General features: G+C 42.0%; 2 protein-coding genes across 4 annotated transcripts; one reads left to right on the plus strand and one right to left on the minus strand.

Moving 5' to 3' along the window:
- The first annotated feature begins 2,967 nt into the window (after positions 1-2,967).
- On the plus strand, positions 2,968-97,111 carry PSPC1 (paraspeckle component 1). 2 transcript variants are annotated; one of them, XM_054975033.1, is made up of 9 exons: positions 2,968-3,488; positions 26,629-26,930; positions 28,923-29,018; positions 29,371-29,567; positions 30,259-30,343; positions 31,256-31,364; positions 53,391-53,448; positions 56,580-56,761; positions 65,119-65,905. In XM_054975033.1, exons 1-9 carry the CDS (start codon positions 3,108-3,110, stop codon positions 65,302-65,304), a joined length of 1,596 nt encoding a protein of 531 aa, XP_054831008.1. In that variant the 5' UTR covers positions 2,968-3,107; the 3' UTR covers positions 65,305-65,905. The 2 variants fall into 2 exon arrangements, 1 of the variants encoding a protein (XP_054831008.1); XR_008596728.1 differs by lacking the exons at positions 53,391-53,448; positions 56,580-56,761; positions 65,119-65,905 and adding exons at positions 93,406-93,512; positions 95,510-97,111.
- Positions 97,112-97,648: 537 nt separating this feature from the next.
- MPHOSPH8 (M-phase phosphoprotein 8) lies at positions 97,649-117,876 on the minus strand. 2 transcript variants are annotated; one of them, XM_054973750.1, is made up of 14 exons: positions 117,673-117,876; positions 115,537-115,692; positions 113,443-114,588; positions 111,078-111,177; positions 110,319-110,546; positions 108,387-108,512; positions 108,214-108,302; positions 107,357-107,497; positions 106,675-106,761; positions 105,436-105,590; positions 102,876-103,030; positions 102,022-102,149; positions 98,999-99,082; positions 97,649-98,562 (listed from the first exon to the last, which is right to left on the minus strand). In XM_054973750.1, exons 1-14 carry the CDS (start codon positions 117,835-117,837, stop codon positions 98,521-98,523), a joined length of 2,802 nt encoding a protein of 933 aa, XP_054829725.1. In that variant the 5' UTR covers positions 117,838-117,876; the 3' UTR covers positions 97,649-98,520. The 2 variants fall into 2 exon arrangements, with proteins under 2 accessions (XP_054829725.1, XP_054829724.1); XM_054973749.1 differs by having other exon boundaries at positions 108,387-108,515; positions 117,673-117,875.
- Between the last annotated feature and the right edge of the window lie 10,949 nt (positions 117,877-128,825).

Genomic DNA, 128,825 nt, shown 5'->3' on the forward strand with positions numbered 1-128,825 from the left:
TTCAGTGGCGAGGTGTGCTGTGGTTTTGTCCCTCCCCTCCTCTTCTGTATTTGACCAGTTCGGATCAGGCATCTGATGAAGAGAACTTGATTCTCGAAAGCTTATGCTACAATAAAATAAAACAAAATAGTCTGATTTTTTAATTTCAAAAACTGAGAACTATAAAGATTCATCATGCCAGAACAATGTAGACTAGTGACATTCCATAACAATCTGAACAATATGCAAAAGGTGATTTTTGAGGTACCAAAGAGTATTTTTAATTAGTAAAGTTACTGGATAAGAGAAAATATATTGCCTAGCAACTTTTTTTATTTCCCTGCATTAAATACAGATCTTCACAGGAGGCTTTCAAGAACACCTTTGAACCAGATCAAATATTCAATACAGCTTAATTATTTTGATAGCTTGTTTTAAACGCTTATCAATCTTTCCCTGCAACTTAAGAAAGTCTTCCATATATAACATCTGTCCTATTTTACAAAGATAAGAGGTTTTTAAAATCAATTTGGGCAAATCTTTGAATAGACTACTACCTAAATTGTAGCCATTACAGAAGAATAGGCAGAGGAAAAAATGGAAGAGAGGAGAATGATGTAAGCTGCTTTGGTCCCCATTGGGGAGAAAGATGTGGTATATATATGACGTGTATAAATGACTAAAATGTTATTTTCCCTTTCAATGAGCAATGTTTTCTTTATGTTATTTATTTATAGTTATAGCCTGCCCTATCTCAAAGGCTCAGAGTGAGTCACATACGAGCCAACATAAATAGGAGTTCCTAATGGAATTATTCCAAAGTACTGTTCAGTACAACAACAACAACAACTGCGCTTATATACAGCTCATCTAGACAGATTAGTGCCTCACCCAGAGTAGTGAATAAGTTAGTGTTATTATTATCCCCACAATACAGCTGGGGCTGAGAGGAGTGGCTTACCCAAGGCTACCTACTGAGCTCATGGCAGTGGTGGGATTCAAACCCACCACTGTGAGTGATTTGCAGCCAAACTACTTAACTACTATGCTGGTCCCACATCTGATTTTCTACTAATATTGATTTTTATTGATGACACACATTTTAATTTAGTTGTTTATTCCATTACACTATGAGGTATAACATTACTTTAAAAATCATATTAGTAGAGAAGGGGGTGGAGCGATGGCGATGGACGCAAAGAACTGAAGCTCCCAAGCCCTTTCCTCTCCCTAAAAGCAATTTGAAGGGTCTGCTTGCCTACCGATCATAAATAATGATAAGGAAGACAACTGGAACTAAAAACAAACAAAACGCTACTGAATCTCCATTGATGAAAGCTTTCTTCCCACTAGGGTTGCCAGCCTCCAGGTAGTGGCTGGTTATCTCCCGGAATTACAACTGGTCTCCACGCCACAGAGATCAGTTCACCGGGAGAAAATGGCTACTTTGGGGGGTGGACTGTATGGAATTATGGCATGCCAAGGTCTTTTCCCTCCCCAAACCCCTTATTTCCTCCAGGTTTCTCCCCTCAGATCTCCAGGAATTTCCCAACTTGGAGCTGGCAACCCTACTTCCCACCCAGTGAGTTAACTGTGAAGGAGAGGCCTGGGAAGCAGCGGGAAGATAAAACGGCAGCCCTGCAGACAGAAAGCTCTGAATGCCAGGCTGCTGTAACCAAGAGCGATTTAGCTGAGTTTATGGTGACCTTGGAAATAACAAGCAACCTTGTCCAATTGATAGATCCACTATCTAAACAACTAAAAGAAATTAGAGACGCTTTAACTGAGGCAGCTAAAGCAGCACATACAGCCCTGGGGTTGGCAATCACTCAGCAAGAGGATATTAAAAAGCTGCAAACCTCAGAAGAAAATATGCAGAATAGAATATTGGATCTGGAATTAAAACTGAGGCAGAATAACGTGAAATTTGGAGGCGGCAGAAGAAAACACGGATCTCGTGACCTTTATTTCAACATGGCTTGCAAGGACCTTAGATCTAGAAGACAGTGTAGCACGAGTCATCACAGCATTTTGCCAAGGCCCTCCACCAGCATCCAAAAGCAAAGCTAGACCCCCGCGGGATATTAATGTGCAATTCCTCCACCCAAGAACCAAAGATAAGATCCTTAACGTAGCATGATGTAAAGGGGGGCTTGAAATGAGTAAGAAAAAGATGTCTTTCAAGATCTTCCACCAGAAATCCTACAAAAACGTAGACATCTAAAAGCAATCACCAAGACCCTGACAGAGGCAAACAAGATATAGGCAGAGTCGTACTTCAAACCTATTGGGGGCAGAGCCTGGAGAGCGTGGGGTTTGGGGAGGGACCTCAGCTGGGTACAATGCCATGAGTCCATCTTTCAAGGCAATTATTTCCTGTAGGGCAACTGATCTGTTGCTTGGAGATCTCTTATAATTCCTGGAGATCTCCAGCCACCACCTGGAACTACCACGAGATCAATCGTAGTTCTGGGAGATCTCTAGCCACGGCTTGGAGGTTGGCACTCTTAGTACTACTACAGTGCAATTTCACTGCCCCTGCACAAAAGCTGTTAACACTCTTCACTAAAGATGGCATTGCACTAGCTAGGAACGACTCAGCCTCCATTAGGCGGGGCGTCTATTAAATCGAAATGAAGAAGCTGGAATCCTAGCTCGAACTTTTTAGTACTAGAAATGTTTGAAGATTAACATAATAAGTAAAGGAGCCTTTAAAAAACGGATTATGGTTACTTAATTATGATTGTTTTTAAGCTACAATGATGCTTGCAAGGGACAAAAGCCCTTCCGAGTTAAATTGCTGCTAGAGTATAAAGCCACGTGATATGTATTACGGATTCTTTTGCCCCTCTGTTTTTTATCCTAATATAATACGCAGGCGCACTGCGTTCCATAACCAAAACAGCTGCCGGTAGATTCAAACCTCCTGCGCTTGCGTATTAACGTCCAAAGAGAAAAGGAGGCAGGGCTTGCAAAAGAGAGCGACGCTGTGAATCGTCAGTGGGTAGCGTTCCTTCCGCCATTTTGATTTTTTTCTCCCTTGTAGGTGGCCGAATTGAGCTGCGAGCCTTCCATCCTCACGGCGCCGGGCATCGTCCAGATCAATCACCACCCACTAAACTCGGAACATGTCCGCCAGCAGGAACCTCAAGCAAGTGAGGATCGAGAACAGCTCCCCGGCGGCAGCCCCTCCAATGAGCATGGTGGGCGGCGGCAGTATGAAAGGGCTGCGGGGACTGGAGCAGCAGCCGCCGCCGCCACCTGAGAACGAAGCAGCGGCCATGGGGATGGTCAAGGAGGAAGAGGAGGCGAGCAGCGGCGGCTTCACCGTCGACATCAAGAGCTTCCTCAAGCCCGGGGAGAAGAGCTACACGCAACGCTGCCGCCTCTTCGTGGGGAACCTGCCCACCGACATCACCGAGGAAGACTTCAAGCGCCTTTTCGAGCGTTACGGGGAGCCCAGCGAGGTCTTCATCAACCGAGACCGCGGCTTCGGCTTTATTCGCCTGGTAAGAGACCTCCCTAAGAAGATGACACCCCCCCCCGCCCCATTTCTCTGCGTCTCTGCAAGAGGAGAAAAAGGGGGTAAAATGCCAACGCCGTTATCCTTTGTGAAGCATTTCACTTGTAGCCCCCCCCCCCTTCCCATTTCCCTCGGTGCGAGGCCGGTGTAGAATCCCCGTCCCGCCCTTCCCCTGAGGGAGATTCTGCAGCAGACACAGCGCGCGACCCTCCCCCCCCCCCCAACCGCCATGCACGAGGCGCCCTTTCCCCGCGCTTATCTGCGCACGCTCGAGAAGGGGGCGTTTTCTGTCTCCCGCCTCGGTGTTACCAGTGACTGCCCTGTGTGGTCCATCCTGCAGGATTTCTCCCCTTTTGTTTCCTTCCTCACGCGTAAGCTTTTATGTATTGCGGCTGTTAAAATTCATTCTTTCTCTTACGTTATATTACTTATATTTACATACATGTTTTTATATATATATATAGAGGCACCCAAGGTTGCTGCTGACAGTCCTAAATATATATGTGTGTGTGTGTGTGTGTGTGTGTGTAATTTTATATTAATATAATTTTTAATACTCTGTAACATTACATATATGTTATATATAATTTTATATATGTGTATGGGTGTATTGATGTGCTTATATACTACTCTAGTCAGATTAGTGCCTATTCAGTGCAGTTAACAAAGTCGGTGTTGTTATCCCCACGATGCAGCTGGATATATACATAAAACGTATGTACATATATACTCCCAGAGACCGTTTTCTGTTAGTTAAACGCCCTGATCACTGGCAGGGAAATGTATCCAGGAAGCAAACCTGGGCAAGAGTAGGGTTATAAGATTCGATGTTAAATGGGGTTTTGTTAATTTAAAAGCCAACTTTTTGCCTCATGGAGGCACCCAAGGTTGCTGCTGACAGTCCTAAAACACAGTTGTATTCCAGACCTTAATATGGTATCAGGGCCATCCCTTGGGGGAAACAAAGTAGCTTCCCCCTTGCCATGTACATAAATGGCAGTTTTCTCATGGTTTTGTCCCTGTTTGTTCCCTGAAATATTTCATGGCCTGTCTCGCTTCAGCTGTCCTGCTGCCACTCCTAGCCATTGTCCTCATTTTTGTTCCTCCTCTTCAATCTGCCGCCTACTATACTGCCTCCTTATCTATATATTTGTATGTGTAATAGGAATGCACTTCCTTAAAACAAAGTTGGAAGTGCTTGAACTTCTGTTACCATACTTCTCTGTAGATCAAGATGAGTAGCCTTGTTTGTCTGTAGTAGTAGATAAGAGCAAGAGTCCAGTATCACCTATAAGACTTAAGAAAATTTGTGGTAGGGTAGGAGCTTTTGTGAGTCAGGGCTCACTTCTTCAGGTACTTCTCTATGTTTTAATTCCCTTTTTGTCAAGACCATGTTCTGTTCAATATGTACACTATTATGTTTTTGTTTTCTTTAGAAAAAATTATGAATTGTTCTTCAGACTATGAATGTGTGGGGCTGAGTTGTTTACTACTAGTGATTTTAAGATGGTGGTGGGGAGAATGGGGGTGGGACTTTCCCATCTGTTTTTTCCCCAATAACTTCATCAGTTTTTCTGATGGGAGAAATAGGGAAATTTTCGGAAGCACTAAAAAACCCTCTATAAATTGAATGAAATGAATGAAATGCTTTTGTCATACAAGGTTTTGTTTAATTAAAACATAGCTTGAAAAATTTTGGGAATTTTCGGCCTAATTTTTCTATAGGAAAAATGGGAGATCTTGGAGAGTGCTATTTACAAACTCCTATGAAATAGGTTTTCTCTTTTGCGATGAGAAAAAAGTGATAAGATAGAATGGATCAACTCTCTGTTACTTTAGTAATGGGCATATTTGAAATTTTGCTTGTAGAAAACTCCAGCCTACATGATTTTAAATACCATAAATAGTCCAATTAATATAAATGCTAATTAAGTTGTAAGTGGTACATTTCATGATGTTGGAAGCAAAAAATAGGTTAAGGTTTAATAGGAAAATAAATGTTGCATATATTAAAATCATTAATTTTGATTGATGACTGCAGTAATCAAAATAAACACATACTCAGTAATTTGATGCAGTATATTCCCTCATGCAGGTTTATCCTATAATTTGTGGTTATTTAAATTTAGCAACTTGATGTGTTTTACTTTTCCTCCCATGTTTCTTAAAATCTATGTCTACCGAACTCTCCAGAACTTTTGAGTAAAATTATGATTAGGCTGTTAACCATTTATTGTCTTCAGTGCAAACTGTCAGCTTGTAATGTACCCTAACTCTGTTCTGCCTGGTCTTGTACAATAGATACAGCCTAAGTGTGCTGTATTGAATGAACAAGTATGTTGTATTACTATAAAAGGGTGTTTTGCCTAGGTGCTGCTAATATTTCACTATATGCATTTAAATTGATGCTTAATCCAGTTTTTAGGGTATACCAGCTAGAGCTGAGTATGCCTCTTCTCTGAAACATCCTTAGCCAGTCTAGACTATTTTTTTTTCATGTGGAGAGCTGTATTAAGCTTTCATTGGCTTTTGAAATTCCCAGATTGGTTAAAGCAAGGGGGAAGAAGGCAGAAAGTATTGGGGAATGAATAGGATATTTAGAAGTATATTGGAGCAGAGACAAGAAAAATAGTGAGCATATGAAACAGGCATCAAGGCAGATAAGTTCCCAGCAGAAATCTGGTTAAAAAACAAGATGCAAGTAAATTCCCTTAATGTCACATATTCCCTAGTATCAGCTGTTTCAGAGCAATGCTAAAAATAATGTTGAAGAATAAACGCTTAACATGTTGATGTGTCTGTAAGTGGACTGGGGTTTTTTTGTTGCTATTCCTGGCCAGGACCTTTTTTTTGGGTTGCTATTCCTGGCCACATATTGACCATTAAACAAATCTATATTATGTTTATATTTAAATTTGTCTTTTTTATTCTTACATACAACATAAAGCAATAATCTTAAAATAGCCATAAACCAATAAAAGAAAAACAGCAGCATTTATGAGACACATAAAAATAAAGCAGAACAAAGCAAGGTAAACTTAACATCACCAAAGATTCACAAATACCAGTGACTAAAGAATTGGTGTTTCCAAACAGTTTTCAAAAGGCATTGTGGTAATCCATTTCGGATGTGTTTAGAACATGGATAGTCATGATGAACTTGCAGTCGGGAAGTTCTCATTTAAATCATAGTGACTTATAATTAGGGGTGTGAACTCAAAAACAAAAAAGGTCCAGGTTTCAAGGATTAAAAAAACCCCAAAAGTCTGCAGTTGCATCTGACGAAGAGAGCTGTGATTCTTGAAAGCTTATGCCTCAATAAAGTTGGTTAGTCTTAAAGGTGCTACTAAACTTTTTACTATTTTGCAACTACAGACTAACATGGCTAACTTCTCTGGAAAAAAAATCCAGGATCCCTAAAATCTAGGTAAGATTCTCTGATCCAGGTTAGAGAATCCGAGATATAACTGTCCCTATAGGAAAAATGTTGGTGTGTGTGTGGAATCTTTAAGCAATCTCCGCCAAATTTGCAGGGAACCTACTCCTGATTGTCCACTAAAGACCCCCAAAATTTCAGAAGGATTCAACCCCAGGATCCAATTCTGTGGGCCTCTGAGCAAGCTTCCCCCAGGAAACATTTGCAAGGCTTTTAAATTCCATGACACCCCCCCCCCCTTGTTTGGGATTCTCTGGTTCAGTATTATGGAGAATCCCTTTAGTGAAGCAGGGGAGGGGGGAGCTTGTCAAGCTGTGGAGTTTAAAAGGTGGCTGTTGGTGGCAGCGGTTTGAAGGGTTCCTTTTGCAGCTTGCGGGAGCACAAATGGGATGGGAATCCACTCTCCCTGCTGCCTCCTTCCCTACCGCACCAGCCTTGCACTGATCTCCTGCAGCAGCACAGAGCTCGGCTCCATTTGTGCCGCTGTCCTTTGACAACCGCGGTAGCTGCCTATGGCCAGATAATTCAGCCCAGCGAGTCCAGCTGCATAGAATCAATCTGGGGGTCAGGCATGTGATCTGGATTAACCGGATTAAATAAAGCCATAAATCTGACTTTTAAACTAGTTGCTGAACCCCAGTCGCATGCCCCTACTTGTAACATGATTGAAATCATGAGAAAAGAAGTTTACTATCCTATTTATTATTTTTGCTCTTCCCAAATAAAAATACATATTGGCTGCTGAAACTGCATAAAGCATACTAATTTAAAACTCAAGTCTTTACTAAATCTCAGTGGATTCACTTAACAGTGCAATCCTATGTGGACTTATTTCTAAGCCAATTGATTTCAATAGAATTAGAGTGGAGAAATTTCCAGAGTATTCAATTTATTATTTTTATAAAGGGGTCACACAGTTTATTTTTAGAAAACAGTGCTTATTATCTTAAATATAGTTTGCGTTACTGCATGCTGCTGCAGGTTTTTGTACTCAGGACTGTAACGGGTATGGAGAAAGAAATATTTACATTGCTGTGACTCATGCCAGACATAACTGTATTTGGGGGACTCCCTTTCATGTACTATTAGAGACATCATCATCCTGACATCAGTGTGGATCTTTAAGAATCTGAGAACTTGAGTACTTGGATACTAACATACTTACCAACCATCGCTAAGCATGGCCATAATTCAAAGTCTTCATCTGTCATGCATATGCAGGCTATACATCTGCCTTACATAGTATGTCCCTGGCCTTAGAATCAAAACACAGTCAGGCACACCCTACACCATTTTTGATCTTCCATAAGAATCTGAGAGCTCCAGAGCTGGGTGTTTGCCCACACTTGCAGCCTGTGTTGTTATCTCTGCAGGAAATTTGTGTTTAATTGCAGTGCCCAGGGGAAAATGTCATGTGGGTCTTACAAAGCACTTTGGGTCTTTAGGAAAGAAAGCTAAAGAACTGTTGAGAAGGGAGAATTTCCTTAAACAGCAGGTTCTACTGCACTATAATTTTGAGAAGATGGGGTAAAGGTTTGTATAAATTGAGCTTTCATAGAAAACAAAGATCTCTGGAAGCCTGCCACCTGTTCCTCTTCTATTGGGATGTAGACTTTGGCCAAAATTAGTATCTGCATTACTTACTGAAGAAGTGAGCTGTGGCTCACGAAAACTCATATTCTACCACTAATTTTGTTAGTCTTATAGGTGCTACTGGACTCTTGCTCTTTTCTACTGCGTTACTTACTGCAGAGGATGAAGCTTTTGAGACCTGTCTTAAAAACTAGTTGTGGTGTGAAAGCCACCTGGAAAGTAACAAGAATTGGAAGTAGTCTTTGAGGCATTTGAAATTGTAGTGCTAATCAGATATGGGATGTCAACATGTTTTGTGGTATGTTTGCTGCAGAATGTTGGTATTTCTACCATTTGTCAGTGCTTCCCTCCATGTCAGTCTGTAGGTCAAATTATATTCTGATTAGCTTCATGTGTTCCATGTATATGCTAGGTATGGAACAAAATTCAGCCATGCCACAGCAGTGATTCAGGTAGTTCTCAGACCTGTGTAGCAACACATCTGCAGGTTTGCAGTGCTCACCAAGATGTAGTGCTAATGGTGAAAGAGGTTTAAGGTGTAAAAAAATAGGGATTGCACCTTTCCTCCCCAACAAATTTGTGGTAAGTTTAGGTCATCCCTTCCTTGGACAGTTGAGGCATCACTTCCTTGGACAGTTCAAATGAAAGTACCCTCTACAAAATGGGCCACTTCCCCTCTGCCTACTTTGTAAAATTATTCATACCCTTCATAGCCTAATCAGAGGAGTACAGTTGAGGCTGAGCAACAGGGCAACCTAGTCGCTGAAAAGTTTTCTGTTTTGGGTTTGCACTTGTGATCCACAAGAATAAGGATCATGGATCTCCCCATCCCGCTCCTCACTTAAGCCTTTTGACTCCTGGGAAAGTTTTTTTCTTGGGGTTAAGAGACGTGTATACTAATAGCTGAGTGAATTGGAGGCTCCAGTGTGGAGGGTAAGGGCGCAAAATCTTTCCTTTTTTGTGGGTGAAGGTCTCTCATGTAAGAGGATGAAAAACAATCTTGTTTACTTTATTCTACAGCTGCATGGTGCACAAGACCCCTTGGCCCTAGGAACTAACTTCCTCAGGGCAGGAGAAGGAAGATCCCAAACCATCAATACTTTCCACTGGTGGTTTGTGGTATCCAAACCATTGTATGTGCATGCATCTATCTAGTCTGCAGGCTCCTGATGCTCTGGCGTAGTAGTAAAATGACAAACTATGGTTTGTCATTACATTAACAAGCTGTGATGATTGCTGGGCAAGTGTGTTCCCTGACACCCTCTCACGTGAGTTCAATTTTTCAAATCACAGTCTGTGGTTAGTTCACTTCCCATCAATCTAGGATTAGCCACCAGGGTTTAATTCTGGTTTGGAATCCTGATTTGGGGAAGAGAGAAAAAAACCATAGTTAATAGTTTGTATGAAACTAACAAACTGGTTTGCTGTAGAAGTGTTTAATTTCTGAGGCACATCTGATAGAAAGAAGACATGTCTGATAGGAGCCCAAGGATCACTTCATGCCAAATAATAGTCTGTTGTTTTATCGAAGCCATAACACGTCCTAAGGCAGGAAACAGCAACATCAGTTCTTGAAATCTGTGGTGTAGTTTATGTAAGTATTCCATCCTGTCCAGAATTTGCCATTGTTTGAGCAAGAGAACTGAAGAAATGTAGTCTGTTCTTCATGAGGAAGATTTCAGAATGCATTGCTATACATAATAAAAATGACGTTTCCATGCTGAGAACAGATTCATTTTTGAATGTGAAAGAATAAAATATTGTTGTGATTAGCTCCTGATGAAGTCTAAAGGGATGTTGTATAGATTCCTAAAAAAGAAGGGAATATGGGCACCTGAACACAGTTTAATTAAAAAAAAAAAACGATTGGTGATAAAGTTTATCTGTCTGTCTATCTATTGGATTTATTATGCGCTGTCCCCATGAATGGGCTCTGGGTGGATCACAACATAGATAAATAAGTTTACAATAAAATCAGCATTAAAAGCATAAAACCAGTTTACACAATAAAATTTTGGTGGCCGTTTGTATTGCTCAACCCTGGCCCAAAAACATCCTCTGAAATGGGGGCAGGGAGACAACATTAATATATTGGTGGAGGAACTCTGGTTCGGAGGGTTTTCTAAGTCCCTCAACAGGAGACCAGCAGAGGAGCTCAATTATTTGCCTGGTGAAACGTCTCTGTCTTGCAGGCCCAGCGGAAGGATGGTAAATCTTGCTCAGCCCTTGTTCCAACAGACAGAAAGTTTCACCAGGTTGGTGCCAGGACCGAGAAGGCTCTGACCCTGGTCAAGGCCAGGGAAGCATTCTTGGGGCCAGGGACCACCAGCAGTTTTTTTGTCAGCCATGTGGAGTACCCTCGGGAACATACAGTGAGAGGTGGTCTTGCAGATATGCTGGTCCCGGTCCGCGAAGTACTTGATAGGTTAAAACCAAAACCTTGCACCTGATCCAGAACTTCACCAGGAGCCAGTGCAACTGGCGCAAAACCAGTGTTATGTGTTTCCTATATGGTGTAGCTATAAGGCCATGTGCAGCTGCATCATAGACCAGTTGTAATTTCCGGATCAGGCCCAAGGGAAGCCCTGCATAGAGAGAGTTACAGTAATCTAATCTGGAGGTGACCATTGCCTGGATCACTGTTGTTAGGTTACGGGTAGATAGGTAAGGGGTAAGTTGCCTGGCCTCACACGGATGAAAAAAAGGCAGACCTGGCATCTTTTGTGGCCTGGGCCTTCATTGACAGGGAGGCATCCAGGATAACCCCTAGACTTCTAATCATCGGAACAGGCACAAGCAGCGTCCCATTGAGGGTTGGAAGCTGGATCCCCAAATCCAACAGCCCATGACCCAAGTGCAGGACCTCTGTCTTCATAGGGTTCCGTTTGTCGACTCTGTTTCAACCAACCAGTTATGGCCTCAAAAGCTCTAGCCAAGACATGTGGAGCAGAGTTGAGCTGGACACCCATTAACAGATACAACTAGGGGTCATCTGCATATTAATGGCACCCCAGTCTGAGACTACATACAAGCTGGGTAAGAGGACGCATATAGGTATTAAACATTGAGGAGAGTATTGCCCCCTGTGGGTCTCTGCACACTAATGGGTTGATTTCTCCTCTAGCACCACCCTCTGTCCCCTACTGTGGAGAAAAGAGACAAGCCACTGCAAGGCAGTCTCTTGTATCCTCACATAGCGAGGTGCTAGGTCAACAAGTCGTAATTAACCGTATTGAACACTGCTATGAGATCTAATAACACCAGCAGCACCAACTCGCCCTGATCCAGGTGCCTACGGCGATCGTCTGTGAGGGCAACCGGTACCATCTCCGCCCCATAGACCAGGCAAAACTGGACTAATGAGTCCAGGACAGAGGAATCCTTCAGTAAAACCAGCATCTGTTCTGCCACCGCCCATTCAGTCACCTTACTCAGAAACAGGAGGTTGGAAACTGGGCGGTAACTTGAGGCATAGATAGCTACTGACCAGGGTGGATAAAAATCAATGATTTTTTTTTAAAAAATCTAAATTTAAAAAAATTTTAAATCAGATTTTTTTGATTTAAATTGGATTTTTTTTAATAAAATGGTTTTTGAGGAAAAATCTAAAGATAGTTTTCTATTTAAGATACATTATAGTCCAAAGGTTATCATGAAATAAGGATTAGTTTTTAATAATGTAGCATGAGGCTGTATATTCATGCTGCAATGTTTAAATTTTTTGGTAAAGAAATTCCATTCACAATGTCGTGCTCTTCCAGAGGTTTCTGTAAGATCTCTGGGCGTTTTTTCTGTCTAGAAGATATTATCACAGATGCTTGGTGTTACAACCCTTTTCTTTCTCTTGGGTAGATTTAGTCTTTAAGCCTTTTATTTTTGCCCCTCTTGGTAGATTGCTGCCACCAGGAATTAAATTCCAGAATAACCTAAATTTCTCCTTTTAGTAACATGCCTAAGGGTCAGGCTTTTTCATGGTACTATGTGGTCCTGAGGAAAGGAATGGGATATAGGAATGACAGATACTCTGGGATAAAAAAAAAACCAAAGTAAACTTCTACTTTTATAAGAAGCGTATTGGTTTCATATTGTTTCTAAAACTTGATGGTTTCAAAAGAGTAGTTCTCAATTCTTAGTTATTTTACTTAAACTCAATCACATAGATCTCTCAGACTTCACACGGTTTGCCTGCTTTTGATATTAATTTCTCAATTACAAGTAAGACCTTTTCTCAGGCGCACACACAGTTTGCCTGCTTTTCCCTCACTGAATGTTCTTTCACAAACACAGAGTTCAGGTTTCCACATAGGTCATATTTCTCTCAGAACTGCTTAAAAATACTAAGGCTGCACGCAGCTTGCCTCTCTTGCCCTCACTGAATCTTTTTTCTCCACTCTCAGTCTAAAACTGCATTCACTCCGCCCACACTTTCAGTCATCAACCAGTCATATCACTTACTCATCCCTCTCTTTCACCCTCACTCTTCATCTGTACCACACCAAGCATTTAAAGACACATACATGCATTTACTTAAAATCATTACACTTGGTTTTGCAGTTCTCAAAACTGTGAATTTGTGTCTGCAGTAGAGGTGGGCACAAACTGGGGAAAAAACTAACACTGTGGTTCGTGGTTCGCCCCGTTTCACAAACCATGAACTTTCACGAACTTGCCCCAGTTTGCGAACCGGTTCGCCGTTCATGGGGTTTAAATACCCCTTTCGGTGCTGCTGTGAAACGGCATGGAAAGGGGCATTTCACCCCCACTGGTTTGGATCAGCTGCTTGGCAGGGAGATCCCCAACAAGCAGCTGATGCCCGTTTCTGTGCTGCTTCGCATCAGCAGGGGTATTCCCCCCCCCCAGCTTGGATCAGCTTGCTTGTCGGGGAGATCCCAGACAAGCAGTTGATCTGGGGGTTTAAATGCCCCTTTCTGTGCTGCTTTGCAGCAGCAGGGAAAAGGGTATTCCCCCCCCCCCCAGCTTGGATCTGCTGCTTGTCGGGGAGATCCCAGACAAGCAGTTGATCTGGGGGTTTAAATGCCCCTTTCAAAGGGCATTCCCCCCAATGGCTTGGATCAGCTGCTTGTCAAGGAGTCCCCTGACAAGCAGCTGATCTGGGCATTTAAATGTCCCCTCCTTTGCCACTTGGCAGCAGCATGGAAAGGGGTATTGGGTTTTTACACGAACCAAACAAACTGGCAGACCAGTTCGAGGAAGTTCGTGGAAAACGGGCTTCCACGAACCGCTTTTTCGCAAAGCATGAACCAGCCCAGTTCGAACTGTAGTTCGTCTTGCATTTCGTGCCCATCTCTAGTCTGCAGAGATCACGTCTCTTCTTCACAACAAAAAAGTTATAAAATAAACATACACAGTTGAGAAAATGACCTTAATCCCATTGTTCTGTTGCCAATCTTTGTACATGGACCAAACCCCTTACCTCTTAAGTGCTAGGTTTCAAAAAATTCAATGAATAGAAGATTGTTGAGAGTAGAATAGATCTGCACAAGAATCTAAGTGTGAGGAGGCTTTATGTAGAAAAGAATGAGTCTTTATATAGAAAACCATGATTTAAATATAGTCTTACTGACTAGTGATTTAAATTATGATTTAAATCTATTCGATTTGATTTATGATTATGATTTAAATCAAATCCACCCTGCTACTGACATTGATACATGCTATAATGCCATTTTGAAAATGGATGGAATGTTCCACTTCTCAAAAATCTAATGTAGCTGCCCCTCCCATAGAGGCTTATGTAGGAAATTCTTTTTAATCTTCCAGTTAAGAGCACAGGGTTTTTTCCCCCTCAGATCAAGACCTCCTTTTTGTTAAAGCTTGTTTTGATTTTAAGCACAGATTTAAAAAAAATAAACTAGAGCTTGTTTTAAAACACGCCAATTGCTCTGCCTGTGGGGAGACACTTTGGTAAACTTCTGTTTTTGAAGCTTATTTTTAACTTCTTGTGTAACAATTTTATTGCTGTTGCTCTCTGCCTGCAGTATCTAGTTACTACTTTGAACATTGCTCACCTAGTTGAAATTATGAGACAGAGCTCCCTGTGAAGTCCCAGTTTACCTTAACAGGTGATTACTGTAGAGAAAGTGATTATTGAGATTCTTAATCTATATTCTACTTTGCTATCTCCTTGTTAGTCTTCAGTGGGAAATAGCACCACTTGTGGGATGTTGGGGCAATGAGCAATGATGTGAAGACAAGAACCCTGGGTAATGAAAACTGGCATTGTTTGGAGACCTGCAAGAGCTTTCAATTGTGATCATTCTAGAATTTAGAATCTGATGGGGTAGAACAGCATCTACAGTTTTCTTGTTCTCTCCAGTAAGGAAAAGTCCAGACTGGTAGATGCCCTGCTTACTAGATTTTAGTGAGATTCTTGCTCTTTCAGTTCTTCTGTAGTAAATAAAACATTATTTATGTAGTAAATAATGTTGCAAATCATTTGAATTTGCAACGTTAGAATAATTTTTGGATAATAGACCATGAATAAAATGTCTTCAGCAATATGTTCAGCAAGATTCAAGTCCAGTAGCACCATAAAGACCAACAAGATTTTCAGGGTATAGGCTTTTGAGAGTCAAACCAACACAGCTAACCACATTAAACTAACAATATGTTGTTTATTTAAATATGCCAATGTTGCCCAAAATTGATTTACAGTATATGTACATTATACTATTGAAAATGTCTATATTTTTGCATTTAATGTTGAACATAACATTCAAATCTAATGTATCATTAGATTTGAATATCGTATTTAACATGAAAACATCAATATTGTCAATGGTTTCTTATGAATCATATCAATTGTGAACAAAATTTAAACAATGAATATTTTGCAGAAAACATTTGGTATGGGCTCTACCGTATACTCAAGAATTATCAGTACATATAATAGTCGGCCTGGCCCCATCTGCTGATACTCAAAACCCCGGATCAGGCCATGTTGAAAAAGGGAGATCTTTCTCCAAACCCTCCTGGTTTACAGAAAAAATCAAAAACTTAAAAAGGCCCCGCCAAAACCCTAAAAACTTCTTGTGTGACAATTTTATTGTTGCTCTTTTCCCTGCAGTATCTAATTACTACTTTGATCATTCCAGTTGTGAAAGGAAGCAGTCCTGTGGGAAGAAAACGGGGGTCTTTTCCCCTGGGCTTTCATATATTAGGGCCTGTGTTGGAATTCTGTATATACCCCATTTCCCTTAGTTCCTTCCTTGTAAGAGTAAATCTTGTAACACAGTGGGGGGAGGTGAGTTTCTGTGCCCTCCTGCCCAAAGGCATCTCACATCGTTATATGATCGTCTATAGGTGAATGTATAACGTGCTGCTATGTTTGCAATTTTGATAGCTGTATTTGTATGGTGCCAGTGTTTTAAATGAATGATTTGTATTATTTATATATTAAATGGCTATTGCTGATGTATTGTGTAGTGTGTTTTAAATTGTTGTAATCCGCCCTGAGCCCACTTGGTTGGGGAGGGCGGACTATAAATCTAAGTAAATAATAATAAATAATAAATAAGTTACTGGGTGCAGGTGGGTTTCAAAACCATTCAGCAAAAGAAGAAATAATAGGAAAGAAGGAATAAACGTATCCTATTAATTTTGCACTCTGAGTGAACTGTGAACTTGGTGCTTATTGTATTCAGCATCTTATTTTCTACAGTGGTAATTGCAAACGGGTACCCACATTTGTCATTTACTTTTTGAGAAGCCAGCAAACATTGCACAAAAGACAAAGCTATCCCCACTCTGAACTCCAAAGAAGTAGTATTTCAAAGTGCACAGTTTGCATATGGAGGTTACATTCTAACCTTTGACCATTCTTTTCTCCATTACTCCCTGTAATCTCACTTAAAGCCTTATAAACTAGCAGCCATCACCATATCCTATAGTAGCAAGTTCTAGAGACACAAACTAAAGAAAAATAAGATTTGGTATCAGGAAGGACATAAATACCTGTATTCCTGATATTCATGTCCTTCCCTATCAGTTTTCTATTCATATCCTGTGTTTTTCTGGAATCCCAAAATTAATAGATCCATTATTCAATATGGGGGAATCTTTCTAGGGAGCTGTTTTTCATGCAGATTACACCAACATTTCAGTGGAGTGAGGGCTGCCTGTCTACTAAAGATCTCCCAAGTTTCAGGGAAGATTGGGTCAATTGGTCCAATTATACAGGCCTCTGAACAAGGTGCCCCTAGCTACTCTCCACTGTTTCCTGGGGTGGGGGTGGGGAGTGGAATCCACTGCTTTCTCTAGGGCAGAGAAACTTTAGCTAAACACACAAGACACGGATATATTCAGAATATATTAAAGACTAATATACAAATGAAGCCAGAGGCTTTTCTGCTGGGACTAATGGATAAACAGCTGGAAACTACTCATGGTACATTGTTTCTGTATATGACAATGGCAGTGAGATTGTTATATGCTCAAAAGTGGAAAGCCATGGTATTACCTATAACAGGAATGCCTGACGAAGATGATGGAGATTTCAGAGATGGCCAAGCTTACTTCTTTGATAAGGGATAAGACATTAACTGAATTTATTGCTACTTGGAAACCCCTTATAGATTTCTTTGTGGGGAACAGAAATAACTGATGGTTTGTGCTTTTGAAGATTAAGAGGCAAAAAAATGAAAATTTGAGCTTATTACTATTTTTCTTTTTTCTTTATATTAGTGGGTTTTGTTGTTGTTTTTGTTTGCTTTGTCTTTTAACTCTTTCTTATATCTTTTAATACTCTGCTTAAAATTCTTAATAAAACTTTTTTAAAAAAGAGCAACCACTGACAAAAAAGAACCAATAAAGCTCAACAAAACCAATGCCAAACCAGAGAACACCGACAGAACCAACTTGGCAGTAAAAGGCATGCATTCCCCAAATTATTCTTTGCCCTGCAGCTATAGCCCCCTTCTTTCTGGTTTCCTAAGGGAAAAAAGGAGGGTACATGACACTTAAAGGTGAGAGCATCGCTTGCTCCTTGGAGGGATGATCATGTCAGCTTGTGGCTAGATAAGGCTCTTCCTACAGGTTCCCTTTCAAAAGCAAACAAGAGTCCATTGATTGAATAAGGAAACTTTACTGCAGAAAAGGTCCATTATAGTCCACTGCCCTGAATAGGAGACTCAGGATGGTACACAGTCATTGTTACCAATGAAGGGCAAAGCATGAGGTACAGAGTAACAGTTCCCATCTGCATCAGCCTCCCCCCACAGTTCTCAAAACAACATCTTTCAGTCTTGGGAAGCTGCTCTCCGTCAAGGCCAATGCCTGGCGGAACGGTATTAGACAAAACAGTCTCCTCCGGTGGGAAAGCTGCCTGGGAACTGGTGCACCTGCGGGGAAAGCACTTAGACACTAGAAACATTAGAAAATGGAGTCAGTACAGTTTAACTATACACTGGACCTGACATTCTGCCCCCCTTAAAATAGATCCCCCCCTGGCTTATATGGGTAACGAGTATGAAAAGCTTTGGTTAATCTAGGAGCATGAACATGTACAGAGTTCACCCACTCATCGTATCCAGAATCAAAGTCCTTCCACCTAATGAGGTAAAAAAGCTGATTCCGTTTGATCTTAGAGTCCAAAATTTGTTGCACTTCGTAGTGTACTTGGTCGTCTATCAAAGTAGGAATGGGTGGAGCTTTGATGTGCCACTTGTCGTCGGTGGGAGCTCTTTTAAGGAGACTGACATGAAATGTATCATGAACATGGCGCAAGTTCTTGGGTAGATTTACAGCAACAGTCACTTTATTAATTACTTTGCGGACAGGGAAAGGCCCAAGGAACTTTAATGCTAGTTTGCGGCTCGTTTGAGCTAATTTCAGGTTCTTGGTGGAAATATAAACATGATCTCCAGGTTGTAAATTCCATTCGGCCACACGATGGCGATCTGCGTACTTTTTGTAATCCAGTTTGGCTTTCTCGAGGTGTTTTTTAATGAGAGTCCATTGCTGTTTGGCCTCCCCCCACCAGGAAGATACATCAGGCGAATTAGAGGAATGGGGGGGGGGAGTGTCCAACGGGAAGGGATTGAAGTGAACTCCATATACAATTTTGAAAGGGGCCTCCCCAGTGGAAGCATGCACACTGTTGTTGTATGAGAACTCAGCTAAAGGAAGAAGGTCCACCCAATTATCTTGTTGGAAATTAATGTAGCAACGAAGGAACTGTTCTAAAATTTGATTAGTTTTTTCGGATTGTCCGTCGGTTTGTGGGTGGTGGCTTGAACTGATTCCCTGCTCAATATTCAACATTCGCAAAAGCTCCCGCCAGAAGTTGGCAACGAACTGTCCGCCGTGATCCGAAATCACCTTGGACGGAAAAGAATGTAATTTTACGATGTGTTTTAAGAATAAATCTGCCAGTTTTCGAGCAGTGGGTATAGCAGTACATGGAATAAAATGAGCTTGTTTGGAAAACAGATCTACCACGACTAAAATGCAATTATGTCCTTTCGAAAGGGGTAAATCAGTGATAAAGTCCATAGATATTATTTCCCACGGTCTGTCAGGCGTCTCCAATGGTTGTAGGAGGCCTGGAGGTTTCCCTTTCCGGGTTTTGGCGCTGAGGCAAATGGGGCAGGAGCTAACGTATTGGGAAATGTCTTTGCGCATGCCCGGCCACCAGAATTGCCGTTGTATTAGATGTAACGTTTTCAGATACCCATAATGACCCGCAGTGGGGGCATCGTGACATCGTTGTAATACCTCCCGTCGGAGGCTGTCTGGGACATAAAATTTGCTTCCAGCTAGCCAGTCCCCCTGTGGGGATTGAGCCAGTTTGCTTTTAGGTGCTCTACCCCCCTCCTTTTCCACCTCAGCTTTAAGTTTCGATTTCCACTCCTGGTTATGCGGGAGGGGCTGTCTTGCGCGGTTGCGTGTAGTTACCACGCCTCCCAATTGCGTAGGGGAGAAGACTGTGTCTACAGTCTCCTCCCGTTTGCTCTTGTGTTGGGGCATGCGCGATAGGGCGTCTGCAAGAAAGTTAGTTTTGCCCGGGAGGTAATTTAAAGTGAAGTTGAATTTGGAAAAGAATTCTGCCCATCGCAATTGTTTGGCGTTCAGTCTGCGAGGGCTGCGAAGGGCCTCCAAATTTTTATGATCTGTCCAGACCTCGAAGGGATATCGCGCCCCCTCCAGCCAATGTCTCCAGTTAGTGAGGGCCGCTTTCACTGCAAAAGCTTCCTTCTCCCACACATTCCAATTCCTTTCTGCTTCTGAAAATTTCCTTGACAGGAATGCACAAGGCCGTAGTTTCCCATCCTCCCCCTTCTGCAATAATACCCCTCCTATCGCCGTATCGCTGGCGTCGACTTGCACTATGAAAGGGTAATTTTCGTTGGGGTGGCAGAGGATGGGTTCCGTTACAAATTGTTCTTTTAGGCATTCGAAAGCAGTTTGGCAATCGGATGTCCACTGTATTTTGGAGGAGGGTTTTTTAGCCTGGTCCCCTTTATTTTTTGTCCTTAACAATTCGGTTAAGGGGAGCGTGATTTGAGCAAAGTTTGCTATAAAGTCTCTATAGAAGTTGGCAAAGCCCAGGAAGGACTGCACGTCTTTGCGGGTGGTGGGAGTTTGCCATTCTTGGATCGCTTGTATTTTGGCTGGATCCATTTTTAACCCCTCTTGGGAGATACAATACCCAAGGTAAGTGAGCTCAGTTTTGTGGAATTCACATTTGGACAGCTTAATGGGAAGTTTATTGTTCATCAAAGTGGACAGGACTTTTTGCACCATTTGAACGTGTTCCTCTTCCGAGTCTGAATAAATTAATACATCATCAAGGTACACCACTACACCTTTATAGATGAATTCGTGTAGAACTTCATTTATCATGGACATGAATACCGACGGGGCTCCCGCCAATCCAAAGGGCATAACTAAATATTCATACTGTCCGAGGGGTGTATTAAATGCGGTTTTCCACTCATCCCCTGCCTTGATACGGACATGGAAGTAAGCATCTTTTAAGTCTAATTTTGTAAAGATCTTACCTTGGGCCACGACGTTGAGAAGATCTCGGATGAGTGGGATGGGATAGGCGTTGTTGGTAGACACAGCATTAAGTCCTCTAAAGTCCGTGCACAGTCGAAGTCCCCCATCTTTTTTCTTCACGAAGAGTACCGGAGCGGCATGGGGGCTATTGGCTGGACGGATGAACCCTCTTTGAAGATTGGTGTCGATGAATTTTCGGAGTTCCTCTCGTTCATGGAGACTCATGGGATAGAGTCGTCCTTTGGGCAATGAGGCTCCAGGTACAATTTCCACTGCGCAGTCAGTTCGTCGGTGCGGGGGTAGAGTATCAGCTTCTTCTTCGGAGAAGGCATTCAGAAAGGGCCAGTACGGTTCGGGAATTTGGTTTATTTCTTCTTGGGTGAGAAGCGCCTTCTCGGTGTGAGTTGGATCACTACCCCAGTTTTGGTTCCAGCGATGGTTTTTACAGTTGGAGTGAGTGAAGGTGATGCACCCCTCTGCCCAATTTATGTAGGGATTGTGATCACATAGCCACTTGCTGCCTAAAATTAACGGGTATTTGGCAGTGGCGCTGATGACAAAAGACCTTTTCTCCCAGTGTTGGCCCATGCCGGTGATTATTGGGATGGTCTCAGTGGTAACAGGGTTCATATTGGTGCCATCCATTTGTTCAAAAATCACTGGGTTTTGCAATTCACGAGTTGGTAGAACTAGTCCGTTGACTAGGGCCGGGGCGATAATGTCTCTCGAGCAACCCGAGTCGATGAGGGCTTGCACTCGGATGTGCATCTTCCTCTCCGGGTTAAGTAAAGTCACTGGCATGAATAAGATGGACCCAGGTGGCCGGTTCCGTGCAGGGACGGGCTTGGGGCGGATCTGTCGTTTGGGCCCTTTTACGACAGATCCATCTCGTTTCCCGACTGGGGGCTTTCTGGATTGACTTCTGCGTTTGGGGAAGCGGGGTCGTATTCCATAACTTCTTCCGCTTCCAGTCCTCTCTCTGAGGCGGGCCTTTGGGACGCGCCGCGGCCTCTGTTCGCGCGTGGCGCGGGAATCGGGCGTTGGAGAGTAGGAAATGGAGCAAGGGTTGGACGCCGTAGTTGAAGCGGAGGTCTTTGCACAGGCCGGTAGGGGCATTGTGCTGCAAAGTGACCGGCTTGTCCGCATTGCAAACACAGCCCTTGTTGCCATCTAGCATCTCTCGCTCCACGGGTGGCATACCCAGCTCCCCGTCCTCCCTTCTGTAAAGTCAAGGGTCTTCTTTGTCCCGTTTGTTGTTGTTGTTCAACCAAACGGACTTCCAAAATGCGATTCTCAACTTCGCATGCAAGTTGGATCCAACCTAACAACGTAGGGGGATTGTCCTGCATAAGGGCTCTGTCCAGAAGTCTCGGGTTTAGCCCTTGCTTGAACAGAATGATTTTGGTGGACTCCTCACACCTAGGGCATTTGGCAGCCAATTGTCGGAATTTCGTGATATAGTCTCTCGCCGACATGCTGCCCTGTTTAATGGCTTGCAATTCTGTTCGGGCCCTGGTTTCCTCTAAGGGGTCTTCATATTGCGCTCGAATAGCATCCACCAACCCCTGGAGAGTATTGAGTTCCGGGGCCCCGATATTGTATAGTCCTACATACCAGTCCGCTGCTTTGCCTTGTAAGCGGGAGCCGAGATGTTCAATTTGACTGGCCTCGCTGCCGAAGAGGTGTCCCCACCGGTTGAAGAACTGCACGACTTGCACTAGGAAAAATCCCAGTTTGGAGGGATCCCCATCAAAAGTAGCTTCCAGTTTCACCCAGCCCATCGGGAGGTCTTGCCTCGGAGCCGGTGCTGGGTAGAAGTCCGTCGGAAGCATCAATGGCACTTGAGGTACGGGGGGACCCGGTTGTGGTAGCGGCGCTGGTTGCGCTGGCGGCGGCATCACCGGCTGAGCCGGGGGTGGCGGCCTCGGTTGGGCTGGCGGTGGCGCCCTCGGCTGGGCCGGTGGCTGCAGCCGTGGTCTGGCAGGCGGCTGCAATCTTGGTCGGGCTGGTGGTGGCAATACCGGAGGTGCTGGCAGTAGCGGTTGAGGTGGAGGTGGCCGTTGCGGTTGAGTAATGACCGGCCGCTGAGGGGTGGGTTGGTGGGGTCGTAGTGGTGTAGGTCCCACCGGTTGGTTCGGAGGTGGTAACACGGGTTGATCAAGTGGCAAACGTATCGGTTGCTGCAACGGGGTTAATTGCGGTCGAAGCGGAAGGGGCCGCAGCGGCGAAGGTCTGATGGGTGGTGGGCCGCGCGGGCTTGCCCCTCCCGGCGTCGTGATCCTGGGAAGCAGAGGCTGATCTTGAGGTGCCGGTAGGCCGTCCCTCGGGGTTAGTTGAATGGGGACCGCTTCTCGCGGTTGTTGCGGCAATTCCTCCCCAGGAGGAGCCGGAGGCTCTTCCGTCTGAGTCGGCCGAACCGTCGTTGGAGAAGCAGGAGGGGGTATCACCGTCGTCTCGGTTGGACGGGTTGGCCCTTCTTCCCCCTCTCCAGGCAGCTCAGCTGGAGTCTCCTCGGAAGGTGTATCCCCGTCCGATTTAGGGGTTTCCGTTGGAGTCTCTCCGGGTGCCTCAGCTGGAGTATCCCCGCTAGGCGGAATTTCGTCTAATCTAGGGGGTTCCTCGGGCGTTTCCCCCGGTTCTCCAACGTCCTCCACTGGATAGGACATAACGCTTTGGAGGGTGGCTATTTGTACAGCCATTTCGTCAGGTGAAAGCCTCTCTCCTGCCCCCATCGCTGAGATTAGGTGAATGGCATGAGCCAAACTTTCCTCCATATCAATCAGTCTAGCTTCCAACTGTTGCATTCGGCTTGGACCCGGTTGCCCCGTAGCGGAACCTCCCTCGGTTGTACTCACCGGGGAACACGGCCCCCAAGGCGGAGGATCTCCTTGATCGACTCTCGATCTCGCTGCTAGAATTCCTTTGGCTAGACCCGTCACTGCCGAGATGCCGGAATCTACAGCATGGGTGCGACTTTGCATCTGCACCCAACTTTGTTCAGGAACTTCCGTTGGCTCTTTCCATGGAGCAAGTTCCGAATAATCCCAACTCAGGGCGCCGCGGCGGGATGTATTCCCGTCCGTCTGTTCGGTCGTCCTGTTCCAAAACAGCCACGGTTGGCTGCTATCCAGCTCAGGGACAGTCCCTAGGCTTCGGCGCCCGTCCATCGAAACTCTAGGATGTAGTCCTCCGGCCCGGCGCTCTCGCGTTTCTCGGGGTCTGGCTCCCCACTCCGACGGGGTGGGTAACGAGATCAAGGGGAGAGCGGCAGCCGTCGGCCTGGTCCCTTCACTGCCGAGGTCGATGAGAGGCGGTGTAGAAGTCGAAGCTCCGGCCCCGACCGACACCGGTTCTTGAGATTCTTGGGGTTGCGCTGTTCGACTGTCGGGGGACGCATACGGATCAAACAAGGGATCCTTGTCCGGGACTCCCTTGGATTCCGCTGGGCCCGACTCAGGCATGATTGGTAACAAAATGTCAGCTTGTGGCTAGATAAGGCTCTTCCTACAGGTTCCCTTTCAAAAGCAAACAAGAGTCCATTGATTGAATAAGGAAACTTTACTGCAGAAAAGGTCCATTATAGTCCACTGCCCTGAATAGGAGACTCAGGATGGTACACAGTCATTGTTACCAATGAAGGGCAAAGCATGAGGTACAGAGTAACAGTTCCCATCTGCATCAGCCTCCCCCCACAGTTCTCAAAACAACATCTTTCAGTCTTGGGAAGCTGCTCTCCGTCAAGGCCAATGCCTGGCGGAACGGTATTAGACAAAACAGTCTCCTCCGGTGGGAAAGCTGCCTGGGAACTGGTGCACCTGCGGGGAAAGCACTTAGACACTAGAAACATTAGAAAATGGAGTCAGTACAGTTTAACTATACACTGGACCTGACAGATCAGAGGATCATTGTGATTGAACAAACAGGAGAGCTCCCCCTTATGACCAGTGCTATTTGCCTGTGAGAGTCATCTCCTGCCCCCCTCACTTTTTTGCCCAGGGAAACATGCTAAAGTAAGAAAAATAAGCTGCGGTGACCTTTGAAATGGTTGTTTATCCCGAATATGGTTTATCCTGAATATTTACAGGAGTAATTGGGATAGAAATATCTGTATACTTGAGAAGCCTGGATATGACTGGGATTCATGAATATACCTGAAAAATACCAATGATGTATTCTTTGGGTATATTTTTGGACCAGATATACTGAATCACACACCCCTAGCGCGTTCCACAAGCTATGTGAATAAGTGCTTCCTTTCCTGGTGGCAAACACCCATAAACAACATGAATCAACGGTACCCAGCTTCTTGGCTGCTTCCATGATTCCTGTTAGGACCTCATTCAAAGGCTTTTTTATTTTAAAGAGTGGAGTTATAGCTGCTTGATTCTTGGTAGTGCTTATTACCAGTGGAAGCTACAGCACGGATGCATATTAAAAAGATTCCACACGCAAAAGTAAATGTACTTCATCAACAATTAAAAATCGGGCAATTATTTATACAGTCAATCTTCATCAACACTAATTCAGTGCACTTTGCACCTGCTTATAATCTCACGGTAGATTCTAGGGAATGTGCTGGCACTGAAAATGTTTCAAGTGATAAGCCCTTCATACGAATCCTGTCTAACAATAAACAGAGGTCTTTCCCTGCATTTCTTTGGCCTCCAGTTGCAGTTTCTTTTCCTACCCTTTCTCACCTCAGTCTGGCTTTAGACTTAATAGAACTACCAAGGATCAGCCTTTAAGTGTAGAGGTGAATGAAAGCATGCCCCTGAGCATGTGCAAAGAGCAGTTTGATATCCTGCAGTGTCGAGGTGCAGGTTTGAGAGCAGGGGTGGGGTGCCTGGGGTGACTCCTGGGTGCATTAAGTACCAGGCCTGAACATGTATCTCTAAGAGGCTCCTGTAGATTATCTTGTCTTTCTGTTGCAGTGGTAGCCACTTCCACTTAGGCCCATATTGCTTGCAGATGCAGTTCTCCTCTGCCATGAGCTTGTGAGCCCTGCTGTAACTCAGAGATTGACCAGGATCCCATGCAAATACCCTCTCTTCCTTCCTGTTGCCTGTGGTTCTCTTGTTACTATTTTGTCTTTTTTTTTCACCCTCCAACCTTCTGTCCTCCTCCAAGCACAAAATCAAGCTATCTACCTCCTCCCACAACAATTTCTACCTGCCCCTCTCCCAGTGGAAACTTGATTCGATCCACTGTTGGAGGTTAACTTTTGACTGGTAGCTGCTCTGAGATCTGTAGCCCAAGCAGCTCCCCACTCATCTAATTGAAAGAAAGACAAACAAACATGGGAGAGAGCTGGGTGGAATAGCAGCACCCCTTCTAGATTACTGACCAGCTGAATCTTGCAACGTAGCCATAGTGCTTATGGTCTTGCTCCAGTAGTTGAATGCTTTTCATGACTGGCATAAAGGAGGTTGCAAGGACAGGGGGCAAAGCACGTACCAAAACTACTGCTTGCTCCGCTGCTCAAAAAGCAGACCCCCCCCCTTCAGCTTTTTCCTCTTCCGTTGGCCCTGGATCTGCCTGCCTTTCAGGCCCACATTCGGCATGAGGAAGTAGCTACCCAGCTTAAAGGCACAAAAAGGAGGCTAGGGAGTGGCCATTGGAGAGGGCTGATCTGTAACTCACTTCTAGAGGCTTTGCAACTCATAATTGGGTTGTGGCGCAAACCTTATCCATGGTTGTCAGAGTGTCACAATTACATTTCTATAGCCATAGTTTGGCATGTCTGAATTGACCGTGGAATGGTGCATGACATTTTCTGTTATATTATGGAATGGAGTAATGGTTTTCCTTTAAAAAAATATTTTGTTCTGCCCCACATTGCTTGTTCATGCTTAGAAACAGCAAAACCACAATTATATTGCATACACTTGTTAAAATGTAGTAATTGCTTAGATGCTGCTGAAGTTAAGTAAACTTTCAAGTTATTTTTGTTAGGATGGAATTGGAATTAATGGCCCAGGTATGGAGTTCATTGATTAATGCAAAGTTCATCTGCTATAATTAGATTCATGTGTGTGGAACCTTACACAAATACAAATTATGCATTTCTTCTGCAAAGGAATCACGGACTTTGGCTGAAATTGCAAAGGCAGAACTTGATGGAACTATTTTGAAGAGCAGACCACTACGAATTCGATTTGCTACCCATGGCGCTGCTTTAACAGTAAAGAATCTTTCACCTGTTGTTTCCAATGAGCTTCTGGAACAAGCTTTCTCTCAGTTTGGCCCTGTGGAGAGAGCTGTTGCTGTTGTAGACGACCGTGGCAGAGCGACTGGAAAAGGCTTTGTAGAATTTGCTGCTAAACCTCCAGCTCGGAAAGCCCTAGAAAGATGCAGTGATGGAGCATTTCTGCTAACAACGTAAGTTTACTTAGTTGAATTTAAGGTAGTTTATGTAAATAGAAAACTGTCTACAAGTTAAGGTTATACATCATTAGAGTCTAGCTACAAAGTCTGCTCTACAACAATGCTGAATTAAAATGTTACTTTTCAGAAAAATTGGTCAAATGTCACCTTTAATTGAACTGGCTCATTACATAGCAGTGTTTTTGAGTTGCACATTTTTCCTAAAGTAAAATTAAAAAAATGTATATTTGAAGGCTCCTGTTCAGCAAAACTCCTGAGGAATTTGGAATGAAAGTACATCAATGAGATTAGTAAATTCCACAGCCAACTTGTATAAGTTCTGGTTGCAGTGTCTTTGTCCTGTATATAATCACGCAAACCAGTTTGAAGAAAAATACAAAAGATACCTAGTTGCTGACAGAAGAAAGCCTAACATATAGCTAAATGCAGGTGTCCACAAATTTTGGCCGGGCTTGGTAGGCAACTTTTATTTGTATTAGTTGACTGGAAAGTCCAGTCTCGTATTATAACCTCTAACAGTAATCAGACTTTACACCACTTGTGTTAATAAAAGGAAAACAACTCTTAAAAGAATTAAGCTAGCTAGCTATTTTCAGTGCTTTGTTACCTTCAGTCTTACCTAAATTAATGAACACATTTAGCTATTTTTAGCTGTGATTAATTTCATAACTTAGATGGGTTTACCATTTCAGATCATTAATATGTTTTTGTCACAAATACATTGGGTTGAATCCAGCTACCTTTTTCACTGTCTCACCCAATTCCTTTCCATACTACATTAAAAAATTCATCTCTATTCATGTCCACTTCTGTTTTAAATTTGTTGAGCAGCGTCACTATTCCTGTTGGTACTGTGGTGATAGAATAGGTCCTGAAATTTTATGCGCTGAAAACATCATTTCTTTAAACAATAAATAAAGCACACTTGGAGTATAGATAAATGTGGAGGTTGCATGTTCACTTGTACCTAGGTATGTGTGCTAGGGTTTTATTTTTTCACTTTGGTAAATCTTTGTGGATTTTGTATTTGTTTCGAAAGGATTATTTTGTGTAGCTATCAAACTCTCTTCAGCTTAACTAGATACAGTTGTACCTTGGAACTTCTGGTTTCATGTATTTTTATCTAGTAGGGACTGCTGACTCCTATAACTGTTGAGGTTTTATGACAGTGCCCTCAAATTTCTAATTAGGCTAAAAATTGATACATTGCTAAATACTTGAAATTCTTGAATATGCATGCAAGAATTGTCACAACAGCTGTGTGCTATCTAAAATACATTTATTCTGTTTTATGATAAGTATTTGAACTTCCATGGTATGATATGCAGTTAAGGACTTCTTTATTGTTGTGAAACAGGTTGAAATTTTGCATGTACTGTCTGTGTGCACTTAGACGAGGGGCCATGCTTCAGTGGTAGAGTACTTGCTTGGTATGCTAAGGGTCCCATATTCAATCTCTGTCATTTAAAAAGATTAGCAGTAGGTGAAGACCTCTGCCTGAGAACTTGGAGAGCCTCTACCAGGTTGAGAAGACAATACTGACCTTGATAGACCAAGAATCTGATTCAGTAACAGGCAGCTTCTTATGTTCTCAGTTTATCTGTTAAAGCTTTCTCCCCCCTCACTTTTTTCCTGCAAAGCAGAACTCAGTTTATCTAAAAACACAGTAAAACAGTAAGACAAAAAGATAATCTACTGCCACATCAAACCTTCCAGCCAGATATGTCAAATTGGGAAATTTTTTTACTGTTCATACTTCTGGAGGATAGGCTTCTATCCCCTTCTCAAGCTTGAGTAGCCAGGGGTTGGGCTGAGGAAGTGGGAAAGCTCTGCCTGTGGTAGAATGTTCTCTACCAACAAACAACCACTTAATAGGCAAATTCTGTTTATGTTGTGTGATCTAGTATTGCCATCTGTGTTATGTTGCAACTTGATTTTAGTAGATCCTGGCTAATCTGTTAAAATATGTGTGATCTACTTTTTTAGAACTCCTCGACCTGTTATTGTAGAACCTATGGAACAATTTGATGATGAAGATGGGCTACCTGAGAAATTAATGCAAAAGACTCAACAGTATCATAAGTAAGTTTATACATTCTTGTCAGAGAAAAGTATTACAGGGAGATAAACTGCTGGTGGGAGGAAAATTCTGCACTCACCTCTGCACTTTTTTTTAAATTTGGAAATTTACCACACCTCATCTCTTTCTTGATTATTGGAGCGGTTCTTTGTTTAAACATGTAGCTGTGGATCCAGGGCTCATTTGGCCTTGTTGGCTAGTGAAAATTAAATTCATTATTTTAGTATTAGAAATACATGAGGAAGCCTTGAAGAAATAATTCCTCTTTGTACAGGAATTTGTCAGTGATTAGTATTCTGCTGTTAGATTTCTGTGAGTGAAGCATGTTTACGTGAACTGTACTTCCCTTTATAGGGAAAGAGAGCAGCCACCACGTTTTGCCCAGCCTGGGACTTTTGAGTTTGAGTATGCTTCTCGGTGGAAGGCACTTGATGAAATGGAAAAGCAACAGCGGGAGCAAGTTGATAGAAACATCAGAGAAGCAAAAGAGAAACTAGAGGCAGAAATGGAAGCAGCTCGGCATGAACATCAGTTAATGTTGATGAGACAAGGTATTTCTGCATATTTGGCAATTCCTAACTCAAAGGCTGGAGTACTAGAAATCTTCTAGTGAATTTCCTTCATTGTGGCAGAATATCTAATTGCCCTCATACATTTTAAGGTATATCATTCAGATTTTTATGTGCTTTGAGAAGTTGAGCAAGTTTGGCAGGGGAAAATATGGAAACCTGACAAATTCCAGATAACGTTCACTATTTAACCTTTTACTATCCATAACATTTTGTAAAGACATGGTCACCCTTTTCTTTTAGGGAATTAAATGGGGAACTTTACATGAATTATAGCATTGATGTACTCATGTACTCTGAAACTAATTTACTTTGCTGAGAAAACTTGTTAGTTAGTTCTGTCTCATGACAGCTCTCATCCACTAAGTTTTAGTGTAGCATGTATAAATGATATGCGGTCAGAAATCTATTTTCACTATCCTCCTCCTCAAAAGATGTATTGTGCTGTTTCAGGAGATCAGGGAGGCAGTCAGCACATGAAGTGCATTAGGAAATCTCTTGATGTATAACTTCTAAGCAATAGGAAAAAATCTTAAACTAGTGGACAATATTTCAATACCATTTAAATATTTCAATACCATTTTTAGTGTGTATCCTTGTATCAAGCACCAGAGACATACAGCAATTTGTGTTACAAAGAAAGTTGACTAGCTGCTGTTTTGACTGTTGGCAGATCTTATGAGGCGTCAGGAAGAACTGAGACGTTTGGAAGAACTTCGAAATCAGGAGCTACAGAAACGAAAGCAAATACAATTGAGGTATTTTTTTCATATATAGGTTATGCTGGAGGGCAGTGGTTGAATTGTTAAACTAGCATTAGTCCAATGCAGTCTTATAAATGAATGAAAAAAGCTAGTGGCAACTTTCTATTTGATTTCAGTGAGGTTTCTCTTTTCTCCTCCATAAAAGAATGCTAGGATAGATGAACTGGTATTTATAACTGACATTGATGGTGGTATTGGATTCCATCAGTCTCTTCCACTGGTGCCTGCTCTGTTTCTTATTATAGTTTTAGTATTCAAAGTTCTTATTTCAGAATAGAGGGACTGTTGAGGTGTATATGAAATATTGGCCAGCTGATACCAAAAATAGTCCAAATCTGACATTTGAAGTAGAGAATAGTTGAGATAAATGGCTCCTTAAGACTGAATATTGTAGCTGTATGTTCATGAAAGTTGGACAGTGAAGAAAGCTGACAGGAAGAAAATTGATTCATTTGAGATGTGGTGCTGGAGGACAGGTTTGCAGATAGTATGAATGGCCAAAAAGACAAGTAAGTGGGCACCAGATCAAATCAAGTCTGAATTCTCCCTAGATGCTAAAATGACAGAACTGAGGCTATCGTACTTTTACATCATGAGAAGACAAGGTTCTCTGGAAAAGTCAATAATGCTAGGAAAATTGGAAGGCAGTAAGAAAAGAAGAAGACCTAAAACGAGATGGCTTGACTCCATCAAAGAAGCCACGTCCCCCAGTTTGCAGGATCTGAGCAAGTCTGTTAATGATAGGATGTTTTGGAGGTCTTTCATTCATAGGGCCGCCATAGGTTGGGGGTGACTTGACATGTTCATGAACGAGAAAGGTTTTTGGGGTGGGGTTTGGAGTATGGAAAAATAGTAAATTGTATTCTGTATATGGAAGGAAAATTGTATTCTATGTATAACTTTTAGACATGAAGAAGAGCATAGACGGCGTGAAGAAGAGATGCTTCGCCAGAGAGAACAGGAAGAACTGAGGAGACAGCAGGAGGGAGGATTTAAGCCAAATTTCATGGACAATGTAAGTAAATTTTTTCATAAATAACAGCACTTGACTCTTTTCCTTCACCTATAAGCATTGAATGAAGTTGAGGTCCTTTTTTCCAACTATACTTTCTCTCTTTGAAATTAATTTCTTGAAAAGTTACCACAGGAGTCATGGGATGAACTTGGCCTCATGAAATAATTTTCCATAATGCAGAAAATGTCTGTACGTCTTTAAACTAATAATAATACGTTTCTACTTTTCATATATCTAATTTTTGCCATCAGTGATGTGGATTCTAAATATTACTGCCAGTAGAAGTGCTTTAATTCTCGTTTGGAAGGCCTTTTGAGCTTTCAATTTCCAGTATAAAGCATGTAGTGTAGTCCTCCTGGAAATATGCTACATCAGAATCGGGGGGGGGGGGGGTGCTTACAATCCCTGTTTGAATGATTCCTCTCCTTTAAAAATAATAAACCTATCTGTGTTAAAGCTGCAGAGATGGAATTGTCTTGCTTGGAAGATGGAAATAATGCAGAAAGTAAAGAGAATTTTTGATTTCTCAGAAGTATAATCTCCAGATATAAATCTGAAACTGTTGGTGAGATTGTATTTGTCTCCAGAAAGGAAAGGAAGTGGTCTATGTTAGGGCTTGACAAACTTCAGGCAACAGGGCATCATGGCACCATACCTGAAATGTTCATCATGGTGCCTAATATTAGACAGTGCTTTTATCGTAGTAATCCTTGGTGGGAGGAACTGCAGTGCAGTCACATCCTCTGAACGTATTCACCAGATGGTCTGGAAGTCATGTGCCAGCCATTGCCAGAAGGAAGACAATCTACTCCTCCCAGGAGGGCAAGCAGAGAGGTGCCAAAACTGGGCAGGACACAGGTTTCAACAGGCAAGCCAAACATGGCAGGAGAAGTGTTGTAGCAGAAGCCTCCAGATGAAAAGGCCAATGATGCTTAGTTCCTGTGGAGTCCTCTTAGGTAGCTGCTGAAATTGGAGCAACTACAAGGGGAAAAACTAGGAACACTCTAACTCAGTGGAAGGGTATGATCCCCTGAATGTAGGCAACAGTCTTTGCCATAGCATTAATAAAATTATGAGAAAACCATAAGATTAGGTTTAGTAGTAGCAATAATATGAAAGTACATTAATTTAAATATGATGCCCTGAATGCTAAAAAGGGAACCTGGCTCCCAAATTTTTGGGCTGTCTCCTAGATCCAAAGAAAATTTATCAAGGTCTGGGCTATGTAGTTGCCCTTACGTGCTTTATCCTTTCAGGCAGGACATGGGTCTTATGCCTGCCTTCTGTATTGGAATAACTGCTACATGAGCAGCTGAGGAGGCCCTATAGTGTAAATGTCATTGCTTTGACTCTCCACTATCCCTTTTAAGACTTCTTTAGGAAGTCAGCTGAAAAGAAATAGCTGAACTTGCAGTATCCTCACAGTTCTCACTGATGGGTACTTTCTGCCCACCCAAAACCAATGATCTTTGAGCTGTTTTATTTGTCACTTCAGGCTGCACCATTCTTAGTGTGTTCCTGCCTATCTTTGTGTGGTGTATTGCTGCCTTTGGCTTGGTACTGCTGTGCCTTTGGGCTCGCATTTGTCCATGGAAGTCGATGTCAGTTGTGGTGCGTCATCATGCTGTCATATAATAACTTGTGAAAGATGGGCTGGAATTAAGTGTTAACTTAAGGAAAATCTTCGTCTCACCTCTTGCAAAATTTTAAATGTCATTATTATGTGATTTTTCTTGTCTTTATTTTGTTACATTCTAGGAGACCTGAGAAGTTATTAATATAACTTAGGGTTGATTCACATATGCTTGTGCATCACCTGATGATTTGCAGTGGGAGATGTGATGTTGCGTCTAAGACGAGAATGCCTGACCCGGGTGCCAGGCAAGCAGGCAGCTCACCGGTAGAGCAGGCGCAGGGAGTCCAGCAGTTCAGCTAAAGGGCAGAGCCAAAGAACCAGTCAGACAGGGAGGCAGACAAGACGGAGAGTCCAGGAGACATGCCGAGGTCAGAGTGCGATAAGTTCATCAGATACAGGAGCAGGCAGGAGGGAGAGTCCAGGAGACAGGCCGAGGTCAGAGTCCAATAAGTCAGTTCCAGGCAGGGCAAGGTACAAGGCAGGATCAGGTACAGAGCTACTGGCAGCAGTGAGTGGTGAGCGAAGTTGCTTCCACACTGGGTGTTGCCCAGCATCTGCCTTTTATCTGCCTAACTGGGTGCAGGTGTTGCCTCTTTCTCTGATAGCCTTGCCCTGTGCTGTGCTTGTAATTTTCTGTTGTTCCCACACAGCTGCCTTTGCCTTGTTCTTTCTCCTCTCAGCTGGTTCAGGTTTCTTCTTAGCTCTGTGGGAGTCTTCCTTCACAACAGCCTCCTCAGAGGTTCCTGGCTGCTCCTCCTGGGGTTCCTCTGGAGCTACAGTTGGCTCCAGAGTAGACCCTGCTGGCTCTTCCATCCTCCGAGGAGGACTCTGGGGTGAGTGGCAGGGGGTTGGCAGAGCGAGGCTGGTGCACATCAGGGTGAGGCTGACTCACGACATGTGAACTGCCTCGACTGAAATATATTGTGTTCAGGGTGATGTGATTTGTGCTAGTTGGTTCATACATGCCAGTTATCTGGTGTTAAAGTAAACAAGTGATGACTCTGATGGACTAAGAAGAAGAGGCATAGTGAGATGAAGTTTAAGAAGCTATATTATTCTTAAACCTCATTGATGGTAGAAAAGAATTAGGAAAGAGATGAGAAATGTAGATTTGATGCTAAGGGTTGTAAATGTTTTTAATGGGCTGTAATACTGAGTTACTATCATGTATCCATACAGGCTTAATGGATGCAGAGATTTTGAAATGTAGAAACACTTGTCCAATTTAGGAATTTAAATTGCTGAGTATAGATGGATTCACACTATGTAATTATTCCTAATTTAAACATTTTAAAACAGTTTTTGAACTGCCTGATATGTAGTCACAGTTACCTCATAACCTGAAGGCCCACACCTTAGCCTTTTAACTGTGAATTAAGGTCTGGAAGTTGGTGGTCTGTTTTATAGACTATAGCATTCAGATGAAGTAGAGATGAAGAAAATGAGGTAGTAGAATGGGAAACAAAAAAATATCATAGGCAAAATATTCACTTTGCCATTTTAACCACAGTTTGCTTTTAAAGGTATTTTGAGAAAGAAGGCTGTTCCAAAATGTTAAAGAGATTTAGGAAATTACACAGTGCTGGTAGCAGTGATTATAGTTACCTGAGGTTGGTGCGCTGCTACAAAAATATTTAATGGCTACATTTCAAAGAGCAGGTATGAAATAAAGTTCATGCTGTGAAATCTGATTTCATATGTGAATATTATATTCAAAACAATATGCACCAACTATAATTCCGCAATTCTTAAATATTTGGTGTTACAATTTTCTTATCAGCAGCTTGAATATTTGGATGGCATTTGCTTACAACTCTAGATTTTTAAAAGTGTATACAGAAACTAAAAACCTTGTAGTAGTTCCTTTTGCTGTAGGTATCAGGTCCTCAGCTCTTCTTCTGTATGGAATGCCCTGTTCACCCAGAAGCTTGCCATTTTCTCTCTTCAGAGGAAGATACGTGGTGTATACAGTGGGAGTTGCTTATGTACACAGAGCATTTTGTGGAACACTTTGGGATGGTGAAACTGTACTTGTAGGATCAAATTTGCACTTTAATTTGCCTTGCCATTTAGAAGGGCATATGCTGTAGGATACAAACTTTAATTTTGATTTGTCAGTATGATTGTCCTGCTCACATGAGGTTCATGATCAGTCTTATCCCTAATCTGTGTAATTTCTAATTTTTTCTTTTAAAAAGTTCAGGTGTTCTGATACCCACTTGCCTGTTCATCTGTGGAGATTTAAAACTGTCTCCAGCAAGCCCCTCACCCCATGAGAATAATGCTGTCTTATTTCTCCTTGTAACATCAGAATGCAAAATCTCACTTGTATAGTGTAGTGTCATGTGAGTGGCACGTGGTACTTGCATTTCTTTTTCCTCCTTGGAACTTAGCTTGAGTCTGAAAGAGAGCCCCATATTCAGTCCCAGAGTAGACTCTCCCCATGTAGCCTGAATTCTGGATCTCTGAAGAGAGAGTTCGCATATATTGAAAAATCAAGAGGAATAGGGAAGGGGAGGACGTAACAAGAGTACATTGCAACTGTAGTATAACTTCTACTATAATTATAGTTCTGTGTTTCTGGATATCAATATAGCTTGGGTTTGACTCGTTGCAAGCAAATACTTGTCCGTTTGTTTTGACAGTGACATATAAAATGCTGACTAAGTGGCATTTCCTTGAATCTGGTAGCTGATCCCTGATGGCAAACTAGCCTAGGATTTCATTTATTGCTCTGATCCACAGGTTATACTTCTACCTGCAGAATCTGTTTTGTTAAGCTCTTTTCTGTATATACTTGTAAGTAACTTTCAATATATGTTTTGCTTTGTTCCTTTTAAAGGTTTGAAATAAGTCAGTTTGTAATTACCATTTGGTAATTTCACTATTTGGTTTTTAAAGATACAAATGGTAAGTATATACCTGTTTGGAAATTTTGAAGCTTCCTTGTTTAGGTTATCTTTATAGTCTGCTTTTTGTGGGTCACCAAACTTATACATGTTTTTGGAAATATACAGTATTGATTATTAATCAAATTGCCTGTAATGAGGGGAAATGCTTTTTGTTGATGACCATATTGAATCCCTGTAGATACTTGGACCACAATGTATATATTTGGTATGGTCCCCTTAATGGTAGTGGGAATGTCCTTATTTGAGTGACTGAATTAAGGATTGTAATGCTAATGATGTAAGGCACAATCCAGAAATGTCCTTAATTTTAACAGCAAATGAATTGTAATATTTTCCAAAGACTGCTAAAACTCCTCTGGTTTAAAAAATAAATAGTTCAAGGGTTGGATGCAAGACTATTAGTATAATGACTTTTTAAAGGATTTGTCCTTATTTAGCAGCTTTTCCACCAGAATGCCGGCTGCTTTATATTCTTAACTTGCAGCAGCTTTGTGGAGTCTGACTGGTAACTGTGTACCGGAGTGGGTGGGGCACTAATAAAATATTCTAGATCTTCAACTGTCCAATACGCCTGAAAATTTCCTAACCTTACTGAGATCAATTCCCTCCCCCTGTAATTATTTGTAAATTACAGCGTGTACTCTAAATAGTAGAGAGTCCAGTAGCACCTTTAAGACAATTTTATTGTAGCATAAGCTTTTGAGAGCCACAGCTCTCTTTATCAGATGCACGTGTACTCTGATACTGATGGGGTCATTTAACCTCTTTCCATTGCAAGGGAAACTTAAATTAGCATATAAAGTGAAATTGGCAATGTTACATTTTCTCACTGTCTTTCTGAATATTTCTCTCTCTGGTCTTTGCTGCTTTATTCTTTTATTGCAGAAGGGGAACTATCTAATTAAGCCCACCCCACCCCCACCCCCCGCAGGTGGTCACTGCAGTCTCTAAGTTTTTTTGTTTCTATAACTAATTTTGAGATCTGTTTAACCCCTCATATCAAGTTATTAAAGTACCTTTTTTGCCCAGAGTAATAGTTGGACTCTGTCTTTGAAAAGTAAAAACTGCTAGTAAAACAAAATTATCCGTTAGCTAACTACATGATATTTTTTTCCCTCCCTGACATGAAATGCAAGAATTTCATAGGTTGATACAATTACTTACTTTTAATAGAGGGGCATCTATTCTGAAAATAAAGAATTCTGTACAGATGAATACGTAGGTATATTCCTGTTGAAATCAATTTTTTTTCTTAATTGTTTTAAATATGTTAAGCCATAGATCAGCTAATGCATGCTAGAAGTTGCATCTTTCCCAAACACTGGTATTCTCAAACATTGGTATTCTCTATTAAGTCTCCCCCCCTACCCCCCACTGCTTGTTTGGACATGTCATTTCTGTATCTCAAATCTTTTTTTTTTTTTTAACATGGCATTTGCAACTCCGATTTCTGCAGTTTTCTTCTAGATCCTAAATTAATGGTTCATCTGTACCTCACGTGCCAACAGCAAGGTCTTCAGTTGATGAATTCTGTGCTTCTGGTACCTCTCACCTGCTTTTGTACCTTCAGCATCAGTATTGCGGAATTCTCTAAAACTGATATGGTAACGCTAAAAGTTTTAATTTGAGATGTGAGCCAATTAATATAATGTTAGTTGATTCATGAGTGAGTTTTAATTGGTTAAGCCATTGGTTCTCAAACTTTCTGAACTTTTAAACTTGCTCAGCTCTTTTGGAATCACCACTGCAGTGCTGCAAGCTATCTGTTGCACAGATCTCATAGCAATAGCCTCAGCTCTGCCATTGGATCCCAGAAACGGATCACGACACCCGGTCATGTAGGTTGCTAGGCCAGGAAGGAAGAAGAGGAACAGGATGAGCTGGGAGAGGAGGCTATGGGAAGGTCAGTAGCAAATTCAGGTTGTGCTTCTTCATATGTAGAATTGCCCAGATATACAACCTGTTGTTCAGAGAAGCCGCATACTTATATTTATTTAGTTCATTTATACTCCACCTTTCTCTCCAATGGGAGCCTAAGATGGCTTACATGATTCTCCCTTATTTTATCCTCACAACAACCCTGCCAGGTATGTTAGGATGAGAGTGTGTGACTGGCCCAAGATGACTCCATGAGCTTCTGTGGCAGAGTGGGGATTCGAACCTGGTTGTCCCAGAGTCTAGTCTGACACTGGCTCAGTGTTAAACTAAATGTTAAACATGGAGGAGAAATGATGAAAACGTGTAGTGCTGCTGACTGATGTGAGATTCCTGTGCTTTCTGCTGAGTACAGAGAAGGTAGCAAGTAGGTCCCAAAAACTACAGCAAGTTTAGAAATAGATCCCAAAAGCTTGAGAGCTGCTGGTCTGTGTCATCCTCTCTTGCCCTGCTAAGAGTGAGCTAAATCTTTGGGAATGAATGGGGCTGCAGAAGGAAGGAGGGAATATGGTAGTTCCACCTACTCTTCACCTTTTACTATTATGGATAGACAGGAGATCTAGAGTCACTGCCTCCCAGCTGAGCATTTTGAGTTTCATATCCAGGTACTACAGTTATTACTCACTCTGGGTGCAAGCCAAATGGGAACTGTTGAATTGACAGATTAAAATATTTTAATGTGCATATTAAGAAAATACTAGTTTTGAAGGAAAAAATATTATTTCATTTTCAGATGGTTGTATTCATGTGCTACAGCAGGCAAACATTTTAAGAGGCATTCCTTCCTATGCAGGAGAGAAAGAAGAGAGAATATTTCTTTTAAGACAATGACTGTAAACACTGGCATCCTTGATTAATCAAATGTTCATTTAATTGATCTTACAAATCAATTGAATGTTGGTGCCCTTAATTCTTTTTAATAATTAAGTCAAAGTTTTATGCCTTAGTTAAGTTTCATACAGTGGAGCCTTGTCATCCAAGTGGTGTAAATGTTACCACTTTAAGAGCTTGATATAAATTATGGGATTATTGTTTTGAGAGAATGGGGAAAATGGGAATAATTCATTTGACAGCATTGCTTTTGGGAACTAAATAGGCTTTCTTTCTCCATACCTATTTAAAATGAACAATACGTATGTTCATATGTGTAGTAAATGAAAGTTAATTTAAAAATTAAGAAAGGCCTCATTAAGATGGTATTACAGAAAGGTACAATATTTTTGCCTTGGTATTACTTGAATTTTCTCGTTTGCTCATGTCTTTGAATACTTCTAAATGATAGTTTTTTGTGATACATGGAGAATTTAGGCAAGGCCTTAATCTCTTTCCAGCTGCCCTCATCCTCATCAAAATAGAGCTGAAATATGTGCCACCATCAGCATTATTAATGTAAGACAGGAAGAAAAACTGATCTGTTAGTATCTGTTAAATGTCACTGTTACATACTGTTATATATTCCTGGCTGTGTATCCATTTTGATGCTTCTCACCTGCTCTTAATTCCTTTTAATTTCAAACTGGATAGCATGCCTCAAAGCAGCTGGCTTGTGTGTTGGAAAGTTACTGGAACAGCACGCAGACTATATTAAATCATATGGGCTGCTTTATTGCAGTTGCCAGGGACAGTGGCATAGGCTTGTAAAACAGAGCCAATATAGACAGGTAATTTCTCAGACCTATAAGTCTTTTCACAGAGTTTCTAAAGCTGATGCAAAAAGGTACACTCTCCTATGCTTATGAGGGTGGGTAGAAGAGGAAAGAAATGCAATGAAGGGGGACTGCTTAGGCCAGGAGTCTGCAATCTGGTGCCTACCAAGTTAAAAAAATGGGTGGAGCTTTTGCCAAGTGTTATGTATGCAAGAAAATACTTTTACAAGAATACATTCATTTTAAAAGACACCCTTTTAAACCACATCTGCCTGAAATGTTGAAGGGTTACTATTAGAGTTATACATAATCTCACTCCTTGACATTTTCTGCTTGGCTCTGCCTCCTGTAGCAGCCATTTGGTGGTTGTGCCCACTCCCCTGTGTTAGATTTCAAAACCTGCTTGCAGGCTAGAAAAATTTTGGGCTCTCTGGCTTTTAAGCAGATACTGATTTTTCTTTTGGGATTTTGATCAGAGGCTTATTTTAGCCAGCATGACAAACCAAGACAGTGGCTATGAGAAATCAGACTGGCCAGTCTCTTTATGGATGTACAGTTATCAAGCCTCAATATTTTGTTTCCATAGTGACAGTTTATATTCTTTGCTCTGCTTTGACAGGTACAGAACACAAAGTGATACCTCCACAAGGAGACCTGGTTCAACATTAAATCATTCTTAATCAAGAGGGTGGCTATTTAACCGAGAAATTGCTTTTGAATGAATCTCCCCCCCCCCCCCATATGTCTTCTCCTTGTCTGAATATTCGGGTAGGGTAGGAACAAAACATGACAGTAAGGGGTGGGACAGTAATTCTTGATACTGTGAGGAGGGAATTAGCATGATGGTTTATTGAGAGGAGGCAAGTTAATTACCTTGAGTATATTTGGAGCAATTTTAACCCTGGCAGATGGAGCTGGAGGGAATTGCCTGTGATAAATGTTGAAACTTTCTCCAGATATCCCACAGGCATAGTTGAGAAAATATTTTTCTCTCTTTTCTCTTGGATCAAGTGTTATGGATGTACTAATAATGAAAGTAAGGGAGAAAAATAGGATCTTTTGGTGTCCAATTTTTGTGCCATTATTGCTCTGTTCATGCTAACATTAAAAAAGCCTGCTGGATTGGACCAGTGGTCCCATCTAGTCCAGCATCCTGTTTCACACAGTTGTCAGGCATAGATGTTCATTAGATCGTCAGAATGGCACTGTGTGTGTGTGTGTGTGTGTGAGAGAGAGAGAGAGAGACTGAATCCTATCAGAATGCCTACAATATTTTTGATGTTCTCAATATCTCAATACAAGTTGAACATCCTGTATCTGCAGAAATGGGTGATGCATTTACATACATTGTAACTCTGTGTGCTTCATTGACTGGTAGCTGTGACCACATTTTAGTCTAAAATAGACTGTAGAAATGTTGTGTATTAAAGTATTTAGCTTTCTTTGCAAAGTATTTGCATTGTGGTATCTTAATTTTACTCAAAATATTTGTAAACTGCCTCTCTGCAGTAATTACTGGAGGTGTTTCATGGCACTAAAAACAGCTCATATAACAAACCAAACAAACAAACCAAGAAAAAGTTTGGTTCCTTGAATTACGCTTTTTTCCCATTCCTATAGCACTTTGACTTCAGGAATTTCATTATGTAGATCAATATGGAAGCCTTTCACAATTTTTGACTCAACATGCTTTTCAATATATAAATACTATGTAATAAGTGTTCTGGTACTTAAAGAAGAGAAAGTGATACTGTATGCTTTGTGTATTGATGATGGAGAAGTGCTTCATACATGATGCATTTCCTATGCGGATGTTTCACATGATGCATTTATCTGATCATTGTAGAAATAGTTAAAACACTACTTGAACCTTTTTTCCCATTCTGTGTATATATGCAGCGTAATATTTACTCCAGTGAACCCAGAGTGGTTTACACCCTGTACAGGGTGTACAGGGAATTGGCACGTGTAAGGAAACTTCTGCCCTTTTTGCTAAGCTGTGTAGCTTTAAAGCCATGAAGAACAGATCTCCACAGGATAATTAAAAAGAGGAACTAAAGTTATTTTTAAGTTATAAGACCCTTCAATTCAGGTTGTCCCTGACGGCTGTGATTGTTCTAAATGTTCTGCTACATAAAAAGGTAATTATAGGACTGTCAGTTAATTGCTTAAAATGTTAGTGTTCTATGAGTAAATGTGTTTGAATACCTGATAGATGCTACTTTTTGAAGAAATTTTACAGGTAAGCACTGTTAACAGTTAAAACAGTTTGATGTAGATACTTTTGGGGTATCATTAACTAAAAGCATGTACCAGTGTTTGAGAGAGCTAAATATGTGTCCTAGCTGTTCCATCCAGTTGCTTAATTCCACTGAATTGTAGAAGGAAATCTGAAACTAGTTTTTTAAAGCCACACTGTAGGGATGCACACAGGAAAAAAATCAGTAAATTTGGGATTGATAATACAGAGAAAATTCAGCCATTGTTTCCTGTGGGAAACTCAATTTGGGTTGCCTGGGGGTGGGTGTCATGTTTTGACTGAATTTCACAAAATTTTCAGGGGACCTACTCCTAATGGTCCTCTAACAACCTCCAAGTTTCATAAAGATTGGACCCCGGGGGCCATTTTATGGCCCCCCCCCCCCCGTGCCACCAGCTACCTCCACTCTCGATTCCCTATGGGGGAAACTATCTGTGGGCTATCCAGGGGGATGGGGGTGGCATTATGCATGCAAAATCCACCAAATTTTCAGGGCACCTACTCTTGACTGTCCTCTAAAGACCCCCTCCCCCAGGTTTCAGGGAGATTGGACACTGGGTTCCAATTCTGTGAGGCTCTGAACAAGGTGCCTCCAGCCACTCCATTTGTTCCTATTGTGGGAAGAAACTCAAAGCTGACTCCCACTGCAGAAACACATGGACCAAGGCTGCCATAGCCGGAGGCACACTCCCAAATACAAGCTCCACACCACACAGTCCAACAGAACCAAACTGAGCCCCCCCCCCCCCAGTGATGAGAACATTTACGAGTTCTTTTCCAAGTGCGCCTGCGCAGTGGACAAGGGTACCACAGCCAAGGCATGCTCCCAAATGCAAGCTAATCCCTGGGGAAGCCCAAGAAAACCAAACTGATGTCCCCTCCAAAACCCCAGCACCCCCTGAGCAGGCTGACGAGTCACTCTCCATTGTTCCCTATGAGGACCAGTATTATACCAGAGAATCACTCAAACCAAACTGAAGCAAGCAACACTGTTGCAACTTAGCCCAACAGAACCAGTGTCATTCACAGCAGTCAGGCACTGGGTTCACCACCGAACAGAACCAAACAGTACCCAGCCACAAGCACAAGACAATGGCAATCATTAAGTACAGTTGCATAAGATTGATCCCAATTCCCACCCAGTGGCCTCAGGCTGAAACTGACAATGAGGTGCTTGAGAAGCCCAAGTCATTCTCTCTGCAGCAGCCTATATCATCATCTCTCTCCCACCCTGCAATGAAAGTTAACATTAGAACAACACATTACATACAGTATATTATGCAACAGCAGTCTGTAGCTTTTGGGTATTTCTCTGGGTTTCCCTCTGTGACATACGGTGTGTCATTCTCTGCTTTCTATAACATCTCTCTCTGACTCTTCCCATCCCAGTGGCAAGAGACCAATATTTCTGGGGCCTCTTTTCTCAGTTATCTGCAGAAATTCGTGCTAACATGGGCTAGTGGTTTTGCGGTGTGTGTGTTTGGGGGTGGTGGTGTCCAAATTGCAGTGTGCATTTATTGTGCCAACTGAATCAATTGTCCTGCTGGTTTTCTGTCTAACTTTTAAGTCTTGAGAAGAGCATTTCCCCCTACTTCATAGACTCTCAGAGGAAGCAGGCCACAAGGTGGGCTCACCTCATTCATTCTGGAAGTCCAAAGTTTGGAAATTGAAGAGCAGTATGTAGACCTTCAGGAAGGCCAACTGCTCAACTCTCCAGGGGAGCAAGCGAGCTGACAATGTTGCCCACATGGGAAAAGACGTGCTTGCTCTCTGCTCATTGGAGAACATGAGAGGAGATTCTGAGCCTTAAGAGAGGTCTGGCCAGACCATCTCCTTCTTGGCCTAATAGCTCAGATTGGTGGAAAGCAACTCACAGGGCTGTGCAAGGTAGCCCTTGACTATTTCCTCTGCCAATCCTGGTTTATGTCTCACGTTCCCAGAGGGGCTGAGGGCTCACCGGATAATCTCCATGTCCATGGACATCCCACCACTGGCTGTGGGGGGAACCTGTAGAGAAGGGATGGGAGGGGGACCAGCAGAGCTCAGTCCCTTCCCCATCCCAGTTGCTAGCGGGAGACCCGTCTTGGCCTGCTTATGCTGCACTCCCACAGAGAGGGCATCTTGTGCTGGTGAGGGGTTTGGCCCGCTTGGCAAAAGTTCCCTTGAAGTGTGGGTCACACATAGTCACCAACATTACAGGATCTTGCTTGGTCTCCTAAGGTAAGAATCTGAATATGCTACAAATTGCATAAAACACATTCTAAACCTTCTAGGAAGGGTTTATTACATTTATTATGAATTTAGGCAAGAATGTGTAGTTGGGAAGATCATAGTGAAAGCATTCTATTGTTTTAATACATTTGGCCTTTTGCATGTTTTGACATTTGTGTTTCATAGTAATTACACTAAAGCCAGACTCATCCTTGATCAGTTTCTAATTTATGCTTCATTTCTGCTACTCTGATTCTCTAAGGTGAGTGAAACAAATAGTCTTTCTCTTGAGAAGGTAACACAAAACCTGGTGCTCCTGTATAAGCTTACCTGGAGAGTGAAGGGGGGAAGGGCTCTTTAAAGAATGTATGGGTAAGATGAACTTGCCTAAGTTGGTTGTACAGTTACTCATTATTAAATGTGTATCAAAAATGTATATCAGTGGATATTAAGGATTACTAATGATTACATAACATTTCATTTAATTGTCTGTTCTTGTTTGACAAGCAGTACACCCTTAGGGGTTAATACCTCTTGCTGTTTTGAGTTGCCAAAATCTTGTAGTATAATATGGTATTGATTGATTTAATATGGTATTGATTCTTTTAAGTCAGAAAAGAATCTGAGGGACTATTTTAACATCCATTAAAATTTTCAAGAAACTGAAATCTCTTCTGCTCTTAATATCGGTCACTCATATTGTAGGTTAAATGCTTCAAGTGACGTAGTAATTCCCTTTTCATTTGAAAACAATTTTAAAGGGATTAATGCGTATCATTTTTTGTACTATATACTTTGTAAATGTCAATTGAAATGTTGTAGGGTGACTGTTTTCTGAATTCTCATGTTGTACTTGACAAACCCACCTTGTGCACAATGAGTATTTGAATATAGCCCTCTGTTTCAAGATTTGAGAGTTACTTGCTGTTTAGAAACAAACTAAAGATTTATCATGCTGCTTAGTAATCAACCTGCCACATGATGGTTTATGTTACAGAAAAAATATTTAGCACCCGGCTATATCATGAAAAATAGATGTGAGCTGATGTAGGATAGTGGTTAGCTATGTGAACTGGGAATTCCCTGGATCAGATTTTACTTGGACCAGTAATTCTGTGACTTTTGAGTCATTTGGATAATCTTTGCTTATCTTACAAGATGATCATTATGAATTGCTCATATAATGTACAAGAAACTATTAGAGTACTTAAATGCTTTATTTAAATGCTAGATACGTTACTCTAGTGACAGTTTAGTCCTTTGCAAGCATTTCTTTTTTGTTTTCATTAGTTAATCTCTCCAGGCTTCCTTTAGTGTTCATTGAGGTTAACTTTGATACAGGCATAATAATGAATTATAGTCAGGAGTTGTGGAGGAATTCCCGCTTGAAGGTAGGTACTGGGGGGAAAGAACATACGATGTCATAGCCTATTCTCCTATGGTCCTGAGTGGGGAAGTTGTAACCAGTGGTAGTTCATCCTCCTCTTGCGCAGGGTCGGATGATCCTTGCGATCCTAGAAGGGGGAGGGGCTCCCCAGACGCGTCAGTTTTTTCCGGCCCTGCTCTGCAGGAACATGGACCTTTTTGTTCCTCGGAGCAGCGATCCTTCACAGAAGACTTAACACAGGGAATTGAAAGGCGTGAGGCTCATTGGGGAAAATGAAGGATGTGGTCCTTCCCCACCTCCAATTCAGCATGCAGGAACGGCAAGGGCTGCATAGATGAGCTGCAGAGCTGATGTTCCTAGTCAGCTAGGACCCGGCTGCTGCTGAGGCTACTGGGAACGCATGGGGGAAAGCCGCGGCAGCTGCGGAATCAGAAAGTGCCTGCAAGGCTGAGAAGCGGCGACTGCCTCTACAAATGCGCCCAGGCAGTGAGTAGCAAAATGCACTCCCGCGAAAAGAGAAGGGGGGGGTGATCTTGGTTAAATGGGCAAAATGGGTCTTTTCCCCATAATAGAGGGCTCCTTGTTTCTGGGCCTACAGCTTGAATGCCCTGTAATGTTCGCCCCCTTTCACTTTAGTTTTTCAGGGAGGAAGTCTTTTCCTGGAGGGAATGGCATCAAAGGCAGGCCCATCAGAGCCCAAGGTGAATGAGACTATGCTCAGTGGTATGGAGTCCACAAGCTCTCAAATGTCCACTCCATCTGCCCTGGGGGACAGGCAGGATAACCAGGACCCTGATCTCTCTGGCCAAGAGGCTAAAGCTAACATATTGGCATGGTTGAAGTCTGAGATCGAGAAAGGTATTGCAAATGCTGTTAAAGATCTTAAAGGGCAAACTGCGTCGCAAAAGGAGGCTAAACAGCCCACAGGTCCCCCAAAAGGGAAAAGACCTACTAAAACAGCCACCCCTAGCAAACCAAAAAGGAGAAAGGTGGGAAAACACAGAGACAGGGTTTCCAGCAACTCAGAAGAGTCCCAGTGGGGCTCCAGCTTATCTCATCAGTCCTCAGGTAGTGAGGAAGGGGAGCTTTCAGAGGAAGAGGAGGATGAAGTGAGCCAAATTCAAACTAGGCTTTTTCCTTCAGAAATGTTTCAGAAGTTACTAGCAAAGCTTCTGAGGACGCTAGAATTAACCGAGGTAACCACAGGGAAAGAGGAGTCAGGCCAGACTTACTCTCAAGGCCTGGAATGGGCAGTCCCCAAGATGGGTCCCAAACAAACAGGGGTACCACTTCCTGCTATGTTCCATTATGTTCTTAAAGCTGAGTGGGATAATCCAGCCAACCAAAGCTATATCAATCTGTGTTCAGTAAGTTCTATACTCTGACACCTGATGCAACCAAAAAGATTAGGCTTCCCACAGTGGATGACCCTGTTACCAGCCTGACAACAACGTCAGTCTTACCCATGGATGCAGAAGGCATGCCAAAGGACCCTTCTGACAAGAAAATAGAGCAGGCTCTGCGTAGAAACCTCGAAGCCTCAGCAGCGTCACTTAGATCCTCAGCTATAGGTTCCCTTTTCGCCAGAGCAGTGTACACCTGGGTCTTGGACCTTGTGGCTGCAGGCAGGGAGGTACCTAAGGAGATCAAAAATAAAGTTAAGAAAATGGCCTTGGCAGCAGCCTTTGCTGCGGATGCAACCCTGGATTCATTTCAGATGTCATCCAGAGTGATGGGATTCAACGTTATGGCAAGGTGAAACACGTGGCTGAGGAACTGGGACGTGGACCCCCCTGCACGAAACAAGGTGGCCTCGATACTCTTTCAGGGTACCAAACTTTTTTGGGAGGCACAAGATAAGTACCTAGTGGAAGATACAGACAAAAAAAGAGTGCTACCATCGAAGAAAAAGGATCAAAAGATTAAGAGCAGACACTCCTTTTGAGACTTCAAGAGAACCTCAAGACAAGGGGCAGACAGACCTTTGAAAAGCCGCTGGCACTCTAGACCAAGGACCGAAGGCATGTCCTTCTCCTTTAGAAAAGCTGCTCCCCAGTCAAAGGGCCAGAAGAAAGGAAACCAGACATGACTATCCGTGCAATCAGACAACAATACAAATAGGGGGACGCCTACAGGACTTTTCAGCCCAATGGAAGGAGACAATAACAGACCAGTGGGTACTGGATACAGTATCCATGAGCTATTCCTTGGAATTTGAGAAGAGACCAGCAAGACGCTTCATCCAAGTGTTCCGCAACCCGTCACAACAGAAACATCTCAAGATAAAACAAGCCATCAAACACCTTCTAAGGATAAGGGCAATAGAACCAGTGCCAACTCTTCACAGAAAACAGAGTGTATACCGATATTCTTCATTGTCCCAAAGAAGAACGGGGACGTAAGGGCCATCCTGGATCGGAAGTGGTTGAATCTCCACATAAGGCCCAGAAAGTTAGAGACCATGAGGTCCACCACGGAGGCCATTCACCGGGGGGATTTCTTGGCCTCCATAGATCTGTCAGAGGCCTATCTACACATCCCTATAAGGAAAACCCACAGGAGATACCTTTGCTTTGCCTATGACGGGAGGCTTTATCAGTACAGAGCACTTCCCTTTGGCCTGAAGTTATCACCGAGAGTTTTCACCAAGGTTCTGGTCACCCTAATAGCTGTCCTGAGCGTCCAAGGAATAGCCCTATTGCCCTATTTGGACGATATTCTGTTGAAGACCTCGTCCCTGGAACTGGCTCAGAAGGCAGTGACCCGTCAGGGACAGAGTTTTCGTGTACCTGGAGAAGCAACAGAAGATTATTGCACTGATAAGACTCATCCAATTAGAGAGGCAGGCGGAGATCATGCAACTGGTAAAACTACAGGGGATGATGGTCTCTTGCCAGGACATACTGCAATGGTCCAGGTTCCACATGCGTCCATTACAACTATTTCTGTGACCATACCAGAGGATTATATTAGACAAGGGGGACGAGAGAGGGACTTGCTGACACAAGGGAAGATGTTACATCCAAGCCCAGAGACTCTAAAATTAACAGCCTGGAGGTTGAGTGCAATCAACTTAGAGAACTGGGGTACCCAGATAAGGTGATCGCCATGATGCTAGCATCTAGGAAGGACTCCATGAATAAAAGCTACAATAAGACGTGGCAAGTGTTTGTAGGCTGGTGTAGAAAGAAAGGGAAAGATCCGCTGACCACATCTGTTAAACAAATACTGCTTTTCCTACCAGATGGACTAGATGCAGGAAAGTACTAGCACCCTGAAGAGACAGGTGGCGGCAATCTCAGCAGTTAGGGGGTCAAAGAGAGGCACGTCTCTTACTAAGCATCCGCATATTAAGATGTTCCTGAGGGGTACAATGCTAGTCAACCCCCCTCAAGTACATAGGTTTCCAACTTGGAATTTAAATTTAGTGCTCAATCCCCTCACAAAAGAACCATTTGAACCGATGGCAACTTGCCCACTGAAAGAACTGATCCTCAAGACAGTCTTCTTGGTGGGGCTGACTTCTGCAAGAAGGGTATCAGAAATTGGAGCTCTGTTGGTGAACAGAGAATGCATTTTTCATAATGACAGGGTAGTGCTAAGGTTAGATCCTGCCTTCATACCCAAAGTTAACTCTCTTTCACAGGGAAGAAGATACAGTTCTACCTTCCTTCTGTCCTAATCCTAAACATGAAAAGGAGAAGGAGTGGCACAAGTTAGATGTTAGAAGGGCCCTGAGCTTCTATATAGAGAGAACCAAGCAGATGAGGAAAGTGGAAAATATGTTTGTCTCTTTTAGGAAGAGTTCTATAGGGGGTAAAGTAACATCAGCCTCTATAAGTAGGTGGATTAGGGAATGTATCAGTTTAGCATACAAGGCCAGAAGAGTAACACTACCTACAGGGATCACGGCCCATTCCTTAAGAGGAATGGCCACATCAACTGCATATAGATCTTTTCCATCATTGGAGAAAATATGTAGAGCTGCAACATGGAAGTCTGTCCATACTTTCACGAAACATTATAGGATAGACCAGTTAGCCTCTGCGGAAGCAGCCTTTGGAAGAAGGGTTCTGCAACAAGTTCTGAATGCATAGGATCTAGAATACCTGTCCAAAGGTACACTGCTAGGGATATATCCCACTGGTTACGACTGCCCCACTCAGGACCATAGGAGAAAGGAAGCTTCACGGTAAGTGAATAAAATCTTCCGTTCCCTTTATAGTTAAAGGTTAAGAAGTTAACATTTGCACTGGTACATATTGACATCATATCAATAATGAATCTAGCAGTCCAGCATTAGTTGTATGAAGGAATTTGGCTCAGACAAATAAGCTGGATCAAATTGAGATCTTTGATTACATTCTACTGAGTTTATTATTCTTTTTGAAAAGAAGTGGCAGGAAAAGTTGCATCTTAAAAGATCAGCACCGTTCATTTGAAAAATTTCTCGTAAAATGTGTATCCCTTTTGTTTAATGTGTGATGTTGCTAACATATTCTTCCATACTACAATAATCATTCTCTTCTGTCCTTCACTATAGTCTTTCCACTATTCATCATTTCTCTTGCGCTAATAACTTTTCATCTTTAGATGTTACTGTCAACTTGTCAGCTATTCAAGCAGCTCCTTGAAATAATGTTTCTTCTGCTTGCTTCTGTACTCATAAGAAGGATTATTTCTTAACTTAAGAGGTTTCATCTTAGCCTTAGATCCAGATATCTGATATGATATGGCAGCTGTTTGATATAAACAATCAAGATTGAATAACAGAATGATGTAGGATTGTACAGAGTAGCCAAGGATCGGACACGATTAAATGGCTAGGATTGGATTGGTAGGATTGTGCTTACTGAGGAAAAATTGGTCCCAAAATTCTGAAAGTTCTGGGCTTTGTTGTTTTTGGAAAATTTAGATACTGTTACAGAAGCATTGCATGCTGTCACTGCCAGTGTGGATTGGTACCTTGCAAAATTTGATAGTGTTCAAATTAATTTAATTTAATTTATTATATTTATATTCCGCCCTCCCCGCTTTCGCAGGCTCAAATTACTTGGCATTTGTATTTACCTTGCTAGAGATTTTTGATAGCACAACGGACAAGGCAGGATATGAATTAGTCTTTGGCAGTGTAGCAAAACCATCATGCTTCTGAGCTGCCTATAAAAATAATAGTAGGTCTCAGCATGTAGCTGGTGGAGGCATTCTGTTCCCTTGTCTTATGTGACCAGCTGTTCCATCTTAGACGAGAGAAACATGGGGCTACCTTTAAAAACAATCTGACAACTTCAATTTATCCAAAATGCAGTGGCCAGACTATTGTCAAGGGTTGGTTAAAGGGTTTCGCCCCTGTGCTGAAAGATCTGTTCTGTCTACTGATTTGTGTCAGGGCACAATTTAGAGAGCTGGGTCTTACTTTTAAGGCCATTAAGACTTCGGACGAGGGTACATGAAGGACTGTCTCCTCCCATAATATCCAGCCCCCCTTAAGATCTGCCTCTCAATCAAGCCCTGCTCTCTATGCCCTTACCTTCATAAGTGAGGCAGGTGGTGACTAATGACAGGGCATCTTCTGTGGTGGCACTTTGTCTTTGGAATGCCCTGTCCCATGATGCTTGCCTGGTGCCTACTGTACTTTCTTTTAGATGCCTTTTTACTCAGGCTTTTAATGAGGTAGTTGTCTTATCGTCTTTATAATGGTCTGCTCTGTTATATGAAGAGTTTTTATGCTGCTTATGCCTAAAAGCTTATGATTTAAACGATGGGTTTTAATTGTAAGCCATTGCAGGCAGGACTCTGAAGAGACGGCCTAGAAATATTCTAAATAAAATAATGCAGTCTTGACCAGAACATTTCCAGGTAAGTGGGGTGGGGGTGGGGGATGGGGTTTAAAGGTGGGGGTGGGAGTTTAAGGGTGATGTTGGGCCTCCCCCTCCCCCGTCACTTCAGTATGCTCCGAATCTTTCTGGAGCATACCGAAGCGACTTGGAAACCGCCGCTTCGGATTTCGGGGCTTTTTCTGAAGCTTTTTCCTGCTGCGGGTAAACCTGAAGCAGGAAACCCGAATATTTTTCGGATTTCGGGGCTTTTTCTGAAGCTTTTTCCTGCTTTGGGTAAACCCGAAGCAGGAAACCCGAATATTTTTCGAGTGCACACCCCTATTCCCCAGTATGAGCATCAGTGAAAATAACGCAAACCTGCTTACTTGGAACATTGTTGAAAATCCAAAGAACAATCCCAATTTGAAATGAAGAGATAAAATAAACTATAAAATTGGATAGTTTTGTATTTTCTTATCTTGCATGCAACCCAGGGCTTAAATCCACTTCACTTTAAGTATGAATGCTGGTGGAAGGGGTTTAAATACAGTTTCTTCTTAACTCATGTGGAAGCATTGTTGAGATAAGGAAAGGCAGGTCAGGGTCTTTGAGGGTGGTGATACAGGAATAGCACAAGGTCTCTAAAGTGGGAACTGGTCGTTTTTGACAGACAGATGCTGTCTAGTTTTGATAAAGCCTTCATGCATTTTCTGTAAACGAGTATCCAGAGTTTTGTCTCCTACCTCAAATCATGGCAACCTTTCCTATAAACCACTAAATCTTTTTTGCATATGTTTATCTATCCAAGTGCCTTCTACCTACATTGCTGCTATAATACTACCCGTACTTCTGTTGTCATGGAAAAATCATCAGATCCTGTGGCACTTTACAAATTCCCATTTTCTGCTAAGTAAAAACTGATAAACTATAGTCACTAGGACATTTGGGATATTCTGCTATATTTGGCATGAAAAGAAACTTTTATTTGTATGTGTGAATTCTTCTTTACAGGTTCATGCTATATTTTTAAATACTATCAAAGAATGTATAGGTTCTTTATTTGCAGAAACAGCACTATGTTTGATGAAGAAAATACAGTACCATGTATTCTCTTGGAACAAGGAGACGTGATATTTTTGAAATGATACAGACTTGTAACGTTTCTCACTGGTCACATTGCTATTTATTTTTGTGAAGGTATATGAAAAAGCTTCAATATTTTTAAACGAATGGTTGGTACATTTAATATGGTTCTCTGCACTGATTTCTGCAGAATGTTAATATTTCTACACTTTTCTTTATGGCAGTTGGGTAGTTTTACTTTTAGCTTTATTGAATGAGTATATGTGTGTGCTACTATGTACACTGCCTTAAGTGCAAGATAGCTGGTGAGTTCTATCCTGTGTTTGGTAAATATTGCTCTCTCTTCCATGATCTCCTTTTTAGCTGTGAAGTTAACATTTGGTTACTTTAACATTTGGATACAGAATAGACAATAAGTACTTTCATGTACTCTGGAGACAATTGTTTAATTGGCTCTAGATTTTGATGAGATTACCTTAGCCTTGTTTATGCCTGTAATTATGTTTATCCAGAGCCATAGAGAGAAAATATACTATGTGAATAATGTGTGCATGGATATGTAGGATTGCTGCACTCAGTGAAAATAGATAGCGTATCCTCCCAGTCATGGCAACTGCATGTCCGAATGTCTTCATGTGCTTCTGCTTCAAGCAATGGCTCAGTGTAGAAGTAATCATAGTTTATGAGATTAAGAAATGTTATTCCTGCACTGGACCAGAATATTATCCATGCAGCTGAGCATCCCTGCATGTATAGAAGTCAGGAATGCACAAGCCTAAGGTAATTGTATGGAAGCTTCAGTTAAATATGTGGACAATTTCTAAGTACCTGAATAGATGCTACTCTGCTTATTGGATTCCTCTGGGTGCTGGATTTGGAAGGCATCAGGTCTTCTTGCTACTTTTTTTTCTTACTACGTTTCATCATTGGAAGGGTATGTGCAAACAACTAATAGGCAGAATAATATCTAAACAGGACCAAAATTACTGTTATGTTTTTTTAAAGATTATGCAATCTAGAAAATTAGTTCTATATCTTATAGTGATGACCTAACTGAAACTTGGTATTTCTTGAAAAAAATAGTAATGTTAAAGTAATAAGTGGTAGGTTGACAATGAAAATTATGTTTACTTTCAGAGAGAACAGGAAATGAGAATGGGTGATATGGGTCCTCGTGGAGCAATAAACATGGGAGGTAGGGATCCAAAGCAAAAGGCTCTTTTTGTTTTGTTTTTTAAAATTTCTTTGAGACTGTACATTTTACTTACTTCAATACACTTTCCTTTCAATTGTCTGTAAGCACAAGTGAACATAATAAATGTGGACTATGAATCTTGAAAAGCATGGATTTCTGTGTTGCTATAAATACGTGAAAGTGTTTTAGAAGAAAAGCAAGATGTAATTTATGTGTAACACGAAAAGACTTTGAATTCTAAGAGTTTTAATCTTTGATTTGCCAAGTTTTTTGTATGTTGCTGTTTATTAGAATCGGTCCTAATTCTGGGGTATAATTGAACACAATGTAAAATTTCATACTTTTAAATTTATTTTTATTTTATCGTATTTGTATTCCGCCCTCCCTGCGAGCAGGCTCAGGGCGGATAAGCACCTTAAATAATTGGTCTTTTGCCAGTCTTTCAAAAAAATTTCGTTTGACTGGACCAGATGTGCCTTCAGAACACCTTAATAGCAAAGACTGCATGCTTTGAGTGTAGTTAGTGCTGCTTGTTTGCAAATGTGAAATCTACTATCAACTTGTGCGGATATAACTTTCCACAACAGTTATACATGGCTTACCAAGTGTGTGTGGATTATACAACTCTTCTCACTTGAAACACCTCTTCCTCCCTTAGGTTTGATTTGTCATTTTCTTATAATAAGTTCAGATTTTACTATAGAATATTTGAATTCATTCAGGTATTAATGATTTATCAGTTGAATAAAAAACCCTATCTCAGTTTTACAGAACACTTGAAAGTGAAGTCACTTTACTTGAACAGTGAGGAGCGAGGAGATGACATACCAGCAAATCTTGATGAATTCTGTTTTACCAAATTAGATGCTTTCAAAAGATGGTGTAGTTAACTCATCTTTTAATTGCTGCAAGAGATTATACTACAGTGGGTGGGTGGATAAATAGATAGGAGCATGGTAACAGCATGGAAGTTTGAAGAGAGGGATGGTGGAAATCCATGTCTACAGCCTGTCTGTAAGGGTGAAATAGAGACATTGCCTTCCTGCTCTATCCCGCTGGCTTTGCTTTTTTGACATTCAAACACCTTACTGCCCAAGAAGCTTGAAAGAAGTACAAGATCTCTTCCATTAGGAAAAGTGTTGGTAGATTCAGTTAAGCAGTCTAGGTAAATAAGAGAGGCTTTGTACAAGCTGGTACTAGAATCCTTTCTTAACTCATACACATGTCCAAGTGTTCAGTTATACAGATAACTGAACACTTGGGCATGTGTATGAGTTAAAAAAAATCATTATTTAAATCAGTTAAGTAACAATGTGTAAGCACCTTCAATTGGCTCTAGCAAAGGATTTCTTCAAGCAGGAGGAGGCAGTTTTTGCTTATTATTCCCTCCTGCTATTTCTGGTGGTCCCCAGTACCAGTACTCTTGAGGGGCATTTTGGCCTGCAGCAGGAGGCGGGAGATGTCATGAACAGAAATAGTTTTCATTCATGAAGTTACTGGTGGATCCTAGCCCATATTTCACTTCATATTATGAGAGTCATTTTTAAAGCATTGTAATGATAAAGTTTTGTTTGGTTTTTCTGCCCCCTTCCTGATATATTTGAACTTTGCAGATTCTTGTTCATAACACTTAATAGACTTTGCATTGATAAAAATGACTGTATTTGAAGTACTGTAAAATGGTAGCTGATGATGATCATTATAGGTGAATGGATAGATGTCTAAACTCAAACACATTAAAAAGCAACATTCCTGTATTTCTCGGCTTTGACATAGTTCAAATTCTTAATTGGGAGGGAGCAAAGTAGATTATGGGGGCTGGCATGTTTTTTATCCAGATATAAAGCAAAGGGCTGTGTGTGGTGGTATCCAGTGTTTACCTCAAAAAAGGAATGTGGATGAAGGAGTCTGCATCCTTTTTCACCTTAGTGCCTTACACTTAATCACACCAAGGGAACCTGATAACTCCTTTCTTGAGGTAAAAACCAAATCCCTTCCTCCATATGTGAACAAGCGCAGCTGCTAAAATTGTGTCTAGATCAGCCCTAAAAGTGAAGAATTTACATTTCTTAATTACAAGGTAAACGGTGTTACAATAGTGTAAGAACACTTTTGTTCTTTTCTGTTGTAAGGTGTCATATATGTCCAATATGTTGCTCAAATGGCACATGCCCTAAGGATGACTATTGGTAACAAGTTAGTTAGAAGTTAATAACTACATATCAATGAATAACTTTATTGTACAAGACTTTACTTTATCATAGAAGAGGTATACTTGAATATTGTATAAATATGTAATATCATTATACGTTTTTAGATTTTCGTTTGACAGCCAAGTTGTCATACTAGTAAACTGAAAATTTGCTTACATCTTGAATATAAATGCCACTGACTTCTTTCATCTGCTTTTTTTTACCTACGTGCATTTGATATTTTATTGAAAACTGAGTAATTTAGTTGATTTAATCTTAAGTCATTCTAAATGACTTCAAAGTGCCTATTTCAACTTTCACATTTTAAAACTGTACCGAACTGAGCAGCAGCTTCAAATTAAGGCCCAATCCTGAGATGATGCAGAGAGACTGTTCCTGACTTTTGGTACCATGTCACACGACACAAATGCTAAGTCATACATAAATGCCATGGGTCTCTGGATTGGGACATATTAAAAAGTTATTGCACACAATAACTGACACGGTTATGATAGTAATCTGTGCAAATCAGTAAACTTACAGATAATCAGTTGAATTCAAACAGCTTTTCTTCTGGTGCAAAAGGTAGGAGGGGGTCCCTTTTAATGACAAGAAAAAGCTGTGGTGGTGGGGGGTTATGGGACATGCATGGACAAAAGTCATGTGGGACAAGAGCTGTAGTAAAAAAGGGAATTGGGTGACATTGAGTAAAAAAGCTTGCTGTATCCAAACCTTTATGAAGCTCTCAATTTCATTTTAACAGTGACTTTCAGTACTTAATGTCTGCTTAGGCAGAGAATGGAGGTAAATGTACAGTCTCAAAGAATAAAAAACAATTTGTTTCGCAAAATGAATGTTTTATATAGTTCTATTTGTTGTACATTTTTAATTGTGAAAAAATCAGCTAGGACAGCTCTAAGTGTAGACTGTTTTGCATAGATGCCTTTAGCCCAGCACCTGCTGGAAACCAAGGTCCTCCTCCTCCTCCTCCTCCAATGATGGGTATGAATATGAACAACAGAGGAACAATGCCGGGCCCTGCAATGGGTCCTGGTCCTTCCTTGGGGCCAGAAGGATCTGCAAACATTGGGACACCAATGATGCCAGATAACGGAGCTGTGGTAATGTATCATAAAATTTTAATTTTGTTTTTGGTTCACCATGACACATCTCTTGGAGCAAGGATAACTTCACACTGATAGTTTAGGAATAGTACCTTGGGGTTAATACCTTTGATATTTTAGAGTAAACACAATTGCGAAGCATGTTACAGTCTTGCTGATATTTCTGCTGAAAATATAAGTTGTGTCTTGCATTATTTTTGACAATGCAGTATGATCTAAGTGCTAGAGAGATGTTACTCGAAAAATGCTTCTGCTTGACCAGTTACAAGTGAACTTTGATTTAAAGCATGTATTCACTGAATTCTAATGCCCCAAAAGCTATTTTCCCTTGCAGCAAAATGGCAGAGTAGGATATGTTCCACTGAAAAATATTTGAAAGAAAGTAATTATTTTGGTGCATGTATATAAGGGTTGCTAAAGTTTTATAAAGTTGCACGTATGATTTTGAGACTATTTCAGTCGTGTTTATTGAAATTATAGTGTGAAGATATCTTTGGATAAATGAATGTTTAAACAAGTTCCTTAGCATGATGCTTTGTATATCAGCAAGGGCATGATTATGAAGCCATTTGTGAGACTGAATTCAGGGAAGCAGCTGCTTTGCAAGCCTAATTCCATAGGCTGTAACCGAGACTTTTTGTCAACTGAAATTCAGATATGCATTTTGAACTGCATTGTCTTAGCTCTGGTAATGCTACCTTTCAACTTACTCCTTAAATTCCAATTTTTTTTCTATGCCCTGGGAGGAACGATATATGCAGATGGAACTTGATTTGTTGTTGTTTTTGTTATTTTCCATTTATGAAGAGACATGTCTGATTTGTCTCTGTGGTTATGGGAACAGTTACAGCAAAAAACAACAAACCAAGCCCCAACAGTGCATGTGTTTCTCCAGTATTTGTACATATGTACCACTTCTTTGAATCCTGGCTTACTTTTTAAAATGTGTTTTTTAAGCATATACTGTTGGAGGGGTGCTGTATCTTACTGGGACATTTTTATAAGAGACAAATAGCCAGGATGTATGTCCATTGTAGTCTGATCACATTATTGAAATAGGAAGCTGGATTTCCCCCCACCCTTTTCTGCATAGGGTCCTTGAGAAATTGGGCTTTATAACATGGTAGATTAAAAGGAAACTGACACCTCACATGTTGAAGAAGATGGATGCTTGGGATGCATTAAATCTATTCTAGCATGAAAACCAGAAGGCTTCTTTCAAATTTCAGGATTTACACCAGTTTTCACAAGAGCCATGCTAATTTCTCAAATAGTTGCATTTTTCTTTATAACAAGATGGCATGTGGATTGTTTACTGCTGGTAATTCTGCAGGGCGGACTCTTTCACTAAAAGGGCTGTTAGTGTAGCATCTGTTCCTTGAGATTGAAGTGTTTACTTACTAAGGAAGAAAAAAAAGGATTTCAACTATGCATTCTAAACTATTGAATTGACATAGCACATAAATCCATTAGAATATACCCTCATAAATTAATCATGGAAAACAGCTGCACCAGTATGTGTGACTTTGCATAAAAGTCATATGCAGTGAACGCAAGAATATAAGAGTTTGTCTTTGTTCTTCTGTGCAGCCCTGCATTGGGACTGTGCCTGCATAGGCCTGCCTTGGAAAAGATTTTTAGCTCTAAGACTAGTGAGGGGGCGTCTCTGCCCATCTGCCTGGCTTTTTCCCATCTGGCTGTTGCACAGGAATGCGGAGCACCCCCTCATCCCTCAGTTCTCTGTTCGCCACTGGTGAGAGAGGTCTTTCCAGTCTGTCACTTCACTTGACTTACCTCCTTGATAGTACTTTATAGTTAATAGTTTGATAGTTTTAAATAGTTCATAGTTGTTCATAGAGTTATAGTTGATAGTTTTTTGATAATTGATAGTTGTTAGTTGTTAGTTAATAGCTAGTTGTTAGTTAATAGCTAACCACGATGCTGAAATCGTGGCACAGAAGGCTTTGTTCAAAAAGTGCTCCAAATGTAATACAAAAATGCCGCACACAGACAAGCACAATTTATGCTTACTCTGCCTGGGCGAGTACCACAATATTGCTGCTTGCTACCACTGTCAGACGTTTACTCCTAAGGCACGCAGTGATCGGGCTTCCTGTCCTTAAAAGCAGCCCTGTAGGAAATGGTCGTGTCGGGATCTTCTAAGCAGCAAAACCATCCGCTGAGCCAGACCCGACCACCAGTTCTGAGCCCCCAGTTCCAAAGACGGGCAACAAGATCTCTCTAAACAACAATTGACTCCACCAACTACCTTGGAACCTACAGCCAAAGAAACCAATGCTAATTCAAATTGGAGAGCGGGATCCTCAAAACGCCGTTCTCTGGAATCGATGAAGTTGGAATGAGCATCTTTAGAGCTGGTTCCAAAGAAAGCCAAATCAAAGACAAAGCATTTAAATAGGCCTGCCTCTACTTCTTCTCATAAGGAAAGACATTGCTCAGCATCATTGATTCCCTCTCTCATTATTGAGGAGGAGATACTTCACCTGCCTCCTACTCCATCCCCCCCCCCCCATGCATACCTGCTCTTCAGCAGGAAGAGGAAGGGAGGAGTGCTGGTGAGGATATGGATCAAGCATTTTCTGCAGCCCCCGTTTTGAGCCCTCTACAAATTCATCTGAAAGTCTCGGTTCCACTGCCACTGGTTCTGACAACTGGGTTTGCATCGCAGCCGCTTGCAACTCAGCAACACGCCCCATTTTCATGGACTTTTCTCGGTTCTGACAACCTCTAATCCTTTGATTCCAGCATGGCCATATACACCTTCTTATCAAGCACCAGCTCCGAACTGGCAGGAATTTATGTCTTGGCTACAATCAGCTCCACTAATACCCTCATCTGCACCACCTGCTCCAGTGCAGCAACCACCATCCAAAGCCCCAGGCACAACTCGGCATCAGATGAGGACAGAGAGACTATCTCTCAGTCTGACAATTTCTGAACTAGCCTCTGACCCTTCACCTGAGGAGGTAGTGGGAGACTCCACTTCAGCCTCACCCATGGAAGATTACCGACTTTTTTCTGAGCAAATGCTCAGAATGGCTAGAGCATTGGAACTGGATGTCTCTTCTTCCACGCCTAAATTTAAAAGTAAGGTGCTTCAAGCCCTCTATTCTGATACTACATCATCGGTTGCCTTCCCAGCAGTGGAGGACTTACTCGACATAGTCCATGGAGTATGTGAGAAGCTGTCCTCCACCCTAGCTACATCACGCAAGGTGGAAAGTTATTACAAATTAAAGTAGCAAGACTGTGCATTTCTTTTCAGTCACCCTCAACAATCTTCATTGGTCATGGAGGAAGTTTAGCCAAAGCATAAATATGGGTCCCACTGTTCACTGAGTGATAAAGATGGCCGTAAACTGGATTCATTGGGGAGAAAGATATACTCATCTGTGGCCCTGAACTTTAGGATTGCAATTACCAAGCCATTATGGGATCATACATCTTGTTCCTCTGGGAACGACTTTCAGTGTACATAACGAGTCAACCTGTGGACAAAAAATCTCTTGTTCATGCGCTATTGGGTGAAGCTCCCAGGTTGGCTAAACAGCAAATGACTGCAGCAAAACACAAAGTCGATTGTGCTGCAAAAACCATAGCCTCATCCGTACTGCATAGACATTCCTGGTTACGATCGACTGCTTTACCTCCTGATAAATGCAGTAAGATTGAGGACTTCCCATTTGAAAGTACATAGCTGTTTTCTGAAAAGACATATGATTCCCTCACATTAATGAAAAACAACAAACAGCACGTTCCCTGGGAGTTACTGCTCCCCATCAGCAATACCAACAGCAGCACTATAAATACTGCTCCCAGGGACGTTGACAGTACCAACAACAGAACCCAAGGTATGGTTACCAGCCTTATCAGATGTACCAATCCCACAAATGGTATCCCTCCTATCACTGCAATTCTGGAAGATGATCCAGCAGACCAAGAATCAAGCAGAACCAGCCACAGTCTCCAAAACAACCCGAAGTCAAAAAGTCAAAAACCTGTTTTCTGACTGACCACCATATCTAATGTGCAACACTGTTCCTTTCTGGACAGACTAGCACCATTTGCATCCCAATGGGAATTGGTCGTAAATGATTCACGAGTTCTTCCCATTGTTAAAAATGGCTACTGTTTGCATTCTGTTGAGATATCCCTACAGGGAAATCTGTAGCATCTCCCTCTCAAGAACTACACCTAGCCATCTCTGAGGTGCTAGAAAAAGGGGCAATACAAAGGGTTTCCCCAGATGATTCCAAGTTTAGTTTTTACTCCAACTACTTCACTGTAGATAAAAAGGAGGTGGAGTCAGAACTGTTATTGATTTATGCCATCTAAATACTTTCATTAAAGTTGAAAAATTTCCCATATTGACTATTTAATGCCATTCAATTCTTAGAAGTTAATTCTTGGTTTGCAGTCCTAGTTTTGAAGGACACATACTTCCATATTGCCATACACCATGCACACAGAAAATACTTACCCTTCTGTTATGAAGGAGAAACTTTTCAATACACTGCTCTACCCTTTGGGCTATCTTCGGCCCCACCTGCATTCACAAAATGCCTGGCTGTGGTAGTAGCATTCCTCAGATCCAAAGACTACATTATTTACCCTTACCTGGATGACTGGCTCTCTCCAATCAGTGATGCACAATTTTGAGACCAAACAATTTCAACCTGCCAAATCTATTCAAAAATTACTGGGACTTACGGCTTCTTCCACTTGTGTGGTTCCCTTTGCACGTCTTCTTATGAGACCATTGCAAAACTGATTTATTAGGAAGTTTGACCCAATTATGGAACCACAATCTAAGTGCTTGTCGATCCCCAGATCTGTTATCAGATCACTACAATGGTGGACCAACCAGGATAACTTAGGTAGGGGTACACCCTTCGGTATCCACCCACCTGAGGTTAGGCTAACCACTGATGCCTCCCTGATAGGCTAGGGAGCCCATTTTCAGGAATTCTCGATACAGAACACATGGTCAGTAGCAGAATCCAAACTACACATAAGCGTTTTGGAATTGCTGGCCATACGTTACTCACCTCTTTTGTAGGAATGTTACACAGCAAGAGAGGTCAGGTGCAGACAGACAATACCCACCACACTCTTATTACCTCAACAAACAGGGGGAACAGCTTCTTTTACTCTCTACAAGGAAGCCACATGACTTTGGCTATGGGCTATCCCCAACAACACCTTCCCTCAGGCAATACACATTGCTGGCAAGTCAAACAACAGGGCAGACACTTTGAGCAGGCTTTTCAGGCTGCACCACAAGTGGTTGATCAACAACAGGTATATCCATCCAATCTTTGAGAAGTGGGGATTTCCAGAGATCAACCTTTTCACCACTTCAGAGAATACCAAGGCCGAGATGTTCTGCTCTCAGGTGGGATCAGATCACCACTCCATGGGGGATATGTTCCAGATACCGTGGGACAAGGGACTGTTCTATGTTTTCCTACCAGTACCCTTACTACCCCAAGACTTGTGCAGAATCAAACATTACCACACACATTGTATCCTCATTGCACCTTTATGGCCCCACAGGGATTGGTTCCTCTCCTCTGGGAGATGACCAAAGATCAATTCCTTTGACTACCAGTGGTCCCAGACCTACTGTTGGGGGCCAAATTATGCACCATCATGTCACCACCCTTAGCCTTACAGCCTGTCTACTGTTCCCAAAACCCCTGCTTTTTCAAGAAAGGTAACTCAGATTCTTCTAAATGCTAAGAAGCCCTCTACCAGGGTATCTTTTCAATTCAAATGGAATAACTTTCACGAAGTGGGTGCTGGACAGAGGACAATTCCCTTTCACTTGCCCCATACATACGGTATTTGATTACTTCCTCTCCATTACATAGAGGCCTAACAGCATCATCAATTAAGGTTCATCTTGCTGCTATTTCAGTATTCCACGAACCAGTGGATGGCAAGACCTTATTTTCCCACCACATATCCAAGCAGTTCCTAAAGGGAGCTCCTCACATCTTTCCACCTAGGATGATCCCAGTCCTGTAATGGAGCCATTCTCTAGTCTTGGTTCAATTAATATTGCCACCATTTGAACCCTTAACTCATTGCACTTTAGCACTTCTGTCGTGGAAGATGGCCTTGCTAGTAGCTATCACCTCACTGAAGAGAGTTGGGGAATTAGATGCCCTAAGAGTAGACCCTCCATTTCTACAATTCTTCTCACAGAAGGTCATATTACATCCCAGTCTCCAGTTTATACCAAAAATAGTCTCAAACTTCCACCTGAACCAGAAGTTGTCATTACCTGTCTTTTTTCCAAACCCCACATGAGACGCAGAACGTATACCGCACACCTTAGATATAAAAAGGGCTTTATTATATTACCTTCACAGAACAAGACCATTTAGAAGGTCAAAGTCCCTTTTCATATGTTGTGCTGACCCAAGGGGGTCTCTAATCAGTCTCTTTCCAGGTGGATAGTGGTAGCCATTAGAAAATGCTATTTTACAGCAAAGACTCTTGTTCTAGGACAATCAAGGCTCACTCAACACAGACTCAGTCATCCTCAGCAGCCGTCCTCCGGGGCACATCCCTCCAAGACATCTGCCAAGCTGCCATGTGGTCATCCACTGACATGTTCAGCAAATATTATGCGATCAACACAAATTCCAGATAAGACACAGCTGTGGGAAATGCAGTGGTTCAATCCTTGTTCACTTACATACTTCTCACACTCGCTCCCATTGGTGAGTAGCTTGTTATACTCCCAATGTGTGGCTGCATAGAAGAACTAAGACGAAAACAGTGTTGCACTTACCTGTAACTGTTGTTCGTTGAGTTTTCTGTGCAGGCGCACGTTTCCTCCCTCCCACTCTGCTGTGAGGATATATATCTATAAAAAGAGGAACATTGAATTCATCCTCTTGTGGTCTAGGAGAACTGAGGAATGAGGGGGCACTCCGCGTTCCTACACAATGGCCGAGCAGGAAAAAGCTAGGTATGAGCAGGCAGGCAGAGATTCCCTCTCAGAAGTCATAGAGCTAAAAAATCTCTCTCCGAGGCAGGCCTGCACAGGCCCAGTCCCTATGTGTGTCTGCACAGAAAGAACTTGACGAACAACAGTTACAGGTAAGTGCAACACTGTTTTCTGTTGGATCAGACCAAATATTCATCTAGTCTTGCACCCCTCTTTCTATAGTAGTTACCTGATTGTCTCTAGAAAGTCTACAAACAGCATGGGACCCAAGGCTTTTCCCTATTGTTTTCTGAACATGGAGAATTCATTTAGTCATAATGTCTATTAGCTATTGATAAACTATCTTCTAGGAGTTTGCTTAGTTGCTTACTTGTAATAACATAATGAACACACAGAGTAACATTCAGAATAGAAACGTGTAAAAATTAAGTATTTAAAGCAAATTTAAAAACATTATTTTGGTACTTGGTCTTTCTAATTTTTGTAGCTGTTTAAACTGCTGTCCTATCTGATGCACAGTAGATCTCAGGAAAACTAAGCTGTATGCATTCTACTGTTTGAAAACACATTGATGAAGTTAAATCAGATTTTCAGAATTATGCAGTATTTAATTAATGGCCTATTTTCAAAAGGAAAGATGAAAATTGAATTTGGCTATTTACCAGATTAAACTATGCCATCATGCTGGTGGAATGGCACTTTTAGATCCAAGTCATAATTTAAAAGTTACTTTTTTAAATAAATGGATCTCAGTTTAGATAATCCTTAGTCATCTTTAGATTGGCAGTTAATATTATTAAAGAAAAGTTGTCAGAGTGCAAAATTTGGAGGTTGAATTCTCAGGTAAAAATGGCATCTAGATTATATAAATTTGCAGTACTGTAAAACTGGTTTCATCTTTCTTTAGTATGCTATCCTAAGCTCTGCTTACTTGTACTGATTTAATAGGCTTTCCGGAACTTGGTTATTTTTTTTTATTGAAAAATTAATATATTAAGTAACTGGTATTATTTCTTTACACTACAATTTGGTTTTCTACAGGAGAGCTAAAATTCAAAATACTAACTATGCTTCTATACCGCTCTTCCTTTAGAGTGAGTGGGTTAGAACAACTTTAATGATACATTGCTTTACTTAGATTTATTTGCTTTTATCTTAATACACTGGTGGACACAACCTTAGTTGATTTACTTTTTCAGCTTACTTTTAAAGTAATGACTAACTTAATTGCTCCTTTCTTCCTTCTATGTGTCATCTGACTCTGCTGGACTATCTACTGAACTTCATGGAAACACCACTTTTTTTGTCTGTTTTTATGCCATTTTCAAATGCTGGCTCGTTCCAAATGGACTTAATATGGTTTCTGTGTTAGCATACTGAGAGATTCCCTCCAGGAGGCCCTCCACAAATGGGTTCACCTATGGTTAATAGGACAGGCTCGGAAACTCCTCAGCCGTCTATGGGTGGTGTAGGTGCCGTCAATAGCGGACCCGGTGGCTTTGGTAGAGGAAACCCAGGGGGCAGCTTTGAAGGACCTAACAAGCGTCGCAGATACTGAAATTTTCATTCCTTACTCTTGAGAAAAAAAATCAGTGATTATCTGGTGTTTATGCCTTTATAATTTTAGTGATTATCTGAAATGGTTTTATTGTCATTGTAGTCATTAAAACATTTTTTGATAAGAGTTAGACATTTTTGTATTCAGTCATAGGCTTTAGTGTAGAACAGAAATGATGTGCTTCACTTTGTATGTTAGATGTTTGTGACCAGCAGAATATAATGTGACCATGCTGTGAAACTTGGGTGGTTCCAAGCTTACAATAAAATAGAAAACAAATCAGTTGAAACACTTTTGAAGCATTGTTATGAATACTGTCTTTAATTTTAATTGTAAGCATACATCTTATTTTTTCCCTCCCTTTATAATACCTACTTTCTCAAAATAAAATGCTTTATCCATTGTAACTTGTATGCACATGAAGATTCAGCTTGCAGTACAAAGTAGAACAAATGTTCAGGCTAATTGCAAGTAGAGAACATTTTAGATCTGTAAAGAAATGTTGCTTCTCACCAATATGTACAAACTTAGTTGCAATGGGATTGTCATCAGAATGTATTGTGTTTAACTTTCAAATAAACACTTTGTGTTTTGAAACATTTCTAAGTAGTAAATATTCACCTGTGGTTTTGCAGTCATAGATGGTAATAAACTTTTTGCAAGAAAACGCCAGACTTAACAGTGAAGTCTCGTAGATGAGTGTTTGTGTTTTAAAATGATCAATTCTACTTACATTTACGGACCTCATAGGATTGGTTTTGCCTTTCTGTAGGATTCATCGTGTGTGTGAGAGGCAGTATTTCTCGAGTCACTTTCTTCAGAAATCTGTCTCAATACTATTACTGCTGTGGTTTATATTTTGTTCTCACAGAAAAATAAATGGACTTTCATGTATAGGAAACCGGCGTGGTAGAGATATATATGTATGATTCCTCTTCATAGTCTTTGTGCTAGTATACATGGGTTCTGTGCCTGTGCAGAGTACATTGTAATCATCTTGTAAATGGTTTCTCATACATGTGAATATTGGGGTATGAACGTTAAAAATGATGTGATGTGCACCTTTTCATACAGGCAACCATAATAATTTTGGCATTACATGGAAGAGCTGTTACCTGAATGCAGAAAAATTGTATAATACCCAAACTGAAAAGTGTATACTTTTTCTACCTGTATTAAATTGACAAGAATGTTCATTTAAGCAACTGGAAGAGAGATCTTTCTACTTCTGATCCATTTACTTATCAAGGTGAGATAGTGACTTACCACCAGGAGATCATACTTTTGTCAGTGTTAACTGTTGAAATACTACCTTCATATAAACATAGAAGTGGCGCCAGATAACACTATTCAGGAGCATTTCAGTTTGTTTGCTGGAAAAGTCTATTATTAATAACTTTTTCTCAATACTACTAAGGTACCTACTGTCATTAAAGGTCTGTTATAGGCAAACTTCCTGTAATTTTTGAAATGTTTCTTTTGTTTGAATGTTCACTAGATTACCCGTGTATTTTTTATTTTTAAATGAGCAAAAATGTTCTTTCTCGCAGAGAACATTTTGTGCACAGATAGCTTGTGCACAGATAACTTGTCCCAGATAGCAGATTCCCACATTACATGATAGAAGAGAAATATACTAGTTATTTAAATTGACTGCAGATTGCTTCCTCATGCTCTCATTTATTATTACACTTTCTAGACAGGGAAAGTAGGAGTAATGTAACATTCAGAGTCATAAAAGAGAAAAACATGTTTGATCCTTCAAGAAATAAAGGTATGCAAGGTGATTATTTTTACTACTGTCTCAAGTATAGTTATAGAATAATCTATATTTCTGTTGCCCTACAATTTTGTCTTACTCTTTAAAATTTAAATTCCGATATGGAATGTGGGATTTTACAATATTGGTGGTCTTAATGTGAAGTTAGATTTAATTGAGGAAGTGGAACATTTTTGTTCACCATAACAGAAGAATTTGATACAGGAGGCACATTCATAGCGAGTTTTGAAAATATCAGTCAGTGAACAAATACTATCCACATAATAGAGTGGATGCAATCTACTTTGGTATTCCTACCTTTTTGCACAACACACACTTCTTGGTCAAACATCAGGATTTTTCAAGAGTATAGGCTTTTTAGAGTCAAAGCTCCCTTCTTCAGATGAGCCCTTGATCCCTTGATCTAAACTCCTGCTGTTCTACTGCAGACCAACATGGCTCCTTACCTGAAACTTTGTCATACATCTAATGAACTTCCAAGGATTGACTTGCAATCATTTTTGTTCTTTATTTATATCGTTTATAGTCCCACCCTTCTCATTGAGACTCAAGGCAGATTACACAGTGAGTTAAGTAAGGTAAAAGTAGTCCTCTGTGCAAGCACTGAGTCATTACTTACGTCACATCATGACGTTTTCTTGGCAGACTTTTTGTTATGGGGTGGTTTGCCATTGCCTTCCCCAGTCATCTACACTTTACCCCCAGAAAACTGGATACTAATTTTACCGACCTCAGAAGGATGGAAGGCTGAGTCAAGGTGAACCCAGCTTCCGCCAGGATTGAACTCAGGTCATGAGCAGAGCTTGGGACTCCAGCTTACCGCTCTGCACCATGGGGCTCTTTCCGCACAGTGAGTTAGTACAGTCTATTTCTATGGATTAACTGGTCTTGAGTAAAATACACTCACAAGAACATAATGTAGATAGATTGCAGGTTTATATCAGATTGCATAGTTATTTTATGATATCCAGGATTCACAGAAAATTCTAGATGTAATCTGATCAACCAAGGAAGAATAAATTTTTGTAAATACAGACAGTGGCTGCTAAACAATTAAAAGTCTAATTCATGATTAAAGAGTTTTTCATCCAAATGTACGCATCTCTTTCAGAAGGCATGGTTGAATTAAAACTGATGCTGTGTTGTGAGGCTAAACTGATCAATTTTTTTCTGAGAATATTCACATTGTCATGAAAAACCTTAGTCTTGACCTCAGAAATGCTCACAGTTTAAACCCCAGAAATGAGTTTAAACTCATGTACGTATTTGGTGAGTTGCAGAAAATGCTACGGTTCTGGGGAAGATGAATAATCATGGTATGATACACTGAGCAAGTTTCAAAAATGTGTTGGCAGTTTTCACTCTAATATATTTTGAATGCTTCTTAGCTTCCGTATATTCTACAACCCCATTTCTTTGCCAACCCACAAACTAATATTCCATCTCATAATATGTTTCAAAAGAGGAAAGCCAAACCTTTCTGAAAGTACATAGAATTATGTATACATGTTTACATGTGGTAACATAAGGAAATGGCATAATTGAGAGAGTTTACTGGATAGTAGAGCTAATTCATTTTTGTATAAAGCAGTTGGGAAGCAATATAAACTTAATTACACTCACAAGTATCTGATTAAGGCTCCCTTATAAAGCTACATCTCTTATAATCTGGTTGTATAGGGGGTTTTTTTCAGAGGAGAAATACACTAAAGATTATTTATAGGTCCAGATGTAGGTTTTGGGGTTGCATGTTTCAGGGTGATTTGGTTCTGCCTACAGGACATGAGTGGAGGGCATAACAGAATTACCCATCTCTAGAAGCTAGGACCACATGAAGTTTTAAATATACTGCCCAGGCAATTGTAAGAGCATCCCAGATGATTAACTCTGTGGTCCTTTGTATGTTTTGTGGTTTGAACCTGTCTGGAGTTTGTTTCCAAGAAAAAACATACAGGATATTTATAGGCAGAGAACTGAATTGGTTTCCCCCCCCCCAACTCATGCCTAAAAGCATATTAATGAATTCCTTGAAAACCTTTATCTCCAAGGCTCAGAACACACAGACTCTCTGAAATCTTAAGATATGTAAATTTCCACCCCTCATTTGTCCCAGATCACCAGTTACTTACCACAAATATGGGCTGCCATAAAAGTTGCACTTGAGAATTAATTGGGTTTTGTTTGGTGCTTTTAGTATGTGCTGTGGTTGATTATTCTAAAGTGGATCTTTATTTAACTTTAAGAAAGGAGGCAGTGTCTAGGATCTGAAGTTTAGTGGCCTTTATAGGTCACAGTCAGCATCTTCTGCTGTCCAGCTACTAGTACCCTTTAGTCAAATGTTGGTTCATCTGTTTTGGATTGGTTTGTGACCATATCAAGAAATGTGAACATCAAGTGCAGTTTGCTAACTGCAACATCTAATATAGACCAATATTGAAATGACACAAACATTACTTAACATTTGCACATCTTGAAATATATAGTGTTCAACCAACTGTGGACCAGGAGCGACACCATAACAGTCTTCTCCCATCTTGAGAAACCTACCAAAATTGAATAAAGGTGTGTTAAAACTATTGACCACTTTTACTTAGAAGCCACGAGACTTCACGTGTTCTTCATATAGAAGTGACTGTATTGTTGTGGGAAGACCACTTACAGTCTGTCTAATGGGTCTTCAAGAAAGTATATTTGTTCTTTGGCTACTTTAGTTGATCTCATACCATTTATGCTTCGAGCGTTTTTAAAATGGAAAGTTGTTCAATAAATTAAGCATGTGTATACTGTGTATCTTCAGAAGCTTTACTGCTAGGATATGACAATTATATTATAGAGCTTGATGGTCCTTAAGGCAGTTGGAATGTTTCAGCCCTTGGAAGAGTGACCCTATCAATACAGAAGTTGGGATGTCTCTGGTCTACATAAGATTTTCACAGTTGTGGTAAGAGTGTGGAATCTCTTAGAGGTAAAATGAAGAAAACTGCATAGTAATTGAACCATGGAAAGTTCAAACTCCTGTGGCACAAATGATGGCTTTGCACCATTGCACCTAAAGCTGGACCCTCTGAATAGCACAAAGTAGTCTTATTCACTGAATAATTACTTCTGTACAGCCTGTTAAGTGGAGGAAAAGCAAGTACTGGAGAAGCAATGCCATTGTTGATTTGGTATTTGGAATACTTGGACTGATCCTGTTAAAGCAGAATTGGGACATTCATATACATAGTTCCATGAGGTTCAGTTGCAAATCAGCACTCTACTGGTTTGAATCCCACTACTGCCATGAGCTCAGTAGGTGGCCTTGGGAAAGCCACTCTCAGCCCCAGCTTCCCAGCTATATCGTGGGGATAATAACAACACTTAATTTGTTTATCACTGTGGGTGAGGCACTAATTTGTCTAGAAGCATGGTGTATAACTGCAGTTATTATTATTATTAAAGATATAGCTGCAGCTTTTTGGTAGTGAATGCTGTAGTTGCTGTGTCTAGTTCTTCAAAATCAGCAATCTCTTCTGGTATCTCGCTCTTTGAGGGCCTGGATCACAAAATACAGTGGGGAAGAGCCCATTTTGTACCTGTGCTTACGCGTCTGATTGTGGATTCAGATGATAGATGAATTCACCTAAATGTAAAGAAGCTAAGTATATTTCAGAGGACCTTGGATACTGAACAAAACGGTTCTGCCATTTAACTTCAACAGAGATCACTGGACTATTCCTTTGGTTAATTTATACTGGTTGAGTTTGTATTTTACTTACATTAGTTTGAATTGTAGTAGGAATTGTAGTAAGAAGTGATTTTAGGTGAACTCCATTACTTTACAGTTAATGAGTTCATCTTCGCTATTATATCGGAGTTGGCTCCTAGACATAGATTATATATAGCACAGAGCTTATGTACATTTCTTCTAAGTATGGGGTGGAACGAACCTATTTTTTCAGCGTAAATTCAACACTCTGCAATAGCTCAATTAAGGCTAAAACTCAAACAACATTTAAGCTTTCAAAGTTGCAGCCAAACAGTAGCGTAAAGCCACCATTTAAAGTTTTTCTGTCTGTTCTTCACTCTCATCTTACATGGTGAAAGAGCATCTGAAATCAAGTAGAGGCGGTAACTATGGCTTGTAAATACAGTTATCACAGTAAACCATAAGTTAAGATTCCTAAACTAAGGTTGTACACAAAACATTACTTCAATTTGAGAAAGATGCTCCATCATACATAAATGCAAGCAATTCATACATTTATTTGGTAGAGCTGCAAGAAACTGGAATATTTGTTACGACATGATATTTAAAAGTTTAGAATACGAAATTGCTTTGCAAGCTTAAGATGAATAATAATAATAACATTCTATTTATATATTGCTATTCAGGACAACTTAACACACTCAGAGTGGTTTATAAAGTATGTTGTTATTATCCCCACAACAATCGCCCTGTGAGGTGCGTGGGACTGAGAGAGCTCTGGAAGAGCTGTAACTGACCCAAGGTCACCCAGCTGGCTTCAAACGGAGGAGAGGGGAATCAAACCCGGTTCTCCAGATTAGAGTCCCACTGCTCTTAATCACTACATTAAACTTCTGTAATACCTGTTTTGGCACTACAGTTTAAATGTACTCTTTATTTTAAAATTTATTCTCTATGATGAAGGGATATGCACCTGTACAGAGATGGCTTTGGAACATTCTAGACATCCTAGACTTCCAAGATTAACTGCTGTTTCTGAATGCTTTTGAATGCCCTCATTTCTAAAGCATATTAAATTTAATTTGGTATCTCATTCTGTTGCCTTTAATTAATTAGCAAAAACTATTAAGCATGTAACTTAAAAAGTTGGTGTGTTAGACGCTGCTCTAGAAGTATGTTATTTGTGCTGTGATTGAATCGAGAATTGCATGGGAATTTTTCTGTATGATTACTAAGGACATTTTCTTGCTTGAATATCATTATATTATATATGATATTATATGCTTGAACAACCCCCACCCCCTGCACCTTGGAAATGGGGTGGGTGGGGGTTGTTCCTAAATATGTTTTTGCTTTTTTTAGAAAAAAAAAGTTCAACATTCCATAAACAGCATAATTTGGAAAGTGTTTGGTGTTTGTGTATGCTGGACTAATGAGCTGGATGAGGGCAAGTAACTGAAGTTCAATACTGATAAAACAGAGGTGATAGCTGGGATCTTACTTTGTGAATGGCCTAATTTCTGAGAACAGGCTTAAGGTTTTACGTTGAATTACACATTTTCAATTCTTGTTTGCAGTTTTAGAGTGTTCTCTTTTAATTTTGCATTTTTTGAGGGGGGGCTGCTTAGAAAGTTTTGCTGTGGAACAGTATCAAAATTTGCTAAATAAAATATTAAGGTCCCACAAGATTTCTTCAGCCTCGCACAGGTAACTATATTTTTTGAAACCCTTTGGTTTTGTTGAGGGGTTACATGCTATTGAACTGTGCCCAAAATTTTAAATAGATGTGTATTTCATCTTATTCCTATTGATTGGGCAGTATGATAGCATTAAAGCTTAAGGCTCATCATTCACGGGATCCAGTATCAAAACTGAACAGAAAGAACATTGGATAAAATGAGCCAAGAACCAAAGGAACAATGAAGACAATCCATCACCCCAATCCTGCAAACTATTACAGCTCCTTGTTTCTGCCAGCATGTGCATAATTACTTAGATTGTTTCCTCCTACATTAATTTTATTCATCTATAGTACAGCTAATTGAAAACAATTAATTTAAATTATAATTAATAGCTTGTCAGCTTCTAAATCCAGGGAAATAATTTTAAGCTGCAGAACGAGCCGATGCTTTATAAAATCTCTGTTGAATGAATTGTTTTAGATATGTAAAGATCAGGTAAGTTATCTTCTCCAGCCTGATACAACCTTTTGTGAAACTCATTTGCACTCTTTATGATTTTGTTTTTCCTTTAATTGAAGAGGTCACCGGAACCTGTCACTTAGAAAAGAGTAAACAAGTAAAATCAAATTATTGATTTCTTAAGTCTAAAAGCAATCTTGTTAGAACTAGAGATATAAAATGAAAATTTTGAAGCCAGGGAAAAAAACCATCCCTTTTTTTTGAGAGGAGGTATAGACATTTTGGAGAATATAAAATACATGCAATAGTTACTGTCCTATCAAACCTAAATAAATGTTACGGCTTTAAAGGCATGCTTTTATAACTCGGCATATAAAATTGCAGTCTTTTACATATTTATGGAATTTAAAATTTTTTAAATGCTTTAGTTCTCTACAAGTGAAATTGCAAATATACCCAATACTTGATTGAGAACTGCAAGCTGATGCATCCTATGCTATGTTAGCATATGTATCTTAATTTTTGCTGTCTGAAAAGTACAAAAAAATAAGAATTGAACAGAAGACACACAAGCTTTATGGTAAATAACATATATTATTTGATCAGAAAAAGATAACACAATAAAATACTTAGATACGTAATTAAATTTAATAACATTAAAGCATTGAACTATTCAGTAGTGTATCAGTATACACATTATAGCATTTTAATTATGCACAAAATCAGTCACGTAAAAATAAACACATCGGCACCTCAGGTCTCCAATCAGGATCAGTTTCTAAAACGTGATTCTGAGCCTTCATTTTTATCCTCATGCAGCTCTTTGGAAACTTGAGGCTTGCACAAAGTGAAACGATTATATACTCTTTCACACCTTATAGGTGTAGAAATATATCTTAGATTTAATATCAGTATATGTCTACGGCATGCCCACCTTGTCTTTAAAAATATTTCACGCATTCTAAAATAGAAAATATTTCATGGGAGTTTTTTCCCCGCAGCACTCCCCGAAATTTCCAATTTTTCCCTCACTTTCCCCTCCTGAATTTTTCCATCCCCACCCCCCATCCGGTGCCTTTGCATCTCAATCGAGAACTAATAGTGCAAACAATTCAAGTGAATTCTTACTCACTGCTTATTTATTGGAGGAAAAAAACTGTTGCTCTGAAAGAGACAGGAGAAATTTGCAAATATCAAGGTTTTCTGTTAATGTTTTTTCTTCTAAATGAACTGAAGGTTGGAGGGATAAGAGTTTGTGCTGGCTAGGGGCGGGGGGGGGGGGGAATTGCTTGAGTGTAAACTGTCTTGTGCCCAGCTATTGATTTCTGTAATTGCCTTGACCTGTAATTTCATACTAGTGTTGTATATTTAAGGTAAATCTAATTTATGGTCTACTTTTGAAATTAACGTTTTCAAACTGATCTGGGTAAGAATTTTTTTTTTTTTTACATTATAGTACATCTTTCAAAGGCTAAAGGTGGATTATATGGGTATTATGATTCAGGGGCTAAACTTTTTACACTTTCTATTCAACTGTTGTTGAAAACCACTAACCCACTAATGTAAGAAAATACATATTACTTACTCTTTTGTCTTTAAAAATCCATAAAATGCTTCTGCGATAAATAGGCTTTCCAGTTTGCTCTTGTAACATCATCTTCAGCATTTTAGTTGAAGTGCAGATACAGGTTTTGTGGATGGGGATATATTCTCATTTTTATACTTTGCTAGGCTAAAACTTGGTAATCGTGCTGGTTTTTCTGTTACACCAGGATGTAAAAATTCTGAATAAAACCTAATATTCCTCTATCCAAGTATATGGCATATTAAGATAATGTAATTCTTATAACACTTTATTCTTATAACAGTTTATTCAGTAGTCTTGTAAGGTAAATTCTGCTATCCAGGAATAAATCAATTATTACTATTTTCATTAGTCTGCCTTCACTATGCAGTTAAATTCTGGTGTCCACTTGTTCTTAACTGTGTTGCTCTTGGTAGCTATGTTGCTATCCTCCAGCTCATACAGAGTTGTTAATATTTTTTTTAAAATAAAACTTATCCCTATCAAAATATGCAAATCCTTTTTGTACTCTGAAGTACTGGCTGAAAGGCATGCTTTTGTTGTATTTATGTACATTTTAAATTGAGGTCTCATCTCCAAGTAGTATATTTATTAATAGTCTTCTAAAAATTACTGTTAAAAGCTTTGTCACAAAAGAGGGCTCAAGTAACTGTAAGGAAGTACTATGTTTTCTGGTGCATCTGATTAGCCTGTTCAGGTTGATTTTTACATCAAACAGGATAGATTTATGCTTATCTCAGCATAACTAACTTACATAGATTTAACTGATTGGGAAATTAGTATCACAAGTTAGTTTACATTCAAATACATATCAAGTCTTATTTGAATTTTGTAGATGGCTGGATAATTTTAATTCCAGAGGGTTAGCTGTGTTAGTGTACTGTAGCAAAACAAAACAGAAGTTCAGTGGCATATGAGCTTTGATGAGTGTGCTCACTTCTTTAAATGCTGTCAAGAAGAAATCCTTCCCCCATTTAATGAGGAGAATTTCAGAAGGGGAGGGAGGAAATGGGAAAAGTTGGGGGCAGAGAGGGATTTGATATGTATCCCATCATAAATTTTTCAGATATGATTCTCTGTGTAAGGGATTAGAATGTAATAGATTGTTGTTCATGATGATAAGAGAGGTCAGAGGTTCCAGCCTTTCTCATGGGTTATAATTAAGTAGGATAAACAACTAATCTAGGAAGACACATTCTGAAGCATAAGAAAATTGGTTATAGTATGATACTGCATATTAAGAACAACCAAAAAAGTTTCTAAAAAGTGCATCCTGTCGGGCTATTGAAGTGAGTAAAGAAATCCCTGTTTAACCCAGGTTATTAAAAAGTGTTTAATTACTTGATGAGTTTATACTGTTGCAGATCTGAAAGTCACTGGTCTACAAAAGAAATCTGAAGGGAATACGCAACATGAAAGTGGTGCATTAGAACTCATCACCTCATCTTATGAAACAGTTTCTTCAAGGTCCTTTGCTGTGTTTGATTAAATCACTTCATTTTGAAACATTGATACAATTTTATAAAGTAAACTTGTAATAAATTCAGGTAACATTCTGCAAATATATATCCATATTTCTTTAAGTCCTGAGAGTAGTTGAAATGAGAGATGGATTTTGGGCGGACCAACAGTCCCTTCTGCCTCTGCCTTGACTTGCTTTGTACTGAACTGTTGCTCTCTGTTGTAAGAAATTTACACTTGGAGCCAGTATTACATAAGTAGAAACATAAACAGATTTAGTTTGACTTGGCAAGATCTTGTGCAACACCTAGTGTTTTCCTATAGTGTTCAGAAATTGATTACATAAGATCTTATGCAAGTGGAAACTCAAGTGGGGATACAGCAACAGCCCAAATGGCTACCTCAGTCTATTCCTCGCATTTTTGCTTATGTTAGACCTCTAGCACAAGTGGAAATTTTGTGCTGAATCCAACCCTTAATGTACTGTTACTAAATGTTGAATGTCCCTTTTCAGAGTCTTCTAGTCATTGGTGTGTCTTGGGTTTTATGTGCACTTAAGTTCCTGATTTTGTTGCTTTCTGTGGGAGTAGTTTAATGTGCTACCAAATTTCAAATAGGTATGTTAAATTTGTAATGTTTGATTTTTATATTAATTGTTATTTAGGACTTTGCATTGAATCCAGCCATCTGTTAGTGGCATGTGCTGATAGGTGCAAATCTTCCCTGCATTATCCTTTCTAACTTCATGGGCTGCTGTGAGGAGGAGAAGACAAAATCACCACTTCCCCCTTTTCCATCAGCAGAGCTGCACTGATGGAAGAGAAATAAGGGAGCAATTTCGCCCCCTTTCCCCTCTTCTGTATAGCACAGCACCTCATGTCTCATGCTCCAGGTCCCATCACTCCAGAATCAGCTTTCGTGAGCTTGGAAGTGACTGCTAGGTGAGGGGAAAACAAAGAAGATCTGCAGTCCTTGCACAAACACCCCTTGACCTTGTGCCAGTAGATTACTAGATCCAGTTCTACATGTGTGCTGAATACTAGCTTTCTAAGTCATGTGCAAGGTGCTAATGACTTTGGACATGCTATTTAGTTTCTGAATCCCATTAAGATCTCTTTTCTTTATATTGTCATGTTCCATAGTGTGTTTTGTCTCTGTAACTTTTTCTTAAGCACAATTCACAGTTGCATCGCGGGACATAATTGCCTCAAATTACATGTGGTTCCCAACTAGTAATATAGTAATCTTGTAAAAGGTATTAGATACTGTATAGCTTCCGATATAAAATTACCAAATATTTGAAACTGGAAAGGGAATGTGCCCCCCTTCCCCAGAAAAAAGGAATATGAAATGTATGCAGTACTTACTGCTTAGGCAGTACAAATCACATAATTTAATAGCATATAAAGTTCTATTTTTAAAAAATGATACCTAAAAGTTTAAATGCCTCAGTTTACTATGAGCTAAACTACAAGTATAAATAATGCTAAAGAGAGACCCTGCTGCACTTGTTTCTCCCTTAAGTGTATGTATCTTACTAATTGCCATGCGAGGGGGGGGGGCGAAATGAATGTTGAAAATAGAAAACGCATATCTTGTAGTGAAGAAAAGTATGTTATCTGCATAGAAATGGTCTAATTTATTCAAAATAAATTAGGGCTAACAGCATATTTGAATAAACTTTATAACATTAAACATTGAGCTTTTGAATGATGTACTTTGATGTACTTTGAATGATGCACTTTGTATGAGTTGTGGACAAAAGTAGTAACATTGAAACAAGAAACAAATCCTTAAAATATTTATGCCTGAAGTTGACACAAGAATTATCATTACCTAATGCTGTAGATTGTATTACATAAAAATCTTCTTACTGTACATTTTAAGTAATTCCTTGTCTTAAAGCATTTCAGACATTCCAAAATGAGTGTTTCATACGTTTCTGATCCTGCTAGGCTGATCCTGCACTGGGCAGGGGGTTGGACTAGATGGTTTGTATGGCCCCTTCCAACTCTATGGTTCTATGATGCTCAGTGCTCCGAATTTCCTATTGGAAAAGGTAAAGGGGGGGGGGCAGAATGTTGTGCCAGATTTTCCATTTTTTTCTACCCAGGCCTTCACATCTCTAGGCTGTTCGCTACTGAAAAATGCATTGTGTAGCTATGGTTTTTAAAAAGCTACACTGGAAGAAGCAGTGATTGTCGTAAAAGGTATTAATGACATGTTTTGATTTCCATAGGAGTGAAGACTGATTTCAGATACTAATTTATAAATTTGACTATACCGTAATATAGATAATTTATCCTATAATTTTTGCCTAAATTTGAGAAGTACTGTACTACATAACATTAGGCGAATAGGAATTTTTAATTCCAGATCTTCACTTTTTACAACTAGAATCAATGGTTTTCAAATGGGTGCCATAATATGATGTACTTTGATTTTGGTGCATTTGTATTCTGTTTAATCATTCATCAGGCCTTTAAATCTTTATCCAAATTGGTGTAGCCCCACTGAAATAATATATTTCTCCTTAATGATTTTCATGGTACCAAATGTGTGTGTATGTGCAGATTTACATATGACAGTTTGCATGCGCACGCAGACACACCATTTTTTAAATAAAATCAGACTTCAGCAATTGGAACAAACCTCGATTTTTGGTAGTATATTGAAATGATTGTAGCTAAAAGTTTACTAATCTGATTTTGCAAATATAAAATGACATTAGTTTTATTACTTTTGTTAGATGCAAAAGGCAACACACACTATAAAATGGGAGGTGGTTTTGTGATAATATTGAATCTGATTAGACAAACTTACATGAGCAGCGCAATCCTGACGGCCTCTGTGGTAGTGGCAGCTAGCTGACAATGCAAAAGCGGTGCCAACACCCTTTATCCTATTGACATTCCCCTGGGGGAGACCATAGTAACCCCATTAACACTCACCAGTTGGACAATCTGGACACTGCACTCAACAGAGGCATGTGGCCTGAGTAGTCCTTCCAACCCATAGGGGCTCCATGGCAGACAGGATACTCATCTGTGGTCTAAACCACATAACAACCTTCCCCTGAAAAAGTAAAAAATAGACAAAAAAAGACAGAGGCCAGGCCTGAATCCACAGGCCCACACCCACGATCAGCATCCTAACTACTGTGCCAGGAGGGTCAGTTCAAAGGAAGAATGGTTTTCAGGACTCCACTGCAGCCCTGACATCACCAGCCACATGAGGCCAGGCAGAGGCCATTACACAGACCAGCATGGCTCAGTGGAAGGACATTGAGAGCCAAATTAGAAGTGACGCCTGACATGTGGAAGACACACGTCAGTTTCCCACAAGTTTCCACTGAAAATGCAGTGAGGAACCTTTGCCAGGGAGAATCCTCCCTATCCCTGGCAGAAGTCCCTTCTCTAGGTATCTCATCTAGTCTGCTTGGCTCTCTTGCTGCTGCCAGTGTGCTCCCCTTGCTCCCCTAAATGAACTCAGGAGCCGAGCATGCTGGCAGCAGGGAGAGGGAGCTGCCGGCGAGATCAGCTCCCTGTCCCTCTCACCCCAGCCAGTGCACTTTGCTCCCGAGTGCAAAGGAGCAAGGGGAACGTGCTTTCTCTCACTGCTGCCAGTGCACTCCTCTAAATGCACTCAGGAGCCGAACAGACTAGATGATACACCTAGAGAAAGAACCTCTGCCCCAGAAAGGGGGGGGAATCTCCCTCTTCTCCCTGACAGGTTCTTTCTCACTGCATTTCCCATGGAAACTTGCAGGAAACTGACGCGTGTCCCCCACATGTCAAGCATCTCTTCTAGTGTGGCTCTGAGATAGCCTTTCCAGGTCTCTTGGTTCAATCCCCATATGGGAAAGGTAAAAGGCAGGCAAAAGCCTTGGATTGGAGCTGACGTTTTACCCCAGCAAACCACAGAAGAGGGAGAACAAAACAGCCCAACCAGTGGGCTATCCTGGAGCTCCGTCATTTTGGCAGAGATATGGCTTATCAGATTCCAGCAGTGTATGGGGGGGGGGGAATCAGGACCCAAGGACTACCTCCCTTAGACCACCTGCCAAATACACCCTCAGACCACCTTCCAGCCTATTATGTAAGCTGCACATAGCAGCCAGCAGAAGGGGGCAGGGGTGCCAATTTTTAGGGTCAGCATTCAAGATGATACTGCTATGTTTTGCACCTGAACACAGCAGAAGTCCAGTGGCACCAGAAAGACCAGCTGTGATCTCACCATAAACATCCCATAATCAGAGCCCACCCCCTTGGATGTGAGAGGTAGACAAAGACAGAGTTGTAGAATACCCCACATTTTATTAAACAACATATTGTGAAGAGGTCCAGTGAATTGAGCTGCAACTTCCTGTGCTCAGATGTCACTTGTGCTTTTGTGTGCTGATCCCAGCGGTCATGAGGAGACAGGCTGAGCTGTTCATATGCATGTGAGTGAGACAGACTTGCTGGTTGGAACACTGTTCATGGCAGGATGCTCCAGGGGCCAGGCTAGAACCAGTGACTGAGCAGAGTGGCAGGAACTGCGCTGGTTATGCTCCCACAACCTCTCTGCTGAATTACCACCTGAACAGACACTAAAAAGAAACATGCAGAAATGGAAAATATTGATATGTGCCAGACACAACCATACCTGTGGGGCCTGGACAGGGTCTATGGTTCCACCCTATTGCGGTGGGGATTTCCATTTGCCAGGGAATTCCCCTAATGCACATGGTGAAGCCATCCAAATAACACTGATCCTGTAAGGAACTGCTCCATAGCTACTCCATCTACTGCTGCATAGGACCCTAGTGTTGCAAGGCAGCGGCCCCATGGTTGCTTGGCCAGCTGATTTGTAGAACATAGTGGGGTAGTTGCCAGGCACCCCAAATCGCAGTTGTGCTGTCCCCCACCTTGGGGAGGTAGTGCCCTGGTAGAGGAGTATGCTGACAGCCCAATATGGGGCTGCAAGAATCCCTGCCCCCCATCATAGACTGATCAGTTGTCCCAGGTAAAAGTCCGTGGGAATATGTGCCATTGCATGATATGGGGCATGATGCTTGGTGAGCCTAGCTCAAGTTGCCCGATACGCACACACCACTAGCCTATGGTGTGGGAGCCAGCATTGCCAGAGTGGTGCCTGGGTTTGTGCAAATGAAACAGGATGCAGGTGTAGACTTGCATACTGGGACACCTGGATTCCCATTGCTGCTCACCTGTCAGTGCATGGTTGCCCCTTTGGGTTGAACCTCTGGAGATAGGGTACCTGTCCTGTTAGGGTTCTAAAATATTAGACATGTTAGCTGGACATGGATTTTGCTCTCTCCCTTGGGTGTTAGTGCTAAGTGTTCCCCTCAGTGCCTCTTCCAGCACCCAAGTGCAATGCTGCATGCTGGAAGTTTGCCTGGCAGAGACTTCTGAGTCCGTGCCACATTGCCCTGCCTACTGAACCATGGGTCATCCTGACAGGTTTACATAGAATTGGGAGGTTAAGCACTGCTGGGAAGCTGGGTGATTACTTGTGGTTGCAGCTGGCCTCCTGTGCTTTGCTGGGGCTTTTGGGTGAGGCTGCACCTGTAGAGGTGCATGGTCTTTTCTGTTATATGAGTGCCTATGGGCTACACAATGTTTTTTGATGGTGCAAGTGTCTGCTGGTTTGGGGGGGAGGCGTTCCCAGGTTGCAGTGGCTTAGAGAGCTGACATCTGTTACACCCCTTTCCCACCAGGGCACAAGGTGATCAAGATGCTACTCCAGTGTATCTCAGAGATATACAGCTGGAGCACCTCATCAGTTCTGCGTGTGCCTTTGCCTCCCACTTCAGGATTGCGCTGTTAGTTAAAAGAATCTGTTATTTAAATCTGTTGGCACAATACCTGAATGTTAAGTAAAAACAAAAGAGTGCTCTTTTTTTGGTACCTAGATGATGTGAAGTCCCAACATGGGCAGATGATTTACAGCCAAGACTAAAGGGTGTCCTGTACCTTTTATATTAGCATAGCAGTGTTGAACCAGTACTGTTACAATTCAGGAATGACTTGTTGGTATGATTGCACTCTAAACAAAATACTAGCTTTCTTTTCCTCAAGACATTCTGCACTCAATTGTGATAGTTGAAGTAAAGTAATATTAAAATACGCTATAAAGATTTTGCACGTGTATAGAAATACTATTCTGATTACATTGGAAAAATAACCTCTCTTCCATGTAAGTCTCAGAGGATAGACTTTTTGTATGTTCAAAGATACTAATTGAAATGATGGTTTGTTTTCAATCTTGTGTGCAGTCCCCCGTGGGCAAGCCTGCCGATTGCTAGGTTCTACAGCTAAAATTCCTCTAGGGGCTGCCTGTTTCCTCCCAGAGCTCATGTGTCGCCTGTTTCCTGGAGGGGCGAGTCCCTGGACCCTTAGTTCCTCTTTTGCTTCCCGTTGGAGAGGTTCTGCTTAGATAAACTTCTGTTGACTTTGTTCTTTGCTGAGACAAACAGAAAAACAGGATGGCTGAAACAGCCGTATTCAAAAAATGCATTCAGTGCAGAACAAAAATGACTAAGACTGATGGGAACACACTTTGCCTCATCTGTTTGAGAGAGGGACATAAGGTTAGCTCTGGCAAACATTGCCAGAGCGTCACTCCTAAGGCCAGAGCAGAAAGAACTACCAGGCTCAAGGCCACCTTGTGGGAACGGGCATTGTTGGCTGTGGACAGCCTATCTAAGAATCAGCTAAGTCCTCTGCCTTGGCAGAGCTCATCAACCAATGGGATCCAGCACTAGCAGTTGCTCCCTCTGAAGCTATAAACTTGAACAGACTTCCAAACTTTGTCTAGCTGACACGCCACTTACAAGTTTTTTGAAATACTGTAATTTTAGTGTACATTTTTGTTTTGTGCATATCTATGTATTAAAATATCCTTATTAGATCTTCAGGTATTTTTGAACAGATGGATATAAGATATAGGAGAATATGAATAACACTAAGCCATAAATCTCTACAGTGGCAAACAGCTTCTCCTTTCCCTGTCATCCTTGCATATTCATGGCATGGCTTAAGAAGTTATAGCTCCAGAAAGACTGTCCAAACCTGCTATTTCTATTTTGGAAGTGGGACTAGAACACTGGCCATATCCTGGTGACTGCTGCACTGCAAGGTAAGATGGAATAGACACAGAAAGGGGGACATGGATGATGGAGGGTCATTATGAGATACTGGAAAATGAATGAATTCTGAAAGTTCTTTTCATTATGCTGTTTTGACAAGGAGGCCGTGTAGATAATGCTCATGTTGAAGCAGTTTTGATACCCCCAGCTCACAGAAATATTAAAACAAAAACTCACCTCACTTCCTTTAAACATGTTGGATTTACAGGATTCTTCTTAAAGTACTCTTTACACTGCATTTTTTGTAAAATACTTGTATGCCTATCTTTCTCCTGAGCGTATTGGGGTCAAGGCATTCTGTGTGCATCTTTCTTACTGATTGGTTTTCATCAGATTTGAAGGAGGTCATTGTAGCTGCCATGATGTGCTATTTGTAAGGTGGCGCTGTAGGCATTATTTGAAGATGTTTATTCTCCCTTACTGAGGGTGTTCTCTAGATTAATCATTTCTGTACTCTACAACCATCAGAGTATCAGCATAACAGAATCAATCCATTTATTGTATTATTGCTATGTAAAATATGCATTTTTATTGGAAGTTTGATCTCATGAAAATTAGAAAAAAACCCACACCATCTACTCCAAATGTGTGCATTTTTAAAAGTCTTTATAAAAGAACTACTTTTCTTGCTATCATTTTGATTTTTTTTCTAAATAATTAGCAAAAAAAATTGTTGGTACATAGCTATGCATTAGTTCAATTTAAAGAAACTATACAGACTTGAGAGAAATGGGAATTTGGGGTGTGAAGAGATAATCAACTTTCAGGGGGGAAAGACACTTTTTTGAAGGTCTAGAAGGCATAAAAATCACAAATATTTTGTGGAACCACTGTATACTGATGCTCACTATTGTTTTGCCTGGAAGAAATGAAAATTGCATAGTACAATTAGTAGCAACTTGATATTCCATAGGTATCTTTCAGTCAACTTCAATAGGCTTGGAACTTGAACATAAAAGAGGACATTCTGGTTTTTGCTAGTTATTGGAGGCTACTTTTCCTCAGAGAAGTTTTAATACAAAGAAGAGTTTTGTGACTTACGACAGGATTATTTGTATTTGCCCATATTCCAAATCCTAAGTTAGAGTTGAATTTTTAAAAATCTAATTACCAAAATGGTTTGAGATACTATTATTGTAAACCTTTACATTTCCTACAGCTTATGAAACATCACAATTATGTATAGTTAATATAAAAGTTGCTTTCTGTCAAGATTTTTTCTTCTAGAAAAGAAATCACATTAACTCATTCTCATTTGATTCATTATTGATTAAATTCTCAAAGCTGTCCACTTTGCAAACACACATCTAAGACCAAACAACACATTCTGGGAGGGGATACATGGTACTGTTGATCTGTATCTCAGATAATAACTGTTGGCGGATATTAAGACATCATGCCATCACATTAAGACTTCTGCATCATTGGATGGGGATCGCAGGGGCACAGAGATTTTAATGAAATACCTTACTTCACCACCCCCACTACACCTTACTGGGAAGATGAATCAATTACCTCATATTGTGTAGTTTGGGCGTCAGTGCTTGTGCATGTCTGGCAAGTCAAGAGTATAGGTCTGAGATTGTATGATAGACCTATGAGGACTTCTTTCAGTCAGGCATGCCACAACTTCCTATGGCAACTGCTTGTTGACTACCCATGATGTAATTTTTAAAACGTGGTGCTCTTCATTGTCAATAATGTTGTCTGTTACCTTCTATTAGGAATACAACATCTGACCAGTATACAGTCAGGAACTGCATCTCTGAGGATCATTTTTCTTGGGGGTTCACACTTGTAACCTTTTCTCCCTGAAATAACTGAGCGAGAAGAAATGCATAGACATACCAGGCATGAAGATGTTTTTAAATGTATAAACTGGGAGATGTTCTAGTTGTAAAGTGATGCCTTCTCCTGATCATGGCGGCATAAAGTTCACAACAGTGGAACAACCTTTTCTCCTCAACTGTGGTGGAATTTGAAACTGAACTTTAACTAAATATACTGTTGAGAGGCATTTTTTAAAAAAACTTGTTTCAACTTATTCCTTTGTCTTTAGAATAAGTTGAAATACACGTTGAAGTGTTAAGTAGCTCTGTTTTATACAGTAGTAACAGTTGTAGTGCTTATCACTAAAATTCTGAATGAAAGATTGGGACCTGAAACTGAAAGTGACATGTACAAGAAAAGTCAGGCCTTGGTCATGTTTCTGTGTTCCTCATACTCACTATGGAATTTCTTAATGAAGAGCTTCAACAGTGTTTTAAGTGGATTTTGTTGTCTTCGGGAGCTTCTTGCAAGTGTATCCTGTAAATCAGCATACAATAATATATGTTTGGAGTGTTTCCCTATAATACCTTGTGAAATGAAAAGTAGCTTGTGAAGAATACGCGCCTGTCACTTTATAAATAATGTGGGCTCAAAATGTAGGGCTGGGAAAAATGGCGAGTAAAACATTCCTTACTAGGTTCTATATCATTTCTGTTTACATGTTAATTAGACCAAAATTGTGCATTGGTAAGCTTCACTTAAGTTACTCAGTATTCTGGAAACAAATTTAAAACTTATGTTTCAGAATACCCTTTAAAATTGTTGATAGAAAACAACAGAAAATGATACTATAAAAGAGAGTTTACAAATGGAAGCAGTTTAAAAGAATGGTACTGCCTATATCCAAGATCCAGTTATGTTTTCTTAAAAAGAGGTGGTGACTTCTGCTGATTCCCCTTCCTGCTGCAGCCAATTAAACTTCTCAAAATGTTCCTAGGGTGTTAGCAGCCCCTCAGGAACAGCATAATGGTGGTCTAAAGTAGGAGGGGGAAATTAGTGAAAATAACTGTTCCCTCTTGATAAAATTTAAGTGTCCTTAAGTTTTGGAATGAACGCTGGCCACTATTAATAATAGTCATAATTATATTATAAAGCACTAAAATTGCTGGGTGCTAACCAACAAAATAAAATATGTATAGACAAGACACACTGAGGAGAAAAGAAATAAAGGTAAAGGAGTCATGGTCAATAGATGAACAGTAAAGAGGTATTTAGCTAGCAAAGCAGATGAAATAAGTTGAATGTCACATGGAAGACCATTCTGTTGGGGAGAACTGCCAAGGGAAGAGGAATGCAGGTGAGGAACAGAGTGAGTAATCTTTAACTATAAGATGGAGGTATAAAACAATGGACTTGAGGGTTAGTTGGTCAGGCTCTGATTCTCTCATACACAAAATTTATGTAGACAAGACAAGCGAATGGAGGTATTGGTAATCAAGTACAAAAAGCTTAAAGTGAATACAAGAAAAGAGGGAAACCAATGAAGAGTGATAAAAAAAGAGGTAACATGATTTGAAAGATGAGCAAAAATGTTGAATGAGTGGTAGAACTTAAGACAGTGGAGAAATTTAAGGGTACAATCAGGAAGATCAAGAAAAACACAAATATTAATATTATGGAAATCAGAAAAAAAGATTATTCGTGATATAAATAGAAAAGAACTGTACTTGAGGGTGCTCCTGGATCCTTCTCTCTCCCAGGGAAATTCCTTTTTCCAGCTTTGGTTGGTTGGTGAACTGCAACAGTGCCTGCTCAAAGCTGACCTGGCCACTGTTAGTGTTAAGTACCTTGGTAGCATCCAGATTAGATACACTCCAGATGATCTGGAAATGTCATGTAGTTTAAAACACTGAAGCCACAATGCTAAAAGGCATGCTGAAATAAACACATTAAACCAATATTACATATATTTTACTGGCTTCCAGTATGCTTCTGGCTCACCTCAAACCTGGGGCTGGTGGAGACCTTGAAAGAAGGTCTTCTTTGCAGCTATCCCTCAAATTGGAATTCTCTTCCCCAGAAACTTTTCATATATCCCAGTGTTAGCTTGGTGTTATCTATTTGGTAGGATTTGGGGTGGTGTTTTTCCTGGGTTTTAGTTGTTTTACTCTGTTTTGTCTTTTAATGCTTTTTAAGAAACTCATTTTATTTGGAAGCTGCCTTTCCTACAGAAAGGCTGCAAGAAAATTTTCTAAATAGAGTTGGAACATAGGAACAGCACACACTGATATGAACTAATAAAAATCCAAACCAGCTCTTTCCGTTATGTTTAACAGACCGCTGAAAGCAACAGTTGTCAGCACAATGACCAACTGCAAGGATTAATATCTTGCTGTTTCCCTTTCACAGTTGCACAAGGTGAGAGGAGCAGGAGGTCCTGCAAGGGGCTAGAGTAATTCAGCAGATAATCTGACAGTGTTGCCTTCCAACCAGAAGAGTTAGCTGATTTTCCCACTGAAGAAAATTTTTCCAGTAGGTGCTTCTGTGGATAACGTTTTCTCTTTCTACAAATAAATGCTTTGACTGGTGGTGTGGTTGCAGCAAGGAGCTTTTGATTCTGTATCCCCATCAGACCCTGTATGCCCTTCTCTGAGCCCTCTGGTGCTGTACTTTGCTGACACTTTGATAAGAAATAGAACTATCATCTCTCCCTTCCCCCATAGACAGCGTGCCTACAGGTGAGAGAGGCAAATGTATTGCTTATAACCTCTGGGAGACAGGCAGGCATGCCACTGTAGAGCTGACTGGGGCAGCAGGGAGAGATTGAGGCAAATTATTTTCTTAGCCCTTGGAAGGCAGATCAAACAAGACAAGGAAGAGATCAGTACATTAATTTCATGTGCAGATAGTGATCATTGTTTCCTCCCATATTTTCCTCCAACTGCTGTTATCCCTGTAAAGGGGAAAAGGCAGCCTTCTGTTCATGTGTGAAGTGAGGTTATCTCTGTTTTTAATAAAACTGAAATGTACAGACGAAGGGAGCCAGGTTTAGTGCTAGTTGCCTGTGCACTTCCACTTTTTCAAACTGGAACTCTAATACAGATCAGTGTTGTTATACGAGGAGTTTTAACTACACATGAAACAGGAACATTATCTCCTGTCTTCTTGAAATTCCACAGGGCAGGATCACCTTGCAAATTTCATCCTAGTCTGATGGGGGAAAAAAAAGTTAAGTTGGAAATGTATTTTCCATTGGAACCAAAGGAAGTCAAAGCCAGATGTAATAACTAAACCCATATCTGTAATACTGATGATAAAAAATCCCAAGTTTTTTTCAAAGTAAAGCAACTTGGAAAAGAGAAGTTCTGTGTACAGCTCTTAAAAGAAAGAGGCTTGGCAAAAGCCTGGAAGAAAGCAAAGAAAGGCAAAATACTTCAGATTTCTGAAATGAGGAAAAACAGCAATATTGTCAAGAACAGGAGAAGAGAATTTCTGGGAAAACGCAGAAGCAGAAAGGAAATCCAGCTCTTCATTTGTTTAGCTTCTTAGCAAATTATTTTAGGAAAATGTTAATCTGTTAAGTCTAATATAAATTACAGAAGGGGAACGATCCTGCCAAGAACAACAGTAGATGGGGCATGTTTGGACTGAACAATAAGTAAAAATCCCATGGGACCAAGAACAGATTATGAGAGGGAAAAGAAGGGGACCTCATTTTAATCCTTGATGAATTACTACAGAAATAGGGGGAAAGATTAAATATACCAAAGTTTTATTCAATTAGGAAATGACTCTATACTTACTTTCTAATATGTTCTGGTTGGGAAAGAAACATATAATTGTACTTTCCTGAAGAAAAAATTGCATGTCTGGGTATGAATGGGGAGGGATGCCCATTAGTTTAACCTGAACACTGGCTTTTCACCTATGGAACCGCTTCTTGCGCAATACAATGTTCACAATTCCTCAATGGCTTTTTACAGTATCAATATGCAAAGTGCACAATAGATGTAGTCAGATGTAATTCACATTCAAGTCACAGGCCAGCAAGCTATTAATCTGGTATAACTATTGATCTTGCTCATTAAAAACTACGTATCTGAAAAAATGTGAACAGAGCAGCAATGCTTTTTAGATTTCTTGAAGAAACGCAGGACTTTCACTATAACAACTACCTAGATATATAACATGGAACTAATGAATATTTGGGAGATGTGGTATTGTTTAGTAAATGGCTTGGCACCATTTTGATTATCTGTCAGATGTGTTCGCTTTCTTAGCAAAATGAATTGTTTTAATTGCAAAGGGAATACAGTCAACAGACTATATCTCTCTTTCAGCTAAACTTTTGACTTAAGCACATACAACATCATCCTAAATAAAGTTGAGAAATGTGGACTGGCAAGGACATAATGGGGATACACGGTTGCTTGAAATACTGCACGTGGAAGGTAATAATTTTAATGGATTGATAATTCTATGAATGGATATTGAGGAACATGTTTGGAGACTGTTCCAAGATCACTGAATTCAACATCCTTTGTGTTTTGGAATGGGTATGTACTGAATATAGGAAACTTTTGCAAAGAAGAGGCTTCAAGTTACCACTTAACGTCTATCTATTGGTAAAATAGTTCTTAGCATTTGTATAGAACCTTAAGTTGCACTTCTCATTTCTGCCATAATGTTATAAAACTTCATGAGTTCTCCATATTGCATCTGGGTTGTTGAAACTGATATAATACCTAATAAGTTAATGGACAAAGCAGGGTTACAACTGTGGGCTTACCAGTGTGTTCACCTTGGAACTATGATGTCTAGCTGTCGTAGCCAGTAGAGATGAAATTTAATAGGAATAGATGGCAAATTCCAGATGAAAAGAACCAACAAATCCACAAGGCTGTTGTGTTAAGAATAATTCGTGGAATTTTATGGAATTGCATATATTCTTGATACAATATATTTATACCTGCCAAATTTCACTAAGATGTTATTAAGAGAAGAATTTTTGTCAAGGGTTGGGAACTTACCGTATGGAATATCACCTGTTTATTAATGATAAATTATAAAAGTCTAGGATATGAATGGGACTGGGGGCTGTGTAATCTAGAAAAGTGGTTACAGCGGGATCATAAAGACAGTAAAATATTTGCCAAGATGGTGAGAGACTTTCTATGAACACAAGTAGTTTAGCAATAAACATAAGTATAAGACCACCTCTTAATTTTTTCAAGGGACAGGTACTCAGGTAGCTATTGAAATTGACTCAGAATGGAACATTCTGTGTTGAAGCAAGTGATTGACTTATTAAATAATTTCCTTCTGTATGCTGCATCAACCAAAGCAACATCTTACACTTGTTTAGCAAACGAATTCAGAACCATATTTCTGTGCCCTACATTCCAACTGAATGCCTCTAAGCCTCTTAGTTTCTGTGAGTCATTGATTCAGCATTTTACAATGATGTTGGAAATGCAGAGACACTCCAAAGGTCTTTTGGAATTTATATAAGTAATTGTCGATGGCCTTGTATCCTTCTCCGTGTCATTTCAGCCTGAAAAACAACTGCTGTGCTGGTGGTAGAACTTGGCCCACCATCAGGTCTAGAGGATTAATTTCGTTACTGAGGTACTTAGCCTTATGCTTGGCACTGCAAGATACATCAAACCAGAATCTGAAACGTGATTTGAAATTGGTCTTTCAACTACAGTTAGTGTTAAATATGATATTGTAAGACCTATGAGCACAGATATCCTGGCTTTCTCCATGATATCTCCTCTGCTGCAGTACAGGTTTGGGGCTATAATCCAAGTCTCTGCAAAGGAAAGAGTGAAGATGATTAAACCAACATTTGTTGAGGCAAACCAGGTTAGAATGATCATCTGCAAGCTGAATGCTAGTTTACAAATGAAGCACAGTTAGAATAAATTCTGGTTTTACGTTGAACAGAGCTAGAAGGAAACTTGTTTTGATGTGGAAGCTCTGAGATGCTGTAATAAACACCTAATATATTGGATGCTAGATTGTAAACACATCCTGAACAACAATTTTGCAGGGTTTTGTTCTGGATGTGAAATAGGAAAAGCACTTCCATTTACAGTTGTGTAGTTGAAAGAACTGTACGCGCTTGATCAGGGCAGCATGTAGCTTGTTTTTTTTACAAATCTCATTCTGATTCTGTACTTGGACTTTTAAAAACCTATATTTACTGCCCTTTATTTATAAAAATTAATCAAATTGTGTTTGCTCACTTATTTCACCTAATTCTGCTTCTGTTAGTTAAGGGTATGAGCAAAGGGCTGGGCAGGAAGCAGAAGCTCCGTTTGCTGAATTTATGGCAGAGTGGGGATTTGTTCAAGAACAAAAGTACTACAAAGCACCACACTGTGTGATTGTAATGAACAGGATACATCACCCATATAGAAAAATCCTTGAGACAATATTACAAATTGAAAGTGATAATTGGAACAAAATGCATTCATAGGTACTGAACACACATTCAAAAGGAGTCCATCACAAAGCAAGACAGGCATCTGGTATATTGTCTTTTTACAGATCAGCTGTAATGGACAGCAAATCTTAGCAGTGTTAAGGAAAATGAAAATATCCTTTAAGGTTTAGACCTTGGTTAAATGAGAGAGAGCCAGAACTTCTTACAGTTGTTTTGCTTATAGTGTGGGAATGGAGATGTACTACTTGAAAATCTATTTGATGGTGTGTATTCAGCACACACAACTGCACTTTGTTCCAATAATTATTTCAATTTGTAATATTGTCTCTGTGATTTTTCTTTTATAGGTGATGAATTGTGTCCGTTACAATTATACAGTGTAGTGCTTTGCAGTACCTATTTTTTCTTTTACCTTTACATCCTATGTTTCCCTTTGGGGTTGTGCAGGAAATACAAGACATCTCAGTCTTGCCATTCACACCATCTGAGAGAGACAACAAGGCTATCTGCCTAACACCCAAAACCAAGATGGTATTTTAATTTTTAAAGAAAAAATAGCGGGGAATTAAATTTTTCCCACTCCTCTATTTTGCCTCATTGCACTCTGTTGCTTAACTTTTGAATCCCATCCCATGTCTGATGCCAGAAGAAAATCAGTCTAGAAGAAAAATGCTTTAAGCAACAGAGTGTGGCACAGTATGGTGCCTTATATTGAATCAGATTGTTGGTAACACTGAGGTAACTGTCTCCCCAGACTTGCAACGACTGTTCAGGATCACAGGCTGAGGTCTGTCACATCACCTACTACTTGATGCTTTTAAGTGGAAACGCCAGAGATTGAAGCTGTGCCATTATGCATGCAAAGCAGATTTTCCACCACTGAACCACAAGGGTTTAACTGTTTTCATCTGTGTATTTTTCTCTCTCATGCATTTCATGAGAACAGGCGGACATATGAATGACATGTCACTGTCACATCTAGTTTGGAAGAGGGGTGTGTGGAGTGGTTCCTGGCCCAATGGATAATTTAGAGAGATCACTCCCTAGAGATGATGTTGGGGACAATGTTCTCATCTCTATACCACCTGTTTGCTGAATTCCCTGGCATCTTGGTAGCAGCAGGAGAGAAGGCAAATTGCACTCTGTGTGTGTGTGTGTGTGTGTGTGTGTGTGTGTGTGAGAGAGAGAGAGAGAGAGCCTCTTCTGAGGTATTGAGCTGCCAAGCAAAAGGGAAGGGCCTTCCTTTCATTAGCTCCCGAGGACAGGGCTCCACAGAATGTTGAGAAAACTGTCCTGCTTTTTTAGACTTGATACAAGAGAAATAAACTCAAAAATATTTTATTCCAAAATAAGTTATTGTGGACGTGCCCACTTTCCCAGATTTTATGAGCTGGGGTTTCACTATGCAGTTATTTTATGAGGGGTAATGAAAAATAAATAAAAGCAGGGTTAAGGAGCCATGAAGTATGGGTTCTATAGGGTAAATGTAACCATGAAATGAAAATATAATCAAGAAAGATACACAAACCTCTGATAGCCAATGCTTAGGTAGTTAATGCCTGTAATGGGTGCCAACCAACTCTCAGGTTTTGCTAAGGAACCCTCTTAAAGAATCCCCTTTCAAGAGTTTCCTGCTGGAACCCTCTCCCCTGCTTGAACAAACATGGGTTTTTTTTTGTTGTCGCTCATTATAGATGTTAACTTTGAATGGTCTCTAACTTTCCCCATTAAATTTAGTTTACATGATTGCATTTGGCTTTGTATATTGCTTGGCCCCTTGACTGTGCTGTTTGTTTGTTTTTCATATCCCTATATAACATGAGCGCATATTGAGGAGCCACTCATTGCATCTGAAGACATAGGCTCTAACCCATTACATTTTATGTAGGAATAAAAATTTGTTACATCTTTGCACTCACAAAACTTTGTTTTTTCCCTAAAATTTGCTAAAGTAGCTAGCCCTCTAGAACCGATCCCAGGGGAAATGTGTTTGGGAAGTATGGCATTTTTCAAAGGAAGGCTAATGATTTATCTGCCATTATAGTTAATATGCTATCATTAAATGTTTCTAGGAAACTATTACAGTGCTGATGCTGAAGTGCTGTTGAAGGCGTATAGTCACCAGCATGCTGTCCCAGGGATAAAGCAGTGAAACACCTTGGATCCATTGCAGTTGCAGGTACCTTTCTCCTATTCCCCTTTTGCCATGCAGAGTTAACAAAAGGACTGAATTTGTTTTGAATTCTTTGGATTGAGTCTCTTCTAGAGTGCTTCCATCACTTCTTAGAAACAATGTAATTGTTCTTAAAATAAATGCATTGTGGCTAAGAGTGTGCGCTTCAGGTATCCGATTTGGGTAAAATACCCAAATCAGGTCTGATTCGGAAAGCTTTGGTATTTCCAAATTGGGACCAGCATGCTGGCCCCAATTTGGAAATACCGAATCAAAGCTTCGTAATGCTTCGGGAAACTTTGGGGCCCCAGGGGTTAAGTTTAAAGGCCCCTTTTGCAAGTGGCAGGGCCATTTAAACTTTCCCATTCTCCACCCTTCCACCCCACCCCCACTTACCTGGCATCATACTGGAGGAGGCTGCCCTTTTGTCTCCCTGCTGGCCTCTGGCAGTGGCCCTCTCTGCTGGTTGTGCTGGCCACGGCTGCACGGCGACGGCAGCAGGAAAGGCCGTCTCTGCCAGCCAGCCATGGCTGCACGGCAATGGGGAAGGCCCTCTCTGCTGGCCGCAGCTGCATGGCAGTGGCAGGGAAGGCCTTCTCCATTGGCCAGCTGGCCAGTGCGGCATTGGCTCCAGCCTTCCGCCAGAGTGGAGTGTGGGGTGGGAGTTTAAGGGTGGGGGTGGGGTGGGCTTCCCCCCTCCCGTCACTTCAGCATGCTCCGAAACTTTATGAAGCATACTGAAGCGACTTAGAACCCCTAATCTGAAGCGGCATGCTGCTTTGGATTTCGTTTTTTTCCGAAGCTTTTTTCAGCTCCGAGTAAACCCAAAGTAGGAAACCCGAATCTTTTTCGGGTGCACACCCCTAATTGTGGCTTGTTTTTGACTGTACTTCATCCAAAGAGTACAGTGCAGAGATGTTTTAGTGAACTCTGAATGCAGAAGAGCTCCTTCCTCTCTTGATGTCCTATTTAGCAAGCAGAAGAGCATTTCTTTGTCTCTGGGTTGGGCTTTGGGGTATCTGTTGTCCTACACAGGCAGGGGTGGATGCTTATTGGTGTCTGAAAGTGGGAATAGAAACCCACTGATACTGGATATATATAAACATAGGATTCCCATGTTCATCCATTTGTGGCTGGCATAGTTCATCAGAAAATAAAGATCGGAGTTGCAGAATTAGCCACCAGCTTTAGGACGATTATGGAGTTGCAGTGCGAAAGGTGTGAAGGGCATTGGAACATCTTGGCCCACATTCGCTCCAGAACATTCACCCCTCTGCTATTTCCAGTGGAAGCAAAGGTTTACTCATGAGAAGCCAAGAAAATAGAGGCAAAAAAGATAGGGATGGTGGAGTACTGCTAAGAATGTCAGGCTAAGATCAAGGAGACTCACATTCAAATCCCTACTCTGCCACCACAGGTTGCTGACTGACCTTAGGCCAGTCATACACTCTCAGACCTACATCACAGGGTTGTTGCAAGGATAAAATGGAGGAATTATATAAGCCCCTTTAGGGAGAAAGGTAGAATATGACATTTGTTACAAGTCTAATTTTGGCTGTTGCTTCACCTGGTATTTCTGCAACACTTCTGGCAGAACTGCTTATTGAGTATTCAAAGTGCTGTTAAATATTGTGAGTGCAGCAGCCTACGTGGTTGGTGAGTGGAGCAAGCTGGGACTGGCCCTTAGTGTATATGTAACCACATTTTAAAGACTTGTTTTATATGCATGTTATATATAAATAAACAAAACAGCATAATATTGAGTTTTAAAGTTAGTTTGAAAGGAGAAGAGTAGCTTCTGATTAGCTCCTATCTCAGAGGGGAATCACATTTTTTCAAAACCCTAGAAAGCCTGTTTGATTGAAGGCGACAGTTTGAAATGCTTATATACTATGAAAGTTCAGTTCCCCTCTAAAAATATGGCCAGCTTTTCCAGTTAGATATGATAAAGACTCCTGACATACTTGTTATTGACTTAATCTTGTGTGTGGGTTGTTTTTTAGGTTGGAAGAGACCTATTAAGAAATTGATTCAATGTTTATCTTGAAGAAGTGATCATGGAACTCTTCGCCGCAGAGTGTCTCGATTGATTGTAAACAGCCTGCTTAATCATACCAGGGGTCCATTTCACACAGAGGTCAACAATTTGCTCTGGTGAGCCAAACGAACAGGGCATGGAGAGGCTGGGGCCCTCTGATGCTCCCTCTCAGTGCCAGTATTCAAAAGTTTGCTGCCTCAGAGGAGGGGGGCTCCCTTCAGTCATCATGGCTGGTAGCCATTGATGAACCTCTCCTCCATGAATCTGTCTGACCCACTTTTAAAGTTGTCTACGCTCATGGCCATCAACACCTCCCTTCATAATTCCGCCATTTATTTAGAGTAAAGAAATACTTGTCCTGAACCTATTTCCTAACAATTCCATTGGGTACCCCCAAATTCTAGTTTTATGAGAAAGGGAGAAAAAGCTTTCTCTGTCCAGTTTCTCCACACCTTGCATAATTTTATAAACAGCTGCCACAACTGCAGTGTGTTCTAAATGGGGCTGCACCATGGATCTATACAGAGGTGTTATATTGGTCTTTTTATTTTCAGTCCCCTTCCTAATAATTCCTAGAAAGCAGTTTGTCTTTTTCACAGCTGCTACACACTGCACTGACATTTTCATCCAGCTTTTCACTACAAGCCCAAGATGTTTTAGTCTCAGCCAGTTCAGACTATCAGCATATATTTGAAATTAGGATTTTTTGTTTCAATGTGCACTATTTTATAATTAACCTACATTGAACTTCATTTGCCAGTTTCCTACTCACTCAATTTAGAGATATCCTCCTGTAACATTTAATCTGCTTTGATTTTCACTAGCCTGAATAATCTAGTATTGTCTGCAAACGTGACTACAATGTTCACCTTCTATTCCCAATTATTTTTGAACAAATTAAATAGCACTGGCCCCAATACGAATCATTGTAGGAGCCCAGCTGCTCACCTCCCTCCATTACAAGAACTGTCCATTTACTCCCACCCATTTTGCCTGCTGTTAATCGATTAGAGGGCAAGTCTTTTTACCCGTAACTGCTAAATTTGCAACTGAGAGAAATCAGGTTTGGGCTGTGGTGTCACCAATATACAGATGATACCTTTCTTTTCCATCTAATTCCAAGGATGCTGTTTATATTCTGAACCAGTGCTTGGAATCAGTAATGGGCTGACACACCACTCACTGTAGAAAGCCAGGTGGCTGCAGTGGTTCAGCCTACGTTTGCCCTAGCATTAGGTGTCCCATTCACTGCAGCCATTTCTGCTTCAGTCAGCTCTAGCCAGTGATCCATGCCTTAGTTACATCTCTGTTGGACTATTGCAGTGCACTCTTACAGCTACCCTTAAAAATGGCTCAGAAGTAGTACAGCTCTTTATGTTCGTGGAGACTTTGATGTTGCCCTTGATTATAAAGTGGTAACATGCCTTAGATAATGTAGGGTGCTGCTGGAGTGGCCCATTTTTGCAATTAGTCACTGAAAATAGTGCACGACTTGATGACCATTTTTTGTTTCCTACATCTTTTCCTGCTTTTGAAAATGGGTACCTCATTAAAGTATTTAACTTGCTGTGCTGTCCTGGGTTGTCTAACTCCTGCTTGGATCCTTTCAAAAGCTGTTTTGCAAGAGGAGCTAATACTGCACAGTGTTGCTTATTTTGTAGTTGGATTAGTATGTATAAATGCATTTGTATGCAACCTACCTCATTCACAATTACCATACACACTCCCAAGATGAGGGTGAAGTATGCAGCACTAACTTCCTGGCTGCTGAAGGACAACAGGTGATCAACTGTTAACATTTATCCATTATTATTTCTCTACTGGACATTATTATTAGGAGCATAAAAGGCAAAAAATTATATTTACATGACCCTCTCCCCCCTCCCCTCCCCACCCCTCTCTATATATCTCTGGCCAGTTTCTTCATACCCTCCATGCATCTGACAAAGAGAGCTGTGGCTCTCAAAAGCTTATGCTACAATAAAGTTGTTTAGTCTTAAAGGTGCTACTAGACTCTTTGCTATTTTGCTACTGCAGACTAACTCCTCTGGATCTATGTCAGCTACTCTGAAACAACACAGAATAACAAAAAAGCACACTGAAGTTTGTTTCACAATGTTTAATGTTACAAACACGTAGTTTTCTATACATCATGCAGATGTTTTACATTTTTATTAGCACAGAATCACTAAAGAACTGTTGTCAGCCAATAAAAATGGGTCATTTACAGGGCAACAGGTGCGTATTTCAGGGGAAATTACATGGATGCAGGAGATTAGAGTGGACCTATACAAAGGAGGGCTGGTCTTACAAAAATAATTGGAAAGTATTTTCAAATCTATGTTTTCCCCTGTAACTTAACTATAAATCAGGAACACTAGAAACTTTTTTACAATTATGCCCCAAGCCAATTCATGCTTCTAGTCCACCATCCACAACCCCTCCCCCCAGCACTTTACCCATGTTCAAGATCTTACTTGCCACTGTCCTTTAGTAAAAAGAAATGCTGCCCATCTTGTTACTTTGACAGCAGCAGCAAGTAAAGTTCTTGGGGGCGGGGGAGAGAAGAAGCTTAAATATAAACACTGTAGTTAGAACAAACTTTTAGTTTTTACAAATAATCAAGATCTCTGTTTTTTAAAAAAGGTTACCTTTTTTTGCACCATTCCACATTGTGGAAATGCTGAAATAACGCAGTCTGGATGTTACAGCTTAAAAGTGGAGTTACAGTCATTGGCACAAATATAGCTATATCTATACAAAACAAAACCATCCCACCCAGTATTCTTCAGCAGCACATCTGCTAGGCAGACAGGTTCACATGAAAGAGGAGTCCAAGAAAAAGAAACCAATGCTGAAGCACAATTGGAGTACCAAATGCAACAAGAGTTCCAAACTGCTTTATCAGACTCAAAACTAACAAAAAATTGAGAATGTACTCCAATGAAAGAACTGAATCGATGTTAGTTTGTGAGGTCATTGCAACTGTACTCTGTATGCGCCTATGAGCAGCTTTACCTGCAAGAGGAAAAAAACCCACTGATTATCCTCGATACAGCAGATAACATCATGCTGGGGTTTCTCAACAAAATCTGTGCAGTTCCTAAGCAAAGCCTTGATGGCTGTCTTCATTGGAGAATAAGTTAGGGTTCCTCAGGATTTCACAAGCACTGACTGGCTTAGGCAATACAAATGCAAGGCAAGTGCCTGTCATGTCCCTACACAGATGAAACACACTTTACAAGCACCCCTTAAAATCAATAGAGTAACCTTTTGCCTGAGGACTCAAGAGAAATCCTCTCAAAACTCAGCACTGCCATACTTGTCACCATAGAAGAGGGTTAATATAGAACACTGCAGAGGCTGTCCACCTAGAACGTTTAATTGGGCTCTGGGAAGATTAAGCCTTTTTAAAGCATTCCAGCAGCACATGCCACATGCCTGCATTACTCACCTTGGCAGCAGGAGCTTCTACCAGGCGTATGAAGAGTTTGTTAGGGCCTGGAATAGGGCTGAAGGAGTAAATAAAGTGACTATCCTAAAACAAGGGAAAAAATGGTTATGTCCCAGACGCAAGACCATCAGGCTCCTGGTCAGTCCTATATCCCAAACATTTTTCATATATTATCTGCAGTAATATTTGTCAAACGTTTTGAAATGGGAGGTGGGAATATTCCAAGTAAATTGATCTGGCTGTGAACCTCTAAATCCAGTGCCAGCCATCTGGTAGGTAAACATTAGACACTCATGCTTGGCTATGGCTACAACCATCCTGCTACTCTGTTTCCTTCTCCCAAACACTCATTGCATGGCTTCAATCCTACTATGTACCCACTAAATACTGTGTTGAACTGTATAGGTATTTCAGTACACTTCTGTTCTAGTCATGGAATCCAGAACAGCAGCCACTCCGTTTAATCCAACATCTTGTTTCAAACATGCTAAAAGAAGGCCTACATGCCTGGCACAGAGACCAAGCCCAACACGGAAATACAGAGAGGGTTTGAACACACGCGTTCCATTTCATCAGCATGGTTAATAGCCACTGGTAGATCTACCTTCCATGAATTAGTTTAATTCCCTTGTAAAGCCATTTAAGTTAATGGCCATCATTACATCTTGTGACAATGAATTCCACAAGTTAGATTACTACCCATCAGTTTTCATTGGGTGCCTGAGCTAGCATTATGGAAGAAGAAGTTCTCACCCATTTCCTAATGCTATTCATAATTCTATATAATTTTATTTTTTTCTTTTATTTAATCATCTCGCCAGCATTTGGTTATTCCTTCTGTAAGAAGGAAAGCTTCACACTCTTTACCTTTCCTTACTCAGAAGGTGCTGTAGCCATTTAAGCATTTTAGTTGCCCTTTTCAGCACTTTTACTAGTTCTATGATATGCATGAAATATGAAGAAAACGGAACATGTTACTCCAAATAGGTGAGTGAGGATGAGAAGGTTCATCATGTAAGTCTATGTAAGATAAACAAGGGACTGGGCATCACTGTGGCTTCTGATGGGCAAAAGCTGATCGCGGGGAGTGAGGCTCACAATGGAGTGAGGTGCCTTTGTAGCCTAGACAAAGTGAGCCTGGGGGGAAGAAGGCAGGCGGGTGGGCTGGGATTGACGCAGAGGCCAGGAGTGGTTAGCACTGCCCACTCTCAGGGAAGATCTGTTTGGGTGAGCTGCTCTGTCCGGGCAGAACGGCAGGTTCTGTGGGGCTTGGAGGGAGCAGAGAGGATAAGGAGGACCTAATGGGAAACTGGGCTGATCTAGTGATTGACGTGAAGGATAGGAATGCTAACTCCCTTCAGTATTAACTTGCAGGAAGTCCAGCCCAGGATACTAAGAACATAACCCTAGTAGAGAATTTGCTACTTGTCTCTCTAAGCAGATCATTTCCCCAAATCTCAGTCCCTTGAAAAGTGTCTCTAGAATTAGATCCTAGACTTAAATATATGAAGTAGAACCATGCTGCCTGTTAAGACACAACCTATTTGGTGTACTCGGCAACCTGTTTTTACATTATAAAAATGGAAATATATTTCTGCAGAATAGCATGACAATTCAGTCAACTAAAACTTCACCAATCGCCTAGCAGGACATGTTAAGAGCAGTTCCTCGAATCCATTTGCTCTCCCCTTCAAAATCAAGAATACTGATTGGATAACTAAAGTCATTTAGACAAGATTTGAGTTCTACATAGTGCAGCTAATATACGCCAATATAGCCATACTTTAGTTAAATATATTGGAAAAATATTTACTTGGCACTGAACCCTAAAGTCAAAACTCTCATACTGTGCATACTTTCAGAAATTACTCTAAATATGATGGATCTCTTACAGGGATTCCACTTCCATACAGGAAGCTATATACACATCATATATATTTAGGTGATAAATAACACACACATATGTAACCATGGTGGAAATCCCAGGGAGCAGAAGTCCCACAGCCTGAATTTGGAAAGAAAACTTGTACATTTCTATTAAGTTATTTTTGTATCATTTTAAAAACATTAAAAGCAGGATTTTTCTGAAAAACTACCATTAAAATCATGCAGGAGTTGTATTTATTGCTTCAATAGGTTAAAGCCAGAATCTAAACAATGGTACCCAGAAACTAAATCAGCAGCTAGTGGGTAGTATCCCACCACTCTGCACAGAACTACATTGCTTTCCCATGTTTCTCTCTTGTTTTGCAATCCATTTGGGCCCCTGTAGGAAGGTTGTGGAACCTGCAGGGAGCAACCACCATGTGGTTAAAACTAGGGCTGTGCATGGGTGGGTAGGTTCGGGTTTACCTGAAGCGGGAAACCGATTCGGAATACCCCAAAATCCAAAGCAGCTTGGGGTTCGGGAATCGCTTCGATATGCTCCGTTAAGATTTGGAGCATACTGAAGCGAGGGGGGGGGAACTCCCCCCCCGGGGAGACCCCTCCACCCCCCACCCAACCCTGGGGAGATCCCTCCAACCCCCACCCACTTACCTGGGTTATCAGCTGGGCGGCGGCGGCGGCAGCACAAGGCTGCGTGGCCTGGAGCCAGCTGGCTCCTCTGCTGCTGCGCCACTGCCCAAGCCTGCGGGGTGGTGGGGAAGGTGGGGCACACCACGGCCATTTGAGGGGCAGGAAGGGCCGGAGGAGGCGGCTCTGGCCTTCCCCACCACCATGCAGGCTCGGGCGGCAGAGGAGCTGGCCTGGAGCCACCGCAACGTGGCTTGCAAGCAGCGGCAGGGCCCTTTAAACAAGCCCCAAAGCTTTCCGAATGCTTTGGAAAGCTTTGCTTCAGTATTCCAAAGCGGGGCCATTACTGAAGCATTCCGAATCGGGTTGCTTCGGGTAACTTTACCTGAAGCAAAACCCGAAGCACACAGCCCTAGTTAAAACCAAACTGTTAAAAAAAACCCAAGTCTTAAAATGCAAGCTACATGTTTAGGAGTTATGATGTGCCAGAAAGAACAGGAAAAATTTACCAAGAATACAGGCAGCTGGAATTTGTCATTCAAAATCACAGCTTGTACACTGCATGGACCACAAAGTCGAGCAACAACATCTTTCCCAAAGAAGTTTGCATGGAAAATGAATAAAAGAATTCCAGATCCTATGGAAAAGAAAACAACTGCATCGTTAGAAGGCACAATGAAAACAAAGGGTCACCGATACCTGACCTCATAAAAGCTGCCTTAAGGTTGCAACTGTTTTCATCTGCTAAAACATCAGCATTCTGAAAACAGCAACAGTATCTGATATATGAAACACTTCAATTGATTCACAGAATGCCAGTGACACAGAGATAAGACAGCTATCACCAACATTGCTCTTAGTATAAAGCAAGATTGTTTTAGATTTGCTTTGTTAGAATTACTTTGGGGAAATAAAGTTTCAAATTTCTAGACTCTTCCAAACATGTGTTTCCTGTTCTATAGAGCAGTTGCTTCTCTTAGATTTTTGATGTGGCCCCTGTAACAGCAGTGTTAGGCATAAGTAGGAAAGCCTCACGCATCTGCAGATGGCTGGCTCCTTGAGAGTACCATTAACAGAACAGATTCATGGGGTCCAACCCTTTTGATTCAGTAACCACTAATTTTGGGATATACTTCCCATTTCTCACAACCCAATCTTCCAACTTCTCAAGAACTAGATTAACATCCCAACCATTAACAGATTATAGGGTTATATGGTGAATGTAAAGGGTATAGGATATAAATATTAAGGGTGAATTAAGCACTACTCTTCCTTTGCTGGACAACATCTTAGACATCTACGCAAGTCATACACTCGGGGTTTCAATGCAGCAATTGAAAAGAAATGCGTATTAAAATACAACCTTCTGGTACATTCGGCGGCGGTTTATAGGTGAAATCCAAAGAATAATCTGGTCCCTCACAAAGCCGATGGCATGCAATATCAAACACAGGTTCCATCAAACTAAGACGGGCTTCAAAGTATTCCCTGATTGTCTCTTCTGCCACTCGTGAGAGCCTAAAACAAGAAACAAAACTATCAATTTTTAGGGCAAAATGCGTTTGCACCTCCTCTAAGTTAATTCTTATACATAATTGTTCTACAAAAAACAGAACTTCAACTCCTTGTCAAAACTAGTAGAGTTGAAACATGGAAGCACCACAGATGCTGCACCACAGATGAGGGTCTGTATGCACTGCATATCCTTCACTGTTGTAGAAAAAAACATGGGATAATGGAGAAACATGGGTTAGTAAGACCCTCCCCCCCCTTCCAGTCCCCACAAATCAACCTCTGTCATGATTGTCCGGGGTCTACAGCCCAGCCCCCAGACTTACCTGGAGAAGAGGATGGGAGACCCCCGGGAGACTGTCCCAGCTGCCTCAGCAGACAGCCAGACCCAGCACCAGCCAGCCACGGGGGGAAGGGAAGAGACACCCAAGCCCCAGCCGGCCACAGGGAGAAGGGAAGAGATACCCAAGCGTCAGAGGGTTAGAAGGGGCAGGTGGAGGCCAGCCAGCCCCAACCTCCAGTGGGAGTCCAGGGGGGCAGGTAGGGAGAATGGGGGCAACCCAGAGGGGGCTAGAGCAGACGGAAAAGGCCAAGACAGTGGGGACAGGCAGCCAGCAGTGGGCCAAATTGAAGCCTTACCAGCCAAGGAGGAGAAGCAGCCTCAGCAGCTCAGAGCCATGCCCCAGCCTGCCGCCCAGCTGGAAAGCAATAACCTAGCCCAGGGGGATGCTAGGAGCTAAGCAGCTCCAGGTGGAGCTGCCTGGGGCATTCTGTGGGAGGAGATGGACAGCCAGCCAAGGAGGCTCAGCTGTGCCTGCCTCCAGCAGCCAGGGAGGCTGGACAGCCAGCCAACAAGGCGCAGCTGGACCGGCCCAGTGCTTCCAGCCAAACGAGCACAGGTGCAGCTGCCTAGGCCAGCTAGGGCCATGGGTAGAAGGCAGCAGGAGGGCATGGTTGGCAGGTGGAGCATGGCTAGGTTGAAGGGATAAAAGGGAAGCCCACCCACAGGGCGGGGTGGGTTGAGTAGGCGTGATGGAGTGGAGTTGGAGGAGAGCAGAGTGAGAGAGAAGAGGCGAGGAGGAAGGTGGATGAAGGAGATGGAGATCAAGGGGGAGGACTGGATCAGGTTGAGCAGGCCAGCGAGTGGACTGAGAGGGAGTCTGAGTGATGTATACCGCCCCTCCTTCCACAGAGCAGGGTCCTGCAGTATCCCTGACACCCCTTTGACGTCAGGGCCAGGCATGCCCACGCCCCGCTCAGCGGTGGCCGTAGCAAGCCCTGACAATGATAATGATTGCATTTTTCTTGTGCAATGAATATCCCCTTGCCACAGAGGGAGGCATGAGGGAAGGAACTGACTGATTTGGCTCAAACAGCCTATAGGAAGAATCACTGGGTCTGATAACATTTGGGAGACCCTCTCTATAAGCGCTCTTGAGATATGGCACTGCCTTTTCCAAAGTTCTCTCACTACCTACTGCCTGAAGCCACTGAAAGACTTACCTCTCTGGGCTACGTATGGCAGACTGTCCTTTTGCAGTCAAGATCGTGGGAACTGAGGGTGCACATGTTTAGAGTCCAATTCCTCCCCCAGCCCTCTACCACCACCAAAAACTTCCTAAGGAGCCTAGGTAACCTGGGCTTCAAGGACCTGTACTTCTCAACAGTAAAAGAATATCACTTGTTAATAATGGATGTTAACTCCAATGAGAATTTCACAGGTCACAACTGTTAATCACAACAATAAAAATCCAAACCTTCCTAATGACTGAGGATTTTGATAGTTCAGCTGTATTACAATAGTTTGTTCAAAAATGTGGATGGAGATTGTTTTTAACATTTACAGTGATGGTTTGATCAGATGAGGTTTTGGGGAACTGCAGTATGAATGTGTATGTTACACTGCTGAATGAAACAACAACAACCTTGAAACAATGAAGCAGGAAAGGCTCACTTTTCTTCCGAAAGAGGAACAGTTTTATCAATTAAGGCAGTGTATGTCCCCCTCAAGAAGAGTGAGATCGCCAGCACCTGTACCTTGGCCCAGATGCTTTTGGCCCTTACTTTCCTTAAGAGGTACTGTTACAAAATTTATTCCAATTATCCTACTATATAAAAGGCAAGCCGTGTTGGTGATGACTCCCTTTTTATCCCCGCACAGGCACATTGCCAATGTCTGGCCTTGAAGCACTGCAAAGCACCCGCTTGCCATCAGGAGGGGGACCGCTGAATCAGTTTTCTAGAGCCTGTTGGATTTTTTCACACAACGGCCATTGTTTCTAGTGCTACTATCAATATTGTCTGAACTTGTGCAGGAAATGAGTCCAAACGGTATAGCCTTCTTTCTCCCACACAGAAAAAAATATAGTGGCTTAACTACAGTTCAGAGTTCTCCCCAAGCAAGTACTTACGTAGCCAAGTGACTCCTTAGTAGCTCGTGTACTAGCAAGTTGTTACACTGTTTAGCGAAATGGAGGGCATTACTCTGATGCTTTGACGAAATGTTGCAGTCTGCTCCACTTTCAATCATAAGACGGACAATATCATAATTTCCTCTCTTACAAGCCTACATGTGAGAGTTAAGAAAACAACTGCTAAATATGTAAAGCCATTCTAATATCCATTATACGTGAATGTACCAGAGTAGAACCTATCATGAAAAAGAATCAAAGGTTACTACTGTAAGATGTTTAACTACCTTGGAGACAACAATGGCCTGACTAGGGGCAACAGACATGCCTCCACCATTGCCTACAATCCCTGCAGAAGAGAGCCCAGGAAACACGTTGGCACTGGACACAGGAGGAGGGAGCTCCTCTCCTCTCCTTCCCATCCAAGCCCTTGTCCTAGCAAAGGAAAACCTAGCCCTGTAGGTGCTAATGAGCTGGATTCCAACTTCTACCAGTGCACGGAATGTGGACCTCCTGCAGTCCTATTTGACTCCTCAGAAGTCGATTACCGGAACTGCCTGCACTGATTAAAGGCCATGCAGTTTGAGATCGACACAGTAGCCCCTCTGCCCTACCCATCAGCAATTAATGCATACTGATCCCATGAGCTCAAGAGTCTGACTTCCAGGGATCAGAAGGGACTGAGGGAGGGGCAGTAAAAATCTGCATTTCTGGTAGCAGCAGTGAGGTTCAGACCCAATGTTTTCCTTCATGGAACATTTTTCACATGTACTTTCCAAGAGCAGCAGCTTCCAGCCACTGAAACCTCTTGGGCAGAGGACCCCAGTGAAGCTGCTCAGGGATTAGGCTATCCAAACTGTGACATCAATAGATGACTCTAGAAAAGTAAAACGAGAAGTGCTAGTCTTCTCCTGGCCACCTTCCTTTCTAGTCTGAGCCTGGCAAAACATCAACCCTATGGGCTGTCAGAAGCAAAGTGAGGCCAAGTTCAGGTCAAATACTAACAACGAGTTCACGCATAATACACTTCTTTAAAATATACCACTACAAAGCTGTGTTATTCAACAATATGACACAGGGTTTAGCAACAGAGGACTTCCATCATTAAAGGTTAGCTTGTGTTTGAGATAGGATTCACCTAAAGGAGTCTTTAGAGGGAATGTCGTACAGGCATACATGTTTAGATGGACCACAGTCCCTTGGGTTTACAAGTCACATAAACAACAGAATGATGTATACCTTCATTAAAGCAGTTTCACCACTATTCTGCTGCACATTCACACATGCCCCAGCTTCCAGAAGGATGGCAACCGTAGTTAGGTTGTTCTACAAGAAACACAATGGTATTAAAAACATACACAGAATGTAGAAAGCCAGACACGCGCAGAATGGCTTCAAAGTAATTAGCCATCTCAACCAATTCCAGATACTCCTACAGCAAAACTGCTTTGCTCTTTGGAGTAACGAGATCTGCTCTTTGCCCAAATAAACCAGGTCTGTTCCAATCTCTCATTTTTCTATGAACCCCTTTCAAGGGCAGCAGCCCACCCACACTAGTGAGCCCAACGTAAGATGGACTGCTGGTCCCCTCTCACAATTAAAGTGCTACAAGGGCAAAGTTAAAAACAACACACAGGCTGTCAACATTATCCCTTTTCCTCAATTAAGCGCAGCCTCTCACGTTCCACATTCCCTAAACATTCCACAAGTCATTCAAAGGGCAGACAGTTATTTCAGTTTCTGGAACTGAGAGATTCTGTTACAACAAGTAAAACCTGTGAAGACTGGGAAGGGATACAATCTAAGCAGCCAGCCAGATTCCCAGCGGCACTTCCTTTAACCACTTCTTCCAAGAAAGCTGGGAGGAAGTCCATATAAAAATTCCAGAGGACATTAAGCAGTACGCAGAAAAATAACCCACCTTTTCTGCTGCATGAATCAATGCTGTAGTTCCATTTTTTTGTCTGTAGTTCACTTTGGCTCCTTTCCGGACGAGAAGTCGAAGAATGTCGTCATGACCTCCTGCAGCAGCGAGCATCACAAGAGTCATTCCACTAGAATCCTGCAACAGTGGTCCATTAATGTTTGGTTTTCAGTGACCAAAAAATGTCCTGTGTTAGAACTCTGATTGCTAAGATACAGAGGAGGTACAACACAGTTGCTAAGGGGAAGGAGGTCATTCATGGTCACATTTAAATATTGGTTGGGTTTTTTTTTTTTTTAGGAAGTCATTGTGGTTAAGGGATTTTTCCAGTCTTCAAGAAAACACTTGGTGTATGGAGTGGAAGTGCTCATCCGATGTTGTTTATAACCCACCTTACCCAGAAAGTTCATATTGGTTAGCAACTCTTATATTTTACACACATAGCATGAATAACTGGACCTTGAAAAATTACAGGCCAACCAAAGTGTGTGCTCTTGCTTCAGTCAGCACAAACCAACAGGCAAAACCACACCGTCAGCCAATGAATGGACCACAATGTGGTTCAAAGATGTCAAGGGGACAAGAAAACCGTTTTAAATAATCAATTATCAAACCCCAAAGGGTCAAGCAATTATTCTAACTCAGCTCCCCAGCAACTGTGTGAATAGTTCCAATGACAATATTATAAGCCACATTCAGGTCAACAGGACAAAAGGATCAAATAGCAAGTCAACATATTTCCATCAGCATTTGTACATCTCATCATTTATTGAAACACTCAAGTTATTAAAATTCCATCTGTATTTTTATCTAAAGAACATTATGTTAATATTACACACACACACACAGATTACCTCCTGATCAAGATTATAGTCTTCAGTGGAATTAAGTGCCATCTTTACTGTTGCATAATGTCCATTTTTAACAGCATCACGCAGCTGAGCTAAAAGACAGCAATTTGAACAGAAATAAATCACTTGCAAATGTGAAGGAATGAAGCTGATCCATCTCTGTAGCTTCTACTCACTAGAGGATATTGCTTCCACTGCCAAGTGATTCTCGTCTTCTCCATCAAGGTGCTTCTGAAAATCTTCCAGGGTTAGCCACTCTAGTTGCATGTCCATCCCCAAACTCACAGTTTGTTGCTTTGCCTCTACTAAGTTGGAATTTTTATGAAGAAAAGAAGAAAAAAATGATCAATTTTGTTATCAGTAAGTCACCATCTTTGCAGATGTTGGACTGAACAGAAAGCTCTATGAGGGCAGTTCTATCTGAATCCAGCCCCCCTCCACACACTCTCAGGAGATGCTCTGGAACAGCATGGTCGGACATGCATGTGGTAGCATCTTCAGCTCATGAAAGATGCCCTTGGAACCTCTGCCCCACCCCCTTCAAGAGAGGAGAAAACTAATTCAGGCTGTAGCGTTCTCTCTTTTTACTTTAATTACTTAAGTCTTCATCCTCCAAACAGAAACAAAGCCTTGGGACATGCACTTGCATTTGTACATATCCATCCATTTGTCCTCCACAGCCTGCCTACCACTATGGCAGCTCATTCGCTGTCATCATACATGCAACAAGCTCTCCAAGATCAAACTCAGGGAAAACTGGCTGTAGGTGGCTGTGCACTGCACTGATTGGCTGGGAACTTATGCCATCATGAATCCGCCACATTGGAAGCACTTCCTCAGAATCAAAATGGAAGATGAGGGCTTGTTTTTTTAATGACATAAAACATTTAAAACAATGAAGACTTTACAATACTTTAAAAAAGAAAACAAGAGGTGATTCGAGAGAGGAGGTGCAACTCAGAGATCACCTTTCCATTTGCTAAGAAATACTTCTGCCAAAAGCATTTTGAAGGAAAGCAGAAGTCGGGCACATCTAGGGGGGAAACTAAATGCAGTGAATCCACTTTTAAAAACATTCAAAATCCAGAGGTGTCAACATGTTAGTCTGCTGCAGCCGTAAATAACAATCTTGTGACCCTAACAAATTTTATTGTAGCAGAAGCATCAAAACATTATGCCACAATAAGCACATTGGTATTTAAGGCGACACAGGGCATTGGGATGGATTCTATGAACCAAGAACACAAGGGCACACACTGAAGCAGATCGTTCCTGCCTTCCCCTCCCACCCAGTAAAAATGTGGGTGATTTCTCCTGATTTCTCTTCTTTACTGTTGCCCCCATCCCCTGCTAGCATTTTGATCTGCTCCTCGGAATCCCACTGCCACATGGACTACAACAACCAATGAATTCCAGTGCAAATTCTTTGTTGCTTTACATACATTAAGTCATTTTACAAAACACCATGTATATTAACTGTGTTATACAAATAATAAGTTATGTTTTTAAAAACCTGATTTGGCTAAAAAGTTATTTCCTGTAAAACTATGTAAATGATTAATTCACCAGAAAAAAAGGGGGGAACCAGTCAAATATACCATCACTGTTATGCAGCAATTTATTTTGTTCAGTAAACAACTTCATAGCTCAAGGAAAAGCATCAACTTTTAACTGCAGATTCATCCACAACCATTTTTGGAATTGAAGCAGACATCACAGAAGCCAATGGATTCCCTCAAATATTAAGCAGCATCACTTATGCCGTAGGCTTTCGAAGCCCTGCCAGTTCAGGATTCAAAAAGATTCCTCAGTAACCAGCCTCAACTGGAGAGTGGCAGGGAGCTGGAAGACCAACAGATGCTATTCCTGAGAAAACTGATCTGCAAAACCATAGAACACAAACTAATGAAATTAGGATGAAAAGAGCTAAAAAGAATAGGTATGGGGAAAAACCCGATGCTGTACTGAGCACTTGGTTCTCAAGGATGTAAGGATTCTTCAAGGTGCCAGTCTTAATAAACACTGCCCGAGCTGCATCTAGCAGTTGCTCCAAGCAATGACAGCAAACGTTATGACGTCATACATGTTTATGATGTCATACTTCTTACCCAAAGTATCCTCGATAGCTTCACGATCACCCTCTGCTGCAATGTAAGCCCAGGTATCTGTCTCATCCCTGGTGCTCCTACTATCCTTATACCTATCTCTTGATTTCAGTTCCTCTGTAGATCTATAGTCCTGCACAGATTCTTCTTTCTTTCGGTTGTCCAAGTATTCGTTTTTTTCTTCCGAAGACATGTTAAACACATCAAATGCACTTTTGATCTCTTTAAAACCTGGAATAGAGAGTTATTACGATTACTACAACTGGCATAAATTGCAACTTGTAATAACTGCTGCATAAAGATTCACTAAACATCCGCAGTGAAAACTAGTTCTTTAAGGAAGCAGCTATATTGAAGAAGGTGGTCATGAGGGAACTCCTTAAGAAGGCCTACTCAGATTCAAGTTTCCCTTAAGTCATCCATTAATGTCATGTGTGCAGTTTATGGCCCAATTTATTCAGTAACTGAAAGGTGCAAGACAAGCAGTGATATAAGATGAATGAATGTGAAGAAAAAAAACCACTACCATATAACAAAACTAACTTCTGCTAGATTCGCACTGAAGAATATTCTTCCCTTCCACAAGACATTAGCATTAAATATTTGGACAAATTATACCTAAGATTAAACATGCTTGCATTATAAACCTTTCCTCCAGCAACAAACTCTACATCCTATATTATAGCAGTGGGAGACAGATTACTCTAATGTTCTAAGAATGTTTTATAATTCTGGCAGGGATCTTAAGAGTTTCATGCTTACTTTTGAATCCCTTCTGTTCTTTTCTGCTCTTTTCTTCCTTTTCAGAGTCATATCTCTTTGGGAGTTTATCTTTCACATCACTTTTTTTGGCTTCCTTCTCCTGCAAATAAAAGCTAAATATAACAAACAGTATTCTCCCCCCCACTTTCTTTTTAGTGAGACAACATTTTCTGGTGCCATATTTTCTGCACAGAACTGTGCTAAAAGCAGCATTCTATAACAGTTATAGTGAAAGAAGTTACAAACTTTGGAACTAGATCCAGAGGAGTTAGCCGTGTTAGTCTGTAGTGGCAAAATCAAAAAGAGTCCAGTAGCACCTTTAAGACTAACCAATTTTATTGTAGCATAAGCTTTCGAGAATCACAGTTCTCTTCGTCAGATGCATGGAGGGCCAAAAGAAACTGGTCAGATATAGAGGAGGAGAGGGGAGGGCGGGTTAGATGCAAACAGCTCCTTCTGATATGTAGATGCAAACAGCTCCTTCTGATATGGAGATCAGTTTGCTTCTGTAAAGGTTCAGAGGAGTAAGAAGTGTTAGTCTGTAGTAGCAAAATCAGACTAACACTTCTAACTCCTCTGAACCTTTACAGAAGCAAACTGATCTCCATATCAGAAGGAGCTGTTTGCATCTACATATTTCTTTTGGCCCTCCATGCATATGACGAAGAGAACTGTGATTCTCAAAAGCTTATGCTACAATAAAATTGGTTAGTCTTAAAGGTGCTACTGGACTCTTTTAAACTTTGGAACTGTTGCACTTACTGTTCTGTTAACATAACATTAAAGAATTAAAATAAATCTTGGTTCACATATTGACCCTCATCAATGCCCCCTCCTAAATAACACTGCTATGAATCTCTTCTAGAGATTACCAAAGACATTGCCTGCTTAATGTACCTGAGCAGGTCGAAGCCATGATTGCAAGAGACTCATGTTCTGGCTAAGGTGGATCAAGTATGCCTGGATGGTGGTTTTACAAGCAAAAACTGGGCAGAGGGTGACAAATGACATATCAATAATGTGTCTCCAGTAGAAATGTGAAAGTCAAGTGGAGGAATGGGCAATTCTCCCCACTGCCACCACAGACTTTTAAAAAAATTGCTTTCCTATTTACTTCATTCATACCCCAACCTATCTCCCCAATGGAAACCCAAAGTGGCTTATATCATTCTCCTTTGCTTCATTTTATCCTCTCAACAACCCTGTGAGGTAGTTCAGACTGAGTGTGTGGCTGCCTGAAGGTCAACCAATAAGCTTCTCTGGCAGAGTAGAGATTTGAACTTGGGTGTCCCAGATCCTAGTCTGGCACCCTAACCACTACACCACAACAGAGAAACTGGGAAATTTTGCAGAGCACTTGAAAAAAAACCCTCTTGTGAACTACAAAGGTAGGCTAGGTAAGCAAACAATACATTGGACACAGCAGGTCTATTCATCACATTCTGCAACAGTGCTATAAATATGGCTTGGATCCCACCGAGAATTCCAGAAGTGCAACCTCCTTGCCTCTCCAGTGCAGCCCTAAATACCCCCTGGAATGGGGCCCCTGGGAACAGCAGACCCTCTCCCTTCCTGGTAGCTGGGGGGGGGGGGGCTGGAGGTACTCCACAGGAGGGGGGAAATCAGTGAAAAAATCACCTTGTCCAGCATGTGTGAAAATTTTAGGTGAGAGCCAACCCAATAGCATTCAGCCTGAACAATTATCTTTCATCACATAACTCCGTATAGTATTGACCACACTTAGAATTCTGTAAAAGTTAAGACTACGAAGCAGATCTCTAATTCTCACACCTTCACCCTGCTCAGAATTTCAATGATAACTCAAAATGCAACGTTCAGAGGCAGCTCTTGCCCCCCACCCCCCGCTCTTGCTTTCAAAGCCACTTCCACAAGTTCCTTTCCTAACAGAGTCATGACTGATCAGTTCCCTTAGCATGACAGTTGTAATGGACTAGAGAGTGTAACAAAAGTTTTAAATTTTAGGAACCTAAATATAGGTAAAAAGCAATTCCTGTATTTATGTCAAAGCAAAATCACTGAGGTTGATATGCTGCAGTACATGATCACTATTCTTTTTAGAAAACAGTATAGAAAAATGCCATAACACTGAAATTCTTTATTAATGAAGCAACGGGGATAAAGAAATTTGCATTTTCAGAAGCAGCTACCATGATTTTCAGACTGATGTTGGTTTTTAACGATGTAATTCCATCCAAAAAACAAAGACCAACGGCTAAAGACATTAGAGAGGAAAATGACAGGTGTCACATGATTTCCACCCCCCACCCTCAGAATGCATAGTGGAAAGGGATGCCCAGAAAAGCACACAACTAAAATACAAGAACCTTAAAGCAGCACTGATTACCTTTGATAAGATGCTTCTGTCCTTTGAGATGTCCTCTGTATTCACATCATTTTTAGAGAGCCCCTTCTTGCTGACTGTGCTCCCTCCTTTACTGTAGTCTGGATCCAGGACAAATTTCTCAAACAGACTCTCCCCTAAAGAACGCCTCTCTTTCGTTTTCTCCTCATCAGCTCTCCAATTTGCACTTTTCTCTTTGCCATCCAAAACTGCTGACTTTTGCAGCAGTACATCCCTCGCGTGGGTTTGGCCGAATTTTGCCTCTTTGTTTTTCTGTTTCGTATGATTGCTTACCTCCCAGGCAGAGTCAATGGACTTGCGCCCTCGCTCATCAGTGGACAGCTTCAAGCCTTTCTGCACTAGGGCCGGCGTAGCGGGTCTCTTATTCTCCAACTCAGCAGTAGATTTTCCTTTCTCTGACGACTTCTGCTTTTTGTGCGTGCTTTTCTTGTCCAGATGCTTATCCTTGGTTTCCACTTTACGGCTGTCCTCAAATTCCTCGGCCCTTTTGTGCTTCTTCTTCTTCTTCTTCACCTTCACTTCAGAACTCTCATCCGAGCTTGCTGAACTGTCTGGCTGCTTTTCAACAGCTGAAATCCGTGGTACATTTTCCTCTTCTGCTTCCGCTTTCCCAGGAAATATTTTATGTTTCTCTTCGCTGCTGTCAGAGTCCAAATCCACACTCTCAGTATCAGCCGGCTGAGAGAAAGAATAATCCAGAACACTGGATTCATCCTCTAACTGCAGAGCGCTGGATTTATCCTTTTGGAAGTGTTTATTTTCTTTATGATCCTCTTTTATTTTTTTCTTTAGATCTTTAAACTCCCCCTTCTTTTTACTGCTGTCTTTTGAATCCTCTCTCCTCTGTTTCTTGAAATCTTTTGTATCCTCTTTTGCCTCCGAAGTCCTTTTTTTTGGTTTCGAATCTGAAGCTAAACTATCAGAGGAATTTTCACGTTCTAGCCCAGGCTTCTCTTTGCCTTTTCCTGATTTAGATTTTTTCTTTCTCATCTCATCTTGGCTTTTATCCTCCCTCTCTTTAGATTTTTTCTTTTTCTTCTTTGGTGACAGGTCATCTTTCGTATCACTCTGCCAGTCACTGTCTGCTTCAGAATCTGCTTCAAACAGATCATCATTTACAGGCAGCTTCTGGGGGGAGGGACAGAGAAAGATGGCATTTCTTTAAATGATCTAGCATTCAACACACATTTAATACAATAGGAGACTGCAGGAATGCTGACATTATCAATCTAATGGACATAATATCAAGACTGGCCTTTGAAAGATCTCTATGAACCTGTCTCTCTCCTAAGGGGATGTACAACATCAAACTATGCAGGAAGGACAAATAAAAAATGTGTCCAAATACAACAGAACAGAAATGGGTAGCAAGTCCTCTGTAAAGATACATGCTAAATTATTCAGTACAGTAAATTATCTCCCAGATCATTAGGCTCACTCAGAAGTTGTTAAACACAATTCAACCAGAGTGTAGTTAAGGTCACCAGCTGTTACCACGAGGTAAAGGTAGGTAAACGTATTCATGCCCCTGTGCAAGCACTGAGTCATTACTGACTCAGGGGGGGCATCACATCATGACGTTTTCTTGGTAGACTTTTTACCAGGTGGTTTGCCATTGCCTTCCCCAGTCATCTACACTTGACCCCCAGGAAACTGGGTACTCATTCCATTGGAAGGATGGAAGGCTGAGTCAACCTTGAGCCAGCTACCTGAATGTGGCTTCCGCCAGGATCGAACTCAGGTCGTGAGCAGAGCTTGGACTCCAGTACTGCAGCTTCTCACTCTGCACCATGGGGCTCTTTCTGATACCACAGAAAAAGACCTAAAATAAGTTACTGAGTGAACATGAAGCTGCTTTATATCAAGTTAGATTTGTGGTCTACCTAGGTCAGCGCTGTTTACTCTGACTGGAAGCAGCACTGTATGGCATAAGCCTTTCACACCCCCTACTCCCCTACCCTTTTAACTGGAGATATCTAGCTGGGGACTGAATCCCGGACTTTCTGCATGCAAAGCAGGTGCTCTACCTCTGAACATCCGAAAGATCAGAGTAGACAGAGATGAAATCAAACATACCTGTATCTCTTTTTTAACAGGTTTAGGCTTAGAATCCACTATTTTCTTTCGGAACTCAAGAAGCACTTCTTTACAGTCTTCTAAATGAACCTCAGGTTCCCATGTATCATCATCTGATGTATATCCTTTCCATCGTACTTTGTATAGTATTTTGCCCTGTTAAGCACAGTTATATAAACATACAATAAAGATAAATTTTTCATTTGACAAAATAACTTTATAAAATGACAATGAAATGTCAAGCAGTAAAACTGGGTGGCCCATACCAATCACAAATGTCAAAAAAAACCAAAACCAGACTACCAACATACTTGGGGAATTTCAACCATCCAATGAGGAGATGTGAAATATTGAAAGCTGATGAGATGCAGTTAAGAAAAAGAAAGAAAGAAGAGGATATTGCTGCCCTAAGACTTGCAGAATCCTGGAGAGAGAGAGCTGTGTGTGTGTGTAATGGGGACAAAATTTTAGAATCATTTATTTCCTTCAACACACAATTCATTATGGGGTCTACCTTACAATAAACTCAAAGGAAAGCAAGGTCAAATGCAGGCATTCATTCACAGATCACAGCTGCGCATAATGTTGGCACTGGGCAGAGAAATGCTTTCAGTAAACAGAGCAGGCAAGTTCAAGAGAGAAGTGGAAGGTATTTGTGTTATCTAGTTTGTGCAGCCCCAACATAGCAGTATACATCTCTGAGCGCAGATAGCCAGTACTAAGAGAGCAGAAAGATTTTTAGCTGCTATTTTCAGCTCCTGACTCCTACATCTCTGTGATAAGAACCCCTCACCTGCCCTTAAAAGAGAGAGTGAGAAAGAGAGAGCTACGACACTTTGAAGACTAAGTACATATTTGTACTATGAACTTATACATTAGTTTTACAGTTTGGGTTTGTCTCAAAGAATCCAGGGAATTAAAGTTTACCAAAAGTGCTAAAAATTCTGTCAAAAGTATAGCTGCGTTGTATGTTGCAGTGAAGTAAAACAGAAATCAAGTGGCAACTTGACTCGCCAAAGCTTATTCTGGAATAAACTTTTTACTCTTAACAGTGTCACTTAACTTCTGTTTTACTTTGCTAAAAATTCTATTAGTAATCAACGAATTCATTTTCCAGTGTTTTGCTGTTGCAATCTCTCTCTCTATTTTTAATCAGCTAAGAGTTATAATACTGGAATGGTGTTATAAGAACCTCTTACTTGAAACTGAAATGCTTGCGGCAACAGTAAAAGAAAAATGAAATAAAAATGAAATTGTCAAAGTGTTTAACTAATTCTTCTTTAGACAGCTATATGTATATATTATTGTTCTAGTGGAATCACTGTGTCTAATATTGTGGCAGTTTCACACTGCAGGCAATTAACCTTTTTTAAAAAGACATCTTAAAGTTCCATTTTTATTCCTTTCAAATTCCAGTGCTGCCATGTTGGTTTGTTGCAGCAAAATTTAGCAGAAATCCAGTGGCACGTTAACAAAATTTCAGGATAAGCTTTCAAGTCAAGTCAAGGCAGATACATTTATGAGGTACCTGACAGAGTGAGATATAACTCACAAAAGCTTAGCCTGGAACCATTCTTGTTAGTTTTTAAAGCAGCAATTCATTTCTGTTAAATTATGCTGGTCCAGTCAAGCATGAAATTCCCTCCTAGAATTTTTAACTCATTTATTGTTTCAAGCAGGTAGGACGGTAGAGTTAGAGTCCAGTGGCAGCTTAGAGTCTCACAACATTTTCAGGGGATAAGCTTTGGAGAGTCAAAGCTCCTTTCTTCAGACACAAGCTGAATTTTTATTACGTGGTGCAGTGAGGAATTCACTCCCAAGCAGCCAAGTTTTGGAATAAGGGGTGCCTTGTGGCTGTGCAGGTAACCTGATGGTCATATGCCTGAGAGATACAGAGTTCCTAGAAGAAGGACAACCTTGTTTTCCTTCATAAAGTAAGGATGGGTCACTGACTGAGCAACTGCCACCCCCGCTGCACCCATTCTACCTCCCCGCTCAGTCACGTGCCATCACTCCCTGCCCACCCAGACAGCAAAGGGAGCGAAGGAGGAATGCTACTCTCTCCCTCCTCCGGAGAGGCAAAGGGTCTTGCGCGGTCCTCTCTGCCCTGCAAGGCCCACCCCCTCCAAGCCTCACCCCTTCGGTCTTCACGTCCAGGATCTTCTCCACCTCGAAGACATCATCCTCGTCTTCCTCGCTGTCGTCCCCGACGGCGCCTCCCCCTCCTCCCTTCTCCCCGGCGGCCTCCGCCTTCTCCTTGACCGTCGCCTCCTCCTTCGCCTCGCTCACGGCTGCCGCCATGTTGGGACCAGTCCCTCCCCCCTTCCGAACGTCGACAAGCCTAACGCTGCTGCGACATCTACTCCCCTCCCCCCTACATCCACACACACCCGGGTCACACAAGCTGAGCGGCCGCAGGAGTAGCTGGGTGAGCGGCGCTGGCCTATCAGCTCCCCGAGGGTTCAGGGCAGCGATGTCAGCGGTCGCCAATCAGGACCGTCTTGGGAGGGAGCAGCCAATAGGGTAGGCCATTGGAGTGCCCAATCAGAGGGAAGAGGCCGAAAGGAAACGGGTTGAGGTCTCTCGAAGGGGGCGGGGGAGCGGGTGTAGGGAGCGTTCTGGGGGGAGAGCTTTGGATAGCGGGCAGAAATGCGAGGGTGGTTGTTTGGGGGGGGGGCACCACGGTGGTATACTGAGATGTATGAGAACCCGCTCAGATGTCATGAAGGGTGTTAAGACTTTTTCTCAGAAAATGGAGAAGGGGGGCAATCTTGGGTTGGCAACCTCTAGGACGGGCCTGGAGATCTCCCAGAATCACAATTTAATTGCAAACTACAGGGATCAGTTGCGTTGGAGAAAATGGCTGCTTTTGAGGGTGGACTCTATGGTGTTATACCCCACCGTGTTCCTTCCCTACCCGAAATCAGACGCCTCAGTAGCAGTGAGGTGACAGGAAAGAGCTCCTGCAGGCTTGCAGCCCAATTCCAAGCAGCTTTCCTCAGAAGTCAACTGTAACTTAAAGTTGTGCATGATGAGTCCCTTCCCAGCAGAGGTAAAATCGGTTGGGAAGGGCACTCTTCCCCCCCCCAACACCATTCTTCCCCTTTCGAAATAACACATTGACAGCTGTGGAGGGGGTGGACTTTGGAAAAAATAAGGGAATGATACTTTTTGCATTGGTACCCAGCAACATTCCCTGTTAATAAGCAGCCTGAAGAAGTGTTGATTCAATCATTTTCTCACATTGTGAACTTTTGAGTGTACTGCTGCCCTTACTAAGGCAGATTCATGTGTGTCACAAAATCATCTTTGAATAGACTTCAGCAGTTTCTGTATTTCACTGAAAGAATAAAGACACGGATTAAACACAGCTTCCTAGAGAATGTGCTGCAAGGCCACACCACGCCACCCATAAAATAAAGCTAATTGCCTACTTGTATCTCACAAGATGTGTGCGAGTTCAAAGCTGAACATTGGGCCTGAAAAAAAAATCTGTTTTCCATCTCCTTTTTAATAGTGTAACAACCTGTCTGGTGATGGTATCAGCACTATTCCTATATGCTAATGACCCATATTTTAGATACTTGAGAAGCACTTTGAGATACCCTACACAATATGGGTATTGAACATTGCCTATGCTATATTATACTACCTAGGAAATAAGACAGAAAACACATTGCTATGTAAAGAGAACAGCCCTCTACAGAAAAATGATTGGTCTACCTGACCGGGGAGAAGTGGCTCCTAATGGAGCTCAAAAGAAGCTAAAAAGTTTATCAGCAGGCCTGTGCGTGCACAATCCCAATGTGCAGGTGCAGAGAACAAAGATCGCTACATAAAGAGAACAGCCCTCTACAGATCATCCCTTTTTCTTGTTGGTTTGTGTGATGGGTCAGCCTGTGGCCAAAGGTGCTCCTGGTTGGGTACCACCATTTCTGAATTTTGCAGCAGAGAATACATCACCCTAAAACTGACATGCCTTTCTGCTTGGGCAGTTGGGGGCAATCAACTTGGACCCCCTTTTATCACAACAGATCGTGTCAGAACTGGTTCCCTGTGTGCACTAACAATAAAAATGCTGCTAGGAGCTCGTCACAGAACTCCCAGCATTATATACAGCTGAAACGTGAGACTGAAGTCTTAAGCAAACAGACTGAGCTCTAATCTCTTCACTTTGGGGGACCTTGGCCTTGTTTGGTCAAAGGAATTTTTTTGCCTAGCAAAGGTTTCTGCCATAGAGGCCACTGCCACATATGAACAATGATCCGTAAAATTCCACCATCAGCTAAGGATATCAGCCAAGGATGTAGCAGACAAGGTGAAACTAGGCAATTTGGGGTGGGTGGGAGAATCTGACCAGTGAAAGATTATTTCCACAGCATGAAGGAGGCGGCTTGTGGTGGAGGTATAAGATTCAAATGTACACACATCTGTTTGTCGTCCAGTTTGCAGGCTCAACTGTTCTTCAAGATGGAGCAGATTACCACCATTCCTCTTTGGGTCCTGGTTTAGTTGGGAGAAAATCTAAATACACACCCTAAATCAATCAACCCCTGCAGGAGGCAGGTGTTCTAAAGTTTCTTATAAAAAGTGGCCAGGTGTCTTCCTCGGGCACTGTGGCAGGCAGGATGGAGACACTGGAGAAAATGATAGCAGATTAACTTATCCCTTTGACACCCATTGGAAATCTTCATGTCTTCTGCCATGTAGCGGTCATATGTTTGGGTCCAGTTGGGAGGGAACTTAGTGTCCCTGAGCTTTTGGACTGGGAACTGGGTTATGCATTAGAAATGTCTAATTTTTCACCTTCTGTGCTAAAGCAAAATGTAACCCTTTCATAAGCTCTTTCAAATGCAGAGACTGAAATATGGTTGCAATAAGGAATAAAAATGTTAAGCCAATATACATTTTCAAGAGTTTAACGCAAGACCGTTCTGAGTTTTCTATCTTGACTAGAGTTGCCAGCTTCTGGTTTACTTCCGATGAAGAGTTCTGGAGAAACTTGAAAACTTGCGCTGTTATATGTCATTGGTTTGGTCCTAATAAAAGCAGTAACGGATCATGTTCTTGGCTTTTTGGATCCTATTTTTGGGCCAACATGGCTAGGGCTGGGGATAGCCACCATGCAACTTGGCCATCAGCAGTGGCCATCCTGCCAATTACTCAGGTGAGGTCTGGGTGGCAGCCCCACAGCCACTGCTTAGTTTGGCCATTGGTGGCCATTGTGGCAATTGCCCTGGCAGGATCTGAGCACTGTCACAAGGTCAACTTGCATGACGTAGGCTCGGTAGCAGCCACCACCAGGACACTTGAGCTTTGCCCAGCAGTGACCCCATGCAGCTTGTTGCCATGGTAGCTACTTCAAGGCTTGCCCTCACTGGAATGGGCATGATTATTTAGAACCCCCGTGAGTGCAGTGGCTTACTCTGAAGTAGAAATCTGCCTTGAGTCTCAGTGGAAAAGGGTGGACTACAAATAGCGTAATTGAGGAGGAAAAGGATTTTGCTGAATTCTGGAAAGCAAAATGTTTTAAACGGGAACATTCTATCGATTCAAAAAGTTAACAATGAGGAACTATGAAAAAGTGAACGAATAAGCTGAAGATCAAGCAGCACCTTCAACAACCAAGATATTTATCTCACAAAGCCGCTTTCACAAAAGGCACTCTTATTGCCCTTCCTCACTTTCTGTGAGCTACATTTGTCTTCCATTCACATATTATGTTTTGGTTTATTTTATTCGCTTAATAATTTCATTCCTGTATGGCCTATCTTGTATCTAATCAACAGTTTTAATTCATTTCAGTCAAACTACTTGTTCTATCAATTCAATAATTTAAAGGAAACACTGAAAACAAAATCTCAAATCAATCAAATGTCTGAGTAAGCAAACCTGGACCTCAAACTAAGGCAAGCAGCGTGAGGTAAAATGGCATTCTACAGGCAAGGAAACACTATGAGAAAGGCTCTATTCTAGATGACTCTGCTCAGGCCTGATTCAGGTATAAGCATGCACTTAAGAAACCATAAGTGTTTAGTTAGCTTTCCAGTATCAATCATCTAACTCCTGGCAAGAGGTATACCAGAAATAATGTTTTAGCTTTGTTACCGGGTATTGTACACAAGTAATACAAGTATAAAAACTTTGCTTCCATTTTAAGCCTTTATTATTAAAGCATGATTATTCAGCATCCTTAATATTAGCTCGATCAACAGAAAATCATACTATCCATTATAATTATGTAGATCTTTAAAGGACATGAATTACACGAGTCCAATTTAGTATCTTGCCCAAAGATAAGCAGGTCACAGGCAAAGATCCCCTTCTAAGAAGCTCCCAATCAATTCAGCTTCTTATATTTGTATGGTTTCAAAAACGCCTAACAGTAATTCACTGACCGGCTTCAAAAGGGCTCACATTCTTGGCTAACTAATTATCTTATAACTTCAAACAGCAAACAAGGTTATCCATATTTGAAACATCATCTTAAAGTAAACAGGGTTAACATACCTGTAACTTATGTTCATCGAGTTCTTCTGTGCTGACACACATGGGGACTGCGCAGGCGCAGGCCAGCCGCCGGAGAATTTTCTAGAGCTTCCATGGCTCCGAAGGGGCCGTTTGTCGCGCGCCTCAGCGACCGTTTTCCCGCCCAAACGGTCACGTGATCCTCCAGCGACCAACGGCCCCTTCCCTCAGTTCTCCCTTGCCGCCGCTTGACCAACACACTTCAGCCATAACACCTTAAAAACACCAATTTCCGTTACAGCCAACACATTATCGTGCATTGGAGTTCACAGCGGGGTAGGAGGGAGGGTTGTGTGTCAGCACAGAAGAACTCGATGAACATAAGTTACAGGTATGTTAACCCTGTTTTCATCTTCGTTCTTCTGTGCCTCCACACATGGGAGTGTACCAAGCTTCACACAATAAGGAAGGCGGGGGTGAAGTCCAACACAATTTTATTGAACAAACAAGAACAACAATAAATAGATATGCATATATACATCTACGTAAAAATACTGTGTAAGGACACATAAATACTCAATATTTACATATATACACACCCCCAGGTACATATATACACACTTTCACTCAAGGGTACCCAGCAGGTACGCCAAGAAAGTCATTCCTAAACTCCCTCAGGAAAAAAGGGAGTGTAAGACAGCCTTGGCCACAGATACATCCTGCTCCGCATTGACATCAACGGCGTAATGCCTGACAAAGGTGTCTGCAGAGGACCATGTGGCCGCTTTACAAATGTTAACCAGGGGCACCCCCCTGAGGAGTGCCGAAGAGGATGCTTGGGACCGCGTGGAGTGGGCTCTGACATGAAGCGGGCAAGCCACCCCTGCCAGGGAATAGGCCTTGCTAATGGCCGTCACAATCCACCTAGACAGGGTCTGTGAGGAAGCCCTGTTACCCTTGTCCTTGGCCCCAAAAACATACAAACAGGTGAGGACAGGAGCGGAATTCCTTCGTCCTATCCAGGTAATAGGCTAGGGCCCTCTTCAAGTCTAGGGAATGAAGGGCCTTTTCCCCCTTAGAGGAGGGTTGAGGAAAGAATGCAGGCAGTGAGATATCCTGCGAGAGGTGGAAGGCGGACACCACCCAAGGCAGGGACGCAGGACCACCTTGTTGGAATGAAACACAAGAAAGGGAGGGTCAGACCGCAGTGCAGACAGCTCACTGACCCTTCTGGCCGATGTGACGGCCACCAAGAATGCTACCTTGTAGGATAGCACATCCAAGGGGCATGTAGCCATAGGTTCAAATGGAGGCAACATGAGACGTGAGAGCACCAAGGACAGCGACCACTGAGGCACTGGCGCCGACACAGGTGGGTAAAGATTGTACATGCCCTTAAGGAACTGGCGGGAATGTGGGTGAGAAAACACCGTAGCACCCTCAACTCGGGCGTGAGCAGCTGATATCGCCGCCAAGTGTACCTTGAGGGAGGACACCTTCAAGCCCAGGCCACGCAAGTGGCACAAATACTCGAACACAACCCCCAAGGGACTGGTGTCAGGCACCACTCCTCTGGCAAGTGCCCAGAGCTCAAACCTGCGCCACTTAGCCGCATAAGCGCGCCTAGTGGATGGCCGACGGGCATTCAGGAGGACCCGCTGTACCTCGTCAGTAAAGCCTATCGGGGAGGAACGATCCGCCAAGCCGTTAGGTGCAGCTTCCTGGGATCGTGGTGGACTAGGCTCCCGTTTAGGAGAAGGTCTTGCCGAGGGGGCAGACTCACATATGTCCGTTGGGACATCCGCAGGAGCTTCGGGAACCAAACCTGCCGTGGCCAGAAGGGGGCCACCAGGATGCAGTCCGTCCCGTCCTCCTCTATCTTGCACAGGACCCTGGGAATCAAGGGGAACGGAGGAAACATGTAGTGCAAGCCCTGCGTCCACGTAAACTGGAAGGCATCCCCAATAGAGAGGGGGTCGCTCCCTGCCCTGGAACAGAACGTGTGGGCCTTGGTGGTCGCCGCAGTGGCGAACACGTCTATCACTGGATGACCCCACATCTGGAAGATCGGCCCAACGCACTCTACGTTCAGTTCCCACTCGTGGTCCAGCAAAGGGACCCTGCTGAGGGCATCTGCCCGGGCATTGTCTGACCCAGCTACGTGTATAGCACGGAGCGACACGCTGTTCTTGATAGCCCACTGCCAAGTGAGTGTGGCTTCCCGGCACAGGGCCATGGACACTGTGCCCCCCTGCTGATTCACGTAGTACATGGCAGTCGTGTTGTCCGTCTGCACCAAGACCTGACGATTTCGCAGCAGTGCTGTAAGAGACACAAGTGCAAAACGAATGGCCCTTAGTTCAAGCACATTGATATGGAGGGTCTTTTCCCTGTCAGACCAGACATCTTGCACAGACACATCACCACAGTAAGCCCCCCATCCCAGCAGAGAGGCATCAGTGGTAACCGTGACGTCATGGTGCTGATACCCAAAGGGGGTCCCTCTAAACAAGTTGTCATCAGACAGCCACCAGTCCAAGGAGGAGAGGATGACCCTCGGGATAGAGAATTTGAGGGACGGAGGGTGCAACAGAGCATCGTACCTCCGCACAAACCAGTTCTGGAGAGGGCGCATACGCAGCCTAGCGAAAGGCACCACAGAGGTGGCCGCTGCCATATGCCCCAGTAAGCACTGGATAGAGCGCACAGACTGGAATCGGTTCCTTTTAAACATGGACACTAGACCCCTTAGGGACCGAGCCCTCTCCAAGGGGAGCAGGGCCTTACCCTCCACAGAGTCTAACAGTGCACCAATGTAGGACACCTTGCAGTTGGGCACCAGCTTGGATTTCTCCAAGTTCACCAGGAGCCCCAGGCGTTGGCAAGTGCTAAGTACCAAGCCAATGTCCTGCACCAGCCCAGACTCCGATTCAGCCACGATGAGCCAGTCATCGAGGTACGGAAAGATGGTACAGCCTTCTTCCCGCAGGAAGGAAACCACAGGGGCCACACATTTAGTGAACACTCGTGGGGCAGTGGACAGGCCAAAGGGGAGCACCTTATACCGGAAAACCCTTTGCCGGTAAACAAAGCTCAGGTACTTCCTGTGCTCCTTCCTTATGCCCACGTGAAAGTATGCGTCTTTTAAGTCAAGAACCGCAAACCAATCTCCCTGTTTCAGCAAGGCGATCACAGCCGCCAACGTAACCATCTTGAACTTGGTCACCTTGAGGGAGGCATTAAGGCCCCTCAGATCTAAAATGGGACGTAAGCCCCCATCCTTCTTAGGGACCAGGAAGAACCTAGAGAAGAAACCCTTTACAGAGTCCTCATAGGGCAATTCTTCCACAGCACCCTTGGCCAAGAGCGACACGATTTCCGCATCCAGCTCGGCCATAGTGTTATTGACAGCTGTCAGGGGTGAACTGCATCTGGGCAGCTCAACAAACTCCAGCCCGTACCCCAGTTCAACAATAGTTAAGACCCATGAGTCAGATGTTATTGACTCCCACTCAGAGAGGAGTGGACTAAGTCTGTCCGAAAAGTTCGGGGATACGGCTGGCGTGACCCGTCAGTACTGCCTCCCGGCGCCCTGCTGATCTTTCTGCTGGGCCGGTTGTTGTGACGGGCGAAGCTTGAAGGGCCGACGCCTCCTCTGCTGTTGTGCGGGAGGGTATGGCCGCTGCTGGTAGGCAGGATACGGTTGGTAGCCCGGCCGCTGATGTTGGTATCTGCCCTGGTAGTGGTAAGGGCCGGACCGGGGAGCGTACCGTGGTCTGGAGGAGGGCTTGTCCGCTGGAGCCAGACCCAAGGACCGCGCCGTCTGCCTGTCCTCTTTTTTCTTTTTCAGGGTCTCGTCGGTCGATTTGGAGAACAGCGAGTCCCCTTCAAAGGGCATGCTCTCCACCCTGGAACGCACCTCCTGGGACAGGGCCGTAGACCGCAACCAGGAGTGGCGCCTGAGGACCACCGCCGAAGCCATCCCCCGAGCAGCAGTGTCAGCAGCGTGGCTCCCGGCATTCATCTGCTGCTTAGACAGCCGGACAGCCTCTGTTTGCAGCAGGGACACCACAGCCTTCTGCTCCGGTGGAAGGTCCCGGGTATAGGATGCCAACTTCTCCCAGAGGTACAGCTGGTACCCTGCCATGATGGTCTGGTAGTTGGCAATCCTCAGACCCAGCGAAGCGACGATGTACTGGCGCCTGCCCATGGCATCCAGCTTCTTGCCCTCTTTATCGGCAGGCACCGAGGAGTGACCCGACCGTCGGGGGTTGAATTCCTCCGTGACCAAGGAGGAAGGTGGAGGGTGTTTCACCAGTGCCGGCCAGGTACCCTGCTTGATTTTGTAGAGCTGCTCAATCCTCTTGGATGTTGGAGGCTGATCACAGGGCACCTGCCATACCTTCTCCACGATTTCCTCAATACCCTCAAGCATGGGGAAGCCAACGTACGCCGGATTATCCCCGTAAATACGTTTGAGGAGCTTGTCCTTGGTCTTCGGGGCTGCTGAAGAGATGTCCATCTCGAGAGCCTTGGCCATCCTTGCCATCTGGTCGGCGTAGATACGGAGGTCCTCGAATGGCGAGTCCGCAGATGGCACTAGCTCCTCAGCTGGCGATGGTTCGGACCAGGACTCCGACTGGTAGCCGCCAAAGCTCTCCACATCCTCCTCATCGGAACCAAGCTGGGATTCCGGAACCTGGAGCGGAGGGGGAGCCCACGCCGACCTCGATGTCGAAGGCCTCGGTTCCGACACGGAGAAAGCCGCAGGTGCCCCCTCCCATTGGCAACGGTATGGCGAGGGGAGGTAGGAAGCCTGTCGATGCCGGGACGCAGCGGACCGGACCGATCGGACACTGTCCCCGGAACCATGCCGCTCACGACCGACCGGAGGTGGAGACGGACGGGCAGGCGATGGACGGCTCCGACGAGGAGACGGGCTCGGTTCCAGCCTCGGCGAACGAAGGGCAAGCGACGGTCGGCTCCGACGTTGCGGGCTCGGCTCCGGCCCCGACGAGAACTCTGCGGCCACCGTCTCGAAGGCCATCGGATCCGGCACCGGCACGGAGATGTCTTCTGGCTCCGGGGAGCCCAGATGAGGGGAAGGCGTGTGAGGAAGCACGATGACCTCCTCCTGAGGAGCGGGACGCGGCGACCGATGATGCTTGGTCTTCTTCTTCTTCTTCGCTGGTTCCGAAGAAGACCTCGGAACCGACGCGCTCCTCGCCTTCGAAGGGGACCTCGGCTTCGACCTCTTAGGCTTCATCGGAACCGATCCGGTCGTCGGTTCCGACCGGGGACTCGGTACCAGGATCCTCGGTTCCGAAGCTGGTCTCGGATCCGACCTGGTAGATGACGCGCTACGGGGCGGCCGCACCGGTCCCTGCGCTGGAGAGGCCGCTCTCGACGCCGAGGTACTCGGGGGACGCGGTTTCGACCCCGACCTCGCGGAGGCCACTGAGCCAGCTCTCGAATGCCGTTCGGCAGAGGGGCTTGGGCCGGCCTTGGAAGAGGGCAAGGGAGCGCCTCCGGACATGACCTTCTGCCACAGGGAGGAGTTTAGTCGGGCCTTGCGCTCCTGCCGGGCCTTGCTGGTGAAGCCCTGGCAAATCTTACAGGCCGTCACATTATGGGTCTCTCCCAAACAGAACAGGCACAGTTCATGGCCATCGGTCTTGGCCATTTTTGTGTGGCATTGCAGGCAATGCTTGAAGAGAGCCTTAGAGGCCATCTTCAGGGGCACGCGAAAGGAAGGTCAAAACAGTCCGAGTCAAATTACCGAGTCCACAACAAAGTCCAAAACGAGATCCGAAGAATAGTCGAGGTCACGAAGTCCGAAGTCAAAAGCCAAGCAATCAGTCAGAATAAGCACGAAGCACAAAAGCACAGAGCAACGAAGCTCACGTTCTCTCCAAGCGGCGGCAAGAAGAGAACTGAGGGAAGGGGCCGTTGGTCGCTGGAGGATCACGTGACCGTTTGGGCGGGAAAACGGTCGCTGAGGCGCGCGACAAACGGCCCCTTCGGAGCCATGGAAGCTCTAGAAAATTCTCCGGCGGCTGGCCTGCGCCTGCGCAGTCCCCATGTGTGGAGGCACAGAAGAACGAAGATGAACATAAAAATTGTCAGTTCACTTCTGTTACATATTATCTCAACAAAGTCTATGTAAAATTAGTGATTACAAGTTTCACATACATATGAATATCTTCTGTCCTTCAACCAAAACACCTATCCTTGAATTGTATCTTCAACTTTGGTCAAGTTGGACATTCCTGTCATTTTCAGATGCTCTCTGCACCTAGGCGTCAACACATAGTATCTATTGATATGGGTTAAACAGCTATTCTCATCTACACAAGGTCATACAACTGTTAACCCTGTTTCATGCCCCTCTCTTCTGAGAGCCAAGCTACAAGTGATGCCTGACACAGGTTGGACACTTGTCGGCTTCCCTCAAGTTTTAATGGGAAATGTAGGCATCCTGGTCTTGCAGCTTGGCTCTCCAACTGCTGTCCAATGGACTTTTCAACTGTCACTTGTCCAACATTCCGCCAAGCTGCCTACATTTCCCATCAAAACTTGAGGGAAGCTGACAAGTGTCCAACCTGTGTCAGGTGTCACTTGTAGTTTGGCTCTAAGTCTCTAGATTCTGTTTGTAGAATGTCTAGCCACAGGGCTGGGTTAACCGTCTCTCTGTGTGCAAAGACCTCTGATCTTCCTGGTCAAATCCTGCAACAGTTCCCCTATATTTCCAGCTATATCCATGACAGGTCTCTTTCAACACAATTTAAACTGAGCAGAATCATACTTTATGCCTGAAAGAA

This window comes from Eublepharis macularius, chromosome 3, assembly GCF_028583425.1.
Source record: "Eublepharis macularius isolate TG4126 chromosome 3, MPM_Emac_v1.0, whole genome shotgun sequence".
NCBI lineage: Eukaryota > Metazoa > Chordata > Lepidosauria > Squamata > Eublepharidae > Eublepharis > Eublepharis macularius.

Excerpts from the sequence above, each read along its gene's own strand:
- PSPC1 (XM_054975033.1), top strand. The coding sequence starts at position 3,108 with ATGTCCGCCAGCAGGAACCTCAAGCAAGTGAGGATCGAGAACAGCTCC. Across the intron at positions 29,019-29,370 it reads AAGACTCAACAGTATCATAA|GGAAAGAGAGCAGCCACCAC; the intron begins GTAAGTTTATAC and ends TTCCCTTTATAG. Across the intron at positions 56,762-65,118 it reads TGCCAGATAACGGAGCTGTG|CATACTGAGAGATTCCCTCC; the intron begins GTAATGTATCAT and ends TTTCTGTGTTAG.
- MPHOSPH8 (XM_054973749.1), bottom strand. The coding sequence starts at position 117,837 with ATGGCGGCAGCCGTGAGCGAGGCGAAGGAGGAGGCGACGGTCAAGGAG. Across the intron at positions 107,498-108,213 it reads ACTATAATCTTGATCAGGAG|GATTCTAGTGGAATGACTCT; the intron begins GTAATCTGTGTG and ends CCACTGTTGCAG. Across the intron at positions 106,762-107,356 it reads TGATTCATGCAGCAGAAAAG|AACAACCTAACTACGGTTGC; the intron begins GTGGGTTATTTT and ends TGTTTCTTGTAG.